We start from the raw sequence: 121896 nt of genomic DNA on the forward strand, positions 1-121896 counted from the left end.
AATAAATATCTAAATTTTTTTGAAATCGTGCAATATATTGGACAAAATTTCAATATCAGAAACACACGCTCAATATTATTTCACAATCTCCTGTGTTGTGCAATAATATTGTAGATGTATGGGCCGCTTTATATAGTCTGATTTTTTTATATTTGCGGCGACAAATGTACAGTGTCGACGGCTGGTGGCGATATTAGTGCTTGGGAGGTAAATTATTCTCTATCAGATCAGAAGGGCCAAGTGCAGTGTAAGGCGGCTCGCACACCGGAGCAACAAGCAACTAGCAAGCTGCAATACGCAATATGCAACAGGCAACACATTTTGTTGTTCTTCGCATACCAGAGCAATAATAACCCCTGACATTATGCAAACAATCTACTTAATGTACGAAACTTGTCAAATTATGAGCGATAAGCGACAAATTTCCGTTGCCGAATATTGAGGAAGTCATTGATTCACTTGCGGGCGCCAACTATTTTACACATTTGGACTTATCTCAAGGTTATTATCAGTGCGAGATAAGACCAGAAGATAGAGAAGTTAAGGCTTTCTCTACACAAACAGGACAATATCAAATGAACCGATTACCAATGGGGCTCAAAATAAGTCCTTCCTCATTCACTAGACTTATGACAGTAGCTATGTGTGGACTAAATATGGAAAGCTGTTTAATTTATCTAGATAACATGATAATTTTCGGGAAATCCATGAATGAGCATAATCAGAACTTGATAACTATTTTTGACAGGTTACGATCTGTAAATTTAAAATTGAACCCGAGTAAATGCAATTTTCTGAAAAAAGAATTACTTTATCTTGGGCATTTTATATCTGCCGAGGGCATATTACCAGATCCGGCGAAAACAGAAATTATCAAAAAGTGTAGTCGACCTTCTTCTGCGGATGAAACGAAAAGATTCATAGCATTCGCAAATTATTATCGGAAGCACATTGACAGTTTTGCAAAAATATGCATGCCACTAAATGCTTTGACAAGAAAACACTTTAAATTTGAATAGAGCAAGGAATACGAGCAAGCCTTTCAAACTTTAAAAAGCAAATTTTTGAATCCACCTATACTGGACTACCCTGACTTCAGTGAAAATAATAGCTTTTTATTACATTGCGATGCTTCAGGAAAAGCAGTAGGAGCAGTTCTTAGTAACAGCAATGAAAGACCTATAGCTTTTGCGAGTAAAGCACTTAATAAAGCAGAAATAAACTACCCTACAATAGAAAAAGAACTTTATGCCATGGTTTGGGCAATTAAACATTTTCGCCCATATTTATATGGTAAAAAATTCACGGTGTTTACGGACCATAGACCTCTCATGTATTTATTTTCAATGAGTGAACCATCGAGCAGGCTGACCAAATTTCGGTTAGCGCTCGAAGAATACGATTTCGACATAATCTATATGAAAGGCAAGGAAAACGTTGTAGCGGACGCGCTATCTCGAATTTCTTTGTCAAATCTAGCATCCCTTTCTGAAAAAAGGTACTTGTGACAACGCGCGCACAAAACAGAAAATATGCTATACAAGAGAAAGTGAATGATCTAGTAAAGCAAGGGTCTGGCCAACCCAAGGAACCTGATTTCATTAAATTAGAAATTAACCCGGGAATTCAAAAAATTTAATATGCGCAAACAAAAATAATTATTCCACAGAGCACTACATTGTCTCACCTACGGGGAGTAATGTTACAGCTTAAAGAATATTCTGAGAAACAAAATAATGTGATTTGTTTAATGATGAAAAATGATAAAAGATCTCGAGAATTATTAAAAAATATAAACCAGATGAAAATGGATGGTATACCTAATATAATATTAGTCGGAAACGACATTAAACACGTGGAAGATGAGAAAGAAAAGCTATTAATTTTAAACGATTTCCACATCCTTCCTACCGTAGGACACGCTGGGTGAAGAAAACTCTGAGTACTTTAAAAAGAAGATATGTTTGGAAAGGAATGGAAAATGATGTAAAAGAAATGATAAAAACATGTAGACAATGTCAAATAAAGAAGCACACAAACGAAGCAAAAACGCCGATGGAAATAACGACAACAGCAGATGCTGCGATGCAAAAAATTTATCTTGATTTGGTTGGTCCAATGATCAATTCCGAAGGGTATGAGTATATATTAACAACCCAATGCGAATTAACAAAATTTGTGACCGCTACTCCTATTCAAGACAAAAAAGTCACAGGGTGGTTGTGTCCGAGACACGACCGCATAGTTGACGTAGGATTCCATTAGGCTTTCTGTTGATTTGGGACATGTTTGAAGGATTACATCGTTAAACTCTTTGATAATGGTTTGGTGGCCCTGAGAATTTTGTTTGGTAGTTGGGAATTGTTTGTTGGAATATAAGATAATTATCAATACCGAACTCAATTATCAATTTTTTCATCAGTAAAAACATGTTACTTTAATATAGAGAAAACATATTTGGAATGGAAAAGGTAATTTTGTTTTATAATTTTTACTTTCTGAGCGTTTGTTCAACCCAATGCGAATTTTAATTAGACTAACAACACCTAATACTATATTTAGAGCATATCACTTTCTGCAATTTTTTCTCGCCGCATGAACATTCCTTGGGTGAAAAGGAACACAACAAAACAGACAGCTTTAACCGAACGACCCGTTCTCGAGCGGGAACACACCTTGGTTTTTATTTATGAAAATTGAAATAAATCGTTTCATATATAAAGTCATTTTTAACACAACTGCTACCATATACAATTTTACAATTACACTTATGCTGAATTTTTCACAATACACTATCGGTCATTGATTTGAAATTTCACGAACATTTAAATTTTATTTGCTAGAATTAATCGTATCACTCACCATACTTGCAATATAAAAATGCTCCCGACTTGCATATATTTGCAATGCCGATTTCCCCCATGCAGCTTGGTTTTAATGTCTGTTAGGGAACACATTTCAATAGGAACAAAAGTTCCCCCTACTTTCATGTATTTGCAATGTCGATTTCCTCCAGGCAGCTTGGTTTTGAGGTCTCTGTTAGGAAACCGCTGCATGTGTCGTCAATCTCGACCAATTAGAAGTGGATATTTCCGTTAGAATAGGGGTTGAGATTTTTCAATTGTTCGATAGTTAATTTCATGACATATATTATTCTACGCAATTTAAATAATTGTTATGGAGTGCCGTAGTCGTTTGACGTAAAAAATTCATCAATCCATCATGAAATGACTGAGCAATAAGCGTTTGAAATTGGACAATTTTCACGATGTGCTCGATTTTCGATTTTCAATTTGTACCCCAATATGTTCCCGAAAGACGTAATCCTACGTCAAAATCTGAAACGGTAGCAAAAGCCTTCGTTGAGAATTTTGTACTTCGTCATGGAGTACCCAAAGTTATAGGAACAGATCGAGGAAGCGAATTTATGTCTTTTCTATTCAAAGAAGTAGCAAAGCTTTGTATGTAAAGCTTATGTATTTCTATAAGATAAATTCTACAGCATATCACCATGAGTCCATTGGGGCTCTGGAAAACTCTCATAATATGCTTGGTAATTTTTTACGCAATCATTTAGTGTCTCACGGTTGTATTTTTATCGACTAAGCATAACTTATAATTATTAAAAAGCGACAGTGCAAGAAGCGCAAACTGTTCTCAGTGTATGCAGTATGGGAACTATTGCCCTCTCGTCGCATTCTGCTGACAGTGTATTTAACCGATCCGTGGGAACAGAATTAACATTGCACCATAGGGCCCACATTCAATAAAACCAATTTCAGAGAGGAAATAAAGTTCAGTTTAACTCCACTCTTCGAGAGACAATATTATTCTTTCACTAGAGAGAAAACCATTGCACAACCGACACGTCGTGTTGCTAGCGATATGTGTTGCTCTGTAAAGGCGATAGCGATATCGTATTGCGTCGGTGTGCGAGATCACCAAAAATCAAATGGAAAAATCCATTGGCGATAATATTGCTTATTGCATGTTGATAGTTGCTAGTTGTTTATTCCTCCGGTGTGCGAGCCGCCTAAGAGCCCCCGCAGACTGCAGACTGATTTGTAGGCCGATAGTTTGGTCGGCTTCTTAATCAGTACGGAGAGGTATGCATGTGCGCACATTACGCTGATTCAGTTAGGTCGGTTTTGCACCAGAAGGCCGACCCGACCAAACAGTTGGTTGACAGAAAGTCTATAGTATGCGGGGGCTCTAAAAATATAAAAGTTTGAACTGTGTCTAATGATGATTTTATATTATAATAGTAATTATTTGTGGAACAAACAGGAAATGCATCGACAATGATTAAGTGAGTGTCAGGACTACATGTGTAAGGTAATCAAATAATATGAAGTAGAAATTTTCATTCAAATTTTTATATTTTACACTGCACTTGGCCCTTCTGATCTGATAGAGAATAATTTACCTCTCAAGCACTAATATCGCCACCAGACATCGACACTGTACATTTGTCGTTGCAAATATAAACAAATCAGACTGTATATCGCACACCAACAAACCAACGCATTCGTGAAACATAAAATGTTTTTTTTATTACAGAGTCAGTGTGGCACTAACTCAGTTTTAACCCTCCTGTACTCGCGTGCAAAATCATAACACGTATACTCGCGCACGGTGTCACAGACCGAAAATTGAACTTCTCTGTAATGTGCCCATTGTGTATTTTTCAGGCTTTATTGGTATTTATTTGAAGAAGTAGGTATGATTGAATGAAAAAACCCAAAAAATATGTTTTCTTCGTCTTTATTATGTTTTAATAGTCATCTAATTCAGCCTCCTCAAAACCGAGTAATTTTCGATACTCCAACACAAATAACGAAATTCAAATTTTTCGCTGTTATTAATTAAAAGTAAGCAACTGAATATAATTAATGGAAGTATAAAGAGTTATAAAATAACATAAAAACGTATTAATCGATTGTGGTTTCATTGGAATAAGCATCAGAACATAGCATAACTGCATGCTCGAAACAAACATATTTTTTACATTTCATGCAGTTGTTGCGTATTTTCCGGATCTTTTATCGATGAGAAGAATGTATAACAACCTTCTAGATAATTACCAGATGATAAAGGTCCTGGAGTATGAAGTTTGCATATTCTTTGTCTCTGTATTCTTGGTAAACTAAGAATTAATGCCTTTTTTAAGATGATATAAAATGATTTCTAGGAACTTCCTTTTCTTGTTTTCGTGTTGATATTGTCCGTTATAAAAAAAATATCCCCAAAACTGTAACTGTGAAATTCATTCACAAGTATGTATATGTATGACCATTATATTTAGCGAATAACTATACGAAAGTCAAACATTTATATTTTGCTTTTGAACGTATGAATTTAACGACGAATATATCGACTAATAGTTAAAATATGGATCAGCTCAATCCAGTTGCAAAAAGGACTGAAATCAAATAAGAATAGTCCGGTAATGATCTTATTCATTATAATTAATAAATAGTCCACGCCACTAACATTAATTTATACATTTCATCCAACAATATTCTAGAATATGAAAAAAAAAGGCACTTGTCCAAAAAAGTTACTCTTATACTCGCGTCGGTGTGTCAGACCGAAAGTGTGAAAAAAGTGGCACACGTCCCCATTTTCACCAACACATGCGATACGCTAAACGATGACGAACGACGAATAACGAAGCTAGAGAGAATCGCAAAGTCGTAGTGTTGATATTTTCTGAGAAATGAACGAATTTTTGATTCCTCGGTCTGACAGACCAATGCGCGAGTATAGGAGTGTTAAAAACGAATTCGCTATTATTGTAGTAAGATTTACCATTTGCATTTGTTTTTGTTTGGTACGTTTGGTACTTTTGAACGCCACACGCACTTATCACAGCATTGTAGGAAAACATATGACATCATTACTATCAAGCTGAATTTATTGAGGCATAACAGACAAAAATCACTACGTTTCCGAGAAAAAAAATGTTTTTAGGCGTAGAACGAAGCATAAAAAGTTGAAAAAAACATTTACTATAATTCTGATACGATCCGAGCGAAGGAATACAGCAATTTTTTCTCTTGTTTCTTATAAGATGGATAGCAATGACGGCATTTATTCAAAAGTGTATCACCTCATGTTCTTGTATACCGTGGGCGCGTGTCAGCTGTCAAAATATGTAACAAATAAGATTATCAAGTGCGAGCAGAAAGGTAGTCCCTTGTATTATCGTGTGTTCTCCTTTCGTCCTATTGGAAAATAATCGTTTTTTGTGCGGATGCTTTCGCGTGATCTTCCTGTGCGCTAGCAGAGGCGACCGCTACGCAACACAGTAGTAGTGATAGGAGAAGAAGTAGTAGTGTAGTAGTCACAGCAGAACTAGCTGCCTAACGGAGGTTTTGGCTCATTCTGATCAGATTTATAGCCAACAATCTTGGGATAGATTGAAAACCGCGGAACCAGTGTTTCTCTCTGATTTCCGTTATCTTGTTGAATCGCATTTCCATCTATTTGTGGTTCGAAGTTTTGCGTAAGATCCGCTGTTGGTTTATCATTTTGTGCGGTGAAGTGTTTTTATTGCGTGCGCGAAAAGGCCACCGAAAGCGGAAGAAGTGGTACAACAAGAGCATACCGAAACGAACAAGGAAAAAACCCTCCAGAGAGTGAAGAAATCGCAAAAAGTGCATTTCGGTAGATTGTGGCGAAAAAAACAAGAAGACCACACACGATCGATTCTGCTCCAAAGTGCTGAATCAAGTGGCACTGGTTACAGCGCGAGGGGAAATGCAACAATCTGAGGAGGACTAACGGACAGAACGGGAAATAAAACGGCAGTCCAACTCGGATCTTGATAAGTGTTCGTTTCAGTGCTCTTCGTTCCGAACATTCAAGCTGGATAATTCAATAGTAAATCGATACCTCAGCATAGCCGACGACGAATTCGTCTGGTCGGTCGATCAGGATATCCGCGAGTTTGTCCAGAAGACGAACCAAAAAAGGTAAGAGCATGGAAAAAACTGAAATGTGTTTGGGTAAAGAGATTCTGCATAATCTTTTTGTTGTTTGTGGTAAAAAGTGTGGTCAGGCAACCAGAGGTGGCTCCACATTTTCTCTTCGTTTGTTGCTGTTGTTATTGCACAGTTGCTTTGCACTCAGGCTCTCGTGATTTGGTATGGAGAGCGATAGGGGAAACCGGAGTTCGCATCGGGCGACAGTAAAAATAACTTTAACTTTGATTTCGAATATCTAAATATTTTGGAGTGCAGGGAGACAATAGGAATTTTTAATTGACATTGACAAACTAGATTATTAATTGTTGGGGTTGAAGACAAACAAGAACATTTCAATAACTGATATGACCTCCTTTAGCCTTCATGACTTCCTGTAAGCGCTTCGGCATGCTCTCCACAAGGTTTTTCATGGTGTTGTGGGTCGAATACTTTCCACGTGCGCTCCAGGGCTTCATAATGATCGTTTATATTTGTGACACCGGTTTTGTCGACTCTAGCGTAGAGGAGTGCCCACAGGTTTTCAGGAAATGTGTCATGACGAGGGCACCTGGAACGCAGTGAACAGCGTAATCATACACAACATGTCCGAGGTCCGAGGGTCGACCATCGCGCTAACATCTGACGATGGAAGGTGTACAACTGCGATGGTTGTTGTAACGGATGGCAACCCACGAGAGTAACTGTGACGGAGTGCACGTCATGTTGAAGCGTACTACCCAATCGACGCTTCGTTGAGAAGAGAAATCCTGCAAGGGTGACCGTAACAGGCGCGCGTCACATTGGAGGGCGCTTCCTCATCGGTACACGTCACGCCAGATGAGAAATCCCGCGATGGTGACAGTTACTGATTGCGCGTCAAGTTGGAGGACAATTCCTAATCGGTAGAAATGTTGCAGAACTTGGTGGAAAGTATGTATAAACGACTTACGAAGAACAGACTAAATATTTAGATGCAGTAGTCATAAGCATAATTTTATTTACAATGGCTCATTTTATAAACTGTTTACTTTATTCTATCCTAAGTTGAATTAGTACTATTTGAAATAAAATGAACACTGTAACATGTGAACGGCCAAGAAGAAGAATAACGCTCATTACTTTCGGTGAGGGAATAAATAAATTATGACTCAACTATCTTCAGCTGCCAATCGATCCTTTTTAGGGCCGCCATAACTTTCTACAATAGATTTAAAAAAATCGATACATTCCAAAGCAATATTCGAAGTAATAAAAAGTGAATTGATTTTTTATTTTTTTGACGGGAGAGAGCTTGTGTGAATTTAGGAGTGTGTTCCGATTTATTGGTGACTTTTTTTTTCGATCGCCGCCAGGATCATGTTAAATTGATACAAATTTGAAGCATTCCAAATTTCCCATATTTTTGTCACCCATAATTTTTATGATATATTTTTTTATGATTAATTTTATTAATATTATAAATGGGGCTATAAATGAATAGAGTGGCTATGATGAATACACACTTGTAGGTAACGAGATTTGCTTCTAATTGGTTACACCGAGGCATCACTCAGTGTCGCATTAGAGGTGATTGTGATCTGTAATTGAACATTCGTGATGACAGTGGTACAGTGTCGACGTCTGGTGTCGAATTTCAATTTGGTGCCATAATTTGGGTCCCAAAATCTACAGCGTAACACTTTCAGATTAGAAAGCACGAAGTCTTTTTTTAAATGTTGAAATTTGAATGAAATTTTCTGCATCGTGTTATTTAACATTAGAAAGATCGATAATTAGTATATACCTATATTGCCCTAAAGCAGTCAAAATTACTGCTTCGTGGAAGAATATCTGATGTATAAAGAAATGTATTTAAAATTAATTTTCAATATTTTTTATATCATTTACAGCTACATAACAAGTTATTAGTGAATATTAACAATAAATAAATTATTTTACTTAAAAATACATTTTTGGACTATTTATGTATTTTTTTGAAAATGAAGGAGGAAATCTTTTCGTGTGTTTTTATTACTTTTATAAATTTTTACATATCCATGCATAGAATCTAGAACAGCTACTCTTTTATTTAGTCCGCTTTTATATACTGTAAGAACACAATTCTCTGATTTAAATAACAGAGTGGAAAAACGAGGCATTTTATCTTCCGTTTGATAAGCTGATTTAGATAGTTCCCTTTTGTTTTCTCTAATGGTTCCAGCAAGAATTGTTTTTTGACGTAAAACTACGACTTTCATTAAGGGTGCCAAATCAGAAAACAGGTCACGTTTTTATGAAATAAAGTTAACGTTAATAACTATTTTTGCCGCGAACGGATTGTAGCGATTTACATACTAAACGAATCGGAAATTCCCTAAGATTTGTTTAATATGCTATACATCAGAATCCCCTGGTTTGTATATGGTTAAATTCATGAAAACTTTGGGCGTTTCCATTTTTCCATACATTTGTTCTGTCCATTTGTGTGCTTTCCCGAACAGAGCTGTCAATAACGAGCAACTTATCGACGACCAACGAAGGGGAAATCGTAGGATTTGAAGACGCCGTGAACAAAGGAAAAGTAGAAGAATGAAGGGGAATATTTGCCTTGAGTATAAACAGTGGATCTCGCTGAGGCAAACTTTCATTCGGCATCGGACTGTTGAGCAATCCAGTTCACTTTGTTTCGCTTCGCTTCGATCTAAGATTGGACCCCACCAGTGGTAACCCAACTTGGATATCGTCGTTTGCTTTTTCTGTTCGTTTTTCGCGTTATTCGTATCGTGTGTTTTTCTTTCCGCGTCATAAATTGGACGCTTCACGTAGTGTGTGATGAGCAAGAAGAAGAGGAACACAGGCTCGAGCCCTGCAAAAAACGAAAGCATTGCCAGGGGCAATAAAATTTCGAGGCAAGCGTCATCTAATGATGCACGCGATGTTGGTGCAGTGAAAAGCGCTCGCACTGAACCTAGCCTTCGCGAGCGTGACACCGCAACGAACAACAGCAAAATAGGCGATTTCGGCGCGTCGGTCGAAAATGTAAACGGCTTCTTTCGTGCTTTTGAGAATGCATCAATGCATTAAACTGACGTTATGGCGAAGCAGGCGTTAAGGTTAGTCTCCAAAAAAATATTTGGGGAATACCAAGCATCTTGAATGTATTACTGGAATGTTATAAGTTATTTAGGATTAGGTCAACTAGGATTGCATTTGCGCTAATATTGATGATAATGAAGCATTGCTACTGTTGTTGATATTAACAAAAAGAGTTTATTTCGCTTGTTTAATCATCAAGAAAGTAAATGTCGTTCTGGAGTGTTGTATGTGATTAGGTTTCGCTTACCAGTAGTAAAAATTCCTCCACTAAGGGTGACAGTTGCGCTTCTCTCGAGCATGAGAAAGTAACGCAACTTTTTTTGAGGCCAGTAATATTAACAAAAGAAGAAGTATAAAGTAAAGAAGTATTTGTATTCCTTCTAGCTTCAAGCCACCAATGTATGGTTCTGTATGCATGCTATGGCGAACGCTTGTTTTTGCGCTTGGTTTACGTTGTACGAACGATGCCTAGAGGTTCGATTGCTTTGAGACAATATTAAATAACATGTAGCATGATATTTGATACTTGCAAGTGTTGTCATTGTTGTTGTTTCCAGTGTTGATATGTGGAATAATGGTGCTGGTGTAACATGTATATAATCGACTGTAGCCGAGTCTATGTCAATTGCGAAAAAGGCCACCGGAATAGCGTTCGAGGTAAATTTTCAATGCATTGACATGAAATAAATTGCGATATACGATCAGATAGTGTATTGTATTGTAAGGGCAAGCATGAATCATCAATCAATTATCGTCAACTGATTCTACAATGAAAAACCATTTCAAAGATTATTCTACTAAGCAGTTGTTTCGAAAATTTCACAGCATTATAGAATAATATCCGAAGGTATAAACAAGCGACCTCCATGAAATAACAGCGTAGTTCTACGTCAACAATGCGGTCGTATATTGGACACAACCTCCTATATTTTTTTTTGTCAACAATTTTGTCGCGAGTGACATGCTGGGGAAAATTGGCCGTGATATTTCTTAAACATCTTGTGAAAGGCTTGACAAGTTTCAGAACAACGTGTTCACTGAGAAGCATTGATGATATTTCCTCAAATAACAAAAACCATTCAAAACATTCACTCCAATTGTATGCCAAGTTTATTGAGTTTATTAGATTTTCACGGTATATCTGCATCTGGTTTTTATCGAAAATAATTGCTGGTCAACTGTAATATTTTGCCCTGGTTTATAGCAAGCTTGAGTATTCTCAATATTCTCAAAGCTCCACAAGCATATAAAATCCTAATAAATGCACATATTTTAGATAATTCTGTTGTTCAATCATTCCTCAAAATTCAGCAGTCTACATTTGTGCGTTTTTCATATGCTTGATAATATTGTTATCTATTATCAACGAGATAAGACCATCTGCCATAAGGCTCGTAGCGGTAACATCCATATCTCTCACGCAGAGATCACGAGTTCAATTCTCACTCCCGACATTCTTCCAAAAATGGAAGTAAAAGTGACAAACCAGCCGAAATGTGTTGAAAATCACTATAATAAAGAAAAAAAAACAGATCGACTCCTCATCGTTACCTTCAGTGTCAGATGTTTCACTTTGAATACAATCTGCCTCATCTCCACATGATAGTTCAGAATTTATTGCATCTGATTCTACAGTACATTGAAGCACTCTTCACTTATGTTCGTTTACTTTTTCAATAACTCATTTTTGTTCAACATTTATTTCCTGCATTTAGGCCTCAATAGAAATGAAATAAACAACTTGTTAGAACAAGTATTGCTGCAAAAAAATTCGCATAACAATTACTACTTTATATTTTTGAGAAACTGCAACTTATTAAGTATACGCACAAAGTAACAATTTATCATATAATTGTATGTTATCATGTGACGGTAATCGAAAAAACTGAAAACTGCCTTACAATACAATGCCGAAACTGGTCATATACGAAATTCACTGAATTCAGTAATAAAAGTCATTTTATTATTTAAAATTCCTCAAGCAGTCAAAATGACTGCTTTTGATATAACACATATATATCTCCGGAAATAAAGAAGGGGGGAGGTAACTAAAATTATGAATAAACACAGTGTAAAACACAGAAGCTGTGTAAAAAGTCACAACATTCCAAGAAACTGTGCTATTATATGCATAACAGCTTTCCTAATTAAAATTGAAAAGCAGTCGAAATGACTTGCTTGGGCAATCTAGTGTTAGTTACAGTGATTCGCCTCTATTACAGATTACAGATAACGATCGCCTCTAATGCGGCACTGAGTGGACATATCAAACAACACAATACAATGTGAAAGGCAAGTAAAAACAGAAAAATCATTGAAAATCTAACTAATAATCATTAGAAACGTGTGCAAAATACATAATCTAATAAAATGGTTGAAACATCTCTGAAAATGTATCGAGTTGTAGAAACATGCAATAAGAGATTCAAATGTCCAATTATTCGTGTCGCATTGCAGGTCTGTCCAATAAACTAGATGTACAATCAGAGGCGAATCCCTGTATATTGTTTATGTTCTACAATGTGAAGTATGTGCCCTAAAATTGAATAAAAATGATCTTAGAGAAAGAAAAGGCTTTTTAACCGTTTGAGTGCGGAGCAAATTTCGTGAACATATGCCAAAAATGCGGATGAGTTTGGGTATATTTAGAAAAAATACTGAAAAACGTTGATAACTGATTAAGTCACACAAGTTGTATTAATGGCTGCACAAAGTGCGTGAAGTCCTTTTTAACTAATATCCCCGAAAGACGAAATCCTGCGTTAAGAGGTGTCAATTAAAAAATATTAACATAAAACAAGATACCTCGCACTTCTGGTATATAACAAGAGGAGCGCTATCGCGGACCCCGGATTCAAAGGGTTGATATAATAGTTACCTATACAGAAGCCCTCTTGTACCCCGTTTTCCCTTAAGCCTTACGGTGTGGAGCGTCATGATGGAGCGAATCACCACAAACTGAGTGTAAACATAACGGTTTCTGCACTAGTGAAGAAGCAGAGGAACAACTCTCCAATGATCGTGCTGGATAACGTATTTCACGCCTAGGAATTTGAGCTCGTGTTTAATACATTCCATCTCCAGCGAAACATAATGAAGTCATCCAATAGAATTCTGATCGGGTTCGGGATCTGGGTCTGTGTTTCGATTCAACGTCTGGCGAGGGACTGTGTTTACCTGAAGTTGGCAAACACTGGTTTGTTTCTGCTACCAGATGTTGCCGGCGAGCGCATTTTGGGTTTGCTTACCTCTACTGCCCCGTGGGTGCTCGGTTTGTGAAGAAATATATAAGCAAAACTAATATGGGCAATACCGAGACGACGACGGTCAGCATTCAGCAAGCATCCGAGAGCGAGAGTGGCACGCGATTACGCAATCGGATGCACGCTTGCAGTTGATTTTTCCACCCTTTTGGCTGCAGCTAATCTAACCGCGGATTGGTTTATTTTGCAGTGTTGTGTAAAGCGGTTTCAGATTGCACGACCATCCCGGCATCGCCAACCGATTTAATTGGAGCTAGTGACACTATCTCCCGTTGCAATCAAATAACTTAATGATAATTAATTTCAATCCAAAGAGATGGGGCTCTATTCGCGAACGAAAATTCAACACCTGGATGAGGTTGGGTAACCGTAAATAGTGTAAGATCAGAGCATCAGCTCGTGTTTGTTCATGTAACTCCCAAGATACATCCTTGAACTACTTTCATTCGGTATCCGAACCAAAACCAACGATATACCAATATAAGGTCACCCTGCCTAAAATTTGTAGTTAGCAACATTTTTAATGGCAGCATATGCAGCGAACAGCACCGTAATGCAACCGGAGAAGACGGATGCTGGTAACCCTTTCACCTGCAAGATCGAGTCTCACTCGTGGTGCACTAGCATATCACAGGGCGCTAGAATGCTCAGCAGAGTAGTGTAATTTCACGATACGTGACCCACCGAACGTTTACATTTGGTCCGCTTTTTTGGAAATTAAATCATAAGCTAAGGGGCTAAGATCGATATTCGCGCAGTTCGATTGTACTTATTCATGCTACGCTTGTGTTTTCGTGGAAGAAAATTGATTTGTTTGTCTGTTTTCGACGTTTTCGCAGATACATGATTCGTTTCCACTGATGTTTGTTAATTAGATCAGATTTAACAAGTCGACATATAAAGCTGAATCCTTCGAAATCCATTCGTCGTCACATTAGAAAGTTTTATGTCGATACGGATACCCCTAGCCCCTAGCTCACGTTGCGATTCCGCAAATTTTAGGCATCCTGCCTAATTGCATCCGTAGCCGAGTGGTTAGCGTCTCACATTATCATGCCCCGGGTGTTCGGGTTCGATTCCCGTTCTGACCGGGGGATTTTTTCGTCAAAGAAATTTCCTTCGATTTGCACTGTGGTCACGCGTATTCTAGAACTTGCCCCTCGGAATACATTCAAGGCGTGTTGTTTGGCTTAAGAAATCTCAACTAAAGTATTAATAAATGACGCTAGTTAATGCATACGGTGAGACGGCAAAAGTTCCACAGGGAACGTTAACGCCATTCAAGAAGAAGAAGAAGAAGCCTAATCTTAAACATGCAGTGTTCATCGTCGAGATTAAATTGAAACCGTTGGTTATGGCACGTACGTACAACGATGACGGCCAACAGTTTTTCATCGAGTGGCAGCGTGGCGCTAGCCGAAGGCCATTGCCCAGTGCCATAATCAAACAATATGATGATTTCAGTTTAGTTTCAAATGCAGGGAGATAAAAAACGCGAATTATTTTGATAAAAAGCTCGCGAATAGTGCTGGGGAGTGCATACATGAAATTTGTATTTTTGGTGTTTATCTGACAGTAATATTAATCAGAGCGTGTATAAACTTTCATGGAGAAACTCATTCGGTATCATTGCTCGAGGAAATGCTGTTAAATAACAAAATAGACGCCGTACATATTTTATTTTTGATTTCTTTTATATAAGCTTATCACAGCGTTCAGTACATCCCAACTCTATCCTTGAAACGTTCCGTGCCTATTCTTCTCCATTTCAAATACACCCATACCTCGCTTTACGGCTTCGATTCGTTCCACGAAACTTGGCCGCAAAGTGAAAAGCCGTATAAGGAATCAATTAGAATGGCTGTATTTTTGGAAAAAAAGTCATTTTTGGAGAAGAGGAAAAAGTAGAATTTTCGGGCCACTCTAAGATAGGAATGGGCATCTTTAATGAAAAAATAAAAAATACGGGTCTAATATTTTGTGACAAGGAACCAAACTACCTGTAATGGCATTTAAAAAAGATTTTTTGCCGTTAGAGCGAATCATTTTAGGCTGTAATTCGAAAACGTGCCTTTATTGGAGAGGGCCGTTATAGCGAAAAGCCGTATAAAGAGCGGCCGTATAGCCGTATACATTCTGTCAAATATATTCCGGAAATTTGCAATTTTAAATCTTTCTTTGAATGGATAATTCTATTGGTCAAATGTACTGTGTTAAATTTTGTGCTCTGAACGAAGTTTCTTGTGCCGAAACGGTTGAACATGTTGCAGAATAAATTTTGGGACTCCTTTACCTTGAATGGCACTGACGTTCTCAGTGAAATATTTTCCGTCTCAACGTAGGTATCAACTAACGCCATTTGAGCGTCAGTTGAGATTTCGTAGGCCAAATAACACGCCTTGAATGTACTCTTCGTGGCAAGCTCTAGACTACGCGTGACCACAGTGCAGGTTGGAGGAAATTTCTTTGACGAAAAATCCCCCGACCCGAACGGGAGTCGAACCCGAACCCCCCGGCATCACAATGTTTGACGCTAACCACTCGGACACGGGAGCATTACATTTGGTGACTTAACTATATCGAAAACACGGGTGTATGAATGGTATAAGGCGTTCAAACACGAATTTCCGGTATACAATCATATATCAAAATAAAATAAACAAGTTTAAGGATATTTCCAACAATATGCTACCAGATATGGTTACATTCACACCTACACGAAACGTTTTGCGAATTTCAATTAGACGCAGAGGCAGATACGAACTCGCTTAGGAGGCTAAAAGTATATAAAGATATATAAAAACATCTTCCGGCAGAACATAGGGGCTGTCCACATACCACGTGGACAGGAATACTACGATTTCAGACACCCCCCTTCCCCACCGTGGACAAACATGGATATTGTCTATACCCCTCCCCCTGTTGTCCACGTGGACATTTCTCCATTTCTTGGAAAAAATAATCGTAAAAATAGCTGAATTGCGCCTAAATTTAAGTTTATGTTTCTTTCTATTCTCTATTATATGTTTGTACATTATAAACATGTGAACATAATCAACAGAGGCAATTTCTTCTCAATTCTTTGACAGCTTTGAGGGACAACAACTCGTGAAGCTATTCGTATTGCTGTTTGTTTCCTTCCAAATTTCATTTACCATGTGATCACGTTATAAAACATAATATTTACGTTATAGCAAAACATCACATGTAAATCTAATCTCGGACATTTTCCATCATAAACCGACGCAAACTGGCTGAACTGTGAGTTTTCAAGAGAATAAGACAATGAAATCAAGTGCTTCGTAGTTGGAATACAGTGATTGAAAATCATAACATGTATAAGGATATAAACATGTTGTGTTGTGCTATGTAGTTTTGGCGAGTTCAACCCCAAAATTGCCGATCATTCATCATCCTTCATGCAACTTGCAGAATTTATCATCGCAGAACTTCTTTGTTTTCTCGTTAAAAAATTGTGTCCAATGAGTCGAAATTCTTTTTTTTTTATCACATTTGTTTATTTATTTAGGTTCATTAGCATTTTATCGTGTACATGTCACATTTTTTCTGTCAAATCTATAAATAGCGCATGACACAGTTTCCATATTAGGTGTAAGAGTATTCTTCCATTGTCCAGCTGGACCAGCGGACAGCGGACACAGTTAATATGATCATTGTTGTGTTATTAATAGAACAACAGCCCGATGTTTCTTGCAGAGCAGTGCAGTTGTAAGGATGAATCGATCTTATTTCGGCCGTGGATCGATCTCCATCGCTGATAATTGTTGCGTGGACGTAGTTATTCTGTTACAACACAAAGATGGTCAATTGAGGACCCTGAGTTTTAAACTCGATCAATCGCTTACTAAGCGAACGCGCAACCAAAATTTTTGACCTTCAATATTTTTTATTGGGGGTCTAAACAAGTGATGAACAAAAATTGCAATATCTGATAATAGCGGGTAGACTATCACATCCTGGAGGGGCTTCCAAAGAAATATGAGGTTTGGCATTATTCTGGAAGAGGACGCCTTGGCCAATTCTGAACGTTTGTTCTAGATTGACGATTTTGCTTCGTTTAGTTACGAATAGTGCTTGTTGAAGTTTATCGATTGGATGTTTGGTAGAAGCTTATAATGCAGATTATTTTTCCTATCTTACTAGACACAAAGAATGACTTTCTGCAGGTGAAGATCGGTTTTGGAGATATCTAATGATGGTTCATTTCGCTCACCTCAAAGATTTTTTTTTCGCTCAACATTGTTGTAAAGGATAATATTTTTCTTCGCCTGACACTATTTGCTTCAAACTGCGAGTTTTCATTGCATTTATGAAGCGAATTGTTGATGGAGATACGATCCATTTCATGTTTTCGGTCAATAGGTGTAGAACTCATACATTGTAGCTTTTCTTAATCTAGTTTCACCAGGTGCTCATGAACATAGATACTTGTAAGGAACCTGATAATTGATATGTCGTATACCGAGGATTATTCTTCATCAGCGTCTTGATTCGATTATCATCAGTTGCGCACCCAAACTTGCTGGACTACCCAATAACTAGAAGCATATTCCACAAAATATTATAATTCACCGAAGAAGAGCATTGCTGCTAGGAAGACTTTTCTAAAGATAGGTCCCCGTGAATGAATTTGTTATTCGAGTTCTTGAATAACATAAACGAAGCGGTTTTTACATTGAGAGCGGAAACTGAATCGAAACATCGAAAACAATGTCGTGTTTTATTAATATTATAACATTCCAACATGCTTTAGTGGTATCTGAATCCTGCCGATAATAGCGTCCCAATTCTGATGGATAGTGATAACGTAAGATTCTTTAAAATCAATTAAAACAAATCGATAGCTCTCAGCTCATGTGCGATACTCTCTGAATACAAATTTCGGCAAAAATTTCAACGATATGTATAAATATAGAATTTCCACCGCGCAGTGCTATTAGTCAGCAGAAATACGTATAGGTTTGCTTGCAATGCAGAATATTTTTCTTATATTGTTGAACACAGATATATATTTGTTTTTCAAACTATTTATTAGTGTCCACGTGGATGTGATATAGACCCCATCCCCCCTCACCGTGGACAAACGTGTACATTTTTGTAACCCATACCCCCCCTAAAGTTGTCCACGTGGTATGTGGACAGCCCCATACGGGAAATCACTTTTTCGCATTTTGTTTCACTTTTTCGATTCCTTAGGTGGAAACGAGCCCACAAAAAAGACAGCTCAAATCGGACGAGAGGCTGCTCCCAATGTAGCTCGTATGGACATTATTTTGCTTCTCCTTCGGGTTCCTTTGATTTGTGATGTAGATTGCTTTACGGCACGCAGTAGGCTGAATGCCCCTCTCTGGTAGACCTCGCCTTTCATGCAGGTCTGACTGACTAATGAATCACAAGGGGTGGGACTTGCGATGCAGTTTTCGCTTCTCTGCAGAGACTAAACATCTAGCGATCTGCACCAATGTATGTAAAATTCTCCTATGTGAATAGGAGAATGCGTGAACGCACATCGGCAGAAAATCAAGCACAACGAATATTTCATTGCACCGTCTCGTATTCGCACATGAGCAGAAAATCATACATCAAACTCATGCAGGTCGGATTCGATTATATACAGACTCGATTATATATGATTCAATTATATACAATTTTGGACTCGATTATATAAAGTTTGAAAAAAAAATTGTTTTCATATTTCAAATATGACTTATTTCCAGAAAAAAAATGAAAAAAATTAAGAAGCTATTACATGTACAGTGGGGTAAAAATTGTGATTTTTGAAGTTTTTGCTTGAATTTTAACCAGGAATTGTTTATATCGATAATGCAGCTAAATTAAGAAGTATAGTAGTTGGGTTTCAAAGAACAAATTGCAGAGCGGTTAGAGAGCTTCAATTTAATTGATAGAAACAATCAAGTTTAATATCAATTTTTAGGATGAAATTATTAACTTTTAAGTTTTTCACTTCCGGAATGCTTTTTAAATCCACTAATTTAGATGTGCCACTATTATATTCTGTACTAAATCTTCTTATCTTTCAAATGAAAGCAACAGAATCGTCTTACGTAGTGTACTTTTTAATGTAGAGCCAGGTTTGAGACAACAGAGTCCGAAACAAAAAAAACTTCTATTCATTCTTGTTGAAATTCAACCATATGCGTAGAAGGATTCTTTTCATAAAATATGATCGTCTATCACCTCCTGAGAGATTCTAGATAAATAAGTTTTTTTCATTTGAGGGAGGTATTTTCTTACTTTAAGGAGATGAATTGAGAATTAAATTCTTCAAATGGAAAAATTCAAAAAATGAAAAATACATGCATAAAAAAGCAACGAAAAAAAATTTTTTTGACTCCATTATATACGGGATTCGATTAAATACAGTGAAAAAAAATCAGAGACTGTATATAATCGAGCCCGCCCTGTATTTCATTACAGTCCCGTGTTCTAGTTTCCACAGAGTGAAGATGTACTGGATGTGAGAGCAAAGCTTGCATTTGCGAATCGACCAATCAGAACGCCGGATTTTCGTTTGGATAATTTTCAATTGTTTGATAGTTTGTTTCATAAAATATGTTATTTTCTTCATTGTAAAGAATGGTTATTGAGCACCCGAATCGATTGATGCAAAAATCTCGTAAACCCTCCAGGCAACGGCTGTGCAATAATTGTGAGTGCTAGAGTTGCCGCTGCAAGCTTGTATTTTCGATTTCCTTACGTTGCCCGATTTTCATGTTCGTTTCGAGGGAACACCTAGCGGAATGCATAATTGTTTTTGATACATATGTTTTCCGTTTTTTTGAATTTAAAAGAAGAATTTAATTTTTGATTTTCCCCATAAAGTCATAAAATAGCTTTCTTACATAAAAAAACCCAAATTCTTCTAGGAGGTAATAGAGGGCCATATTTGTAGAAAAACAATCCTTCTACGCATATGTTCGAATTTCAACAATGACAGAGTTATTGAATTTTTTCTATGTTTATCGCTCTGTTTGCCCTAAACTGGTTCTAGTTTTTCTTTATTTCATTTCATTTCATTTCATATTTATTCTTATTTTGCAACGTAAGACCAAGTTTAACATTAGGCTATGTAGGACAATGTGGCATCCATTTGAAAGATGAGAAAATTTCATACAGGATACAGTTGTGAAACTTCCAAATTAGTGGATTTAAGTGACATTTTAGAAGTGAAAAACTTAAAAGTTAGTGGTTTTTAAGGTTTTATTCTTAATTTTGAGCTTGAGCTTGAGCTTGGGTAGACTGTACACTTTGACATTTTTTAGTTAATTAAATTGAAAAACTTAAAAGTTAGTGGTTTTTAAGGTGTTATTCTTAATTTTAAGCTTGAGCTTGAGCTTGGGTAGATTGTACACTTTGACATTTTTTAAGGTGTTATTCCTAATTTTATCCAAAAAGTACATAATAAACTAGAACGTTTCTAACAACCAGTTTCTAGCTCTCTAATCGCTCTACAATTCGTTCTTCGACACCCAACTCCTATCTTTTTAAACTTCGCTACAATATCATTTTAAACAATTCCTGGTGAATCTTCAAGTAGAATCTACCAAAATCACGATGTTTACCTCACTGTACTCATAACAGCCAATTAACTTTCAACGTTAAAATATTTCATTTTCGCTTGAAATAAGTCATATTTGAAGAATAAAAAAAAAATTTTTCGACTGTATATAACCGAGTACAACCTGTATAATTTTTTACAATGTAAGAGATTGTTATGGAGTGCCCAAATCGATTGACGCAATAATCTCATAAATCCATCATAAAATGACTGAGCATTAAGTGGTTGAAATTGAACAATTTTAACGATGTGATCGATTTTGGTTGTTTTAATTTTTACCCTCCATATTATCCGGAAGTCATAATCCTTAGAAAGATTTCTTGAAAACGGATAGAAATTTCTGCAGAATATGATTACTAAAGAGACGAAACCATTATAACTGAAAAATATAAGTTAAATTGTAAAGCAATTCAAAAGATAATTTCGAAGCATTATTCAACAACGCATTGTTAGCAAGCTAGACAAGGAAAAATTACTAATATTTATGAGAAATCACACAAGAAAGTCGCTGGGATTTCTGAAAACGTGTTATCTGGTCTGATGAATCAATGTTCGTGCAGTTTAACAAGAAACGCCATCCTAGTGTGTGGCGGTAGAGCGACAAGGGATCACAGGGCATAAATCCATAGCATGATAATGCACGAAAATGGGTAAATTGATACACACTGCGGATCAATTTGAAAAAGTAGTTGTTGAAAATTGCATTAAAAGATAACTATACGACCAAGCAACAACAGGCATATGACAATGAATGCACTTGCTATATTCTGTTTATGTCGTACAAACCCTAGAAATATCCACACTGTGTTTTCCATTGCAGCACTGTAAAAGATTTGGATATCTGGATGAACATCTGGATTTTCAAAAACCACCATCCCCTCCAAAACATGGTAGAATGCACGCCACCGCGTATACAATTGATCATTGATACTAAGAGACTCTAATTATCAGTATTATTATTGTTATATCTTCATCTTATACAACTTTCTTTAATCTGAATAAATCGTAAGAAAAACTTTTACCTCTGAAGAAGGAAGGCTTTCCAAACAATCGACTGTCCGAATAAACCGGGATCGATCATTTGAGCGTTTCAGTGCGTTCAAATTTTAGGAGAATCGAGCTTAGAAAAAATGATTTAACAACATTTTTTCCATTATTATTGCTTGCCGTTGTCAATAACACAAAAAGGATCTCATTTTTTAACATCGATAAATTCCGAAATTTTTGAAGACAATTTAGTTCTTTTGGCACTAGTCGTGCTGCGAATTTTCTCATGCCCAAAACACCCAAACCCAAATATGGCGAACGGTTTCGTGTGAGACATTCAATTCACGGACTAGCTTTCTCAAACTTAAGTGACGATTTTCGAGCAAAATTTTTTTTATTTTGTCGATGTTTTCAGCAGTTGAAATATTGTTTGCAACATAGAATTTTACACAATATCTTTGACCAATAGAATTATCCTTTTAATAATTCGCCGAGCAAAACTTAACTAGAGGGAATTTGTTCTTAATGACTCTGTAAAAAAAACTTAATGACAGATCGCGCTCAAAATTGACAGACCACTGATAGTAGAACTAACATAAAAAAAAATAAAAATGTTCAGCAGGAAGGTTTAAAATGACAAATGTCCTGTATATGTTTGACCAAATGTATATGATAAGAATTTTGTATCTGGTAAGATGGTTTAGATAATCATTATTCAATTCGTCATTTGGTTTGTTAAATAATATCGCTTGTTTCACCACAGCTGGTTGAACTATCGCGATCTGGCGCCACCAGAAACCATAACCTGCTATTACAATGAGTTAGTTGGAAACCATGACCACCATTTCGGTGGCTGATCGCCGTATACACCCGCAGAGGTGTTCCGCGTCAGATAACGTGCATGCGAACGCGTGAAGTTTTTTTTTCAAATTTAATTATCACATAAACAATTATTACATCGTTGGAAATGGTCCGCTAGATCTTCCTAGGTTATTTAAAAATTTAATCCGCCTTCTGCCGCTCATTTCCATGCAAGCGCAAAACGTCTTGCGTTTTGCTGCGATTGCCTACAGATCTGGGGGTTTCGAAATTGGCCAATTCGATTTGTTTTTGCAATTGCTCCGTTCATTGCTGTCGAGTAATTGGCGAAAGGGAAAGGCGGTCGGAGCTGAGGGTCGTGCTTGCTTGCTTGCATGCCGAGAACGACTAAACATATGTCTGAAACACCTAATTCAAGCAGAAAGGAATAATGTTTTCCCATCAGCAGCGTGTTATTACATAATGTCAATTGCGCTCTATTAATTATTTCTCAATGAAAAGCGTTTAGTGTCGATTACGATCAACAATGCGCACGTAATTAAGCAATGTGAAATGTATTTTGCGAAATGACTAAAACAACCCCGGGGGGGTTGCAAAATCGATTAGCTTTGTTTGCCGAGGCAACGTTAGTTTCGCGTTGAACGAAACTTTATAGTTATGACATTTCTGAAGGGCATAACTCTAATAATCTCGGTTTTCTGTTTCTTTTCAGCGTGCTCATCTTCCCTCCGGTCAACAACTATAGGCGATTCCTGATCCACAAAGTGTGCGCGAGCCTCGCCGGAGATCATGATCTGGTGACGTTCTCTATTGGCGTTGGCAGCGAGCGGCGCACGGTGGTCTGCTATCGCCATCAGCTGCTGCGAGACGTCAAGGCGATCTCAACGAAAAGGTGCGTTGCCCAGCCCGGTGGGTTATCCGGGGTCAGCTTTGCACAAACCAAATTTTGAGTTGTAATCTGTGTAAAATTGTTATAAAAAATATGGTTCTGAAAGTTTGGTAGACTCATTGTGATGTATCATTGCGTGTTTCAAAAATAAATCCTGTACGGTCGGCAGTCGTGTGTCCAACAGCAACGATCTCAGTTTTGTTGATCGCGTTTAAAATAACTTCACGCCACGCATATATAGCGGGCGTGATTATTCACGTTCCACATTTCAATGACCTGTCACCTTGATATTTTTGTTTGCCCACGGGATCGGTTCAACCGATCGTTAGCATTCAGATCAGGAATACCACGATGCACAACATGTGTCTGCGTGTGCTCAGTTCCACCATCAATTTCGTAACCGTTGTTTTTGGTTTGGTACATTATCGCCGGTTCCAATAAATAACAACAAAAAAACGCCGATCGGTGCGTGACTGCCATAATGTAGGTCACAATTTCTGCCAGCGTCCTTTTGGTTTTCGGTACGATCAGTTCTGCTCCATCGATCGGTCACTAGTTTGCTTATTCTGCACGCGTGTAAATGAAATGCCCACTTTCAAAGTGTGCTCCCGGCCATACCTACTGGATGCCGTTGCCAAAAGTGATGTAAAGTCTTGCCCACTGGCATCGGCAATGAGCACAATGTGGCACGCGTTTCAAATGCTTACTCATCACTCACAAAAAAAAAGTTGGAATCATACCAATACGTCCTTGGGAGGGCCTCTACGTGCGAAGGTCACTAATGTACCCATGTAACCCTTCTGACCGCAGCTTGATACCCTTTTTTACCCTTTCCAGCTTCGAAGAAACGACTGACAGTATCCCGCATCATCTCAGCTGGCGGAGTACGACCGTTGGACCAGCGACGGTGGTTACATCGAATGCTGCCAGTGCGACCAGTTTTGCTGCACGATGCAGTGATGCCAACTGTGGAGTACCCTCAAACATTTGTGCTGGTGATAGTGCTATAAGTGGTTCTAGTGGTGTCAGTGGGAGTTCCTCGAGCGGCAAGAAACGTGCAAAACGTGACTCGCTTGCTAGTGCCGTTTGTAGTAGTGGTAGTAGTGATAGCAAAATGGGTGCAGAAACAGTGGCCGTAAATCATCATCATCACCATCATCACCATGCTTACTTTGGCGCGAGCAATGAGTGTGGATCGCTTAAAGGTTAGTAGAGTGTAATTTTTGTTTGGATCTAGTTTCAGTAATCCGAACTTGATAGTAATTATACACATGTCTATAATGCATTACAAAGGAATGTTCGCTACTGAAATAAATACATAGCTTTGCAGTGTAGGGAAAGAACGTTATTATAAAACACTGCTATCCTTATTATTTTTCGCTCAAATATATGTTTCCGTCATTCGATTGAATTATGATAAAAACGTCATTCGAATGCATGGGTTTGTGAAGTTTTTCTCATCCATAAATAACTCGCAGATCAGAGTAGTAGATTCAAAAACTTGGGAGCGTAAAGTCTTTCACAGTTTCCAACTCATTTATTCCACATAAATATCTTCATAAAATTTTCCATGCTTTCCAGGTAATGTTGGCTCGCTGTCTATTGCGACACTGAAACACTTAACTTGAAGTTGTAGAAAGTAGTTTCTCAATATCTCTTAGCAAAGATATATCTCCAACACTCTCACTCATCATTTCCCAAAGAATTAATCCGAAAAAGATGCTATATCCAGCATCTTTCGTAGAACGGCATCATGAAATTTGAACAGAATTGATTGAGTGGGGGTGGCAGCGGTGATAACACAGCTCTCACTGCTGTAAAATACTTTCTTCACACCCGGTATGAAATTCGCTGCATTTTGATGCCACATTTAACCCAGAAACTAGTCCGATCTTTTCATCGAGCCTCCACCGGATTTGAGAAAACCAATAGTTATTAAGGTTAAAAGTTAAAAAAATTGAACTGCGGTGTGATTTCTTTCATTTACAACACACTATCGATCCTTTCGCGTCGGGCAAAACCTTTGTGTGTGGATGTTGGCTGCTCGCTGGCTGAGGAGGAATAGAATCTAATTTGAGACGAAAATACTTTCATACGCGCCTAGTTGATGTTTTTCTTCTGCTTTGGTTCTGTGCGTCATTGCTCTGCACTGCTCTACTTTGTGTATATTCTGAGGTAAAAAAATTTGCAAGTCCGTACAAAACGGTAGCACGATAAAATCTGAGGTTGGTCAAGACGAGCACAATATTTATAATGCTTTTGCTGCCAGCAATCGCTAACCAATCACGAATGAGATGGGATTGTAAGCAGGTACCCATATTTATAGATTTTCTCGATTTCTAGAGTTTGCTTTCGCAGCAGTTTTTGAGGTATTGAAACAAGTTTCTAATAAGTAACAAAGTGATGTTTGTGATCTACATCTCTTATTTTTCGTATGAAATCATTATCATACTACTTCGTTCAGCCGGCAAAGCTGTATTAACGCTCGTCAAACCCTAACACCTCAACCTCAACCTTACTTCCCAGTACAGAAATGAAGACGCAGTCCTACGTCAATATCTATATCCTAGTAGAAGTTTGTTTTGTTTTTAAGTTTAACATTTAGGGCTCCTAGATAATTATATTATATTTTTCTTATTATTTTTTTAACGAATTTCGTGTAAATCCAAATATTATATTTTTTGTGCGGGGGATAGGGACCGCATTAACAAAATCGTGCAAAACTTTTTTTAAGAAAACTTTTTTTTGCGGTAGATAGAGACCGCATAAAAAAGTTTCCCCCAAGAAAATAACTCAAATTCACATCGTTCGCCGTTCAATTTCTTTTTGTTTCCCTGCTTTGCGATGGGACAGTTTGCCTCTTCGGTTGCGCGTGGCTGTTTTGTGCTTTTAGTTGCATACCGAAACGTGATGCTGTTAGATATCATGTCATGCAAAAACTTGTAGCATTTGATGGGAGGAAGGGAATGATTTCAGAATTGGATAATTGAGACGTAAATATGCTTTTTTCGCACTGAAATGCATATAAACCATCGAATAAAACTAAATTGACGATAACTTCGTCAAATATGCTTCTTTTCATATACCGCACAAAAAAACCGCACAAAAAAAATTCGTACAAAAAAAACCTCATAAAAACAGGTTTTACTGTACAGTTTGAGGCTTTGAAAATAATTCTGGTGCAACATTACATTTAGATGCTGTTGTTGATTCGATTTTAACGCAGATATAGACATACCTCATATTCAGATTTGGCATTCGATTAGAGATCAGGGGCTCGATTTAAATTTAAAATACAGATAGATTTAGCAATGAACTTGTTCAATGCCCAATTAGTTTTAGTATCTCTTTACAAAAATACATCTACAACGCTCCCAAAAACTCAACCAACCAACGAAATAATCCACAAATTATACTATGCAGCATCTTTCGCAGAACGGTAACAGAGAATCCGAACCGATTCGGTTGCATGGTGGTGACCGTTGCGGAACACTTTTTCACCTACAGTTTTCCACCGAACAACACAGCTCTCACTATTGGAAAATACTCTCGACACATTCGGAATGAAATTCGTTGCATCCAAACGCCACTTTTAACTCGGAAACAATGCTTGAATTCACGAAAATTGAATGATCGTTCGCAAAGAAAGCATCAATAAGTTGTACAAAAACATCGAAAAGAATACATATGAAATATTTGAGTTCAGATTCAAATCCTAGCTCGAATTTGTATTTTAAAGTAGAATTAAAACCACAGCTTAATTTCAAATGAATTTCCTAGTATAGATTTGGTACTTAATCTAGGTTCAGATCGAATTGAATTTCAGATTCAAATGCAGATTCCAAATAAAATTAATTTTTAATTTTCCTGGCATTCAGATGACAACCGTCATCCATTGTTTTCGCGTGATTGATGCAGCACACAGTGATGGTACAGATGTAAAATTTGGGTACCCTAAAAGAACTTTGTTTGGGATTTGAACATCGTTCCCCATATGATAGTTCCCGTTCACCCCTTAAAATCTTCCCTTGTTTGAGTGTGTGTGTTTTTTTTGTTTTTTATTAGAAAAAATGATGCCCAAATGTCATGATATGGTCAACTCGTTCTCACGAGAACATTAATGAATCCATTGACGCTTTTCAGAACCACCGAACCCTTCACTAAAGAGTTATTACAATACAATTCAATGCAATTGTTCGATGCATTCTAAAGTGATATGAGAAATAATAATAAGTTAACTGTTTTTTTTTGGCTGGGGGAAAGCTTGTGTGAATTCAGGAGTGCTTTAGGGATTATTGGTGGTTGGGCGTTTTTCGATTGATCGTTCAATTTTCACGAATTCATGCATTGTTTTCGGATAAAAGTGGCGTTAAAGTACAACACATTGCAAGCCGGATGGGAAGATGAGATTTTCTAATAGTGAGAGCTTTGTTCATCGGTAACTACTGAAAAACTACTTGAATATTCGAAGTTATTCAAATTGATAGCCCTTGGTGTAGTCTTACTTCTCTTCGGTATTGTCCCCGACATTACCACCCCGTCAATTCAAAAAAGACACGTATATTTTTTATTTCGCCTTCAGGGTGCATAATTCAGAATTCAAAAAAATAGGCTGTTACACCAGTACGCGCATTTTTGCAAATTTGTAACTTTTGAACGTTTAACGACCTACGACGAATATCAAACATCGATAAATATCAAAAACTCGGGAATGTTACGTTTTTCGTTTTTGAGATATATAATTAATTTCCTTTTTTATATTGGTTTCGAAAAATAAACTCATTTTTTGAATCTTTTAACCCTCTATCGCCTAAGTTTTTTTTTCTAAAAAACCTCCACTTTTATCTCGAATTTCCGACTTTCAACATAAAATACTCCCAGCAGAAAGCTGCCAGCATAAAAACAATGTGTTCTAGTTCTAGTGGGGGTGAACATTTAAAATAATGTCTGAATAATTTGAAAAGAAAATCCGCGAAGCCCGTCTAATGGCGGGCTTGGGCTGTAGAAGGTTAAACCGCCTGACCAATTTTTCGCGTTTGAGTTGCCATACGAAATTTTTTTCTGAGAAGTCCACTAGATACATTTTATTTGCATTCAGCAAATCGCAAAACGGTTAAGCGGTTCAAAAAATACATATTTTCGAAAATTGACGTATTGGGAATACAGCTGACTTACCAGACTATCCCAATTATTAATTATTCACCGTCGTTGGGGATGAGAATGGGTAAAAAAAGGAAGTTTTCGAATTTTTTGTTGAATAACTATCGCAAATTAGAGTGGAACGCACGTTTGATTATGTGCATATGTTCTTTAATAATGAACTTGCGAGGGTTCAGAAAATTGTTGAAAAGTATTAATTTTTCACTATACTGCGATTAAATGAAAGTTGACTCAATCTCACATAATTCAGATCAAAGGATCAAAGTAACGTATATTGTTTTCTTTTAAGGATTGTGTTTAGAAATCAATTTCTCAATAAGTTCAAGATAATTTAACAACATGTGAGTGTCTTGAATGATTATTTGATTTACGAAAATAGTGTCAATCCACCTAGAAGTGCGATGGAAATGATTACATTTGAATTTTTTTCTTAATTCTTCCGTCGACGATGTCTTCTGCCGTGATGCCTGGAGGAATATCGAACTTCTCTCGTCGCTTTCGCCCTCATCAACTATCTCTCGTTTCGAATTGAGAAATTCCTCGATTCCTCTGTTTTTTTATTCTTTTAGGTAAACTTGGAATATGTGAGATTCCAAATTTTATGAATTCCGAAATCAAGTTGCTCTTTTGATTGTCGTTAAGGTTTCCAATTAGCGGCATCATCATTCCTGGAAAATATGAATTCTGCAAAGATGTCGCTAAGGACGCTTTTCTCCTTATACGTGTTCAGAAGCTATCTCCAATTCCTCTTCATAGGTCCGAAAAAAGCCACGTCTAGGGGCGATGTAATGAGCGTTTGAATGAGAATTTGAAGAATTACTACTAATTGTGAGTATATTGGTGTATTTTTGCATGTACATTGCATCTTAGTTGTATATGTTCAATTTTATGCTTGTCCCATTCTCACCCCCACTCAGCGTAAATCAGAGATTATTTCGAAAATGTTGAAATTTCCACGTAAAAACGTTTTTAATGTTCAAAAACAATATATTCAACCAACCAATATTCTAAATATTAGTCATGATATTATAAATAGTAACTTTCTCCGTTTTTGACCCAATATCACCCCCATGACCCATTCTCATCCCTATCGACGGTACCCTAAGGGAAAATAGAATTGCTGTACTATCACTCCAACGAGGCTCCAATCAGAATGTTCCTTCAACCGACAGAAATTACAACATTCAACCACACACATAACATAGAGTCGTAATCTCTGCCGCCCAACACCCCGGCTTCGCATCAGCAGCTCCACCACGGTGATTGGTTTACCCATCACGAATCGGCTGTTCATAATCCAATCAGAGCCCGCAAAGCAAAGCTTCAATATTCGCTGTTCAAATAATTTGAGTCGATTATACCCGTAGAAGCACGCTAAGCCAGTAAACTCTCATACACACTCTCTTTCTCCCTCTCGTTTTGGTTCTTACTCTCGTTCAGTGTAGGTAATCGATACTTGGTGAGATTGCTCAATAGTAATGACTAATCTCACTCTCTCTCTCTCTCTCGTCATTTTCCACAATAACAATAGGTACTTCGTTTGTCTGCTCTTCGAAAAAAATATATATTGCAAAAACGAAAGACAGAAACAAGTTGCAAAAATCAACCATCGCTAATGGGTGACATAATGGGGCGCCTGAGAAGAAACCGAATTCCGATCCTCCGTCTGCTGCAGGCTTTCGTAGAAGCAGAAAAACAACTGCAGCGGCAAATGGCGCGAATCGAGGCCAGTAGTGCTAAGGAGACTGGTCTTAAATGGGTAAGAGATGGCAAAAATAATACATGGAGTCTCTGCAGCACTGTGCTATCCGACTGAAGGGGTTCAACGAACAGCAGGCAGGCACCCTTGGCAGAAATTTTGATAGGCCTGGGGATTATTGCATCACTTTTTGCAACAATGCTTGTGTAGTGGTCTCTCCTCGGACATTCTCCCATCCCACGGATCCAGTTTGGCATATTGATTTCTGCTTCTAGCTCACCAGCCGGTCGCCGTCCAGACGAGTTGCATTCTAGTGTTCCATTTACACTGACGGACGTAAATATTGTTCATATGCACTTGTCCTTTTTGATGATGATGAACTTTATCATGTAAATTTTTCCTATACTATATTATTGCCACCGTCACTATATAACATAACAATCAAATCTTCATGAATTAAGGAATTCAGGAATACATAAATGAAACAAATGGGCTGATCGATACTGCGGCCTTTGAATTTTATTCAGATGTAAACGTATAATGACAACTTTTATGCAATGAATAAATTCCAAGTTCATCAAATAAAAAAAAATTATGTTGTTTCGGCAGACGTATTTGCTCCGTACTATGAGATGGCGCATTATTTTCATTGAAAATCCACTATTTTCAAGGACTCGGCTAACCTTCCTTTCACTTGATTATTCTATTCTATTCTAAGCAAATCGCACTCATTTAGCTCCGTTTCAAAAAAAAAACTAATTCCTATTTTCTAAATGAGAATTATTATTGTAGATGAGACCATTTAATTCTAACAAAATTCTATAAAATAACATGGTGTAGCTCTTTTATGTATCGTAAAATCACCCGATACAAAGAATTGAAGTAAACATATCAATGTCTGACAAATACTTGAGTCCTTCAGTGTACAACTTTATCGGTTTTCTCCTATTTCACTGTGACCCAGTGGCTTGGATCAGTAAGCTGTGCGGCGGCGGTGGACATTAACTAAGCGAACATTCAGAGAGGAGATGTTGCAATAAGCGGTGTACTTTTACTCTCGTGCCGAATGGAGAGACTTATGATGTAACGCGCGCAAATGGTAGATCAATTGGCGAAGCGAGATAAGTGTTGTTTGGGACTAAACTTAGGGAGAATCAGAATTTATCGCTCATAGTGTCCATGTATGAAAATTGTCTTAAGGCAGTATTCTAGTCTAGAAATTTGAAAAAAAAAAATCCAAAAATTTTTTCCTTCATATTTCTGTAGTTTATGCATTCAAGAATATAACCTAGAAAGGACATATCGAAAATCCTATTGTTTACCGAGTTAGAGCATTTTAGTGATGCGGTACGGCCATAACAATGTAATCGCGTTTTTCTCGAAACTAGTTTTTTCAAACTGGCGTACACGGTATCTCAAGTTCAACTGAACCGATTCATGTCGAATTTATATGGATACACTCTGCAGGCATCTCACTATCACATGAACCTCTAAAATATGGTATTTTTTATGTTTTAATATTTTTCAAAAATCGGGAAACGTAAGAAAAACCGTTTTAAACCGCATTTTGTTTTTCAAACGGCCGTCATTTTGTCAAAAATAATGTTTTGACTTATCCGAGGTTAATGCGATAGAGGCATTTTTACTGATTCAGAATCTGTTCGATTTTTTTGTTTCAGATAACCAGAAGGGCTGAAATCGTGTACGCCATGGCACAACTTTTTTTTTTACCCTTTCACTTCATCAGCTACTAACTATATTAGTTATGAATATTTTTTCTCAGTTAAATTTTTGTTATTTTGTTAAAAGATAGATGAACAAATAATGGTTTAATCGATAGTAAAATATTCTTTGTTCTATATTTACGGAGCTCAAATAATACGTCCGAAATGCGTTTCTCTACACTAGAATACCCCCTCAAGCGACTTCTCTAATCTTTATGCGAAATTTCGCTTTAATTGATTTTACCATTCGTATTTATAACGTTAATTATAACATCGATCAAATCATTAAGTAGTCAGTGCAGCAACTTAAGCTGCTCCCTTGCACAAAAACTGCATCGGGTGAAAGTATGAAGAGATGTCACTTGCGATTTCTATTCTAATATTGTTCCAGCAAGCGAGCAGTCAACAGCTCTTAAGGTCATAAGTCTAGTTCAAGATTTTCAATGGCTTTTTTAATACTGAGTTTGGGGAGCAGCGTTTGTGTATCATTGCATTACACGTTCACATTGTTGTTGTTTCTATGCGTTGTGAAATATTTTTTTCTTAAAAAATGTCTAACTCATAAACTTCTTCTTGGATGGCACTAACGTTCCAGTGGACCTTTTTGCCTTCTCAAAAAAGCATTACTTGCGTCATTTTCTTTAGGGGAAAAGGGGGGACCTAAGCAAATCGCCTAATATTTCCAAACCAATACGGTCTAAATCAAAAATGTCACATTGTATACTGAGCTACACTTGTTTTCTCTCAATCAATAATGTTTAATCATTATATCAAGCTTCAAACTAATAAATATATCATAAAATAAAAGAAATGATTTTTGGACATTAAAATTTGATGCGGGGTGATTTGGACCGTCTGTGGGGTGATTTGGTCCAGTGTGTGTTTCATCGAAAAAACATACTTATGTTTATATAAAGTATTCTGGAATAATGTTACAATCAGTAACAGTGTTTTGGGATTAATACCAGGTGTCTTGGCTAGATTCCAGACCAGAAAAATTGGATTGAGACCATCTCGAATTCTGCATGGATTTTTTCACTGTTGTTTGAGCATTTTCGAACACTTTCGATGCTTGATCAAAGAAAATCCGTTCTTGATAGCCTGCGTTGCTCTTTCAAGCTCCTCCTTCTTTCAACGTTGTCTCTCAATCCTCTTTTTGTAATTAAGCGGCATCTGGAATCAATTAGACCAAAGAAAAACCTCAAATCTGTAGGACCAATTCACCCCACAAAAACGTGTCCATGTCACCCCACACAACATGCAAAAATTAAAATGCAATTAATCTCATTTATTGTTATCAAACTTACAGTTTCGCTGCATCAAATTGTTCCTCTTCTGTAGGCGAACAAAACTTTTTTGCATAATACACGAAAAGTTTGTTTAATCAACGGGAAAAATCTTAAAACCACGATCGGAAAATTCACATTTTTTAACAATCAAAGTGCTTGCTGTGTTCATGCTACCATTCCCTTCCACCTGTCGAATTTTACCAAAGTTTTTTTTTCGTTAGTTACATACGGTTCATTGATGAAAGAAGATGACATTATAAAAAATCCAAGTTGAGCCGTACTTTTTGAGATAATGGGGTGGTCCAAATCACCCCGTATGTCCAATTCACCCCGTGTTACCCTACTTGGTTGAGATTTTTATGCCGAATAACACGCCTTGAATGTACTGTGGAGTGGCTAGCTCTAGAATACGAGAGACCACAGTGCAAGCCGGAAGAATTTTGTTTGACGAAAAATCCCTCCACCAGAACGAGAATCGAACCCGAACCCCCGGCATGATAGTGTGGGACGCTAATCATTTAGCGACGGGAACACAACTCAAAAGCTGTAAGACATAAAAAATTTTGGTCAGAGAATTAATTGTAGGGAAATGATTAACACGTTCCGTGCCATGTGGGGCGACAAAGAATTCTTAAAAGAATATTGTAGAGTCAACTACTATAGACTCTAGAATGCATCGTATACGCCCCACTCGGCCTGAATGAAAAATCTTCAAAAGATAGTGTGGCACGGAACGTGTTAAGTTGAAACAAAACAAAAATTAAAATCTGTTTTTCTCAAAAAGTTTTTTTTTTAATTCTAAAAGAAATGTATAGCTCACAAAATAAACCAACCAGGCATCCAGACATTGGAAGAAAAGGTTTATTTCCATGTACTGTCCAGAAAGTAACGACGTTTCGGATTAGTGCACCAGTGAGCAGGGCTAGAGCCACCATCTTGGTGTCAAAAGATTCCTACGCTCAGTACGCATCAACTTCACAAGTGGCGAAATTTTCTACTGCAGCACACTAGTCATAGTAGGAAAAGTAAGAGACATCCTTCTACGCAGCTTGACAGGATTTTTTTGACTACAAGACGGCAGCTATAGCCCCGCCCCCTGCCGCGTTAGTCAAAAACATTTGGTATTTTCTGGAAATACTCGTATATAAATGATCACGCTAGTCTTGTATATTTTTTTTAATCCAAAAAATCGTTTGTTTTGTTAGGTCTTTTTGAAGTAAAGAAAAGTTGAAATAATCATGAATTCATTCACGAATGAAGGGCATTATCCATTCATTTGGATCAGGCGGCTCATTTAACTGAATCTTGGAATTGATAAAATTTGATATTAAAATTCGTTTAATTAAATATGGGCGCTTGTATGTGACTCTTATACATTCTTAAAGACGGATAATACATTACAAAAATGACCCTTCGAACGTTTAATTCCACTAAAATTTTCTGACACGGTCAGCATGTTCAAAAAGTCCGCAACTGGAATGAGTAACCATGCATAACAAGATGGTTCTAAAATTTCAACACTTCGAACTCAATCAATCGAAAATAAGGGAACAGTATAACATTGTAAAATTCTAGAGCATTACAAGAAACATATTCTCCCGAATATATTTGCGTTGATGTCACAAAAATACAAATGCAATATTCACTCGAATAGCAAGAATGGAAAGTTTAAAGAAATAGATTACGATTCTTGTTAAATCTTATGTTAATCAATGAAATCAGGACAACCTAAAAGAGCAGTTTGTTTTGTCAAAGAAAGAATGATTTGCTCAAATTATTGAATTTCTATATTAATCAAATCTCCAACCTAAATATGTGCAGCGATACAAATATTGGCGGAAGAGCAGCTTACATTTATAGAAGTAAAATTTCACCACTTCACCAACACCACTTTTCTATATTCTTGCTCATTTTCTCGGGCTTTCCCAAGACGTGCCACATGTCTCATTCTCAACGATATTTTCCAGATTTTTTTTCGAATCATCAATAGAAACACACATGAGGTAAATGATATTGGTTTGTCCAGTCGAAAATATGATCATGGTTTGTTCACTTGCATTCAGCTCTAATTCAGCAAACCTTTGTCAAATCAGGTATTCGAATGTTTCAAAACATATGAATAAAATTGCCTTTTTCATGATTTACAGTAGTTTTATAGTATATTTTTACGGATTCGCATGTTTCAAAGGATTATAAACCTTCTATTGGTGTCAATGCGCCCCTCATTCGAGCTAACTTCTAATCAATCACCAGATGATTACTTGGCACGTATTCAGGCCTTTCCTGGATTATAACACTTACAAATATTGTAAACATCATTCTTATACACCATTCGTATCAGAATTACATAGTTAAACCGCTTAGCGCGCTGCAGTTTGTTTATTGTGTTCTTCGCGAATACCAGAAATGAAGTTTCTCTGGGTTGAGTGTGTTGAGGTGAACACTTTTAAAATGCCCAAGATAAGGCAATATTTTGAAAAAACCTAAATTATAGTGGAGGCGATCCGGCGTAGTGGTAACATCCATGCCTCTCACGCTAAAGGTCACGAGTTCAATTCTCACTCCCTATATTCTTCCAAAAATGGAAGTAAAACAATCGTTGAACAAATCATTAAAAACATAAAAATTTTAATATTTTCAATACCTTATGCATTATGCAACAAGAGACTTGGGGCTTTTCAACAAACCCAAACTTATATCAATTATATGTGATTTTCATGAAGAAAAATCGATTTGCATTTACTAGTTGCGTAAAAACACCCCAAATCGGACAAACCAAGATCATTTACCCTAATATAAAGCAGGCGCTCCGTAGCCGAGTAGTTAGCGTCACACCTAACATGTCGGGGGTTTGGGTTCGATTGCCGTTCTGGTCGGGGGAATTTTTCGTGAATGAAATTGCACTGTGGTCACGCGTATTCTAGAGCTTGCCACTCAGAATGCATTCAAGGCATGTTATGTGGCATAGAAATCTCAACTAAGTACTAAGAAAAATGACGCAAGTAATACTACTTTGAGACGGCGAAGTTCCTCTAGGAACGTTAGTGCCATTTAGGAAGACGAAGATATAAAGAAGGCATTGCATAGGTTTTGCCTAGAATAACTCATAGATGAAATGGTAAAGTATTCGCCTTAATTTTTCATTTCGTTGCGTATGTTTGTTGCTCTTTTGTATTATATCGATTTAATATTATTTATTATCAGAGTTTTAAAAAAAAAACTATTATCTGATTGGGTTTGTGTAACCTTCTTTTTGGCCATCATACTATGGATGCACACAGGGTTGCCAATAATATTTTTCAAAAAACTGGAAGATTGCTCGTAAAAAAACTGGAAGAAAACTGGATCCTGTAAAACCGTTTTATTTTTAAAAATATTGGCTCTGAAATGATTTTTTTTGCTTGTACTAATGATTGAGCAATAGGATTTCCTTCGAAGCTTCGTGTAGTATTTATAGGATTAAGGGATGAAATTGCCAACATCCAGCATTGGCTAACAAAGTTGCATTCGCTACTCGGATCGATTCTGCAGAATGCCTCCTCCTTATGCAATCCTTAGCTGTGAGTGTGCATGCAGATCTTGCTCTTTTGTTGGCACACATATAAAAAAACTGGATAAAACTGGATGATATTTGAAAAAACTGGAAGATTTTAGGATTTAACTGTTTGACTGGATCGGAAGAAAAAAACTGGAAGAATCCAGTTTAAACTGGAACATTGGCAACGCTGGATGCACATGCCGAGATGTTCAGTTATTTTTATACACGCTAAAGTCTTTGATTGCTCATTTTTTGCATCGACGAAAACTTAATTGAACAAGACAGCAAACTGCTATATCGCAAGACTGTCTCTTCACACCCCCATCTTAACTTGCTGTAGATACTTTACCAAAAAAAAACAGACCATGTGCGGCCTAAAGAGAGCATTGCTCACTCGCTCGAATATACCACATAATACATATCTTTCCAGTAATCGATTTCATAATGTGTATTGGTAGGAGCAGACTAAATGCAATCAAACTCGTATATCACGTTCATTTGACAGGACAGGAGGTTCAACTGTTCTAAAAAATAAAATGTACCCGGTTTTTCCCACCCAATTGCAATTATTGCATCAGAGCGATTAACTCACCGAACGGGTGTTGCAAATCCGCCGACTAGCATACAAGTATACACGAGAGACGATCACTCTTTGGTGTAACACAACGTTCCAGCTTCTCAATTATCTGAGGCCGATCTGTGCAGCAAAGCAACGGCTCGAAATTTACTAAGCCAATGCGCCAATTTCACACCACTTTTGAACCGGTGGTGTGGCCACAGAAGCCAATAATAATGCTGCGATCGTTCGAAGTGGAGCACCTGTGCGTATGAAACGCTTTTGCCGAACACTTGGCGGATGATTGTTCCCATAATTAAGTTGTTACAGAAAGAGAGATAGAGAGAACATTTTGGTACATTGCGTTAAACGGATACGCAATTTCGATGGCTGCGCTGAATCATTGCACTAAACGGCGGAGATGTCCCACTATGTTCGTTTGTTCGGAATAGAGAGTTATTCAACTGTAGCTTCTAGGCGATACCTAGGCGAAGGTTGCGTAGCTTTGTTTTTCAATCTTGGTTTGGTTGGTTGGATTAGATGGATGTCTATATTTACTGGAAGATTTATTCCCAGTGTTTACTAAGAAGAGTATCATTCTGATTTTTCCTTCCACTTTTTTCGAACTCTGTCCATATCAAGGTAACGCTTCAACGCTTCAGAATACAGGATCAGTAATATCGCATTACAGCGGGATATAGTGTTCCTGCCATTAGTCTTAAGGTGGGACCACAATGCCGTGCTATGCGTCGCATTGCGACAATTGTGCTTTGACACTTCATTTTAAATATGTGTGTTTCCATTTAGTCAAACACAATAATGCGTTGCGTCATTAGCATCGTTGTACTAAACGCTAGCATTTGTTCTAAACTGCTTGCGCCGAATTATCGATGGCAGTGGCATGGTGTCGACATCTGGTGGCAACTTCAAATTAGGGCCATAATTTGGATCCCAAACTCGTTAGTGTAATCTCTATCAGATTAGAAGACACGAAGCCGGTTTTTAAATTCTAAAATTTGAATGAAAATTTTCACATCATGTTATTTGATTATTTGAAACACGTGTTTCTGACTTTCATTCAACCATATGGCTAAACAATTCCAACATTGTTGCTGAATTTTTTCATCATAATATAGAGTTGTCTTCATAATCAATTTTCGTATGAGACTTTTTCACCACCTGCAAACAAAAATGTTTTTCATTTAAATGGAATACTAGTTTGATATAGAAAAGCTAATTTACATTCATAATTTTAATTTTGAAAACGGTGTTCATTCCGACTGAAAATCAGCTATTCTTTCACGCTCCCCTAAATTATTAGGTATATTGAAGTTTTAGGGTGCAATAAATGTTTCTATGATGGTTAGAATCTCCACCCCCCTCTCTTAGGGGGGGGGGGGAGGCTGCCATACAAATGAAACACAAATTTCTGCATTACTCGAAAATTATGCGAGCAAATGAAACCAAATTAGGCATATTGAGGTTTTAGGGTGCAATAAATGCTTTTACGGTGGTTAGACACTCCTCCCGCTCTCTAAGGGTGGGCTGTCATACAAATGAAACACAAATTTCTGCATAACTGGAGAATTAATCAAGCATAATTTGGGATGTGAGGATTTTTGGGTATGAGAAATGTGTCTATAATGGTATGACACTCCTCCTCCCTCTGGAATGAACGGGGGTCCCATAAAAATATTACACATATTTCAACCATAAATATTCCAACCAAACATGACAGTTGAAAATTTCCGGAAAACTCTGAAGGAAAAAGAGGAAAAATCGGAAAATTAAGTTCCCATATGTTCTACCATTACATAGTGACAAATGCTGTTAGTCCATTTGATGTTTGCGCTAGCGAAATTGATCTTTGTTTGAAAATGGAAATGGATTTTAATGTGATGAAACGCACTCCTATATCTTCTTCTATCTATACCAAAAAACTGATTGATAAGAGCAGAACTCGAGGAAGGTATTGTCCGATTTAGGGCTGTCTTTATTCTATCATATTTTCTGTATAAAACATTCATTCCATGTAACGAAGAAACATGTTTTTTACAAGTGGTTGAAAAATCTTAAACGAGAATTGTGTCTGAAAATTATCTGATTTTATAATGATGAGTTTTGTTAGAAATACTAGGAATTTTATAGTAAAAAGTAAATTCAACGGGGTCGAATAGATCAATCAATCAATGAATGAACAGTTCTGTGATTGGGCCCATGAACTTGCTCATAGTAACAAAACGTGAATGTTTGGAGGTATTGATAACAAAAAACAAATTTTGGGCGGGACGAAGTTTGCCGGTTCAGCTAGTTTATATATAAAATGTATTAGATGAGAAAATGCAGCTTTTACATATTCCCAGAAATCCGAAACATTTGCGATGTCCGTTAGCCACCACGATTTTCAAAAGAGTTCGACAAAACGAGATGAAATTCCCCGTCAAATACAGCCAGTTGCATCGAAATAAGTCTATTTTACGAAGAGTTATTACTATTCGAACATTGACCAATATGCTATTCCAACTATTTTGTCTACCACCCGTCCATGAGACTAGCGATGTCGGGTTTTTTTTCGATTAGTCGATTCAACGAATACTTATCACAGAAATCTATTATTGTTCGAACGATTTCTAAGAAACTAATTGTTGAAGCGAACGAATAATTTCAAATTTAGACATTTCTTTCGGTTTTTTTTTTTTCATTAGATAAAATTTACCATTTCGTAAACTTAACTTCGTAACTATGAACATTCGTGGAACTGAACCATATTCAAAGATGAATTCAATGAAATGCATTGTTCTTGAAGACTCACTTTGCATTGTTTTCGTTTGACAATAAGAAAAAAAACATTTTATTTTATGTTTGAACCAAAATTACGAAATTACTGAAGTAGCTTATGTTCAATATTCAATTTGTTTCTGTACGATCATGGTGTGTATACTGAAATTTGAAAACTGTATTTGTAAACTGAAAACTGAAATGAAAATATATTATTAAGACTCATCTTGGTGCTGACGATTGCAAGGAGTAATGATACTCACTTGTTGTTTTGGTGCAAACTGTAGTGTGAAGTGTTCCTATAATTTACTTCAAACTTTGAGCGATCGGCTAGTAAAAGCGCCTGAACGTATCAATATGGAATGTTCACAGGAGTTTAGGGGAAACACTAGGCTCAAATTTTACCTGCTGCCATTAGAGTTTACTGTAATATTTGCAAAGTTACAGAATATTTTCTAAAACACCATAAAAAACGTGTTTTTGGCGCTTTTTTGAAATCGATGCAAAAAAATCAATTTTTCTTTGTCAACGCAACAAGTTAGCTTTGTACAGAATGCGATCATTATTTATTAAATTATTCATCATCAAATACAAAGCTCATATTTCTTCTGAAAACCTACAGTATATTCAATTGTAGCCAATTGTAGAGAAGACAATTTTAAGAATTTCTCTGAATTCATCGTCTATGTTTTGAGATGAATCTTAATTCGCCATATAAGGAAGGTTTAGAAGAAATGGAAGAATATAGAAATGTGTTCTAATTTTGTTTTTTTGTCGATTATAGTTATGTTTACAATAAATTAGAAGAAAAAATTGTCAGAACATTTTTTCCTTACACTGGCATACGTGAAATGTCATATCTGAAAACTGGTGAGAAAAGCGCGTATTAACCATTTTCATTGTTCCCATAAGGCAATACGGAGGTATAATAAGGATATAATTGTGATACGTTCATTTTCGGCGAGAAAATGTAGCCGATATTGGGCTTCCGAATCATGGTTCTACTCGACATATGTGTTTATTAGTACGGTCGAAAATGACTATAGATTGGTAGTATTTACCAAAAAATTCGTTATATTTACTAATTATTTCTCTCAGTGTACGTTCCTACGTTTCTACGAGGTTCCTCTAGGAACGATAGTGCTATCGGAGATGAACACCATGACAATGGGCCTGATTACGAACGTCACTTCACGGTGAAAACGGAATAAAATGCATACAAATTGCATACAATTCATTTCGTTTTCACCGTGAAGTGACGTTCGTGATCAGGCCCAATGTCCAACCAGCAAAGCTTTGGTAGGAAACCCAGTATTGTAATATCAACTCATCTAATCATCTCAATTGTTTGATTTTCATTAAAAGTATAGTAAAGTAAAAACCAGGAAAAATCAGGTATAAACGAGTGTTCGTCAGGATATCAGAGAACGTGTCAAAAAGTCTGGGATATCCTGAAAAATCAGGAAGGTTGGCATCCCTGATGCGGGCTGAATGAATAGTGCAACCAGAACCGGGTTCAACGTGTTAATTAGCAGCTGTAAAGCCTCCGATTAGTTGATGAGCAATTAATTTGAAAACTTAGACATCACTACATGAGACTCAAAACTGTTGAATATGCAGGAATACCCGACATAAAAAATCAAATGCATCGCATCGCACTCACCCTTCTACTGTCTGACTCGGTTCTATACTCTCAGTCCTTCGGTTTCAAGTTTTTTTGGGATATGACCGCTTCGCACCAAAGCGACGCCTCACTCTCCACGCGTATGGTGCCTTTTTGTGCTTATTTTGCTAGACTCTGCACAAACACCACTAACAACATCGAGTTTGCGTCTCGCGTACGAACTTTGTTTGGTTTGTTTTTCTTTTCCCACTCTCTTGTGTATGTGTTGTGTACGTATGTCCCGAGTATTTTGTGTCTCCTAGTCGCAAAATTGCTTGGCTTGTTGTTCGTAAGAATATATTTACGATTGACGAGCGCCGCGCGTGACGCGCTGCTTGAACGAGGGACCGCTGACGCTGTCTACGGACCGGGGGAAGGTTGGTTTCGATTTGAGTGTGGTGTCTCTTTTTTTGCTGTTGCATTCGTCGTTAGTAGGCAAGTGTTTGTCGGTCAGCTCGGTTTTCGAAGCGAAGGGTTCTTTATGTCGGGAGCTTCGAGTGGTTTTGCTTGGTAGTAAATAGTTATATTTATTATTCGGGGGTGTAGTGGTAGCTCGTAGTCTACTAGGCAGTAACAAAAGACCAGTCTCTTTCGCATTTAGATTGGTTCTGTGCGTCGAGGAGTTCTGTACGCTTTTCATCAGTGTCCAATTTGTTCGTATTCGTATAATTTTAGGTTTTATCAAGCATTTCGACAATCGTCAATGGTTCTGTGGGAATAAGTTAATTTTTATCCTTAGTTGTGGCAACAACGAATTTAGGAGAAAATAGTGTTCGGTTGTAAGCACAACGGCGTGAACTATTTTGCAGTTCTTTAAAGTGAGTGTAATATTGTGTGCGGGTCTAGAACATAATGTCAGAAATCGTTTTCCAAGGAGAACGTGTGAAAGCTGAATAAAGGAAGAAAAAATCCAACAATTTGGTGTAGTATTAGTGAACAGAATGTTCGCTTTTGCGCGTTACTTTGTGTACAACGAGTCGCCAGTTTTTTTTAGTTATATTTCATATGTTTTAGAATCCCGTTCTCCTTAGATTTCATTGTAAAGTAACCATTTTTTGTTCTTTCATTTTACTCAATTATACACAACATAGTTTCCCCCGTAGATAACAAGCGTGCCGGAAAAACGAAAGCAATTTAAATAAACATACAAGTGTTCCAGAAGTGCGAGGGAAGAGCATTTATAATAACGTTAACTGTTTGCGGAAAACGGCAAACCAGTGAGTGTGCAAAATTAAAATTTTCCTTTCCAAGAAGGGGTATGAGTAAAACGATAAACAAAAACAAAGCAACCGGCAAATAGGTAGCATATTCAGTGTGTGCCGTGCAACAAAAGGCTTCTCCGCCCACGTGTTGTGTTATATTCCGTGTTGGCGAGAATTTGATGAACGCTACCTCTATCGGCGGAACTATTACAACAATAGCACCGCAGCAGACCCGGAATACATAGGTTTAGCTGTGCACACCTTAGTAGTTATCGGCGGAATACCTTTCAATAGGTGTTTAGTTGCGGTAGCTTCTGTGGTAATTTACGCCACGATTCCGCAATAAACGGTGCGCCCCATGCAAAGGGAAGGTTCCTCAATATTTACAATAGCGAAGGTAAACAATTGATGGTGTTTGGAAATGATATTGCACGAGAATTTGGTTATTATGTTAAAGCTTTTACCCGTTGTTCGAAGTTCTCTTATTCCGGAGTTTATCCGTTCTGAGCGTAATGAGTGCAAACGGAATACCTCTTTTGAAAGACAGAAACCTTGGGTTGATGCAGAGCTTAGAGCTAAAGAGTTGCTTGTCACTGAAGACCCTGGAGGTGGAGTGGCCAAAGTATCGACTGTAACTTATTCTAATCACCCGCTTGTCAGATTAAGCACTAATTAAGCACTAAAAAATCGTAATCACTGCTAAATTTATAGAAGCGCCCAATTGTAGTCGATTTTAGCAATGTTTCGACGTCAGTTTGTTTTGGAACTGTTTCCTTTCAGTGCAACAAACCTTTCCGAGACATCGTTTTTGAGTTATGATTTTTCAATGTTAACCAATGGCCCGAAAAATCATCTTTTTTTTTCCAAAAATGACTTTTTTCAGAAAATCCGCAAATTCGTACTACTGGACCGATTCAGATGATTGACATATCAAATTGAAGCCAATTAGCTAGTCTTCTTTGAAAAAAAACATTAAACTCGCTAAAAACAGAATTTTGTTTTCGTAATTATTGATTGTATTATTTTTTTTAAAGTCAGAGTAAAGTTTTTAGGTCTTTTTACATAACATATCCAAAATCAGAGATGTTATTTTTATCGTTTTTGAGTTTAAGTTTTGAGTAGACGTGTTATAAGTAGAGAATCGAATCAGTAATTACGAAAACAAAATCCATTTTTTTGCAATTGTATTTAATTTTAATGTAATATTTTTTTATATATAGGGTTGGGGAAAAAATAATGTCGTATTTCTGATTGAAATTTTACGCTTTATTTAACATACTTAAAATTATCAAATTTAAGTCAAATATGCGCCGTTTTGTTCGCAAATTTGTTGCCATTCAAAAGGCAACTTCATTACGATCATATTTGATGAAAAAAATCCTTCTACGCATATGTTCGAACCTGAACAATGACGGAGTTATAGAACTTTTTTTTGTTGCGGACTCTGTTGACTCGAACTGGCTCTACATTCAAAAGTATGCTACGGAAGACGATTTTGTTGCTTCCATTTGAAAGATGAGAAAACTTAGTACAGGATAAAATAGTGGAACATCTAAATTAGTGGATTTAAGTAACATTTTGGAAGTGAAAACTTAGGAATTTACAATGTGTTATTATTAATTTTATCTTAAAAATCATGTTAATCCTTTGAGGTCGTTCGTCTACTCTCAGCCACCACAGCAAAAAATCATACTACAGTTATACCTCGACATAAGGCAACTTTATTTTTTTCTCGTTACGTTATATCGAAGCAAAAAAAAATATATATTTTTTTTATTGATGCAAAACTATTCATGGTTACTCAAAAATGCGCAAAAACTAATTTTCTATCTCCCAGCAGTATTTATAAACCTTTCTTGTGCCCATTTAAGATAATTTTCGTAGACAAACATGATTAGTTTTAAGTAGAGGAAAAGGTCTGAAAAAATTGGAGTGAAATTGGCGATGAAACGTGATGGTAGTGGGCCAGATACCGGATAGCTTCAAAGCCGGATAGCCGGATATCCGGCGATCGGATATTCGGCTTTCTATTCTTAAATACGAAACTAGAAGACACTGCATGTGTGCATGAAGCGAATAAAAAATTACATTTTAGAAGAAATAACACATTTTTACATAAAAATAATGAACTATGAATAAATTTTCCGTTTCCATGGATATCCTTCATTAGAGATTCAATTTTTCTGCAAGTAATATTCAACAGGGTTTTTTTCTGATAAGGATTCAACTACTTAGCAGAAGATCAGAATTACTTAATTACAACCTTTTTAGCTCCGAGGATCAAGTCAGACTATTTAGGAGTTCTAGAAACGTAAACAGTCTTGCTGGCAATGTTATTGGAGTACATAAAATATCTTGCTACGAATCTTCTGAGAGTAAAAACTCATCGTGGTCTTCAAGCCCTGTAAAAGTAACAAAAGAGACGAAACTGAATCAAACCTTTTGGGACTGTTTCAATGAAGTGGCAAATGAAAAAAATAATATTTAGCGTTCACGAAAAAATCTCGTTGGTAACGAAATGGACGAAATGTGAATCACGATTGCGGTCGATTCTAGGTTTGGTGGTCATTAAAATCTAACCAGTCAATCGAGGGCAAGGATTGCAAGAGTTTACCTTTTAGCTTCTTGCAGTAGTTTTGCATCGAAGACTGTTCTCTGAAGTTGGCCTGGTGTACGAAGCAAAACGTAATCGGTTGTCGTCTTCAACATCTGGAAATGCTCAGTACTGTTCATAAATTAATGTTGTGAGTAAATATTAATTTAATTTCAAAAAAATTGCATTTTAGTAATCAAACCTTAATTTCAATTTTGGATAAATTGTTTTGCTATGCTATGCTAGGTAGCTAATGAGCTATTTTGTTATGATTTGTGTTGTGTTAATGAGAAATTGTGGATTTTTTCCAATATCCGGTATTTGCATATGCAGGGCATCCGTTTCATCTCTAGTATCAATGTTTATTTTATAGTTTCTATGTTTGACTTACTTTATCTCCGAATGGGAATTCCTCTGGATTTTGTGTTCAAACTTATGTTAAAAGTTCAAAATATGCCATAATACACTCAACTTCTATTAGACTACCCTGATTCTATTTCGTTGCAACACAAACAGTTAGAATTTCAACAAGATACATTTATACATTGTCGAATGCTTAGAATAAAGTATATTTAACGTCAATTTCGTTCAAATGAGTTGTTTGCTTATGTATTGTGCTTAAATATGATAATCTCAGCTGTCCATTTTCTATAAGACCATTTAAAAATTCATAAAGATTATCAATGAAAAATTCAAAACGATCGGCAGATTTACATGTCAGTAATTGGTAACCTTGCCATTTCGGCCAATAACCTGGAAAATTCATGGAATACTATCGAGGTTGCCTTATATCGAGGTATGACTGCAATAGAGTTCAAAATTGTATGTAATCGAATCACATATAATCGAGTCCGACCTATTAATACAGTAGGGTGCCAATGAAAATGGTTATCGTGAATTCCAAAAAGTTATCTCATAAAAATGTTCACCACCTCGAAAAAACATCCTATGCAAAATATCAGCTCACTCGGACATGTAGGAGAGAGGCGCAAAGTGGTCAAAGTTTGAGTTTCTTGAAAATCGAAAAATCACCCAAAGGTGATTTCGGGTTTTCAAAAAACTTTTTTAACGTTTTAACGTCTGCGACACTAGTAAATAAAGTCCGATTGAGCTTATATTTTGCATTGGGTATTTTATCGTGTAAATCAACATTTCGCACGAAGTTTCATATGAACGATCAAGACGATCATTTTCATTTTCATTTTCATCTCTACGTTTCATCCAATTTTAAGACATTTGGTATAATTTTTTTTTTTGAAAACACCGATTCCTTTTTTTCTTTTACTTTTCCTAAGTTCTCGGAATAACCACCGTGTGAGTCACCCTTTGTTTTTCTTTTTTTTTTGTAGATTGGCACATCTGTCATTGACATTCTATATAATTTGTAGTGTGATAGTTTTACATTTCTAAAAGTTACTCTGTATTGAGTACATCTGCTATTGTGCCTGCCTCGATTTTGTACAATTTGGTATTTGCAAATGCACACAATGTCATCGTTATTCGTGAACATTTGGCTAAAACCGATACGAATACCATTCGGCAACCACCGAATTCGCCTGATTTGGCGTAAATTTTCGCGATTGGCATGTTCTGCAAACTTTGTTCTATTAACACATTAAAGACCGCACGTTTTGGGTCAAACTTGTACGCTTCATTTATTCGGATTCCACGAATGAGATCGTTTCCTTCAGCGTGGATGAAACGAAGGCGAGCCGTCGGTAGACCTTGTTAGATTTTTGACAGACCAAGGATTTAAAGATCAAGTGTAGAAAACACGGTTTATTTCGTGATCCATCCGTAATAGACGGAACGCGAAACACGAGAAAACTCGTGAGCGATCCACAATGTGTTAAGATCTCTTGTTTATGCCGATAAACCAGCATCGATCCAAGCACTATTCACAATATCACACGTGTTATCAATGGAATACCAGCCGATATACTCGAAAAGTAATAACACTGAAAAAGTTGTCAGATTTGACACATTTAGATCATCCATTTCTTTCGAAACACCGCCCCCCCAATAAAAATCATTCATCATCGCCTGCACACGCAGATGCCCAAAAAAACTTCCTCAAGGTGATTTCGTTTCGCTTTGTTTACACGTGATTTGTTGAGTCGGTTTCGCAAACCCACCGCGCGCAAACCCTATTCACCCTTGGCTGGAGGTGTGATGGTGGTGTAATAAGTCACGGAATGATCGGACGACCAACGGTTGTTGTACGTTGACCTTCAGACAACTCAACGGCGATGTGAATGTTTTTGATTTCGGAACGGAGATGGAGCCCAAGTAATAATCGACCGCGGCGTTCATTGGCTAATTTGCTGCATGAATGGCAGCGCAGTCAAGGTGATTAAAATATTAAAGAGCGAGTGCATGTATTACTCCGCACAGAAGGCAATTGTGGTTGCTGCATTTCCAAGAAAAGAACCATAATTTTCCAAAGAGATCGAATGAAAAAACTGTGAAGTTTTATACCGAAGCTCTCCGCTTCTTCTCCAAAGGTCAATGTAACAAAAATAGCTTATTATTGCATTTTTCCACTGTTGAACCTTGAGTCGAGTCCAAAAACAGCAAATTTCATGGCCATCAATGGCATGAATATGCAAATGTGAATCGTCTTCCCAATCGCACGGTGTCGTTGACATTGAGTTTGAATTAATTTGTCGTCGCGTTGGGTTGATTCTTTTTTGGCAATGCTAGCGATTGGAGTAAAAGCAGAATTCAAATCAGCTGAACAGATTCAGAAAACTCACAACAACGAACAAAATTCAAACTCTAACGTTTGACATTTTCAGAGTTATTTCTTCAATTATTCGCTCTGGTATCAAGTTGAGATTCACTCTATTCTTTAAAGGAATATTATGATTCGCCAAATATTTTCAAACTTCAGTGGATAAAAAATTGTCTGAATCGGTACAAGTTGAAACTAGCTCGAATTTCGTTGGAGAGTTTTTGTGGCTGTCAGATTAGAATGGCGCCCGTACAGCTCTAGTTTGAATTCTCGCCAGTGATTCTCTAATATATGTTGTGACCTCTATGTTGTATAGGATGTTAGATAGCTGTCCCAGAATCTTTCAGTTGGTGTGAGTAAATCATATTTTATGAAAAAAAAATAAGCTCTACACATCTGGTATCATCTCAACTAAGTCAGGATTATTTAAGTTTTCTTGTTTTGGCTTCTATTTGTGTTAATTTAGAAAATGCGTTGCTTAGAGCGATTCTGAGAAGGTTTGAAAGATGAGAGAAGTTGATCCTGAATACGTTTGTACAGATTGGACTCGGAAAAAATGCGACAATTTCTTTTGGTTGTATCTTTTTATCGTGTGGGTAAAAATTAATTATATTTTGGGTAACACTAGTTTAGAGTGTTATGTTTATGTGTGCAAATTTTTATCGCGGTCTGTCAAGTAGTTTCCGAGATGCATTCGAAACAAGAAGAGCTACGCCAGCAAATCTTGGGCGCGGTGATCGACAATCCTGGTCAGTCGCACAAATGGATCGGCAAAAGACGTGGCCAAAAGGTCAATTCGTCGAAGAGGTTCGTCCAGCAGACAATTAAGCGAGCTACGTGTTTTGAGGGTCAAGAAAGCGCCAACCGGACTGACAATCAAAACACGGTGGCCGAATGGCGTGCACGGAAGCTGTACCGTGAGTGGCTGGTCAAGCCAGGCTGTCCCGTCATCATTCAGCTTGGGGGAGAAAATTCAATAAATAAAATTATGCCAAAACATAGCTAATAAGGACCGTATCGTTAATTATGGGTACGCTCAAAACACAGCTTTATTTCAAATATTGCATTTATTTTTCAGTTCTGATATCAAAATATTGTATCTTATGAATGAAAGAAAGGAGTAACAGTAAAAAATAATCAAGATTCTGATTTTCGCGCCAATAATCGCACCTGCTTCTTGATGTCCCTCATTAGGTTCTGGACAACCGTCTCATCGACTTGTTTGCTCACATTTATCCAATCCTTTTTGAACTGCTCAAGGTCATCGGCTGCCTTGTCCTTCTTCCGCAGTCGTCCCTTCATCAAAGCCCAAAATTTTTCAATAGGTCTTATTTGCGGACAATTTGGAGGATTCATCTCCTTTTCCACAAAATCGACATTATTCTCGCGATACCAATCCAAGGTCAAACGTGCATAGTGGCATGATGCCAAATCAGGCCAAAATAGTGTCGGACCAGTGTGCTTTCGGATGAGCGGTAACACACGCTTTTGGAGACATTCTTTCCGGTAAATTTCACCATTCATATTCCCGAGAGTGAAGAAAGGAGATGATTTCATGCCACATTGACAAACAGCTTGCCAAACCAGCACTTTCTTACCGAATTTTTCGCAAAAAATTGACTTCTCCGCGTTCGGGACATCTGTTCCTTGCTTTACAGTGTAAAACTGTGCCCCAGGAAGAGTTTTGTAGTCCAGTTTGACGTAGGTTTCATCATCCATGACGATGCACAGTTCGCGTTTGCTTAAAATCCCATCGTAAAGCTTACGGGCACGGGTTTTCACGGAACTTGCCTGAATTTGGCTGCGTTTGGGACTTTTTGCTTTCTATATGCCTTCAGTGAGTTACGTTCTTTGGCACGTTGAACCATACCGATTTATGTTCCACACTTTTTTGCGCAATCCCGTATCGATAATTCCTTTTTTCTTTCAAATTGCCTGCAAATCTTTTTATCCAAGTTTGCCTTGGATGGCCCAGGTTTTCTGCCGCGACCGGGTAGATCCTTCAATGTATTATACATACCAAATCGCTTGATAGCGTTTTGGACCGCATGGACGCTTACTCCTTCCGCCTTCGCCAATTTTCTCATTGATATTCCTGTTTCGGAGCAGTATCTGGTCACAATGGATTTTCGTTTTTCTTCTGTTAGCCCTCTCATGATTGCACTTTTAGGAAAAAACGATCTTTTAACAATGCTAACTGAACGCTAACTGTGTCAACAACAGGAGAAAAATAAACAGCTGTCAAAACAAGCTATAGTCTTTTTCAGACGGAGACTCTAAGGCGTACCCATAAATAACGATACGGTCCTTATATAGTTATTTTATTCCTTGAAAATTTGAGAAGTATCCGATTGAAACTGAATTTTTGGTGATAATTTTTGTGTCTAATTTTTTTTTCTAGTCCAATCTTTATAATATTTAAATTAGTGAAATCATGTTTCATTTTAGAAGTAAAAACTCCAAATTTTGTATTTTCTGAGGAATTTTTAAAAAAAATGCTCACAAAAATGCATGATAAACTCAATTGTTGCTATCACCCAAATAAAAAATATCTAATCGCATTCTGAGTAACGAACTTTTTGAATAGAAGCCAGTTAAAGCGAAACAGAGCCCAAAACTGGAAAAGTTAACAATAACAATAGTTGAGATTCGACCATATGTGTGACAGGATTTTTCTCATCAAAAATGATCCTCCCACCTGAAAGATTCAGGGACAGCTACCTAACATATTGTATATTCAACTTTTCCTATTCTTCTATTTCATGTTATATTGGATTCCTTAAAAAAAAATTATTTTTCATTAGAAACCAAACATCGTTGACCTTCGTAAATTTGTGCAGCTTGAGAAAAGTGTCAGTTAGACTGCTACTCAACCACACTTGCGCTGTGGTGTGACATATTCCATTCACAACACACTATCGACCCTCTGAAGCGATTTCGCTCTCAGACTTCGCGTTGAGCATAACCTCTGCTGTTGGCCGCCCGTTGGTTTAAACGAAACTAAATTAAAAATAATTATGTGTTAAATTATAGAGACTCCAAACTCGAAAACTTCTTCTGTGAAATGAAAGTCATTAGCAAACTTGTTCTATACTCGCGGAGCTTAGTTAATATTCTTTATGCCTTGCTTCAGCGCACCAGTGGGAGCTCTACACCGAGCTGGCTTTGTGCATACTCTGAGCATGCAATCTGAAGCAAACAATTTAACACAATCGTTCAGAGTGAAAACAAAACAAACGGTTGACCATAGCGTAGGCTGTATTAATTTCTTTGCTTCTTTTTCTTGGACAGAATAATGTACGATGATTAGTTACGGTTGGTTTGGCAATGATAATTGTTAGTGTACAGATTTTTATTCTTCTAGCTTCTGTGCCAAAAGAGAATAAACATGTTTAGATTCATCACTTCGTTTTTGGAGAACCTATTCATATATTTTTTAGAGTTGGACCTTTCCAACGTGGGTTGATGATTTCAACGAGAAAGAAAAAAGCTACACTATGAATTCTTGACACTTCGAAGAGCTGGAATGAGGATATGTTTGAGCTGTCGAAAACTAAAGTCGGCATTTGGTCCTGGCTCAGATGAATTTCCTGCATGTGTTATAAAAAATGCTATGCATAGTTTAAGAAGTCACTGCTGTGCACTGGGCTCGGCAAAGTCATAGTCAACTGAGAATAGTCAGCTGACTATCTGACTGACTATATCCGTATTCAGTTGGAAATGACTCTTGGCTTCTTCACGCACGTTAAATCATCTCGGATCTGTTTCCTAGTGCCGTAACCGATCGCATAGAGGTCATTCAGCGTAAATTCGTGAAATTTGCACATTGCGACTTGCCGTGGCACTTTGATAGTATTTGGTATTGTTCATTATGGCCATATAACGGCAGATGGAAGAAAACAAATGAAAATAAAAAACAGTTTTTGGATGTTCATAGTTTGAAAAATATTCTTCTTCGATGGCACTGATGTTTGTGTTCATTCCTACTTATTAATTCATAGTTTTACAACAGAAACAGAACCGTTATTGGTCCTGACATCTCATGGAAACGTCAAATTTCCGTCACAAGTCTTACTCTAACAGATTCTAGAATTATAGTTATCTTGAAGTGCAATTTCCGTTCGGTGTATGTATAAAATCCAAGGGAAAGCTAATTCGGAAGTGCAGGAATGTCATATGGGGGCAAATTGATCACCGTTTTTAAAAATATGTAAATATTTCTGACATTGACAACTATTTTTAAAATTAGTACTGATGCTGTGGTCACAAAACGTTATGAAATGTTTTATTGAAAAATTTCCTAAACGTTGGTTTTGATTTTTTTAGCGGATATTTTCAAAACATAACTTTATGTTGAATTTAATCAATTTTTTTCATTGCATTATTAGTGTTAGTTATTATTAGTGTAGAAATTCACTGATTTTTTTTACCTACGGTCATTCAAATAATGATTCAAGGGTTGGAGGACATGAAATCTGATTTCATCCAGCTAAAGCTGTAGTTGTGATATTCTTATGTCTCGATCTTAAGTTTAATCTGCAGGTCATCCGTAGACCATCCAGGTTATCGTAATGTGGTCAAAAACCCTTGAAATGGTCACCAATGATCTAGTTTTGAAAAACCATGAAGTTCGATATATCGCATGATGGGATTTAGTTTTAATCATAAAGTGGCCACTTCCCTCGGAAACCTGATCCGGAATATATCTGGGTTACGTCAATGAGGTCATCTAGGCTTGAAACCGCTAAACTAGTTTTGCAATATCATGATGCTTAATACTCAAAACGGCGGGTTTTGTGTAGATCTGGATACTGGAATCTATGGCCTCTGAACTTGTACCGACCATATCTCAAGAATCCGTGGACCGATTTCGATTACGAAACTTTAAAGCATTCTCAGAACAAATGACGGATCGGCAAAATTCGAGTGAGTTCGATTTGAATCAAACGTTGTTCACGCATTTACCTTAACACCTTCCCGCCGGCGCTGTAATTCATGTTCCTCGCCATCTGGTGGGCGTCATATGAAAAAAAAATTAATTAAATATTACCTCCAAATATTCTAGTTTATTTTCATTAGTACGTTCGACCAATTTCACCACGGTGATCAAATTGCCTCCGGATGATGGTACTGCTTTGTGTAATTCATGATTTTTTATTGGTTGGGTTTTAGACAAATCTACATGAGTCATATTGTTCTTAGAGTTCTAATCAGCACCGGAAAATGTACTTTTGAAGCAATTGTATGTCATAGCAAAACAGCAAAGCAATCGAAGGATGAGTTTTAGGAGCGAATGAACTGAAAAGGTTTAAAATCTCTTTAAAATAAAGAAGAAGAAGAATAAGAAAAGGATGAGTTCAGATTGTTGCACTCGAAGCGATTTTGCATGCTTCAATTGAGACGCTCGGTCACAAGTGAATGGCGACGACACACATCCATTCGGTGGTCCAAAGATAGAGAAACGAAATGGAAAGTGTTATAAGGTCACTACTATTCAAATAGCTCACTCGAACCGTTCGGTTCACCGAACGCACTCAAACAAGAGAGAGAGGGAGCTAGTTTGCACATCTGTCGCCAAGCATTGGTATTGGTTTGGGGCATTCATAGCCACCGGCGGTCGTGTAGGCACGCAGGCTACCGGCTGTTGTTTTCCATGTGTATACGGTGGGGCATCGTAACATCAAGTTCAATCGTGCGATAGATTTGCATCTCGATTAGGTTGGGCGGTGTACATAATGTATGACCGCAATGCCCACGTCATTGACGGTGGAATAGTGGGGACGGCGAAAAGCAACCTGCCGGGGCACTTTGCAGGTGTGAATGAATTAATCTGGATCAAGTTCAAATTTAATAGCCATTTTGGGTGCGGCGGTATTTCAACGTCGTACGGCGCAAGATGCGCTATGAATATTGATTGAGTTTTTAAAAGCTGTTTTCAAATTGAATCGTGCGAATCGTCAGGTGGAATAGAAATGACAAGTTATTTTCAATTTAATTCAGCCTTTCAATAAGATGGGATGGGGGCTCTTCGCAAATCGCCATGTTGTAGTGTAATATATTACTAAGTATAATGTAAATCTTTAATCGATTAATAATTAATCAACTTCAACTTAACTGACATTCGATGTCAGTATCAATGCCAAGGTGCTATTCAACATTATGCATAAATTTCAATATCCTCCAGCACATCACATAATGATGATGTTGGTTATTATGTTATCAGATTCCGAATGCTTATAACTCGAACATTTCTTACTGGATCAGAAAGATGGTTGCATCAATTGATAGGAAATATTTCTACGCATCCATCGCAATTAATAAAATGTTATTTTTCATTAGATAAACAATTGAATAACTGAAAAATGTTAAGCGTTGCGTAAACACCCTAGCTGCTTCGTTTTGATTGGCCCGATTTACGGTTTTCTCAACACAGCCATCATAACCAAGCAGCCTTGGGGAAATCGGCATTGCACATACATGAAAGTATGAGCACTTTTGTTCTCACCGAAATGTGTTCCCTAACACAGACTTCAAAACCAAGCAATGTTGGAGAAATCGGCATTGCAAATACATGAAAGTCTGAGGTATTTTTGTTCCGATTGAAATGTGTTTCCCTAACACAAACTTCAAATCCATGGAGTGTGGGGAAATTGACATTGCAAATTCATGCAGGTCAGGGATATTTTTGTTCCGACTAAAATGTGTTTCCCTAACACAGACTTCAAATCCATGGATATTTTTGTTCCGACTGGAATGTGTTTATCTAACAGACTACAAATTCATGGAGTGTGGGGAAATTGACATTGCAAATACAGGCAAGTCGGGGGCAATTTTGTTCTGGTTGAAATGTGTTCCCCCAACACAGACTTTAGAACCAAGGTGTCTGAGGAAATTGGCATTGGAAATTCATGCAGGTCGGGTGTAGTTTTGTTCCGACTGAAATGTGTTTGCCTAACACAGACTTTTGAAGTCTAAGTCCAAGGTATCTGGGGAAATCAGCTTTGCAAATAAATGCAAACTGTCATAATGTATAACGATGCATGAATTAATTTTACATGGCATTTATTCAATCTCTTTACTCACAAATATATTAAATTTAAATGAATTCGGAAATTGTTTCATTCACTCAAAAATGTAATCAACTCAAACAAATGATTGCTAAGCTCAGGTAGTCAATTACACGCTTATACCGTAGATATAACCCACCCATTTTTTTCCACTGAGCTGTGTTTTCCTAACACGGACTTCAAAATTAATGTACCTGGGGGAATCCGCTTTGCAAATACAGTGGAACTTCGGTTATCCGCGAAAGCGAGTTCCATAGTAATGTTATGGACTTTCCCGGAAATCATCAGTGAGGTGTAGGATTTTGCATTTTTGTTTTGGTCTAACTTTCACATTATTTGACTTCTGGTGGACACAACCTTATAGATGGATAGTTTAATGATTCCTTTACTGCTAAAACATAGTTATTATGCTGAAATATTGTGTTTGCATGTCTTTTTTAGTCATTTATTGCATTATCCGCGAATTTCGTGATCCTCGGTGACCTAGCCAGACTATTCCCCGGATAATCGGGGTTCTACTGTACATGCAAGTCGGGGGTATTTTTTGGTGTTGAATACTTTTGTACTCGCTTGTCGTTGTGCAGACCGGAACGATTCCCTAAAACGTACTTTTAAACTGAGAAGCCTGGGAAATCGTCATTTCAGATACTAGAAGTGAATGAACTTTCGCGGTTCGAGAACTACAGGCAAACCTTTTTTTGTGCGGGGGATAGGGACCGCACAAAAAGTCGCATAAAAAAATCCTGCGAAACTTCACCAGCAGCTTTAAAAAGTCGTGTTCGGTGCACATTCTGAAAATTCTTTTTTTTTGTGCGGTAGATAGGGACCGCATGAAAAAAGTTTCCCCCCAAGAAAATAACCGTTCAATTTCCTTTTGTGTCCCTGCTTTGCGATGGGACCTTTGCCTTTTCGGTTGCTCGTGGATGTTTTGTGCTTTTAGTTGCATGTTGAAACCTGTTGCTGTTAGAAATCATGTCATGCAAAAACTTAGAAAAACTTAGAGCATTTGATGAGAGGAGAGGAATGATTTCAGAAGTGGATAATTGAGACGCAAATATGCTTTTTTTCGCACTGAAATGCATATAAACCATCGAAAAAAACTAAATGGACGATAACTTCGTCAAATATGCTTCTTTTCATACACCGCACAAAAAAATCGCACAAAAAAAACCGCACAAGAACAGAAAATCGCACAAAAAAAACAGCACAAAAACAGATTTTACTGTATGTAAACATGAGATGTGCAATTATTTCAGAGGGAAATGTAAAATACAATGATCGTTTGACAAATCTTCCGTTCACATATTTTGGTAGTCCTAGGCATCATATCAAACGTAAAAGGACGTTCATCAAATTTACTTGTAATGAAGAACATAATCTATTACAAAAATTTCGATGCATTCTAAAACAATATTCGCAATGGTAAACAAGTGGATTGCATAATATAATTGCGTAGTTCTACGTCGAAAATATGCGGTCGTGTCATAGATACAACCTCTTACAATTTTTTTTCCATTGAAGTCATATGTATTCTGATCTGATCTGATATCATTGAATGTGATTATTTGGCAGCTGATAGATTGTATTTGACTTTTTTTAAGCGCTGCGAACGATGAATAGATTTTTTGATTCATCTACGTAGATTCGTAGAAGAAAGAACTTTTCTCTTACTTCAAATTCTAAGAATTGTCAGATATGCAGTTGTGAACGCCGAATGGGTTGATATGAAACTGGAGTTTATTCTCAACTGTCAGTGTAATTCAGTGTATGATTTTATTTTGATTTTATTATTACAATGTTATGTTTTCTGAAGCATATCAATCTAAAGTATATCAATACCTTATCACATGTTGCTCTTCAAGGTGTTCCTTTTGTTGCTTTGACTCTGGGAAAAAATGCCACCCCAACCAAAACCCAGCCTATTCACTCACGAGACGCGACACGGAACTAGGACACAACACTTATAATCCTTACAAACATTAAAAGGGTTAAAATTACTTTTTTTCGTCGACCGGTTTCGGGCTCGATGTTGCCCATCTACTGGACGGTGTCCGACTGGTTACGATGGAGCACTAACACATATTCATACGGTTATCAGTACTTGTCGAAGATATATTTTGCTGAATTATCAGCTTCGTCAGATGGAAGAGTTGAGATGATGTTGGTGCATCTTCTTCATTCATAAGTGGGGTAATTCGTAAGATTGTTATGTATAAATTATCGCAAAACATGTCAAGAACATGTCAAACGTCAGAATTTACACACAAAAATGTTACGAGTAAAACATCATTTTTTTTCAGGAGTCTTCATTCAAAAATGACCTGTAATTTATATTTTAACAAAGTCTAAAACTTTGTCGAATACGCTATATCGCTATCTTGACTTTAAACAAAATTAGGATAAGTTGTTTTTTTTTTCAAATATATATATATATATATATATATATATATATATATATATATTTTTTGAATTTTTAAAAAATACGTTTTTGAAAAAAATGAATTTTAATTTTTATAACTTTTTTGTCAACGAAATATTTGGTATTTTTTGTGACAATTTGAACAATTTCCTACATTTAGGTATCATAGTTTTTAAATCATAATTTTTTGTAAAAAATAAAGAAAACAAATTTGGCTTTTTCCAAAAAGTCCAACTTTTTTTTTGAATATTTCAAGTATGTAAAGTTGCTTAACACTTTCGACGCCCCGTCACCCAGATATGGGTGACACTTTCCTCGCTCGAATTGAGTAGGATTTTTAGACGGAATTTTATAGAATAGGTGCCTTTGTAACTATAGGATATGAAGAAAAATAATAAAATCATAACCGTAATATTATACTGTTTATACTATACTTTTTATTAATTTATAGTACGGATGGTTTGTACTGCAGTTTTTTGCAAAACCCCTATAATATCACTTTGGCATGTATTATTGTCATCAATTCGTCTTCAATTAGAAATAAACATTGCTAGATCATGTGAAAGTTATCTACAAACTAAGTTTGATCTTCTTTAATAATTTAATCGCAAGTTGGGCTCTGCAAGAAACTCAAAAACGTCGCGTTGGGCGTCGAACGTGTTAAATCACCCATGTCTTTACACCCACAACGTTTCACTACTATCTGAGATGGTGCTGCCAACGGCCAGTCGAGTTGGCATGGAATTCGTCTATGATTAGATGTGGATTTGTGCGTATGCGTTGAAACATTTCCAATCGATTGATGCAAACACATTCATAATTTCGTTACTCGTTAATTTTTTTTTTTTTTTTTATTATAGTGACTTTCAACACATTTCGGATGGTTCGTCACTTTACTTAAATTTTTGGAATAAAGTCGGGAGTGAGAATTGAACTTGTGATCTCTGTGTGACAGGTATGGATGTTACCAGTGCGCCAGATCGCCTCCAGGACTCGTTCAATGTTTAGATTTACACCTTCCTGTTACCAAGTAGTACTGCGTTAAAAAATTACACCTTTTATTCAGAATCCGCGCAGAGCAGTGACTCATTGAGATTGTATCGGCATTTCCGCATTCTTATGCTAATTGGACCATGTAGACATAAAGGGTGTGTCACATCAAATTGCATCACGGAAAAAACGCTGTAGAAATTCGCCCAGTAGACCTGTACAATGTCAGGTTGTAGTTTTTTTGAACAGAAATCCATTTTCTCTTGAAGTCCGCCTCCGATTTGACAACTTTTGGGTTCTTCCGGAGGGCCTGCTTCATAATCGCCCAATATCTCTCTATTGGGCGAAGCTCCGGCGCGTTGGGCGGGTTCATTTCCTTTGGCACGAAGGTGACCCCGTTGGCTTCGTACCACTCCAACACGTCCTTTGAATAGCGAAGCGAGATCCGGCCGGAAGATGGTCGGGCCCTCGTGCTGCTTCAATAGTGGTAGTAAGCGCTTCTGTAGGCACTCCTTAAGGTAAACCTGCCCGTTTACCGTGCCGGTCATCACGAAGGGGGCGCTCCGCTTCCCGCAAGAGCAGATCGCTTGCCACACCATATACTTTTTGGCAAACTTGGATAGTTTCTGCTTGCGAATCTCCTCCGGAACGCTGAATTTGCCCTCTGCGGAGAAGAACAACAGGCCCGGCAGCTGACGAAAGTCCGCTTTGACGTAGGTTTCGTCGTCCATTACCAGGCAATGCGGCTTCGTCAGCATTTCGGTGTACAGCTTCCGGGCTCGCGTCTTCCCCACCATGTTTTGCCTTTCGTCGCGGTTAGGAGCCTTCTGAACCTTGTATGTACGCAGGCCATCCCGCTGCTTGGTCCGCTGGACGAATGAACTTGACAAATTCAGCTTATTGGCGACATCCCAGACCGAACTTCTCGGATCACGTCTAAACTGCTTAACTACGCGCTTGTGATCTTTTTCACTGACGGAGCATCCATTTTTCCCGTTCTTCACCTTCCGGTCGATGGTTAGGTTCTCGAAGTATCGTTTTAGTACTCTGCTGACCGTGGATTAGACGATTCCCAGCATCTTACCGATGTCCCGATGTGACAACTCCGGATTCTCGAAATGAGTGCACAGGATTAATTCACGACGCTCTTTTTCGTTCGACGACATTTTTCCAAATTTACGAAAAATTGACAGTGAAGCATGGCCAACGTGATCTATACACTCTTATCTGATTATAAGCGAAAGCTGGAGATATAATTCTTAAAAATTAAATGTCTACAGCGTTTTTTCCGTGATGCAATTTGATGTGACACACCCTTTAGAAACCCAAATTCTTCGCCAAAATTCGATGCAGTGTAGAACAAACAAACCGTTTAACTCGTGAGTTCAGAATCACGCAGGCTGCATAAAGCACAATTCATTCCTGTGCGCTTCGTCGCGAAAGGATTAACCAAAGTTTTGTCATCACAAAAATGTGGGTAACGAACAATTTTTCTCGTAACCCACATTTTGGAACGCGTATCAACCTTGGCTTTTTCTATTGCAGTGTATGATGGATCTCAAAAATATGAAAAAACTGCGTCCAACATTACGCGCCTGGGTGAATCGAACAAATTTACGTCACTTCGACAAGGTATTTTTCCGTTCCATTTACTCACGGGGATGTATTTTTAATTCCTTCTTATATTTGGTGTATATTAATAGTATTTTTTCTTCTTTTTTGAGGCCTCGTCGCAGTTGTGTGCGATACGCGGTAACCAAACATTCAATGTGAAGCCTCAAAACCACAGACACACAAATGCGCGCACGTTCATGATTGGTGAAATGAGTGCGTTACACTTGCCGAAGCGTGTCAAACAACAACGATGATAATTCGATAACACTGTTGTTTTCGTTACGATTCGAGATAATATAGCGCCATGCGTGTGAGGTGCTCAAAGGTATGATACCGCCGGGAAAAGTGTTTATACTTGCCTTATATGCAACGCAATCACTGATATGTGAATTTTGTTCATTTTGTTCATGTTCATTTTTGAAATGTTCATAGCGTGATGAGTTACATATTTCCAGAAGTCATATTGCCAATTCGAAATGTTTTGGTTTTGGGTTATTAGAACTGTGAATAGGTTTAATAACAACGGTTACATTAAAATAGGTTTTGAAAAATATAATCCATTATTTTTGGGTGAAATTCAAAACTATTTTTAATATGCTTCGGATTGTCCGATTTGGGTCAAATATACACCGTGTTTTGTAAAATTTGGTGCCTTTCTGAAGATATCTTCATAATGTCTGTATCACAGAAGTCTTGGCCCTTATTGGCAAAAAAACTCTTGCAATAGATTTTTACTGTCTTTTCTTGATTCACATTTTTTTAATCGCTTTGGAAATTATGCAATGCGAGAAAAAGGTGGTAATCGCTTGGTGCCAGATCCGGACCATATAGAGAATGCATGAAAACATCCCAATCAAGCTCTCGGAATTGTGTGGCCTTGTGTTTTCCTGATGGAACACAACGCCTCGTCTTATGGCCAATAATGGACGTTTCTGGTCAATCGCTAGCTTCAAACGTTTCATTTGTCGACAGTAGAAATCTGAATTTAGTGGTATTGCACTAAAAAAAATATTTTTTTAAAAATAAATTAAATTGCACGTATTTTACTGTTACAGTATCGGCACCATAAACACCAATCACAATTTCAGTAGCCTGGTTTGTATTTTCGCCTTTAGAAAAGGAAAAGTGTAAAATGTATCGAATTTTCTTTTTGTTGACCACCATTGTTAACGCCCTGTAACTCACAACTGAATGGAACAAACAAAAAACAGTAAAAGACTTTTTTTAGTGTGAAATGTCACCTTTACAACGAGGTTAAACTTAAAATTGTATGATCGACATTACGCGAGATATTGACCACTAAAGTAAGCTACCGAGAAAATAATGGATAACTTTTCCCCAACCTAATACCTTACCATCACTTCCGTAATGAAGAGTTGATTAGAGGTCTAGCTGTTAAACATATTTTTTTTAAGAAAATAATTGGTGTAATTTTCATTATTGGCGCTGTAGCAGCATCCGTAGTGCTCACGTGGCCGAGTGATATACATATATGATGCTGAGGTTTTCAAATTCGTTCACGTTCATGCTGGAGAATTTTTCGTCAAAGTAATTTCTTACGACTTGCACAGTGGCCAAGCTTATTCAACAACTCGCCGCTCAGAATACATTCAAGGCGTTTTATTTGGCATAGAAATCTCAACCAAGTACTAATGAAAATAACGCAAGGAAAGCTGCGTTGACACGGCAAAGTTAGCGCCATTGAAGATGAAGACCTTCTCGAAGGACTACAACCCGGCGCGTTTCTTGGTTCGCTGCACTGTTTTGTGCGAAACTCCTAACTTCTACCCGACGTCCCGGATTTGAGAGGTTGGGTATCGCTTAAAAGTGCAGGGGTCTTTGTTCGTTTTCGCTGTTGCTTCGAATTTCCCCCTAATCGAGACATCCTATTGCTTGAACGCCATTTTGAAAACTGAAGAACAAACGTTAAATCAAAATAAAGGAAGAATTCTACACACACACAGAAAACGCACATAGTATCATGGCCTAAATGTTTTAAATGCATACTGGGAAGAAATACGTCAATCTTAAGGTAGTTATTAGTTTTTAAATTTAAAATTCAATTTTGATCGTTCCGTCCTTTACACGATAGTTCACGGGCTCCACGCCAGTATCTTGACACGGGTGTGCAAGAACAATTATTTTCACAATTTTTTCGAAACGTTTTTTTTGCTGGAAGGACTCATTCGCGCTATTGACGTAGGATTACGTATTTCATTTCTGTAACGAGGTGTACATTTAGAATTAAGAAAACCAGAGCGTCACGTTTGGGATGCAAGGTTTTGACGGTTAATAACTCTTTGCCAACTGAACGAAGTAGTATGATAATCATGTCATCCGAAATATTTAAAGTGTACGTGTGATGTTTGTTGCTTATTGACACAAAAACATGTTTCAATAGCTCAAAAATTGTTTTGATAGCTAACTCTCGAAGTAAAAAAAATATAAATATTTATAAGTATCCAACTCATTCATGATTCATCAGCGGTTGTCGTCGGCTCGCAGTAAAAGCACTATAAATATTGTACTCGCCCTGGTCAACCTATTTCGCTACCGCACACAAGATTTGGTATTTGGTAGAAAATGGTGGAAAAAATATAGAATCGTCTGTGGCTGTAGCTAGAAAAAGAGATGCATACTGAGTGCGCTACGTGCATTGGCCATAAGAAAACAATTCTCGTACATTGTTCTCGCGAAACAAGAATAAATCATGAATCAACCACCTTCAGCTGCTTCTAAAAAATCACGCAAACCGATCAGTCCTTTTCAGGGCCATCAAAACTTTCCACTAAAGAGTTATTCCAACCCTTTGCACACGAGGCATTTTTCACTTGCGAGAACCAACAACATTTATATATGAACAAACGTATACAAATAATAAAATTGCATCTGTTTATTTATATGTATGTCGATATTAACCGAAAGAGAGCTTGTGTGAATTTAGGGAATGTGTTCGAACCTTTTGATAAAGATGATGATGATGATGATGTTTTGAATCATAGAGGCTTTGAACTTCCTCGGTTCTTTCGCTCAATTTGACTGATGAGCCGTGAATGACCTTTTTTCGATCGCTCATTCAATTTTCGTGAATTTGAGCATTATTTCCAAATTTAAAAGAGCGTTCAAAGTGCAACGCATTTCAAGCTGAATTAAAGACAGTATTTACCAACGGTGAGAACTGTATTTTTCTGGTGGAAAACTGAAGGTAAATATTTGTTCCGTTACCGTTCTGCTGAGGTGCTGTAGTGCATAATTTGTAGATTTTTTTTTTTTTGGGAAACGGTGGTTTTGAGAGCATTAGAGATGTAATTTTGCTAATAATTGCTTTTAAACTACTTGGATAATCAATAAGTTCAGTGTTTCAATACATGTGCAATCAACAATACATGTTAATACTGTTGGCATATGATTTGATAATCTGGACAAATGGGCTTTTTATTGCTCTGAGAATCATTCCAGCCCCTCAATAAGTGGGGACCCCTGTCTGGAAACGGCTATGTACCACTTTAGATAATTCATTTTTACATGCTGGAAAAAAAATTCAGCCAAATCGGTCGAATAGATCCTGAGATATCGATACCACCAACTGAAAAAAAACATAGTTTCGAGAAATACGCGTTTAAAAATTCGTACAGCAATACTATATCCCTTGAGGTGACCTCATATAAAATTCGTTTTTTTCGGCCTTCCAGCCCGGGGTCCCCCCTTAAGTGCAAACACTCATTAACCTGTTCTTGTCAGTGCTACCAATTTTTAAAATTTCTATAAAGTTTGTTCTCGTCGGCAACAGCAATCGTGTGTTTGACACCATACTTTTAGTTTTTTGTGTCATATTTCGTCGCAATATCATTCTAAACTCATCATTTTTGGTTTTCAATTGTCAACGTGTACACAGTATTCGTGATTTTTGAAGATCCTTAGAACAAAATTCCAGCCAAAGTAAGGACAGTCTGGTGTAAAGCGATTATAGAGAGCTTGGTTGATAGAAACAATAAAGTTTCACATGTATTTTTGGCAGAGAATTAAAAAAAAACACTAACTAAACCCTTCTTTGCAAAGATTGCGAATCAACTACCTTCACTAACCTAAACTACCTAAAACTACGTGTAACACGGGTTTGGTGGGATACCAGCAGAAATGCTCGAAGGAGTGGTTTGAACCTTTGAACCTTTCTTCAATGAAATTGTGTTAAAAAAGTAAATAACAGGTAACAATTTATCGGTTCAAATGAAAGTGTCATACACTGATTGCAATTTTTGTGTAAAGTGAAGAAACGAACCACTTTTAAATCACAATTTATTCTTCTTCTTTTTGTTTTCAAAAACTAGAATTGATAGCGAGCTCAATGCTGGCCAGAAAGCCATTTATCATTTCTCTTTGATTTTGCTTCGATATCGAATTATGAAAATCAGTAAATTATGAATGAGCATGACAAACACGAGAAAAAACTTGGCTCATTGTGAGAGAGAAATAACTGAGATCAATCGAATGTTTCAAAACAATGAATTGCATATCGTTTGAAATCGTTGAAATAATTGAACTCAACCTATGATAATATAAGCACTGATAACTATCTTATGTGCATCTTATGAGCTCAGTTCAAATGATATACTATTACGCACCACGTGATGTTGCACAGATCAAGTGATTGATTAACAAATCTATTAGATAACCCTCCTCAATTACGAGAATCGCTCGAGGCATTATCCAATAATCATATCTATGTTAAGGCATGTGCCAACTAGCGTCAGCTGGGTTGTGTATCGGCATAATAACAACTGTGTCTATTTCATCTCTCTATATTTTTGCAGCTCCGCCGTTAGCATCTTCGCCTCCGTCGACGGTTGGAAAGTTCTCCCCGGTCGAGATCTATCGGCCACCCGCCGCTCGAAAAGCGCTAAAGCTCTCGGAAAGTGTTATCCAGCTTGCACCCCCAGCAGCAAGTGAACATCCCAACGAATATAATCACCACCCCGACAGGAGGTTGGAACCTGTTGAATCATCGCCAAAGCCTTCTCGTGGTGACACTTGTGCCGGCAGCATCCACAATAACATAAACAACAACGCGGGCAACGACAAGAGCAACAGCTGCAGGACTGGCGGCCAAGATAGTGACAGTGCTAGAAACGATAGTAGTAACACATCATCGAAAGTGGTGGTAGCTGGGAGCAAACTCGATGCAACAGCACAATTATTATCACTAACAGCAGACAACAACAATAACAGTGATCCGCCACAGCAGACACTTGCTTCTGCTGCTGCAGGAAATCAAAACGACGCTAGGTAAGTGAGATGTGAGATCATTTTAATGAAGATTAGGAGAGGTAGACGAGGAGCAGCGAAAACAAGAAATGCTGCAATTGCTGCGCTATTACGCCATGGTGGAATCAGGTTAATGGTACGTTTAAAAAGTGTGTAAATGGAAAAAGCGCGCAAAAAGTGATGAGCGACGAGTATAGCTAAAGTAAGGTCTTGTTTTAGCAAATGGGCAATTCGAGTAGATTTCATTTGCCGTAAAGGTTAACGACAGCAAATTTGCCTGTCGCCGGCGGGGGTGGGAGGAAGCTAGGTGTGAGCGTTTCAATCAATCAATCTGGTTTGGTTTGGCATTTTCCGCATCGAGTTTAGTAGTAGATCTGATTGGTTTTTAGAGTGTTCAATTTACCATTATTGAAGAGTTGTTAAAATTGTGGATGCGTTTTTAGGGACATTTTAATATGTAGTATTCACGGGTCGTGCGGTGCAAATTGGTGGTTTGGCGGCTTTTCTAATATAAAAAGCACTTTCACGGTAACTGCAATATCAAAGACAATATTCAGAACCCTCGATAATTCGGTAAGATAATCCTCGATAGTTACCATTGTTTTCGTTGATTTTTCTCTACGTAAACATATTTATCTTATATATAAAAAAATGTTTGTCTGTCTGCCTATATATGTATATGCTTTATAGCGGGGATTTTCAAAGTGGTCGATATCGACCCCTTGGGGTTGACATAAATGAAAACTGATTTTGGGGGTCGACGATGTCAAAAATCGACCCCTAATAATCAACACAAGTTCTTGTTTGAAACATTCTAGATATTGTAGAAATAGTGTTACGTGAATCAACTTGTTATAAGAATGATTAATATTGTATCGGTAAGTTTCTTCGGTTTTACAACAGATGGCGTAACCTGATTATTATTCCATTGAATCAAACTTCCAGACATTCGTTGGAGAGCTACTGTCATTGCGCGTCTTTTTCAATATATGTCAAAAAGTTGAAGCGTAAACAACATAGTTTTTTGCCACTTCGAATATGTCGAATTTCGTACCAACGAGGGTGTTTTTGCGGGGAGTGTTACTTCATTACTTCAATATGAAGAAAAAAAAACTGCGGAAAGTCATCGCATTTTGGTGGAAGTTTACAGTGACCATGCTCCAACTGAGCGAACGTGTCAGACGTGGTTTGCACGTTTTAAAAGTGGTAATTTTGACTTGGAAGACGAAGAACGTTCCGGACCGCCCAAAAAGTTTGAAGATGAAGAATTGGAGGCTTTACTCGAACAAGATCCGTCACAAACGCAACAAGAACTTGCAGATATACTTGGAGTAGCCATATACGATCGTTGAAAAGCAATGGGAATAATCCGACAGATAGGAAATTGGGTGCCGTATGAATTAAAGCCACGAGACGTCGAACGCCGTTTCTTCAACTGCTCCAACGGCATAAAAGAAAGGGTTTTTTGCATCGAATCGTTTCTGGCGATGACAAGTGGGTCCATTACAACAATCCTAAACGTCGGGACACGTATGGATACCCCGGCCATGCATCAACATCGACAGCCGCGCGGAATATTCACGGTCAGAAGGTTATGCTGTCTATTTGGTGAGACCTGCTGGGTGTGGTGTACTATGAGCTGCTAAAATGAAACCATTACGGTGGACCTCTACCGACGACAATTGATGCGTTTGAGCCGTGCACAGAAGGAAAAACAAAGGGCAAAGACACGATAATTTTATTTCGCAGCACAACAATGCTCGGTTGCATGTCGCGAAACCGGTCAAAACATACTTGCAAACGCTTAAATGGAAGGTCCTACCCCACCCGCCGTAATCTCCAGACATTGCTCCGTCCGATTACTACCTTTTTCGATCGATACAACATGGGCTGGTTGACCAGCACTTCTCCAATTTTGATGAAGTCAAAAATTGGATCGATTCGTGGCTAGCCGACAAGCCGGCCGATTATTTCCGCAAAGGGTTCCGTGAATTGCCAGAAATATGGGAAAAAGTTGTGACTAGCGATGGGCAATACTTCGAATATTGAATTTGTAACCATTTTTACAGAATAAAGCATTTATTCTTGAAAAAAAAACGAAGAAACTTGCCGAACTAATACATTTCATTTAACTTTCACCTTACCGTTGAAATATTATATTTTTTCTTGGAATAAGTCATATTTGAAATATAAAAAAAAAATCATTCTGTATGATCTATCCAGTAGTTGTCGAGTTATGAACGTTCGAAATGGTGTATATAAGGATGCCAATGAATTTATGGGAAAAAATCGACCCTAAAATTTCAAACACCCTATGCAAAATTTCAGCTCAATCGGACTTAAGGAAGAGTGGCGCAAACCGGTCAAAGTTTGAGTTTTTTTTGAAAATCGAAAAACCATCCAAGGGGGAGTAAAGCAAATCGGAGTCTTCGAAAAAAAAAATTGATGCCAAATGTCTTAAAATGAGAGATCTAGTGTCATCTCGAAATTTTCTTTTTGTCAAAAATCGGCACTCTGGAGCTTGATTTTTTTTTCAGGATACAAAACGAAAAGTATGGTTTAGGGTGTCAATAAAATTAGTTATCTCGATTTTTCATTCGGAAAATCGACAATCAACATTGTTGCGAAATGTTGATTTTCACGATAATATACCCCATGCAAAATATTAGCTCATTCGAACTTCATTTACTGGTGTCGCTGACGTTAAAATTTGAGTTTTTTGAAAACCGAAAAATCACCGAAAATCGGAGTTAAAAAAATGTTGCTGCCAAATGTCTTGAAATTGCATGGTGCGTCATTGGGCCGTGCTTCTTCCGTGATGATCAAGACTGGCACGTTACTGTGAATGGGAATCGCTACCGCTCAATGATAACCGAATATTTTTGGCCCGAAATTGATGATATGGACTTGGACAATATGTGGTTTCAACAGGACGGCGCTACGAGCCACACGAAATGGCCCAGTCAATTGGCCGCCTCGGTCGTGCGATTTCCTGTGGTGCAAGTGCAAGTCTATGGCCTATGCCAACAAGTCAGCGACGATTGATGAACTTCGTACGAATATCGAACGTCAAATTGCAGCAGTATCAGCCGATTTATGCTTGAAAACCGTCGAAAATTGGGTACAGCGTCTGGACTTCTGCAAGCGGCTCCTACGGCTTTTCTAGATATGTGTGATTTTTTTCAGATTTTTTTCAGTGTTGCAACAATTTTTTTTATAATTCCGAAATGTCTGGCTGGGTAAGGGAGTAAAAAGTCCCCCAAAACCAAATCACCAGCTGTATGGAAAATATTGTATAGGATACGAAATAAAGTATTTTGGCAGATATTTGAATCCTTATATGGTACACCATACGCTCTTAGTGAAAAATGCACCTTTTCGTTTTTTACACCATTCTCAATAGCTTTGAGACAAAAATATGAAAAAAAAAATACTGAAATGAAATGGGAAATATTTACTTACTAAGGTGTATCGGTCACAATTTTTTTCATGAAAAAATCAAGTACTAAAAAAATTTTTAAATTAATTTTTATTTATTTTTGATTTTGAGATTCAGTACTACTCTAGTTTGTATTCAAATTTCTTCCTACGTTTATTTTAGGTATATGTGATTTTTTTTCAGAATTTTCAGAGTGTTTTTCGCGATACAAAAAAAATTATATATATTTTCAGGCATTTCGAAATTTGGACAAAAAATATTACTATGAGACCCAATTTTACTCTAATTTTTATTTAAATGCGTTCGTATGTGTTATTCTTTCCACGTGTAACTTAATTTTTTCTTAAATTTTTGAGAGAACTGCACAAACAAATTTTTTTTTTGCTTTTGGGCATTTTTAATTTATTTTGAATTTAGAGACCCATTACTGCTCTATTATTTTTTAAATTTTGTTTTTCATATGTCTAAATTTTGTCGGTATATTTAGAGCACTGCGCTGTACAATGATTTTTTTATCGTATCTTTTTTTTTTATCCCATTTATTTATTTATCAGGCTCATTAGCATTTTATCTGTAACAGAGCCGTGTTTTTTTTCGTATACATGTACATATGTTTATGTTTCTATAAATTGTAAATTACACAGTAGTAGTAGTAGCCATTTAGGCGTTAGGTTTTCTGTTCCATTACATTATGGTAAATTACACTGTAGTAGCCATTTAGGCGTAAGGGTATTCTTTCTGTTCTTCCATTGTTCAGCAGATCGGACAGCGGAGACAGTTGATATTGATCATTGTTGGGTTATTTATAGAACAACAGCCCGATGTTTCTTGCAGAGTAGAGCAGTTTTATGGATGAATCGATCTTTGTTCCACCGTGGATCGATCTCCATAGATGATGATGGTTGCGTGGACGTAGTTATTCTATAACAAAACGAAGATGGCCAATTGAGGACCCTGAGTTTGAATCGATTGATCGCTTAGAAAGCGAACGCGTAACCAAGTGGCTACGAAGACCCCCTATTTTATCGTATCTTAAAATATATGAGATTATCTTTACATTGGATTTAAATGGTTTACCAGATTCATAGGAGTCAGCAGTACGATGGAGCTCTGTGAGAAAAAAAAGTCCTTGTAGAAAGATCATTCGGATTATTGAGAAGAACACTTAAAAAATACGAATTATTTTAATTTTTTTATTTTAATCTTACAATTGAGGGACTTAGAATGAAAGGGGTGTAAGTGATTTGATCGATTTCTCTACATCGACTCTCTCTTTTGGTCATAGCTTAGCCTCAAATACATTCCCAGCTGTATTTGACAATGTGGAAGAAAGGTCAGAACCTCACCTATCAGATTCTATAGCAAACTTAAATTGGAACGTTTTTGCAATTGAGTTATAAACTAAAGAAAAAGTTGATGAAGAGACATCGATCAAGTCACTTACACCCCTTGCATTCTAAGCCCCTCAATTGAAAACCACAAATACAATAAAATAATCGATTTCAAGAAAATAAAAATAGTAATGCAGACGATGAATAAAATTACGAAAAATTCAGGAAAAATTATGCCAAATTTGGAAAAAAAAACACATACAAACGCTATAAATTATATTTTTAAATATTTTTTTTCAAAGTTTCGAAAAAAAGAAAATTTTGTACTGCGTATTTAAAGTTTTTTTATTATTAGGTTTTTGGATGAAAAAATATAGGAGGTTGTGTCCAAGATACGACCGCATTGTTGACGTAGAACTACGCTGTTATTTTATATGAGTCGCTTGTTTATACCTTCGGATATTATTCTATAATGCTGTGAAATTTTAGAAACAACTGCTTAGTAGAATAATCTCTGAAATGATTTTTTCATTGTAGAATCAGTTTACGATAATTGATTGATGATTCATTCTTGCCCTCGCAAAACAATCGTATGTCGCAATTTATTTCATGTCAATGCATTGAAAATTTACCTCGAAGGCTATTCCGGTGGCCTTTTTCGAAATTGACATAGACTCGGCTACAGTCGATTATATACATGTTGCACCAGCACCATTATTCCATATCTCATAACTACATCAATATATCTTTGGCACCGCATGTAAACAACAACAATGACAACACTTGCAAGTATCAAATATCACGCTACATGTTATTTAGTATTGCCTCAAAGGAATCGCACCTCTAGATATCATTCGTACAAACTAAGCGTAAACCAAGCGCCAAACAAGCGTTCACCATAGCATGCATACAGAGCCATACATTGGTGGCTTGAAACTACTAGCAATATAAACATTTCTCATCATTTTGCGCTATTCTCAAAAGAAACGCTTCTGTTGATATTACTGGCCTCGAAAAGAGTTGCATTACTTTCTCATGCTCGAGATAAGCGCAGCTATCTCCCTTAGTGGAGGAAGTTTTGCTACTGGCAAGCAAAACCTAATCACATACAAAATTCCAGAACATTTACTTTCTTGAAACAAGAGAAATAAACTCTTTTTGTTAATAACAACCTCGAAAACAGTAGCAATGCTTCATTATGATCAATATTAACGCAAATGCAATCCTAGTTGAAGGCAGTTTTGCGACTGGCACGCGAACCCAAATAACTTATAACATTCCAGTAAGATATTCATGATGCTTAGTATTCTCAAATAATTTTTTGGTGCACAACCTTAACGTCTGCTTAATGCATTGATGCATTCTCAAAGGCACAAACGAAGTCCTTATGAAGACGGAAAATAAACAATGTTAACTGCTTGGAAAAAGACCGAATTATGCCACACAGCTTGTACTCTGCTGTAACACCCATCGATGCGAATTCGCTGATGAGTTTGTCAAGAGCGACCGCCTTCAACACCAGCGGGGGGAGCTTGATTTTGGTTGCTGCCTAGGCGTTTACATTTTCGACCGACGCGCCGAAATCGCCTACTTCGCTGTTGTTCGGTGCGGTGTCACATTCGCGAAGGCTCGGTTCAGTGCGAGCGCTATTCACTGCACCAACACCGCGTGCATCATTAGATGACGCTTACCTCGAAATTTTATTGCCCCTGGCAATGCATTCGTTTTTTGCAGGGCTCGAGTCTGCCTTCCTCTTCTTCTTGCTCATCGCACACTACGCGAAGCGTCCAATTTATGACGCGGAAAGAAGAACACACGATACGAATAACGCGAAAATCGAACAGAAAAATCAAACGACGATTTCCAAGTTGGATTACCACTGGTGGGGTCCAATCTTAGATCGAAGCGCAGCGAAAGCAAAGTGAACTGGATCACTCAACAGTCCGATGCCGAATGAAAGTTTGCCTCAGCGAGATCCACTGTTTATACTCTAGGCAAGTATTCCCCTTCATTCTTCTTCTTTTCCTTTGTTCGCGGAGACTTTAAATCCTACGATTTCCCCTCCGTTGGTCGTCGATAAGTTGCTCGTTATTGATAGCTCTGTTCGGTAAAGCACTCAAATGGACAGAACATATGTATGGGAAAATAGAAACACTTAAAGTTTTCATGAATTTTAACCATTTACTAACAAGGGGATTCTAATGTATGGCATATTAAACAAATCTTACGGAATTTCCGATTCGTTTAGTATGTAAATCGCCAAAATCCGTTCGCGGCAAAAATAGTTATTAACGTTAACTTTATTTCATAAAAACGTGACCTGTTTTCTGATTTGACACCCTTAATGAAAGACGTAGTTCTACGTCAAAAATAGTTTGAAGATATTTATCGATACACCTTAGTAAGATGTACTTTGAGTATTTTTTCATATTTTTGTCTCAAAACTATTGAGAATGGCGTGAAAAAAACCGAAAGGTGCATTTTTCACCATAGATCCTATGGTGTACCATATAAGGACTCAAATATATGGTACTACTGCCAACATGTTTTATTCAGTACCCTTCAAAATATTTTCCATACAGCTGGTGATTTGGTTTGGGGGACTTTTTACTCCCTTACCCAGCCTGACCCTTTGGAAATATAAAAAAAAATTATACCGTGCAACACTGAAAAAAATCACACATATCTAGAAAAGTCATAGGAACACATTTCAAAATGAATTAGGGTAGTACTGAATCTTTAAATCAAAAAATAAAAAATAAAAATTCAGAGTTTCAATATTTTTTTTAGTACTTCAATTTTTGATAAATTTTTATGTTTCTTAATACACCGTAGTAAGTATTTTTAGTTAGATCAGTATTTTTTTCAAATTTTTATCTCGAAGCTTTTGAGGATGGCGTGAAATAAACGAAAAAGTGCGTTTTTCACTATAGATCCTACGTTAAACCACATAGCCACATGTTTATTGCATTTCTTAGTGATTCCATAGTGCTTAAATAACAAGTGATTGATTATGCAACATACTATAAGTATTGTATTAATCCTCACATACTGATACAAATAGACGCCAACAGCAAAGGAAATGCAATTGAAATTTTATTTGATGTAAGATTTAGTATTACGTTTACGTTAACTAGCATTTTCCCTAACGACAATCAACCATTTTTTGTCGAGACATTTGTTCTCGTTTCGAACCAAAATACGCTCGAACATAATGTTACGCAATGCCAAACTTTGCTCGAAACTCTATTACTGCCTTATTCGTTTCACTCGTTTCGAGCTCGCTTCGAGGTCCATAATGGAAAAAGTGGTCGAAACGAATAAAACTCACTCGTCTCGAAATGCGGAATGCCACTCCTGGTATATCTTCCAGTTACACGCAGTCCTACGTTGGAATAAAAACTCGATCTTCTATTTCAGATCCACTCGTCCACCCCGGGAACGGCGACCGGACCGTGCAGTTTACATTCCACGGGCTCGCCGAAGTCTAACAATTCCACCGGTGACAGCACCGGAACAACAAGCTGCGACGACAACCTTCCCGACAGCTGCATTTTCGCCGACGTCAACACATCCCATCATCATCCCTGGCTCGATCAGTTCACCACCAAAACCGGCCAAGAAAGAACGTATCCCCGTCATCAGTTGTTGCCAAATCACTAGTGGCGAGAAAGATCGTAAACCACCTAAGGCGAAGGAAAAACCACTCCCGACTGCTACTACTACTACTACTAATACTGCCGGTGCAACCGGTAACTCTGTGATAGATTGTCAACACTCGAAGCCTAACAGCGCCGACAACGGATGCTCGCATCCTTCGTTAACCGGGTTCAAAAACCGTAGTCATAGTGTGGAGGAAAGCATATCCTCGACGGAAAAAAATCAGGAGATTGTGAAGCTAAAAAAGCAGAAATCTGAAGAGGTACCACGAGAGACCGCAATCCAAGACTGTGATCTCCTGGGTAAGACCCACGACAGAAAGGAACGCTCCGGTTGCAGTATTTTAACGGATCTGAACGGAAGTACAAATCTAAAAGTGGTGGATAACATGAATAGATCCAACAAACAGCGCAGTCCCAAGCAGCCGACGACCATCGCTGCTCCCCTAATCATCAATGATAATGCCTCGGAGAAGATTGATAAAGATGAGAAAGAGTTGAGGCGAGCATCGCAAGAGATCAATCGTAGCAATCGGAGGATCATCAAGCAAACGTTCGCTTCCAACGTTTTGGAGATTGGGGAACACGACTCGGTTGATAGGGAATCTAACGTGGACAAGACTAATGATCATCATGGTAGACAACAGGATGCGTTGAGACACGTCAATCCGGAAGAGGACGATTGGGAAACCATGTATGATGATAATGGGGATTGTCTGAACCCGAAGCTAATGGAAGAACTGACATCGGCGGTGGGGAAGGTTTCGATTGAGGTTCCACGCTCGGATTATAAGGTATGGTCTCACAAAAGTTGTTATATGACCCTTATGATGGTAATAATGTTATCAAACGGCATGTTTAGCTGTACCAATCGAAGCAAGCGGCACTGAACGAGGAAGAATTCCCCCATGTGCTGGAGGTATCCAACTTCCCGGTGGAGTTCAAAACACAGGATCTCATGATGCTTTTTTCCCAGTACAAAGAGTCTGGTTTCGATATTAAGTGGGTAGATGATACCCACGCCCTAGCTGTGTTTAGTAGTTCCAAAATCGGTAAAAAATATTGAAATTATGAAATATGGTTTTGAAAAAGTTACCTAGCACATGTCCGTTTGCTTTGCATTTCAGCTGCCGAAGTTCTTGCCAATGGCCACACATTCGTTAAGCTGAAACCACTGGCCGAAGCCACGGTGGAATCGCGTACCAAAGCCCGCAAATGTTCCAGCTCGCTGCAACCGTATCGTCCGCGGCCAGAAACCTGCGCTGCACTGGCTCGACGGCTCGTGACGACAGCGCTGGGTGTTCGACTGAAAACCGCCCCCGAGGAGCGCGAAAATGAACGACGCGTTCTCCGGGAAGCCAAAGGTAATCTCGAAGAACGCACCACACAATGGCAATAAATCTCTAATATTCTATTCCTATTTTAGAACGCAAACTTCTCGCAGCGAAGCAACGGGATGAAATCTGGGAGAGCTAAAAATATAATTAGTTTTTATATTTACATCTGTTTTGAGTCGCTGCCATAGTATTGTGAATGTTGTTAACCAATAATCTCTCCAGGTCTATCCGGTTGCGGATTATATTCTCTCATCGGTGCCTTCCTGCGCATGCGTGTGTTTGGATTGCTTCCTATCGCTTTGGAAAGGACAGCTTCAGTGATCAATGATATTTTTCTACGCATTGCTAAGCTAGTTATTGAATGGGGGAGCGCCCATATAGGTGAAATGCGACTGAGGTTCGGTTTAAGGTTAAGTTTTTAACCTGTTCATCTTACTCCCCGTTTACCACACACAGATGTACCTTAAGAATGTAAACCATAGCAACCAGGTACACTGGAGAGAAACGAGAAAAAAACAATAAGAATTATATATTTAAAAACTATTATTGTAGACAGTAATTGTAAGTGCGAACGATGAGAATGTTTATTTACAGGTTTTTATCATATGCAATTTGTATTGTGAGAATATAACATGTAATTTTTATCATGAAAATAAACAGAAATGATTAGGAAATTATAAGAGACATGCGTCTCTTACGGTTGAAATGTTTGTTTTGTCTACTTATGTTTACAGGTTTATCTGTAGGTTGAATATGAAGGTAGAACCGAAGGCTTCTATCGTGATTCATTTAAAGTTTCGGTCTCTTTATCGGTGTGTTTGCATAGCATAAATACGTTTTCAATTTTTATGGCACCCACAATTAACCCCTTCACGTATACCGTCGAACCACACTCGTCGCGATTAGACTGTGCCAGAACGAACAACATCGAACCACTCTCATCGTCTATCGATGTGAAATGGATACACGCTTCAGGCGTGTGATGATGCGGGACTGCTACGATCGTAAGTAATAGCGAATTCGTTTTTGTTCAGTTTCAACCCCAGTGCCGCACTAACTGCTGTCAAAACGTTTTTTTATTCACTCAGTTGCGCACTCAGTGTCGCACTAGTTCGCCCCGAAAGCTGCTATTTTCGCACTGAGATGCTTCACGGGTTGGCACTCGGGTTCACCAATACAACTATACTGAACTGTCAAGTTCCGAGTATTGTTTTGGAAAATCTAGAAATGAAGACTATGAAAATGGAAAAGCTACTGCTCTTGCTTTTGTATTATTGGAATCGTAATCCAATTCGGATTCTGATTTTGAAGAGTATAGTCGTGTAGACGGCATTAAGCTCCGTGTGCTTTCATTGGGAGGCGAAAATTATTATGGATATTCAGGAGGAATAAACATGCTCTCAAAATCAAAATTATGAATGAAAATTTACTTTAACGTATCGAATATTTATTTTATGGGATGAAATAAGAGGGTTTTTTTTCCGATATCGCAGAAACATTGAACGAAAACTGTGTCTAACGATGATTTTATATTATAATAGTAATTATTTGTGGAACAAACAGGAAATGCATCGACAAATGGTTAAGTGAGTGTCAGGACTACATGTGTTAGGTAATCAAACAATATGAAGTAAAAAATGTCATTCAAACTTTTATATTTTTACACTGCACTTGGCCCTTCTTATCTGATAGAGAATAATTTACCTCCCAAGCACTAATGTCGCCACCAGACGTCGACACTGTACATTTGTCGTCGCAAATATAAACAAATCAGACTATATAACGCACACCAACAAACCACCGCATTCGTGAAACTGAAAACGTTTTTTTATTACAGAGTTAGTGTGGCACTGACTCAGTTTTAAAAACGAATTCGCTATAAGATACACAGGGGTCTATTCCGAGAGTCGGTTCACGACGTGACAGTCAATTTGCGCACGTGTTTGTATTCTGAGTATCGGTGTGATTAAAAAATTGCCAGGTGCAATGAACTCTGTTTCGCTTATTTAGTCATCAAGGAAGTGAATGTCGTTCTGGAATTTTGTATGTGATTTGGTTTCGCTTGCCAGTAGCAAAACCTTCTCCACTAAGAATGACAGTTGCGCTTATCTCGAGCAAGCATTGTTCTGCGAGAACAAGAATCAAACAGAAAAATTCAAACAAGAGAACAAGAGAACAAGAAAGAACATAAAACAATTATCGTCAAATGATTCTACAACAAAAAAAAACATTTGAGGACGACCAAGCGGTAGAATGATTATTTCAAAATTTTCGTAGCATTAAAAAATAAAGTCGCAGTTATAAACAAGCGACTTGAATTAAACTACAGCGTAGTTCTACGTCAACAATGCGGTCGTATCTTGAACACAACTTTCTATATTTTTTTACTACGCTTGTCGAAGGAGAAAAACGCTAAATATAAAAAAAGTCCCGCTGAAAGGACCTATCCAGCGCATTACTTCATATCCTCGGTTCTCGTCATTACACTACTTTACCCTTTTTGACGTGGGACTACGTCTAACCGGAGTATATGGGGGGTAAAATGAAAACCTAAACACAGAACATCCAGGAAAAAATGAAAGATTCCGAATGCTTATAACTCGAACATTTCTTACTGGATCGGTAAGATGTTTGCATCAATTGATAGGGAATATTTCTACGCTTCTATCGCAATTAATAAAATGTTATTTTTCATTAGATAAACAATTGAATAACTGTAAAATGTTAAGCGTTATCTAAACGGCATAACTGCCTCATTTTGATTGGCCCGATCTACGATTTCCCTAACACATTGACCAAGCAGCCTTGGGTAAATCAGCATTGCAAATACATGAAAGTCGGGGGTATTTTTGTTCCGACTGAAATGTGTTTCCCTAACACAGACTTTAAATCCAAGGAGCGTGGGGAAATTGGCATTCCAAATACATGTAAGTCGGGGGCATTTTTGGTCCGACTGAAATGTGTTTCCCTAACACAGAGTTCAAATCCATGTAGCGTGGGGAAATCAACATTGCAAATACATGAAAGTCGGTGGAATTTTTGTTCCGACTGAAATGTGTTTCCCCAACACAGACTTCAGAACCAAGGTGTCTGAGGAAATTGGCATTGTAAATTCATGCAAGTCAGTGGCATTTTTGTTCCGACTGAAATGTGTTTGCTTAACACAGACTTCAAAACCAAAATGTCTGGGAAAATCGGCTCTGCAAATAAATGCAAGCTTCGAGTACTTTTGTACTCGCTTGCCTTTGTGCAAACTAGAATATGTTTCTTTAACACGGTCTCCTAAACTTAGGAACCTGGGAAAATCGTGCAGACACTAGAGACGAATGAACTTTCAAGTTTAAATCCTTTATAAAATAAAAAGTAGAAGTTTAAGTTTTTGATTCATGCAAGTCGGGGGTATCTCTGCACCCGCATTTTTTTTTGCACTCCGCAAAGTGTTTTCCTGGCACGGATTACAAAAGCGGGTACGAACACAATGCTTTGGCTCGGTTATTCATTATTGTAATGAAGAATATAGCTTCATATCTTCCGCTCATTGAATTTCTACGCATACCATTTGATGATTAGGCAAAATGTTGTTAACAATTTGCTGCGATAACGCCTATTCATTAAACAATATGCGTTCGACATACATGTCAAAATCGGAACTGAGTGCCTGAGGTTCATATAATCAAGCGAATTCGCGGTTCGATAAGTACGTACACTTGAGAGAAGCAAACTTCAGAAGCAAATGTAAAATAAAATAATCGTTTGAAAATACTCCCGTTCACAAACCGTAAAAGGACTGTCATTAAATTTACTATCACAATGCATGAATTGACCTTACATGACATTTCACAATCTTTTTACTTTTTACAAATCAAATATATTGAATTCAATTGAATTCGGGAATTGTTTCATTCCATCAAAAATTTAATCAATACCAACAAATGATTGATAAGCTAAGGTAGTCCCACGTCAACCTTGCGGTTATATCATAGATATAACCCACCCATTTTTTCTCTCTTCCGGTTCTCCTTTTCTTTTGACGTAGGACTACGTCTAACCGGAAGATATAGGGGGTGAAATGGAAATCTAGGCACTGAACAAGTAGGAAAAAATGCAAGATTTTTGGAACGCTTATAACTCGAGCATTTCTCAATAGATCGCAAAGGTTTTTGCATCAATTGATAGGAAATATATCCACGCATCTATCATAACGAATAACATTTCATTTTTCTTGAGATAAATAATTGAATAATTGTGAAATATCAAGCATTGTCAAAATGCACTATGTGCCCATTTTTGATTGGTCCATTTTGTGCTTCTCAAATCGTACCGACCAAAACGGGCAACCAGAGCAGCAGCGAAATACAATGAAGCACGATTGGAAAGGAAAAAGAAAAAAATGAACGAAACATTGGTCGCAGTCTCACACATGCGTAATTCTCGAGCCAGCCAGTCAGCTTAAAAATCCCCGCTCCGCTGCCGTAACGATCGTTCTCATTCAAACCGTACACCACATCGGTTCGCATCACAACAAATCAACAAACCAACCCAAGCAGCCATGTCTGGACATGGTAAAGGAGGAAAAGTGAAGGGAAAGGCAAAATCCCGCTCGAACCGTGTTGATCTGGAGTTCCCCGCAAGGGTAGCTAGGCCGAGCGCGTTAGTACCAGTGCACCAGTCCACCTAGCCGGCGTTATATAGTTTCGGCCGCCGAAGTGATCGAGTTAGCTGGCAAAGCTGCTCGCGACGATAAGAAAACCCGCATTCGGAACAGAACACATTCGGTTCGGTGGACATCAAGACAACAGGCAGTTGCAGCGAGTGGCAAGTGGCAATCGCAAAACGGCATCAGGTAGCAGAAGAAAAAAGTTTGTTCTTTATACAAACTGCTTGGGTGGCAAATCCAGAACAAGGCGGCATCGAGGGCGTTCGAAATGGTTTTTTTCAAAACCACGAGTACTAAGTTTTCTAAATTGGAACCATTCCATAAAACAAGGCGCTTTTCAGGGCCATTAAACCCTCCAAAAAAGAGTTTAGGAAATACAGTTCAATGCTTTCTAAAATAATATCCAAAATAATAACAAAACACAAATTGATTTTTTCATAATTTGTTTGCCAGGATATGATGAGTATGTGAATTTGGCAGTTGTTCTGAGCTTATTGATTTTCACCAATTCTTAAATTGCTTCTAGATTGAAAGTACAGTAATTTACACTTATCTCGACATTTAGCTAATTGGACGGACCAGTAATGCGACATATTTAGTTGGACATTTTTGTAAACATAGAGTTCGGGGTCCAAATTATGACCCCACATTGAAGGTCGACACTGTACCACTGTCATCGCAAATGTTCAATTACAGGTTAAAATTACCTCCAATCCGATACTGAGTGGTGGTAATGCGACGTGCCATTGAATGTAATTTACTGTAAAATATATCACAAGCTGGATGGGAAGAAATTTTCCAACTGTGAAAGCTGTGGCGAGTGGCAAATGCAATCGCTAAACAGCAAGGTTTAGCCGAACAAGATGGGGATATCGAGTGATAACAAAACAATAAACTCTTTAGATTGAAGATAATTTTGTGATCCTGAAAAGGACCCTTTTTAGCCTGCATGTGAATCCAACGAGCGAACAAATCGTAATGAATGTATTTTTCTTTCGTTCTTTCTTTCTTTGTTTTTAAGAGGCTTTAAACTTTTGCAGTTCATTCGCCTCTAGCCCAGTGAAGAGCCACAATAAAACCAGCCCAGAGGGGACTGGCGAAAGGGAAACCAACAAAATCACTCATCAGATCTGTCCGCTCGACTCTCGGTTAAAGAAGAAGGTAGGAAGGGATCCTATGCTTCATAAGATATTTAATATATGCTGTAAAGAAAAGTAAATATTTACTGATCCGAGGACCAAAGCAGTAACGAAGCACAAGTGACCCAGCGAAAGGCGTGCTCCAAAGCCAAAAAAACAAAAAGGCCCTTCTCAGGAGGATAGGAAGGAAAGGAGTGGAAAGGATTTGGGAGGGATTAGTGGAGTGGGAGGGGGTGGGAGTGGTATGGGAAGGAAAGAGGGGAGGAGTGGGTGTGGGGTGGGGTGAAATGAAATGAAATACAGTTTGAATAGATAATAAAATATAGTGGTTTTGAATTTAATGGTATATAGTAGAGCTGAAAAATGGAGAGGTTTATTTAATGAATTTATCCTCCTTGGTGAGTGTGGCTGTAAAGTTAGGAAATCAGTTAAGTAATGTAATAAATGGAATATATATGTGAGAATATGTATTAATAGATGCGTGTATATATATGTATGTAGTTACATACATGTATATACACACATGAACACGCATACATGACCGTGAAGTGGCGAACTGTAATAAATAAACAATTTCAAAAGTACTTAGTATTTCGATTTAGATTTTACCAAAGAAGTCGGTTTCTTTCAGAAACGCAATAAGATTGGTTTCTTGGGTCTCGTCTCTACTGAGGATATCTCGGAGACTCTGACCTATATTGTGTCGGGCTCGAGCATCTTTGGTATGTTGGCATTCTAATAGAAGATGGCTAACGGGTGCTACGTTGCAAGCACATTGGGGTTTTTCGGCTCTGTAGAACAAGTGTGAGTGGCTGAAGTTAGTGTGCCCAATTCGAAGACGGGTAAGGACTTGCCTTTCCCTACTATTGAGACGGTCCTCCCAAGGGAGAGTGGAATTTTTGATTTGATGAAGATGAGTGGGACGGCTGTTTATCCAGTCTATGTCCCAACTTTCACGGACTTGCTGTTTTACCCAGCGGACAATGTCAGATGGAGGACAGGGCATGTCTGGGGGTTCCATTTTGCTGCCCTTGCCGGCCAATATGTCGGCGGCTGTGTTTCCGCGGATTCCTGAGTGACCAGGAACCCAGCAGAAGGAGATGTTTTTGTCTGAAGCAGCCTCTTCTGTTTGTATTATCCATGGGTGTTTGCTGTTTCCACTTAGAAGATCATGGAGACAGCTAGCTGAGTCGGAAAATATTGTGGTAGGAAGGAAATCATGGGTGCATTCTTGGGTAGCTATTAGAAGAGCGAAAGCTTCCGCACTGAAGATGGAGCATTGCGGTGGAAGAGAAAAGCTACCTATGTATCTACTCTCAAAAATTCCACATCCAACTCCATCGGCATTGACTGAACCATCTGTATATACCTGGTGATTAATTTGAAAATTGGATGCAATGAGGTTATTGAAGCAAGCTTTGATTTTGATTCACAAATATTGGGGAGGTCTTTGTTTGTGAGGTTGTTGAATGATGTTTTGGCCCTGCGTATTAGTGGGACATTGTGGTCATTGTCGGGAAGTGACAGGTGACGGATGGCTTTATTTGTAATGGCTTTTGTCGCCAGGTGTTTGAAGGGAAGTTGACCACTTTCAGCCATTACGGCAAGAGTGGGGCTAGTGGGAAAAGCTCCGATTGCAATCCTGACTGCTTTATTGTAAACTGGTTGAATGGTGTTTAACACACCGTCCCCTCCGCGGCTGAAGGTGCCTATTCCGTATAGGATTTTTGGGACCAACCAAACGTTTACAATATTCAGCAGTGTTTTTCTGTGACCAGAGGCTAGGTTGCCTGCAATAGCCTTGATGATGTTCAGCTTCATTCTGGTGGCTATTTTGGTCTTTTGGGAATGTGGTAAGAAGTTGAGTTTCTTATCAAAAGTAACTCCTAGTATTTTCAATGTCCTCGTTGTGGGGATCGGGATTTTGTTAAGTTGAAGATAGGTTCTCCTACTGAGATGTTTTCCAATGTACATGTGCTTGGATTTCTCCGGGGAAATTTTAAAACCCTTTTTTAGAGCCCAGTTTTGGATGGAGTCTAAGGTTTTTTGAAGCCTCTTTCTCTGATTTAAGCCGAAGCAGCTCGTAGAGATGAGAGTTATGTCATCTGCATAGACTATGATCTTTATGTGATCGGGAATTAGTTCGAAGATGGATTGCATAGCAATGTTGAAAAGGGTAGGTGAAAGTGCTGAGCCTTGGGGGAGACCGTTTTCAGGGATTTTTAAAGAAGACCTATGGTTGTTGATGATGGTTTTGAAAGACCGGTTTTCAAGGAAACTTTTTATGAAGAGGCCTAACCTCCCACGAATCCCCCAGTTGAAAAGGCTTTTCAGCACTGGGTATCTCCATGCCCGATCGAAGGCCTTGGATAGGTCAAGTGAAACGATATCTATGTTCTGTAATTTTTCAGTTGCGTCGTCTAGGATTTTTTCGATTGCTACGAGGCAATCTTCTGAACCTTTCCCCGGGCGGAATGCGAATTGTCTGGAATCAATCAGCTTATTTGACTCGAGAAAGGTCGTTAAGCGTCGATTTATTATTTTTTCCATGACTTTCCCAACACAACTTAGAAGAGTGATGGGGCGGAAATTGTCGAGAAGATGATTGTTCATGTCTGGTTTCGGGATACAGATCATTAAACCCTCTTTCCAGCAACTGGGGAGGGTTCCACTGTCCCAGACTTTGTTGAGGAGCTTCAGAAGTGCTTTTTTCCCGAGATGAGGTAGTTTCTTTAGCATCGGGTAGCTGATGTCATCGGGTCCGGTGGATCCTTGTTTGACTTTGTTCAGTACCCAATCGAGCTCTTTGAGGGAGAGGTTTTTGTTGAAGTCAAATTCCACATCGGTATGAAAATCGATGGGAATTTTTTCGCATTCCGTTTTGTGGGTTTGAAAGGTTTGGTCGTAATTTTGATTGGAGGAGGCAGATGCAAAGAAATCTCCGAACGCCTCGGCGATGATTTTCCGGTCATTGGTGTATTGACCGTTAATAAGAAGATTATACTCTTTGCTTCTTTTCTTGCCATGAAGCCTACCAATCTTACTCCATAACTCCTTTGTCGACGTGTTAGGGTTAATTTCGCTGACGAATTTAGCCCAACTATTATGTTTGGCTGAATTAATGGCAGTTCGAGCTTCGTTGCGAGCCCTTTGGAACTCTGTGAGCAGAGTGGGCTTATGGGGGTTATCCGGATGGGCCTTTCTTAGTTTGCGCAAGGCCTTACGTCGACCTTTGATCGCTGCCTTCACCTCAGGCGACCACCATGGGACGCATTTCCTGTCAGGGATGCCACTGGTTCTAGGGATGTGCAACATTGCAACCTCAAGGACAACTTTGGAGAATTCCTCGGCTGTCCAGTCTTGTTTGGCGGAAAGGCGGTTTTCAATATCAAATTGATAGCCAGCCCAGTCAGCATATTCAAATTTCCATCTTGGCCTTGTTGGAAACTCTGGAGAAGATTGGCCGAAGGAGATGAGAATTGGAAAATGATCGCTGCCGCAGGTATCATCGTGAATGTTCCAAGAAAGTTTTGAAGAGAGTTTGTGTGATACCATAGTAAGATCGATGGCCGAAGTAGTACCAGTATGATGAATTCTGGTGTGTTGGCCGTTGTTTAGAAGGAGTAGGGAATGGTCGGAGATAAAATCTTCGATTACAGATCCTTTTTGATCGAGGTATGCGCCTCCCCAGGCGTATGAGTGGACATTGAAATCACCCATAATTATGATTGGGGCGGGAAGTTGGGAGAACAGATGCTCCAGTTGGCCTTGTAGAGTGGCCGGATTAGAATTATTAGTGATGTAGATGCTGACGACAGTGATTGGAAAGGGGTGTTTAATGCGTACTACCACTGCCTGAAGGTCGGTGGTAATTGCCAGAAGATCATGTGGAGTGCCATCCTTGATTGCGATTGCAACTCCGTGTTTAGATGGGTTGGGACCCTCTTTGAAGTATGTGATGTACTTTGGGATGAAGTGTTTGTTGAAATTGTTTGGTGTCATAGTTTCTTGAAGGGCTATGACTGTGGGATTAGAGCTCGAAATAAGAATTTTTAGTTCTAAAATATTTTGTCGGATACTTCTGATGTTCCATTGTATCCCGAATTTCTGTATTGGAGTGAATGTGTTGGTGTTTTTAACTCTAATTCCTAAGTCTTGATTGTGTGTATGTTTGAACTATTCAAAGAGAATTAGTTCGATGTTCCTTTACCCTTGGAAAGAGAAGCTTTCTTGGTATTGGTGTTGTTTTTGTTTGGTGTAGAAGTCTTTGGGGTGTTTGTTGTGTTTGTGTTGTTTTTTGTTGAATGTGCGTTGCTGTTGTAGTTATTGTTGTTTTTTGTTTGATGAGTGTTGTTGTTGTTGTTGTTGTTGTTGTTGTTGTTTTCTGTTGGGGTTGTGTTGTTATTTGTTGTTGGTGTCTGTTTTTGTTCATTTCTTGTTCTTTTCTTGTTTTTATTAGTTAGGGTTTCATCTTCGGATTTTTGATCTGAATCTGAAGATGAGCCTTTCGCAATCTTTCTTTTATTTTTATTTTTGTTTGGAACATCGGAAGTATCCATAGAGATGACTGATTCGCTCTCAGATTCAGCTGTTGAACTATCAGTTGTCGAATTTGTCATGGTAGTGTCGAGTGTAGTATCAATTGAAGGGGTGCTTTCGCGGCTGGAAGAGGCCGAAACGGCCGAGGCAGTTGCATTTACAGTTGCAGCTGGTTACTGATTTTGCAAGTTGGAGAGTTTGTCTTGCAAGACACTTGCATATGTTGGTCCATTAATTTGTCCATTGTATTTGTCCTTTGCCTCTTTATAGAAGATACCATAGTCGACTCGGATTTTGGTAATATTATTTTCGCATTGCCATACAGGGCATTTCCTGTTCGAAGAGGAATGGTCCCCTTGGCAATTCACGCAAAATGCTGAAGCGTTGCAGGTTTGAGTTCCATCCTTTTGTTCTGGATGTTCTTGACCGCAATTTCTGCAAAGCGGGTTATCGCGTTTGCATCGTTTGCTTGTATGCCCAAATTTGTAGCATTTAAAGCATTGCATTGGGTTGGGATAGAAATTTCTAGTCCCAGCCCGAATAAACCCGAAATTAATAAAGTCTGGAACTACAGTTCCACGAATAGTCAAAATGAGAGTGGCAGTTGGCACAACAATATTATTCTCCTTCCTGGTGATGCGCTTGACATGATTAAGGGTTGGGTGGTAAATCACTTCAATAGGGGTTCCGTCAATCAGTTGATTAATTAAAAGGAGCTTACCAATGATATCCTCATCCTTGGCCGTAAGGATATATTGAGTCCTCTTCTTGTCGTCTCGTTGCGGTCGCGCTGTGTAATATTTTTTTCCTACAGCGTTAGCGATCGTCTTGCTTACTATGAACGGATTAGTCGGGATTATGTTCTCTCCTGTTGCACGAAGTAGCAGGATTTGAAGATTTCCGTTTAGTGGGTCGGCCCACCTTGGAGCGGTACGTTGGGTAGGTTTACCCTCGTACATGTTTGTAGCTCGGCCTCCCGGAGGCCCGGAGCTACTTGAAGCCATGCTGTTGTCTGGCTACACCCTAGGTATAGCCGATGACTGGGGTTTTCTTCGGGTTAAAACACTATATAATATTTATGGGGGCTTTACACTTAGGGAAATGTGCCCAGAAATTCACACTTTTTTAACCAGAGCACTTGTAAAACCACCAATATCGCGTATAAGCTTTTGAAATTGTTTTCACCAGTCACTTCACTGTCCGTAAGCGCACGTCTTCTTTTTAAATTATATTTTATATTTAAAATCACTAATCGTTACAAATAAACTGCCAACACTGCCCAAAAGAAAAAAGGGGGCGTGGCGTTGGTGACGCCGAAAAGCGCGCGCTTTTCCGGCACGCCGGTAAGCACCGCTCACTGCGGTCGAAGTAAACGGATGTCGTCTGCTGCAGCAAATCTGTAAACTAAAACTATATTGAGGACTAACTTAGCCTTCAGAAAGGCTGCTAGAAGCAAAAGTTAGTTTTTTAGGTGTGAAAAAACAGGTAAAATCTGCAAACTCCTTCCAAGGCGCCAGAGGGTGACGTTCCAGTCCGAGATCCAAAAGCGCCGTGATGTATTTTTTTGCCATCGCTCCCTTTTAACGCTCATTCGTTTGTCTCGTTGGACTCGCCCCTCTGGCTGAGTCTGCCGATTTGTCTCTATCCTGTGAGTGTGTACCGCTAGAGTATAAAACACGCGGACCCCAAAAAAATATCTTATTTTCTTTCAAACCGTACACCCGTGTGGTTGTACGGCATCGGCATCGTGGACGTAACAAAGAAGGACAAGTTAAGGGAAAGGCAAAGTCTCACTCGAACCGTGCAAGTCTCCAGTTCCCTGTTGGTCGCATTCACTGATTGCTCCGCAAGGGTAACTAGGCCGAACGGATTGGTGCCGGAGCAGCAGTATACCTAACAGCGATTATAGAGTTTCGGCCGTCGGAGTGCTCGAGTTGGCTTGCAAAGCTGCTCACGACAATCAGAAAACCCGCATCAAGAACAGAGCAGGTTCGGTTCGGCGCTCATCAAGGCAACAATTAGTTTCAGTGAGTGGCAAAGTGTTTCTCCGGCACGTCGCATCAAATGTAATTTACTGAACAACATGTCACAAGCTGGATGGGAAGAAATTTTCCAACTGTGAAAGCTGTGGCGAGTGGCAAACGCAATAGCTAAACAGGAAGGTTTAACCGAACAAGATGGGAATATCGAGTGATAAAAAAAACACAACACCAAAGGTTCTTTTCAGAACCATCAACATATTCATGAAGAGTAAACAGTAAACTAATCCATTTTTAAGGTAGATAGGTAGGTATTCACGTAGGAGAAGAAAATAAAACAATATATTTAAAATATATATTTAACAAAAGCTGTCCCCTTTGTATAGTCCTACGTCACTCCGGTTATGTCCCCGACATTACCAACCCGTCTTTTTAGCTCTCCCATCTTTTCGCATATAATTTCTATAAATTAAATATTAAATTACTAATAATTCTTTCCTTTTCAATTTCCCACTAACATTTTATTTCTTATAATAATCTTTCTCTATCTTCTCTATTTGCTTTCAACGCACTCTGGCACTATTAAAATTTATTTGTTCCGGCGCGCACTTCCTGTTTCCTTGAGGGTGGAAAGTTGTTAGTCGGCACTATTCTTTACCGAGCTTTTCTTTTCTTTTTTCCTTTTGTGTGAGTTCATTTATGTTTTGCCTAGTTAGCAGCTCTGTTGAATGACAGATGGTCCCATGAAGCGTATTTCGCGGCGGGCATTTTTACTCAGGGCTCACACCGTTCACTATTGGGCCAACTGGCAACAGGCGGTGGATATTTATGGCGATTTTTATTAAAACATTATGTTGGAATATATTGTTGTTTGGGTAGAGCCAAAATTAATGCTTGGAACCAATGGTTACAGATTTGTCCGTTACATGGAATAAATGTTACAGAAAATGTTATAGAATAAAGACAGCCTTAAATCGGACAATTCCTGTCTCGAGGTTTTGCTCGTATCAACACATTCGGCGAACCATTTTTATTTATATAAATAGAAGAAGATATAGGAATGCGTTTTATCACATTAAAATCCATTTCCACTTTTGAGCGAAGATCAATTTCGTTAGCACAAACAACAACGCTTGTCATTATGTAATTGTACAACATATGCGAATTGGATTTTTCGAACTTTCCCATTTTGCTTCAGAGTTTTTCGAAAATTTTCAATTGTCATGTTTGGTTGGAATATGGTTGGTTGAAATATGTATTATTTTTACGGGACCCCCTCTCCATTCCAAAGGAGAGAGAGGTGTCATACCATCATAGAAACATTTCTTGTACCCAAAAACTCTCACATCACAAATTTGGCTTCATTTGCTTGATTAGTTCTCGAGTTATGTAAAAGTTTGTGTTTCTTTTGTATGGCCGCCCCCTTGCCTCAGAGAGAGGGGTGGAGTGTCTATTCACCATAGAAACGTTTCGTGTCCCCATTTGCTTGCCAAATTTGGCTCCATTTGCTTGCTTAGTTTTCGAATTATGCAGAAATTTGTCTTTCAAATTAGAGAGGGGGTAGACCCTCCACCCCCTTAGAGAGGGGGTGGAGGGTCTAACTACCGTAAGAACATTTATTGCGTCCTAAAATCTCCACATGCCAAATTTGGTTTTATTTGCTTGATTTGCTCGAGTAATGCAGAAATTTGTGTTTCATTTGTATGGCAGTTTTTTTTTCTATAAGTTTTCCCGGGCCTCTCTTGAAAAGCTCCACTGCGAGGACATACTTACCAGCTGCTTTGTGCTTCTTTAGCTGGTCAATGGACTCTCTAACTTCACCCATTGTAAGAGGTGGTACATCATTGTTGTTCACTACACCGGTGAAGTCCTCATCAACGCCGTCTTGGTCTCCTGTCTGGGCGCTGTTCAGGTGTTCATTGTAGAGCTGCCACCACATTTCGATTACCTCAAGTTCGTTTGTCAAGATCCTCATTTATTGTTCCTGCACATTTCGGCAGGCGCCACAAAGCCTTTGTACGTAACGTTCAGTTTATTGAAGAACTTTCGTAATTATCGAGAAGATAAACCAGCTCTATCTCCCAACACTTTTGTCTAGTCGCTCGTTGCAGTATGGCTACGCGTGTTGCATCCTTCTCGTTCAGAAGCGCTCGGCCCTGCAATCGTCGTAGGTGGTACCGTGGTGAGCGCTGATGTCTTATGTTACAACTGACAGTTTATAACGCAATTTGACCATCACCAGGTAGTGGTCTGAATCGATGTTAGCGCCACGATAGGTTCTGACGTCGATGATATCTGAGAAGTGCCGACCTTCGATCAAAACGTGGTCAATTTGTATTTCCGTTTGCTGACGTGATCTTCAGCTTTTTTCAGACAGTCTCAGCTCAATAGAGGCAAATATTGAGTGTTTTGGTCGAAAAATTATTCAAGATTACCTTAGCATGGGTTCCCTCTCATTGCTCGATTCCGGGGAATGAGATAGCGGACTCGCTAGCTAAGATGGGCGCTTTAGAAGGCACTCTTTTTGAAAGGCAAATTGCTTATAATGAATTTTTCCACATTCCTCGTCAGTATACGCTCGTAAGTTGGCAGCGCATGTGGAGTGAAGATGAGTTCGGTCGTTGGTTACACACGATTATCCCTAAGGTCTCGACGAGTGCATGGTTCAAGGGATTGAATGTAGGTCGTGATTTCATTCGCGTGATATCTCGACTTATGTCCAATCACTACAACCTAAACGCGCATCTCTATCGCATTGGGCTCGCAGCAAACAATCTTTGTGATTGTGGCTATGGCTACCACGACATCGAGCATATTGTCTGGTCGTGTATCCGGTTCCATGCTGCTCGCTCTCAGCACTGAGCACTGAGCACTGAGAGCACAAGGTAGACAATCTGATATCCCCGTCCGGGATATCTTAGGTAGCCGGGATCCTGATCTTCTGCTTCATCTATACCTGTTCCTCAGAAACGCCGATGTCAACGTTTAATGATGTTTCCTTCGTTGTGTCCCCGTTTCATATCCTTCCTATCCAAACGATAAACTTTTACTTAGTCGCGGCAATACATACACACACTCTTTACAGATACACGGGCCAAAGGTTGTGCAGTCCACTGATCATTCAACAAGAGCCAAAGGTTGTACCGCTTATGACAACTCTACACGAGCTGATGATTGCGCCGGCTAGTGACCATTCTATCCTGGATTCCTCGAGGCGAGAAAGACGCACCACGCTAGATATGGGGTACAGACTAGGGGGGCGTTGCTGATTAATGGTCAGCTGCATCCCAATAGGAGGTATCCCATGTCGGGCACACGTACAGAGCATCGAAGACTGCAACATACCAATTATGAGAACACTTGTAATACTAACCTCGAGCCAACCGCGAGTAATCGGTTACATATTACTAACATAGTTGTAAGCAAACATTGTCGAAATATTGAACTCCCGGCCCCGTTAGGCTGACGCCATATGAGCCTTAATAAAAATATATATTTTGGATAAAAAAAAAAAACATTAACACTAAAACTATCTTTATCACCATTGTTATAATTCGCTATCTATACACATTTTTCCAAAACATTTTCTGTGTATATCAAAGTCAATAATTATCCAATCCTAATGGCTAGTCGATCCTATGCCAATCCCTCCACGAATTTGTGTTTGCCGGGGACTATTATGAAATGTGCTCTTCATCGTGGAAAATTATCTGCGTGTAGTGTCAATAGTCAGAGTCTTTGTGCTTTGTAAGTCAGATAAACTGAGACAAATACTTCACCTTGCTTCAGTCGATATCGTCTGTGTTAATGAGACCTGGCTCAATGAACGCATTGATGATTTTGGGCCTGATTCTCCAGCGCGAATGGAATGTGACAACAATGAACACCTCAAAGTCACATGACCCAAGTCACCGTATCACCGAAGGCGATTGTCCTGACGCGAGAGGTTCATTTTGGAGTAAAATACTCAATGAATTACAAATGGTGCAGTGTTCATTGAAATATATGTCAAAGCTTGTGTTTTTTGCAAAGGCTAAAAATAAAAGAAATATATATTCATGTAACACATTGAATACATAGAATGTGTTACATGAATATATATTTCTTTTATTTTAAAAATTTTCATTCCTTGTTACAAATATGTACAGGAAATAATTTCGTTCATCTTTATAAATGTTTTCCTCTTATTATAATTGATGAAAAATAATATCACTGGGATAAGAAAACAAATGAAAATATATTTTCAAATCTCTTTTTGCATAGTCCCTTTGCATTAATATGAGTGTATGTTGTTTCAAGTGTTTTGATTTCGTATCCGTGTTTTGATTCCGCATTCGTTTTTTGACTTAGTGTCCGGTGCTGATTTTAGCGTAATTATTGCTTAACAGTTTATCGGAAGGTTGACTATTCTTTATAACTTTACAGTGAACATTAATTTTATAGTCGCCTCACATAAAAGTCATCAAGGTAAGATATATTTATTATCGCAATTAAATAAATTTAAAAGCTAAATTTTGTTCACAGACAATGAGCCGATAAGAATGATAGAGCTGTCAAGGATCTTGTAATTCCACTGTCCGAAACTGCGCTGTTATCGTTTGGATTCTCACTGGATGAGCCCGGTGAGCACGCATCTCGCATCTACCTTATGGTCAAGCTGGGTCTTGAAATGGATAAGCACGAAGCTATGAGCACAGATGATACTCCAGCCGCAACTACTGATGAAGATGCTCCTCCACTAGTGGATGACACCGAGGATGCCTCACACATGGAAGAAGTTGATTAAACATATACGGTTTTTAACTACTTAAGTAGCTTTTCGTAATTTTTGAAAGTCTGATTTGGAGAAAGGAAACGGTATGCTGAATTGAGTTTCTCGTATCAGTTAGGGTCAACTATTGTAAACATTCAATTTAATGTTGTACCGCGTTATAACGGCTGCAGAACATGTATATTCTTGTCATTAGTAATAGCATGCCAAATACTTGAACTGACTACATGTTAATAATAAATATAAATTATTTCAAAATTCACAGTTTAACTGGATTGCATTCGAAATTGGAACGGCGAATTATTAGAGATCGTTCAATTCCTTTGGAAATGCCTAATTTTTGGTTACCATTGCTGGTACTAGTCGACAACAAATGAGGATACGACTTCAAAAGTCACAAAATAGCATGTTTTTCCACTGCAATCGTCCACGAGAATTGAGTGAATGTTCATGAGAGTTCATTCAAGGTAAAAATCTCTCCACAGTCGCCTTCAGGAATTGAGTGAGGCAATTTTTCCGAGCTGTCACTTCTCATTCGCGCATCAGAATCAGTCCCTTTGTTTTAGGAATCGAAGGTTATAATATAATCATGCAAGACGGGAAAGGACGTCTAGGTGGCGGAATCATGATGTATATGAAAGTTGGAATGAGGTATAAAGTTATAGATGTTTCTATTTATCAACCTGGTATTCTGTGCTCTGAGTATATAGCAGTTGAAACGAGAAAATTTTTCTGTCTGCATTCTATAATCCACCAGAAGTAGATTGTGCTGACACAATTGATAAGTTGTTGTCTAACTACGGAACATAATTCGAAAACGTACTCTTAGGACCTGATCACGAACATCACCTTACGGTGAAAACGAAATCGTTTTCACTGTGAAGTGACGTTCGTGATCAGGCCCTTAGTAGGTGATTTCAACACGAATCTTCTCGATCACAATTCTACCAAGACATCTAGATTCAAATCTATACTGTCTATCCAGCAGATGTTGAGTTTAGGTTGCGAACCACAATTTTTCCATAAAAATGGCGCCTCCCAATTGGATTTTATGCTGGCTAACTGTTATTCCCGTTTGCTTCGCTTCAATCAAATCGACGTGCCTGTTTTCTCAAATCATGACTTAATTTTCGCATCACTTGATTTTGAAATGTTGCCAACTCGAAGACAAGTTGAATATCGAGACTTTTGTTCAATGGATGTAGATGGTATTTTTCAAGCCTTGATTGGTTTTTATCGATCAAATGATCCTAATGTATTCCTAAATTTTTGCAACTCAAATATAAAATACTTGCACGATAACTTTGTACCTATTCGAACATTCATACCGGATTAAGCTAAAAACCCCTGGTCTAATGGTCGCCTCTGTAGATCCATCATTGATCGTGATCTGGCTTACAAAAAGTGTTCAAAACACTTCGGAACAAAGTGACTCTCTTTATTCGTCAGACGAAGGAAACGTTATATGGTAGCCGGATTGACACCAATAAGGAACATATATATTTGATAAGGAACAATCAAACAACTATGGAAGAGATGGAAGAAGATTGAAGATTGAGATTGAAAATCTAAGGGCTAGGTGATTCTAAAAAATCATCTCCAGTGTCATTCGATTCAAATGAAATAAATGAAGTTAGCAATTTTTCTGAAAGATCGAGTTCTGTTCAAAATGACAACAATCAGGCCTCTATTGCACGAAATTAATTTTATTTCAATTTAATAAGTGAAATTGATGTCGTAATTGAATTATTCCACATGAAATCTAATGCAACAGGTCTTGATTTTCTTCCAATCAAATTCCTGAAGGCAATCAATCCAGTTGTGATTAAACCCATAACCCAGTTATTCAACTGCATCATAACAACAAGCATTTTTCCCGAGGGTTGGAAGAAGTCGAAAATAATTCCATAAAGCTAATTTGGACAATATTCAGAATCTACGTCCAATAAGTATACATTGTGCCTTATCTAAGGCAAGGCGCTTGAATAAATGTATAACAGGTGAAGCAACATCATCACTTCAATAAGAAGGGGATTACTGTTTGTGGAGTGGGGTTGTTCGTTTTGTTATTGCTAGGATACGCCATTTTTGCATTTTCACATGCGAGAGTAGTGGATGAACGGGATGAGAATGAAATTCAAAATTGGCTTTGCAAAAAATTGGCTGAAAAAATTTTCTAACCATTCAACCACACTTGTTCAATCATATTTAACAGAACGAATCCAGACAGTTTTATGTAATGGGGAATTTTCTAGACTCCTTCCTATATGCTCTGGAGTACCTCAGGGCTCAATTCTAGGACCAATTTTGTTTCTCTTTATATATAATTAATCTTCCTCAAGTGTTGAAGTTGAAAGCCTTGGCATTACTATTCAATCCAACTTCAGTTTTGATAAATATATATTTAAACAGTGTGGGAAAGTGTATGCTGATCTTCGTACATTGTATGCTACTACATCTTTCCTCAGTGCGGATATGAAACTCAAACTTTTCAAAAGTCTTGTATTACCTCATTTCATCGCTTGTGATTTCCTGCTCTCCGAATCATCAATGTACGCTCAATCGAGATTACAAATATCATTGAATTCATGTGTACGATATGTATTCTACTTGAATCGATTTTCCAGGGTTTCCCATTTACAATATCGTCTGATTAATTGCCCATTTATAAAGTTTGCGCCTATGAGATGTTGTTTATTTTTATTTGATTTTGCGAGAAAAAGTTATCCTGGCTATTTACACGAAAAATTTAATATCTTGAGAATCGCGCGCTCAGGGAAATATGTTATCCATCGACACTCTACTTCCAAATACGGCAATTCATTCTTCGGTTGTTCACATTGTAACTCATTACCCAACAATCTTACTCCAATTAAATAAATGAAATAAAATAAACAAATAAATAATTTAAAACTTTCACTAAATCAGATTTACAAATACAAATATTTACAATTACATTGTTTTTCGCGTTTCAACTGAACCTGAAGTAAAATCAAAAGCAAATTTATCAAATATCTCTATATTATTCACCGGTGATATTGATGATAATGTGGGATTGATGTTGGATTCTTTCGATGTATGTTGTTTAGTTTTCCCATGAAGTGGTTGATGATGGATCAATAGTACCTGAATTCCGTTGGTATCAAATGATTTGTTTTAATATGATGAAGATACACATGATCAGTCACAATCCATCATCATACCATTAAACATTATGATGATTCGACAGATGTTCGAAGCTTATTGGCATTTATAAAATTGCGCAGTTTGTACACACTTGCGTAATTACATCTATTACTCGCGCCACCGATGAATCTTCGTACTGCACAAAATACCGATGACAGAGATCAGTCAGCTCATGTCCTAAGAAAACCAACTTTGGTACGATAGGAAACACTCGTTCGTTGTATCTTGTCCGATTGGTGCGTTTCCTAGATGTTTGGTTGAGACCAAGATGGTGGAGTTAACAGGTGGCTCGTAATTTACACTATTTAGAAAAGACGTATGAGGAATGGCAAGACGAAAAGTTTGGATTTGTTTATGTTATTACTTACGTTGGTATGGTTACATTTGATTTCGTCGAAGGTATTTGAAGCAGTATAATAAATAAACAGTTGTCGTTGAAAATAGTAACCTAGTAACCTTTATGTATATGCTTCCGCCAGCTGACTCGGCTAATGTGATTCAGGGAGTGCTTTGATCGTGGTACCGCCACTGGCGCATAATTTGCAGCTTTGTTTTTTGTGCTGGTTCATAACGACAATCAACCGTGCCGGTGAAACTGTAGTCAATGTTTAGTGTTGTTTGGATATCATCTATGTAAATAAGTTCAAACTTACGGGATACGTCCGAACGGCAATTCTGACATTACGTTTTACCTTCCACTTCACTTTCCTTGGTTGAGACTGATAGCGAATTCGTTTTTAAAACTGAGTCAGTGCCAAACTGACTCTGTAATAAAAAAACGTTTTCAGTTTCACGAATGCGGTGGTTTTTTGGTGTGCGTTATATAGTCTGATTTGTTTATATTTACGACGGCAAATGTACAGTGTCGACGTCTGGTGGTGATATTAGTGCTTGGGAGGTAAATTGTTCTCCATCAGATCAGAAGGGCCAAGTGCAGTGTAAACATATAAAAGTTTGAATGAAAATTTTTACTTAATATTGTTTGATTACCTAACACATGTAGTTCTGACCAAGGATGGAAAACAAGGGAGCATGATGTGATTTACGATTAATCGCAAACTGCACAGATCGCAATCTGTGCAAACTGCGACTAACTATTAATCCTCACCCATCATAGCCAAATGATTTTCCCTTGGTAACTCTGAGTTGACCAAAGCATTGCTAGACTGAAACTAGTTCGAATAATTGAGTTACTCTCCTTCCTCGTTTTGTTTTCAACTCCTAACAAGACTTTGCTCCATGGGAATGAGTGTCTCTATGACGTACGATTCTCGCTCTCTCGTCCGGGCGTTCAATTTTTCTTTCCGAGCGCGTTTACTTCGATGAAACTGGGTAAAATAAAAAATGCGCTACAGCAGATAGGACGACTTTAATGTTTCATGTTTCACAGAGGATTTCTCAGATGGTGTTTAAATTAATCAAGAGACTACAAACAATAATCCCCCTCAAATCACTAATTTTATGAGTTAATGTAAATGCGTTATTGGCCAAGGCTATTACGACATCGAACACGTGGTCTTGCGAGATATATTTTTCCGCCTGCCCAAATACAGACCACTTTTTTCGGAGCCGAGTAAACTGGTGTCTAGAAATGACCTTGATTACCTTGAATTAATCAAAAAACAGGAAGTGGGTTATATCTATGGTATAACCGCAAGGGTGACGTAGGACTATCGTTGATTTAGAGATCATTTGTATGAAGTTGAATCTGAATTCATTCTGAATGAATGAATATTTGGAGAACTTCGAAAACGAGAGCGTTACGTTGGAGGCACAAGGTTTTATGCATCCAATATTGGATACGGAAATATCCTACTGATGGGGAAGAATAATCTTCAGAAGCTATCCTGTTGATTGCGATTGATTGAAAAATCACAAAACCTAATGTATTTGGTCACAGTGTTACATGGATAGAAAACATTAAAATAAACTCTTTCATATGAATCTAATTTTAAATTCCCAGAGGAACTGGCAGATTATTTTCAGTAACGATTAGATATTTCCACATTTTCCTCGATACTGGAAGCCCACCAGTGGTTAATGCTAACTCGATAACCATCTGTTAATAGCACTTGATTGAAACATATTTGGTCACAGTGTTACATGGATAGAAAACATTCAAATAAACTCTTTCACATGAATGTATTTTTAAATTCCTAGAGCAGGGGTTTTCAGATTTTTTTTATGGCAGAGCACTTTTTATAGCAAAAATATATGATGGAGCACCGGCATGTTTTCATCAATAAAACAAATTCTATCTGTATTGACATTACTCAACTTAGGACAACTCTATTTTGGTTACGCGTATCAGTCACACGACTTCTAACCCAGAGAAAACAAAATAAATCACTATATTCCTAGTGAAATTGAATTGAAGATTTTTTTTTTCAAGGTGGGTTTTCAAGTGGGAGCATTTGCTATAACTTCTCGGAGCACAAATTTCCCGCGGAGCACCGTTTGAAAACCCCTGTCCTAGAGGAACTGGCAGATTATTTTCCGGATCTTTCTCGATCCAAACGGAAAGAATTCCGTGCGTGTATGTGTGTGTGTGTAGCGGCTGCTTCGAGATCTTCCCGGGGAACCGTTTGTAGCATCACTCTCCTCCTGATGGATTCCCTTCTGGCCTAAGGTGCACAAACAGGCTCTTGGTGACACCGTTCATCCGCGCTTTCATGATAAATGAAGAGCTTCACCACAACAGCGACAACATGCTCCAATCGCTGTTCAATTAGAACTGAGTGGATTTCCGAGCGGCGCTCGCTTATATACCGATTGGTGATTTCAATAGCCTATTTTGAAAGCAAATTTAAGACTATTGAAACAAGTTTTTGGATCAGAAAGTAACAAATATAGAACGCGTAGATATTTTATCTTTCGAATGAAGTGTTTATCATACCATTTCGTTCAGTTGTTTAGGAGCTATTAACACTCAAAATCTCGGTCTCCGGCGTAACGCTTTCGTTTTCGAAACTTTGATTTTACACCCCGGTATAGAAATGAAAGACGTAGTCCTACGTCAAAACATAAATTAGCGCAAATATGTCAACATGTGTTTTTTTGTTTAAGCACGTAAATATTTGCTCATAATTTTTTTGGATTGTGGCACTCTACATAATTTGTATGCAGATAGACTATCCACAGTTTGTGGGGGGATGGAATACTCATACAACTCAAATGGATAATGATTATCTGCTATCACAAAGCTGAGAAATTTTTTGACGTTTTGTTTTACTATTGATTCATTCAAAAAAAAAGCTTTATTTTTAAATGTTTTCTTATCCTGAGACTGGCTCACCATATTGCACTGCTACTAAAACCGTAGGCTAACTTCAATGATATTTTTTATTCATTTTCGGCGAATAATCAATAGAGTGCCGTGTTATGAAACATCAGAATAATAGCAAAAACAATATTACGATCATAAGGTGTAGGACAGGTTATTCCAGACGACATTGGAATATATTCCATCTGACCATCTTTAGAAAGGTTAATGACCTTCAAAGGATATATTTATCTTGGGCACATTGAATTGATGTTCATGACTTCCAGTCGGACGTTTATTCGCTCTGATAGTAATTGTGTGGTCCTCACAAAGCATATATTCCAATGCCGTCAGTTCACTGAAATTATTCGCATACCGTTTGATGATAAGGTAGGATGTTGATAATCATTTGCTGCGATACCTATTGTTCCAACAGTATTCATTCGACAATATGAAGACTGAATACCTAAAATTAACCAGATTCAACCATGCAAATCTGCGGTCAAAGCAGTATGTGCACTTGAGAGATGCAACAAGTTTGAAGGGATATAAAAAAACATTAGTCGTTCAATAAATCTACTGTCACATATGTCGGAAGTCCACGATACATGAATATCATACGTCCATACTATTTCATTACATTTATTCGCAACGAAGAACGTAACCACACAGAATTGAATTAACCAAATATGTGATCCGTTTTATCCACAAAATAAAAAAGGGTCTGAAATTCAATCGAATTCGAAAGGTGTTTCGTGAAGTCACTAATTGAATTACTATTGGTAAAATTATTTGGAGAGAAATGTGAATGTTCAGAATTATTGGAATCTAAAAACGATTTTGGGCGGGATGAGATTCGCCCAAATCTGCTGGTAATAAAATTAATCAATTGCATCCATTACCCGTCTGCAGTTTATCGGGCGGGAGACGACAGCAAAATAAAATCGACACGAGACTGAGTCAGCCACTCACTGCGGTCTGTGCAATAGAGAATTAAAAATCCCTCGATGAGTGTCGTAAGATTTCAGTTGATCGTCTCTTGTTACACTTTCCGATCAAGAACTCATCATCCGCTCTATGGAATGGGATTAATCGTTTGTGGCTTGCACTCACGATAAAACTTGAGTAGTAGAAGTAATGCTTCGAGAGTGCAAGCAGTGGGGATTCCGCTCTCATATTGCTTTTTTGAGATCTTGGTAGCTCACCGTTCCAAGTATTCTCTCTGTGTACATATGAAGAATAAAAGAGCCTCGCCTGCTGGGGGTGATTTAAAAACATCCGACTAGAGGGATATACTTATTCATTGATCGTTGAATGTGATTTTTTACCATCCCTGGTTCTGACACTCACTTAACCATTTGTCGATGCATTTCCTGTTTGTTCCACAAATAATTACTATTATAATATAAAACCATCATTAGTCACAGTTTTCGTTCAATATTCTGCGATATCGGAAAAAAACTTTTATTTAAACACATAAAATAAATATTCGATACGTTAAAGTAAATTTTCATTCATAATTTTGATTTTGAAATTTATTCCACCTGAATATCCATCATTATTTTCACCTCCCAATGAAAGCACACGTAGCTTAATGCCGTCTACTCTACTCTTCAAAATCAGAATCCGAATTGGATTACGATTCCAATAATACAAAAGCAAAAGCAGCAGGTTTTCCATTTTCAAAGTCTTTATTTTTAGATTTTCCAAAACAATATTCGGAACTTGACAGTTCAGTATAGTTGTATTGGTGAACCCGAGTGCCAACGCGTGAAACATCTCAGTGCGAAACTAACAGCTTTCGGGGCGAACTAGTGCGACACTGAGTGCGAAACTGAGTGAATAAAAAAACGTTTTGACAGCAGTTAGTGCGGCACTGGGGTTGAAACTGAACAAAAACGAATTCGCTATAATCGTTCACTTCCGGCATTATGGGATATCAAGTGTCAGGTTCCAACCAAGGCGCCTCTATATATACCAGGTGAAACAATCATATGAAATGCATTTTCAGCCATATTGGAATTGCTGTCGGTATTGTTTACAAACAGCATCCGAACGCTGCCGGTGGCTCTCTACAAACTGCTACGACGCTTATTCGAACGATGCCTACTATGTTCGACTTTCGAGAATTTATGTGAAAAAGAAGAGATGATTTTGTAGAATTTCATTCTCATCCAATTCATCCATTACTCTCGCATGTGAAAATGCAAAAATGCCGTATATCCTAAGGTGAGGCCGTTTCGTTACTAAGTTGTTTAGGGGAGCGGTATATGAAAACAGTACGGAAGAAAGCAGAAGGAGAATTATTACCTTGAAGCGGGATAGAGACAGACTGATGACTAGCGAGCTTTTGCACAAGCGTATTGTGCTTTATTTACAAACAAAACACAGTAGATTTCCAAGATGGCTGCAGAGTGGTTTTTACCAGCTGTATGACACCCGCCATGTTTTTGGTGCCAACATCTAAAACGTCAGAAGTATTTGTTTTCTTCAAAACAGCGATCCGCGTTGACGGCAGTGAGCTTCGTTTGCTAGTTTAGGGGAGCGTCAAAGAATAGCTGATTTCCAGTCGGAGTGAACGTTTTCAAAATTAAAATTATGAATGTAAATTAGCTTTTCCATATCAAATTAGTATTCTGTTTAAATTGAAAACATTTTTGTTTGCAGGTGGGCAAAAAGTCTCATACGAAAATTGTTTATGAAGAAAACTTTATATTATAAAGAAAAAAATCAGCAACAATGTTGGAATTGTATGACCATATGGTTGAATGAAAGTCAGAAATACGTGTTTCTAATAATCAAATAACATAATGTGAAAATTTTCATTCAAATTTTAAAATTTGAAAACCGGCTCCGTGTCTTCTAATCTGGTAGAGATTACGCTAACGATTTTGGGCCGACCCAAATTATGGCTCTAGCTTGAAGTCGCCACCAGACGTCGACGTCATCGCGAATTACCAATCTACCACCATCTGACATATCGTGATGTCGATGATGAACTTTTACAGCAGAGGGATAGTGAGATAGGCGGTGACGGTAGGTAGAGTGAGATAGCGATAATCGTGTCATACACCTGGTTTTTACACATTGGCCTACCGCAGGATTTACTTCTAGGTGCCTTGGTTTTAGCAAGCTGGCCCACCTTAGGATATACTTCTAGGCGCCTTGGTTCCCAGGTGGTAAATTTATCCCACTTCACGAACACCAGGGTGCAATAGTATCGAAGGTATATTCGGATTGGTTAATGAAAGAATGTAGGAAAAGAATGAAGTGCTCTGAATATTTGCAATTTAGTACTATTTCGAGTTTAATACTAACGACTGTTCCAAAGTATGCTCTTTGAGTGAGTTAATCTTTTTTTCTTACTCAGATTTTTGCAACGAGGTCTTTTATCTCGTTGTTCGCACTCACACTAGTTCCACCATCTTCATCACCTTAATAACGACTCACTGGAACACCATGGTGATAATTCCGTTACAAACAAAACCGGCAGAAGGTGAGTGAAAGGTGAAGGCCGAATCATAAACAAGCGCAATAAAAAGGAAAACTAACGCAATGTTATTATGAAACTGTCACTATCCAGGTGGCTGTGATATTTAAGTTTAAATTCATCCCGCGAATTCCCTGTGTGTGTGTTGCTAAATATGCTGATGGCCTAGCGAATGTGGTGCGGTGGTAGATAATGTCCATAAATATAACAGTGCACTCGAATGGGCACCCAACGACGAGCAGTAAAAATCCTTTCGCCAGTCTCGAGAGCGTTCGCAAGGCTGACAATGAGGAACGAAGAAGGGCACGTTTGGAACAGGTGAGTGAAAACGAGTACTGTTGGAATCTTCATCCTTTGACATTTCGCTGATCATAGGTCCGTCAGCAGTCGAAGGAACTTGCTGCGAAAGTTCGCAGGAACTTCCAGAAGGCGAAACAACAGGAGCTGTGCAACGTTGAAAAAGTAAAGCAAGCAGAACTGAAACGCTGGAAGCAGAAGCATATTACCAAACTCCAGTCGAACTATCAAGCTTGTCTGGAGGATGTGGGCGAAGCTCACCGAGCGGCTGAGGCCGCTGAGCAATGTGAGATATGGTTTCAAGAGAAGAAGGCTACTCAGCAGGCTAATGCGCTCTTGCGTGGACGGCAGGCGGAGGCCAAACGGGCAGAAGAAAACCAAGAACGCGAAAAGAGGAAGGAATATAAACCCATGAAATCGGTTGGTGTGCAGGCGATTGTTCCAATTGAAAAGCCGCTAGAAAGCAAGAAACAGGGGACCGATGTCCATGCAGACGAAAGTGTTTCTTCCGCGAACACATTTAGTGCGTTTGAGCAGTTCAAAAAAGGGTCGATAATGAAATCAAGTCTACCAGCGGGAAACGATCGGCCCTTGATTTGGCCAGAATTTATTTTTTCGGACGAAGATGCTGCAGTCTCAGGTAAAAATAAAGAAAATATTCCATCTAACAACTCTCCTATCAAAACGATGGAAACACTTTACTACAATCCGACAACGTACACCTCACCGGAAACATTGGGCAACCATGTCCCTTCGACGACAAATTCTACACGGCCCGCCGCCCTTAAACCCTTTACACAAGTATCAGACTACATCCAGAGACGAAGGGAGGAGCGTTCGCAAAAGATCCCTCCAGTTTCAGCGCATATCGCGAGGGAACAAGCGAGCTATTCCTCCCAGAAAATCGTTCAATTTGACGAACATAGTGAGAACACACTTTCCTTCCCCACAAGTGCAGCCCTGGATCGTTCGATTTTGGAATCACCTCGCAAACCGGTACGCAAGCTGCTCGAACAACCAAAGCCCTTGCCACTGACTTCTGCTAATGTGCGTCCACCCATCGTACCACCGAAAGGGAAGGATTCGATTGCAAGTTCAGTGAAACATTCGACGCATGGGTCTGCCACATCGGTCGGGGAAGCCACCTCCAGGGTGCAATATTATGATTACAACACAAAGTACCGAAAAGAGTACGATCAGCCGTCCTCCTTGGTACAGCGCAACGAGAAGGTTGAGGGAGAGCTGAATGCGATGCAGGAAGCGAGTAGACTCGAGCGGCTGCAGGATGAAATGCTTAAGGCTAGAAGGTATACTATTTTTTCCGATTCACGGTCCTGTGAAGATACTATTTTTTAATACTTTTTTGTGTTTGTTCCCAGAAAACCTTCCGAAGGTACAGATCGGGCGAAAGTCGCGTTGGAAAAGCTTCAAACGCGCAAAGATTACGAAAATCTAAAGGCGGAACTGGACAAACTTGTGCGTGCTGAAAGCATGGTTAAAGCTCTTGACACGGTGGGTTTTTATTGTTTTTCAATTGGCGAATTTCATGCCGACTCGTCTTATGCGGGCGCTACACGATTCGTCCAACGTTTCACTCAAATGTTGGACTCAAACATTTGGCTCGATGAATCGACAAATGTTGTGATGAATGTGCTGCTACACGGTGAAGTGAATGTTCGATTCAATGCACTCGGTCCAAACATTCGGCGAGTATTTGGATCGAATGTTTATTGTTTTTATTTACCATCAAAAACGTTAGGAAACTGGATGACGATGCGAGTATTGAAATTGCTGCCGTAGCAATTGTACTGATATCGGGCTGTAAATTAAAAATGCTTGAAATCAACATTATTAAACTGCAATATTTTGAATTTTATGAATCAATTTCATAGTTCCTTCATCTAAAACTTGTAAACAAACCAATCTGTCAAAGATAGATTCGGACGAATCGTGTAGCGGTGTATCGAATGTCATCGTGTGCCGAATCAACGAATGACAAAAATCCTTTGACTAGTGCCACTCGCGTTGGAAGGTAATCCACAACGAACGGATTACCTTCCAACGCGAATATTCGACACTCGACATTGGAGGTTCGTAGCTCGTCAGTCGACTACACGATGCGTCGAATCATCGAGCGTCCAGCATTCGAGGGTGTTCGTAGCATCGTGTAGCGCTGGCTTTAGGAGTTGGCAGCACCATCCCAGATATCAGTGCAATGTTGTGGGTGTAAAGACGTTGGTCATTTAAGTGACTTTGCACAGTTGAAATATTCAAAAAAGAATTATACTATTTTTTGAAATAAAACCAAAAAGTGTTTTTCTCAAAAAAAAATATTTCAAAAATTGAAATCCATTTTTCTCAAAAACGTGATTTTTTAAATTTCAAAAAAATATAAAAAAAATATATGAATTTCCAACAAGTAACTCATATATTGGAAGATGGGCACTTTTACAGGGAAAAGTTTATCTAACAACAACTTTCTCATGTTTTCTTTGAAAAAATTACAACTAATTCTAATTTTGTTCAAAGTCCAGAGAGTGATATAGTGTATTCGACAAAGTTCTAGATCCTAATAAAATATGAACTTTTGTCGAAGACGTCAACTTTTTATCTTTTATAGTTCCTGGAATAGATGGCATTTTTGTATGGAGGCTCCTGAAAAACTCCACGTAACATTTTTTTTATGTAAATACTCTTGAACTTGTTCATGACGTTTTGCTAAATAGAAAAATGTTTGCAGAATATGTCAATCGCGATAGGGTAGGTGTACCAAATATGGTGGAGATTTTTTACCAACTTACAGAAATTCACGAATAAAAACTCTATTTTAGTTCAAAATTATACTGTTTCTAGCAGTTTGAACTCTGTTTTTGAAGATTCTCACTAATATTTCGATGTTTAATCGACTGAATTGTATAAAAAAAAATTGTTTGAAATTGTCACTTCGATGTACAAATTATGCTTATAGCGTTCCTGGAGTGTCGTTATAAGTGTACCCATTATGGTGATAGTCGGTTTCACATGAAAAGGTTTTGAAAAGGATTCAAATAATACTTCAACAATAATTTTTAAATAGAACTATGACTCTAAATCTCATTCTTAATATGCAATATTCCGTTGTTAATTCTACACTCGACAAAAATTAAAGTAAAAGAGCGCGGAAATTTTTAAGTGGTTTTAAAAATGCTGTAACTTCGTGAAAAACCAACACACGAAGATGGAATATACCTAATTTTAAAGCACCGAATTTAAAGTTTTGGGAAGAAATATTTGAATGTTCTATGTTGTTGTGTGTTGGTGTAGTGTAAAAATATCGAGAAATGAAAAAAAGATTTTTTCTGTTTTTTTTTTTGAAGATTTTGTAGATTAACACAGTATAGATTATCCAATTAACCTTATTAATACGGATTTATTTGATTCCAATAACGATCCTGTAGTAAAATACAGAGAAAAATAAACTTTTTTTTATGAAGAATTTTTCAATAATGCGAATGTTCCCAAATGGGAAGGCAGTTTTGAAGATTCCAATGAATTCTGTACAAAGTCCATTTTTGCTTTAACGAACGAAATTCATGGAAAATTTCTACATTGATTTTGAAAACGTTATCTTGGCACGTATTTTGTAGGTATTAAAAAATGTTTGTTTTGAAAATACTGCAGTAAGAACTTATGTTGCCAGATAAGTTTTTAGACTAGTGTATCCCCAAACTCCCTACGAACCTTTCATAATGATACGATAAGCCATTTTTTTAGCCAACGATCAAAGTTTTAAGTAAATTAGAGGAACTCTTAATCGCATATTTTACCAGAAGTACAAAGTGCTATGTGTACTCTTGGAATGAACAATTCGTAACTTTCGTTTTCATGCATTTGTGAAGAAGTATTCTCCTTAATTAATGTAGAAAATTTCAATAAATCATAATTTTCAGAAACACTTCTTTTGTTTTGAGCGAAAAACTGCCGTTCTACGCATAGTTGACTTTTTTTTTGTGAATTTTCACTTAATTTTATGAAACGATGTTTTTCTGCATAATCTTATGGAAAACACAAAAATTTCATTGTTTGTTCCCAGAATCAAAACACAAAAATTTTATTGTTTGTTCCCAGTAACAAAAAGATTATTGTGCTTTTCCATAAGATTATGCAGAAAAACATCGTATAAAAATCACTTTTAAAGGAACAACATCAAGCTCAATTGTACCATGTGAATATTCTAGGCATAACTGTCCCGCCATGTTTTTTTGTAGATCCATAATAAATGAATCGGTTCAAGTACAGGAATTTCATGTCATGCCTTTGTGGTTTGGAAGAACGAACTAATTCTCAAACAAATAGAAAAAGGTTAACAGAACACGTGCAATGCTTGTTGGCGAATGCCTAATAACAATAAGATTTATATTCTGCAAAGGTGTTGCAGATCACTCACTGCTTTCACACCACTGTACGATACACAAGTGATATCACTACCATATACTACATTTCGATGCTGCCTGCAATGACACCAATTGTGTTTACTTCTTTATGCTTTATGCAGTTTTACGTATAGTTTTCATATGTTACTTTTTGGCAAGTTTAACTTTTCTTCATAAACAGTTGTTTTTATGCATAATCTTTCGGAAAAACACAAAACAAAAATTATTATTTGTTTATAGTATTTCGAAAAACAACATCAAGTTCAATTGTTCCATGTGGACATTCCAGGCATTACTGTCCCACCATACATTTTTGAACCCGTAAAATATGTCTCCTATTAAACGGCTCACAGCTTACAAAAATATTCACAATATTTTTCAACATATTACTAATAGTAACTTTCTCCGTTTTTGACCCAACCAGCGAGCATTCTCTTCAGGTCTGCGAACAGAAAATAGTCGCTGGGGGCCAGATCTGGAGAATACGGGGGATGTGGAAGCAATTCGAAGTCCAATTCATGCAATTTTGACATCGTTTCAATTGATTTGTGATTTGTCCATTTTTTTCACAATAACAAAAGTTGCTTCACTCTCAATGCTGTAACTCATAAACCAGTCGACCGATTGATGTCTAATTTTGACACGTATCCATTGAAAGATGGTGCCTTGTGATAGTCAAGTAGATTTTTTGCAAGAGGCGTCATCTAGACATCAACCTTATGAACTTTTCAGCCGAACTGTTAGAGTCCCCGCACACTGCAGACTTTTTTTTCAGCCGATAGTCTGGTCGAGTTGGGTTGTTAGTGCGCACACCGAGCCAACCAAACAGTCGAGTTGGTAAAGATGATGATGATGTTGGATTAAAGAGGCTTTAAACTTTTCAGTTCATTCGCCTCTACTAGTTGGTAAAGAGTGCGCACACTAGCCAACTGTCGGCCGAATATTCTCGAAAGACTGAATTAAATTATGTTTGACACTGGAGAAGAGAACGGTGAAGGAAAATCAAAAAGAGATTCAGAGAGCATTGGGTGCATCCAGGGTTGCCAATATTTTTCAAAAAACTGGAAGATTACTTTAAAAAAAACTGGAAGAAAACAGGATCTGTTAAAGCGTTTTATTTTAGGAAGATCGGCTATGATTTATCTAAATGATTTTTTTACCCATTCCAATGCTTGAGAAATAGAATTTTCTTTGAAGCTTCGTGTAGTATTTATATCTTCTTCTTAAATGGCACTAACGTTGCTAGAGGAACTTCGCCGTCTCAACGTAGTATTACTTGCGTCATTTTTGTATTTCTCTATGCCAATAACACGCCTTGAATGTATTCTGAGTGGCAAGATCTAAAATACGTGTGTGACCACAATGCAAGTTGGAGGGAATTTCTATGAAGAAAAATTCCCCCGACCAGAACGGGAATCGACTCGGCCACGGGGGCACGTATTTATATGTAGTTCATAAAACTGTAACTGTATTTACTGTGAAATAATATTTAAGAGACGGTTTTATTTTGGGCAAAACATGAAGAGTCTCGTATTTATCGCTTCATGTCCATAAAATCGTTGATAGAAGATCGTCACAAACCCGCGAATAGTTCTATATATCAAAAAGGTACGGTTTAGCATGAGATACGAGGTAAAACCCCAAAGAAAAATACCATAAACAACTTCCCACAATATTGTTTCAATACTCGAATAAGCACATTCAATGCCAAAACAACAATGCTCAAGTATTACTTTGGTATTGAAATTATCAAATTTTGGTATTGAGCTATTGAGCGTTTTAGCTATTTCTCTCAATCTTTTTTGGTATCATGATCAAAATGAGGTATCTTTAAATATTTCCTCTTAGTCGAGGAAGTATTTTTGAAAAAATATGCATAGTACTATTTATGTATGAAATTCATGATATTTAGAACTAAAATTCCTCTGAGTGACCACGAGAAACTAATATTCATTTGATGTAAACGGAAGCAAGGTTACTTAGGTTTTATATCCATATCGATTGAAGTCAATGGAGACCATTTACTCTATGACCTTCTGAACTTTAGTAGGATTTGGAGGACCTAGAACATCTGATATTTATATTAATCAAAACACAGTATAGCTCATTGCTTCTTGGGGAAAGCTGTTGAATAAGATAAGACGAATTCAAGAAAATGGGAAGAACCAAATTACAACCTCACCTGTCGCAGAAGTTCATGAGGTAGATGGAACACGACTGAAAAACAGTAATTTTCACCACACGCATTGCATGCTGCCCGTATTGAATTCGGAATTGATTGAATTTGATTGAAATTGAGAGCGAATTGAACTATCAGCCGACGAACAATCATTGTGTGTGCGTAGATTGATGCTAGCCAGTACTGATTAAACGGAGGTCGATAGTTGACCGACCGAATAGTTTGAATGCAATCGGAAAGTCTATCAAACATTTTAATCGACCGGCACGGAATCGGTGTAGTGTGCGCATATACATATCGCTCCATACTGATAAGGTCGTCCAACCAATCTATCGGCCGATAAAATTCTGTAGTCTGCGGTGCTCTTAAACTTCATTATTTTGATCACACAATCCTTAGTAAATTTTTTTTTTCGCATGGAATCAAGTACTGATGTCGACAAAGGAGAGGTATCTGATTCTTCAAAATTATATTAGGGCCATTAAAAATATGATATGTTTTCTAAACTAAACGAAAAAACTTACTTATTTTTCTATTTCTGTCCTAATTTACATACTAAAATGTTATGAGTTAAACATTAATAGTATTTTTTTTTAAAGAAAACATGATAAAGTTGTTGTTAGTTGCTTCTTCCGATGTATGGGTGACTTGTTGGTAATTTTATGGGCTGTATATATAATTTTTGTTCAGAATTTTAAAAAAACATGTTGAAAAAAACATTCAAAATTTTGAAAAATTTCATACTCAAAAGCTATGAGGACTACAAAATGTTGGTTAAAAGAATGAAATGTTGGAAATTATTTTTGTTTTCATAGAAAAATACGAACCATTTTTTTTTGAAAACATTTAATTGAAGAATAAATTTCTTCAGTACAATTCAAAAAAAGGTATTTTTAATGAAAATTCCAACAATCTCCATTTAATGTTTGATCAAAACTTTGGAGGTATATACTCAAACACTATGAGTATTGAGTATTTCAAAAAAAAAAAAAAAGAAAAAAAACTTCAGACCTTTTCAAAAAGTAGTCTAATACTTTTTTGAATATTTCAACTGTGCAAACTTGCCTAAATGACCAATGTTTTTACACCCACAACGTTCCAGTGTAATCTGAGAATGGCCAGTCGAGTTGGAATAAAACTCGTCAATTCCTTCTCTTTTTTCCAAAAATGTTTATTTAACAGTCTCAATTAATGATTAACTAACCTTTACGAAGTCAAATGGGTTGGAAGATTCTCAAATGTATCCCATCTAATCCACAGACAACGAAAAAAGTTCAATCGGAAACCCAACAGCGGCAACGCTCAGAAATCCGCCAGAAACGTTTAAACGAAGCTGTTGAGGATTTGCTGAAAGAGAAGGTGTTGATTACATGTCCGCTAGTGAGGGAACCACCGGCGAATGTTCAACTACCCAGTAGACAACAGCAGGTGAACGTGGCGGCCGTAGGTGGCAACGCCAAAGCGGATAAGCCTTTTGGAGATGACTCAAACATCCGGCGGGAGCAGAACAGCTCCGATAGTTGTAGCACAATCGTCCTAGGACACGAACCCAACAACACGACACGAGCTGGTATATCATTGCCACCAGGAACCCAAGGAAGTGATAAGGTGTCAAAGTTAAAAGACCTTCTGGAGCAAATTAACACTCAGAGACAATTACTCACTGAGGAACTGAAGAAAGAACAGCAAATCGAGAAAGAAGTGAAATCGGCATTGGACGTAAAATCGACTCATTGTCAAACGGACGATGGGATTAAGCAAATTCAACAGCGACAGCAACAACTCGAGGAGCAACAGAAGCAGCTGAAGCAGAAGGAACGTGAGATTCTTGATCTCGAGAAACAGTTGAAGGAAAAAATGAATCGAATGAAGAGAGAAAAGTCCCAGCCGAGGGTACCGATCCAAGTTGAGACGAAAGGGTCAGCCACTGCGCAGGTGCAAGCCGTCCAAGAAGTACTATCAACAAGTTCAAGTGAGAGCATCGATTCTGGTTCACAGATACCCGTTAAAATTGTTATTACGGTCAATGATAAAACTCAGAAGAAGATCAAAAAGACCCCAAAGAAGATGGTTTCCGAAGGGCGTAAGCGGAAAAAAGCAGTGGAAGTCAGAGATGAGCCACCAGAGCCGCTAGCTGAACCGCATCCGAAAACTCCTGTCAAGGCCAAGAAAGTTCCAGTCAAAACTGTGGCTCCACCTCAACCAAAACCAATCCCAGATGCGGAACCATCCCCAATCAGCTCAACCACGTCCACTATTTATCGCCAACTGCCGGCGAAAATTGACAATCGGGTAGGCCAGTTATTGAACCAGATAAGTGAAAAGCAAATCGCAGAACAACCGCATCTTGAGGCCCCTAAGGTACAATCAAAACCAGCAAAAATTGTTCCAAAACATATGTTGAAGAAAACAGCCCCACCCCCGGTGACTTCCCGCGAACGGAATCTCAATCCCAACCTGATGCAATATATTGTCCGCTTGCTGGGAATGTCCCGACAATCCATCGACCAGCTCGGAGTCAGCTCGTCAACCTCTATTTCGACCCCGCACGAATCGGTTGTTAACGTGAGCGATAACCGCTCAGGCGCCGAAGAAACACCTCTTCCGATGGATGCATTTCGGATAGACAGATTGCGGCGCTTCATCGATGAGAATTACAATTTTTTGAACGAAATCGACGAAACGCTGAAGGATCAGCAGCTGGACGGCACGATGGATGAAAATATCAGCCGAGTGGAAGATATTTGGATGAAAACACTTAGTCGCAAGGAGCAGGAAATTCGTGGAGAGAAACCAGTGCAACCTCCGAAAGCACCGGAAGCCCCTAAACACCCCACTGAGGAACCATCACCGTCAGGCAGAACGGAAGGCTCCCTGAAATCGATTCTCAAATCCCCGAAGAAGGCGTCCCCAAAGGTGGCCAAAATTATCACACCGCAGGGACACGTAGAAGTAATAAACCTAAGCGATCGCGATGAGCAGGAAGTTCTCGCAAAGTACTCCCAGCTGACGGAGAACTGCAGCAAGAGAATTTCCGAACTCTCGGATATGATTCGGAAGGTACGGGAGGAGAAGAAAAAGCTGATCGAAAACAGTCTGTCTTCTAGTGAGCAGCAGGAGTCCACCAAGTATATGGATCTGCCTGTGCGCCACTCCGGAGAGACACCGGCGGCATTGCATCGCAGTAAGAGTGCGTCCAGAGGAAGCGTAGAAACGAGCCCCCCATCGGCGAAAGAAGATCCGATCAGTGAGGAGATCAATAACATTTTTACCTCGGCGAGACAAATTGGTCTAAGCAAGGACAGCGGAATCGCCATGTCACGGCCGGTGACGTCGTCCGATTTCCGCGATAGCCCTGATGCGCGTCCGCCGAATGCAGGTGTGCCTCAGTTCGAGTCATCGGAGGACTTGAGCTCCAGAGAGAAGCAACCGGTTGCTTTCGAACCACTGTTGAAGGATATCCCCAAGGTAGGAGACATATATTTTCATGTTCACAGTATTTTGTATATAGTTTCAAGAATATTTTCCCTGTTAAACCTCATTTTTTTATGAACGTTAATTTGTCGTTTGTTCTTTGGTAAAAAATATTTACCTAATTGATTCAACCTTCACTTTGAATCTAAATTTTGGCTCATCTATATCTATCCTACCAAATATCAGTGCTATTAAACGGTAATTTACAGGTGTATGGCACGATTATCGCTATCTCACTCTACCTACCGTCATCGCATATCTCACTATCCCTCTGCTGTAAAAGTTCATCATCGACATCACGATATGTCAGATGGTGGTAAATTGGTAATTCGCGATGACGTCGACACCTGGTGGCGACTTCAAGTTAGAGCCATAATTTGGGTCCCAAAATCGTTAGTGTAATCTCTACCAGATTAAAAGACACGGAGCCGGTTTTCAAATTTTAAAATTTGAATGAAAATTTTCACATTATGTTATTTAATTATTAGAAACACGTATTTCTGACTTTCATTCATCCATATGGTCATACAACTCCAACATTGTTGCTGATTTTTTTCTCAATAATATAAAGTTGTCTTCATAAACAATTTTCGTGTGAGACTTTTTTCCCCACCTGCAAACAAAAATGCTTTTAATTTAAACAGAATACTAATTTGATATGGAAAAGCTAATTTTCATTCATAATTTTAATTTTGAAATCGTTCACTCCGACTGAAAATCAGCAGTTCTTTGACTCTCCCCTAAACTAGTAAACGATGCTCACTGCCATCAACGCGGATCGCTGTTTTGAAGAAAACAAATACTTCTGACGTGTGAGATGTTGGCACCAAAAACATGGCGGGTGCCATACGGCTGGTAATTTTACAAGTAATAGTCAATTTTGATTGACATAAAAACTAAGTTCACCAACAAATGCAGGTGAAACCGGCACCCTTTGGTGTGGAACTGTCATCTCAATCAATATACTTGGCAACAGCTAAACCAATTTGAATGTGGCAACCTCCAAAGAGAAGGTATTCTAACTCTAGATGTCGCTGTCGAATATGATTCGAATCGCTCAATCGATTCCAGAGATATGGTCGGAAAAAGCTTCGATGAACATGGAGTATGGAAAAGAAATCATCAAACCACACCACAATTCAATTACTATTTTGATGGAATCTAAGACCACATTGAACACTTTCGGGAATGTTCCGGATTCCTCCAGGTGGTCAGTTTTTTTTACTTAAATCAATATCCGTCATACGATGCCTTTAATCACACTAGGATTCGACCTTACACATAGCAAGGTTGAGTTTATAATAGATTAATTTATTCATTAATTCATTATATTTTCGTAATTATGATGACAATAAAACTAATCAAATTCTTTTTGGTTGTAATTAGTTTATAACTTGTTTTTCGTTCAATGATGAAGGTATCAGTCCAATTCTTATCTTATCGAACAACTTAAATCCAACATTAAATCCATATCAGCTAAATAGTTCAATTTACTAATAAAAACAACTTGAGGAAAATAAATGCATATATGTTCAGTTAGTCTCAACGAACAACTTAAGGGTGGGTTTAGACTAGGGATATATTCATGTGAAGAAATATGATGAGATTTATAGAAATCGCATCAACCGTTTACACTAGCGTGAACTTCTATAATGAATATATTCATATCTTCGGTGAATTTATTCACCTGAAGTAGAACTGCATCCAACTTTAGTGATTTCTCACCAGTGAGAAATTCACAAGCGTTTACATATTCTGAATTTATTCAAGTTATATATACCTCCAATAAGTGTATCATATTTATTCTCACCCGTTTACACCTATTTTCACGTGAATAAATCCATCTATAGCTATATATCTCCCTAATGTAAACCCGCCATAAGAACAATAAATAGCATGTCTCGTGAACCACTTTCCTGCATTCAATACACGTATTTTATCCTTCGATACGGCTTTCCGGCTCTTCCTTGTTTGCTTTAGCGTTGATTTGACCGTAACTGTCCGAAGTAATCTCCGCAGCCTTTTCTGCCACGCGTTTTGCACAGTCAGTCACACACCGTCGAGTCATCTTAGGAAGAGGACAAACTTTCTCTGGAGAAATTGTAAACGAGCTGTTTGTTGCTTGACTATCATGCTTTGAGTCATCAACTGCTTCAGACGGTCCCGCTGTGTTAACTTATTTGGGAACTGTGTCCTGGTTGCGGGAAGTGCGGACAATGGTTGATCGGTGATCAGCGACGCTGCGAACGAACTTCTATCAAATATCAATATCAATCCATTGACCGCATTGTTTCTGCTTCTCTAAATATAGTAGCCATAAGTGGCATTATATTGTACTGGCTTATGTCATGCTCAGCATTGTTTCGCAGAAAATCCTCGGCGGCCTTGGAATAATATGTCTTGAATGAGATCATGAACGACAATAAAATTGGCTTTCTATGTCAAGTAGGTGCTCCATGAGCTCCCCTTCCTTCTCCGCCGTAAATATGGTCTCTCTTGGTCCTAGTTTCTAGATTACCACCTTCCGCAAAACGTGATCTTGTAATGTAGATCTGGGGATTCCAAAACTCGAAGCACATCTGCTAGAAACTCTACCAGCGATAGCATCTTTTGCAAGCAGCGAGGCATCTGAAATAGGTAAAAAATGTGTCTCAATAACCTTCAACTAACCGCAGACCATGGCGGACTTCCCCCACTCAAAGAATGACGATATCACCCCAACAACACATACTTTGTTAAGAAGACTATTTCTAATAATTTATTGCTTTAACTTACCTCAATTCCAATCCCATTGATAGTTAACAATCCAGGGGACAAACTGCAGATCAACGAAAAAGGATTTGAAATTTCGTGCAAGAATAAAAGCTTAAACTTCACTACCGAAAATTGCATCCGGTTGCGCACCATTGGTATTCGCGTTTATTTGGATTAATATTTTGACATTTGGCGGAACACGGTGGCTTCGATGTGATTTAAAACGTCTAAAATGATAAATACTAACATGAACAGTGTTCAAAAGCATAGTTAATCTGAGTTTTCTAGTAAAACTCAAGAGGTGCCGGTGTTACTCTCAGTGCCGAGCTTACCCCTAATGCTATCAACCCTCCCTCCAGCGACGAAGGGTGTCCAAAAAAATGTGCTGTAAGCTGTAAGGCTCTAATCGCTGCAAAAGTGGATGAAGATAGAGCACGAAAAGATGCATTGAGAGAGGGTTTGCTTGTCGGACAGAACGTTGATTTCGGAATGGTGCGAAAAGGTGGTAAATTTGACCTGATAGCGTCATTGATAACCAGGTCTGTATCGCTGCAGAATCACCTATGATTTCGTCTCTCTCGTTTCGCAGCCGCTTTATGGTTCGGCTCAGACCGGAAAGGATATAGTTTCACGTTTATGCTCTCCTTTTTTCTCTTAGAAAACACTCTCCAAGTTCATTTTATAATGTGGTGTAATATTATCACGCATTTATGCAACAGCATCAGTGGTTATATGGATAGCGTAGTTATGTAAAGACTGTAAAACAGTCTTGCATAGAGGCGAATGAACTGCAAAGTTTAAAGCCTCTTAAAAACAATGAAAGAAAGAAAAGTCTTGCATTCCACCACCACCTACCACCAAGAAAGTGTATCGCTATCTCCACGATGGGTGGCCTACAGTAAATCCTACAGAGCCGGAACTCAAACGGTTCTTCTACCGGAAAAATTTCCTAATCACGGACGACGGTGTATCATTTTCGGTGAGCGCCTAGTTATTCTTTCGATGTACCGTAAGCGCTGCCTCGATCAGCTGCACCGTGGCCACCCAGGCATTCAACGTATGAAAGCGATTGCACGGTCATATGTTTACTGGCCATCCTTGGATGACGACATTATTGGCTACGTCAAGTCCTGTCGTCATTGTAGTGCATCAGCGAAAACACCACCTAGATCAGCACCGCTATCGTGGCCTAAATCCAGCAAGCCTTGGGAACGTGTCCACATGGACTACGCAGGACCAATTGATGGGGACTATTTCCTCGTCGTCGTCGATTCATATTCTAAATGGCCAGAAATAATCCAGACCCTTTTCACAACCACAGAAGCTACAATTGGCATTCGCAATGATGTATTCGCTCGTATGGGGATGCCCAAAACACTGGTTAGCGACAATGGGCCTGAGTTCACCAGTGCCAAGTTCCAGGCCTATTGTGCGGAAAACGGAATCGAACATTTCACCACCGCACCATTCCATCCTCAATTAAACGGTCAGGCAGAATGTTTTGTAGACACGTTCAAGCGGTCCGTTAGAAAAATCCAGGAGGGGAGAGGCACCATAAAGGAAGCACTCAGCACCTTTCTGCTTGTTTATCGAAGCACTGCCAATCCGTCCGCACCAGACTGCAAATCGCCTGCTGAAATAATGTTCGGTCGTCCGATCCAAACCTGTTTGGAATTGCTTCGGCCTCCAGCGCCCCACGTCAATGTGAACGATCAGAAGCTAAAGCGAAGTTACCAGCGTGATGATCCCGTTTTCGCCAAAGTCTATGTTAACAACAAATGGCATTGGGTACCAGGAGTTGTGCGCGAAAAATTCGGCAACGCAATGTACAACGTTTTTCTCGACAATGGAAGACTTGTACGATCACACATTAATAAGATGAAAGACCGTACTGTAGCTAACAAAGAACCCGTAGTCACACCCATTCAACGCAAACGGCTTCCTCTGGACATCCTTCTAGATGAGTGGAATTTGGCTCCATCAAGCGCTTCAATTCATACATCCAAGCTCTCTATTCATACTAAGCAGTTTTCGCCAGTACCATCAGGTAATGTGATTTCCTTGCTGTCATCGATACTGAACACCATGATACCACTTTCGGTTTCTCCACCGGAACTAACGTCGCCATTGTCATCGTCATCGTCTTTAATAGGGAATGTACTATTGTTTTTTTATAAGTCATTCCATGTCAAACCGATATAGTGATTCTCGGATTTTCGTCAAAAGTGGTAATTTTGTTCTTTTTGGCAAAACATTAGACCCATGTTTTTTTAAATTTTTTTTATTAGGGGGCCCTTTTCCATTTTAGGGTGGTCCGAAAAATATTTTTTTCCCTTTTTTCAACACATCAAATTAAAAAAATCGTGATATTTAGAATTATTCATGATATTTAATTTGTTATTTTCAGGTTACCAGCCGCGTGTTTTCAGCCGATTCAAATTCCCATCCAGCGACAGCAGTGAGTCAGGCTCCCGAGGCCAGGGAACTCGGCCTGGCGAAGCGCACCAAACCACCAATGGCCATAACTCGATACAGTCCCCAGCTTGAAGAAGCGGTAGCAGCTCACGAGTTGTCCACAATACCCGAGGTGGAAACGCCCGGGGCGTCCAAAGTGAACATTTCGATCCCCGCTAGCGAAAGACTGGATTCCTCTGAGCAACTGCTGGTTGACGCGCGCGACAAACTACTAGACTATGCCCGATCGATCGGCTACGAAGGATTCCCGGTGTATGATGAGTACGTGCGTAGAGAAAATTTGGAATCCACTCGGTACGACCCGGAGAAGACGAGTCAATCGAAGCTCAATGAATTGCTGGAGGTTACCGGTAAGAGCGATTTGTTGCGCTACCAAAAGTTCCCCGTTCCTGCTCCTGAGATGAATATAACCGGAGAAACTCTGAAGGGAAGTACCCTTGGTGGAGAAAACTCCCTTCCTGGAGCGGCGAGTAATTCCAGCTCGAGCGCATCCCTTCCGGATGTCGTAGCTGAACTCAAGCGTCGAAACATAATTGACAAATCATTCGAATCGTTGGATGATTCGAACAGATCAACTCCAAATTCTCTGGAAATAACAGCCGTTCCACCCGTACGGAAGTCACCTATGAAAAAGAAACACACTAAAAAAGCGAATGACATGACTACCAACCGAACAAGCTCCGAAGTGACCGAATCGCTGGAACGAGATCTTAACACGTTGGGGTTAAGATGGGCTTCGTCTATGTTGAAGAAAAATCAAGAATTGCAGCTACTGCAGGATCATTCCAGTAGCTCTTCACTGTCATTGGCAGATGACATTCGGCGAGCTGCTGCTGCTGGGAGGAAACAGAAATCAAACACCACCGGGGACCTCGACGAGTCCCAACCGCATGCGGGTAAACCTTTGAATCTCAAGGAATTCATCGCCCGCGAGCTCATGATTCGCACTCAGTCGGACCTGAATTCTCTCACGAATTCGTCCAGTCCGTGCAGCGTGCTGCTGAAATCCCTGTTGGACATTAGCCATATCAACACCTCCACACCGGAGTTACTGACACAAACAACGGACAAAAATATACAGCGTACCTCGACGCCAGTGGCGACCAAGTCGTCTTCCAGCGCGTCCAGAGAGAATGGTGGTGGAGCGGCGCGTGACGCCAGCATAACGCTTAGTAATGGTTTGTTTTCGGGCGAATCGAGGCTTTCTTCGGTGCGGATGAGTTCATCCTCGGGCGAGGAGCACAAACTAACGATTCCGAACGCCCGGCTCGATGTGGATAAGTATAGGAAGAAGGGAGGATCCGAGTAGGAGCATTAGCTGAAACACAGTCGAAATTCTCACTCAGAGTGTCTGTTTTTAATAGTATATTATTAAATGTTTTATTTTATATTTCAGCCCTAAGCATAACCGCATGTTATATCAGATAAGCAGTGCCTTGTGGCGATATTGCCGGAATAAAATACTGACGATTAAGGATTTTTTTAAACAGATAACAGTTGCATTTATGGATTGAATCGTTGCTCAGATATTTAATTGGAAAATTTTTACATTTGAATTTGCAGGCAATTTTATATAGTGATAGTAAAATGCGTAGGTAAGCTTAAATTAGTATTATGTTATACATCTGATTGTCCATCGTTGGATTCAGACGCGGAAATGCTAGAGCATGTGCTGATGAGCTCAGTATGGAACTAGTGAAATTATTCAAAATAGTAATATTTAAGAAACCTTCGTCTTATAAACGTATAATTAGTTGAGAGTAGTACAAAAGAGCTCTTTAATTTCCAAAGAAAACCCCTTATGAAACAGCGGAACCCTGTAATGTTCGCTGGGAAGAAAAGTTAACCAAGGGAATTAGTACGGTTAAAATTAATATTCAATCGAAAGAAATCGACGAAAATGACAAAGAATATCATTCGTCATCAAAGAGAGTATTGCTAGATCGTTTGAAGTATTGATGTTGGTTTATTCAGGTGACTCATAAGTTTCTCGGAACACCGTTTCGTGGAGTGGTCTACAGTTCGCGTTACATAATCACATCACTTATCTCAGTGAATGTTGATTTTAATCCTCCCCACTAACAACTATCCCTTCTATGATAATCGCTAGGGAATTACGCTATAGAGTCGACCTTATGGGTGGGAATATTATACTAACATTCCTTCCTTTTCTCTGACGAATGTAAGGATGTGGCCGGCGTCTATTCAAAGCTCAAATGACCTTGTTATTTCTCTCAGTGTACAGTCCACCCAAGCTCAAGCTGAAGCATGATTTCGATGATTTCGGTTTATTCACTGTCATACAGGCAAGGCATACACAGAGCAGGCTATGGGAGAGCATTTTTAATGCCCTTTTAGGGTGCTCATACACTGTTTGACCAAAGCCAAATATTTGACATATTTTAATAGATAATTTTTTTTAAATAAATTGTTTCGTGCTGATCAAATATATTCGACACAAAATACGACAAGCAAATATTCAGTTGTTGGATACCTAAAATATTGCTACCTGTTCGTCAAACATGTCGGTACATTGTTAGGTTACCTTAAATATATCAGTCGAATTTTATTCATGTTCAATGTTTGTCATTGTTTGTCACTGTAGATAATTGAAGAGTGGCAAACAAAATAGTGTTTGTACAAATTTCAAACCAAACTTTATCTGTCAAAAAGTGTCAAATATTAGACCTCCGGACCAGAGATGCCAGGTTTGAAGACATGTTTTCATTTTGAAAACATTTCACTTACTGCGAAGGCATTTGATTTAGCGACAACATTTTGAAGACATCTTAAAATATGTGAAGACATTTCAGTATGATAGTGTATGTGGATTTTTGAGAAATATTATTTCATATCACAATTAACAAAATGTTATTTTTCATGAGATGAACAATTGAATAACTGCGTTATTTCAAGCGTTATCTAAACGTCCTAACTGGCAAGGGTTGATTGGCCCGATTTACGGTTTCCCCAACACAGACTTCAAAATCGATGTACCTATAGAAATCCGCTTTGCAAATACACATGTAAGTCGGGGGTATTTTTGTTCCTACCGAGCTGTGTTTCCCTAACACGGAAATCAATGTGCCTGGGGGAATCCGCTTTGCAAATACATGCAAGTCGGGGGTATTTTTTGGTGTTGAGTACTTTTGTACTCGCTTGTCTTTATGCAGACCGGAATATGTTTCCTTAAAAAGTACTTTTAAACTGAGAAGCCTGGGAAAATCGTCATTTCAGATACTAGAGGTGAATGAACTTTCGCGGTATGAGAACTACGTAAACATGAGATGTGCAATAATTTCAGAGGGAAATGTAAAATACAAAGTTCGTTTGACAATTTTTCCGTTTACATATTTTGGTAGTCCTAGGCATCATATCAAACGTAAAAGGGCGTTCATCAAGTTTATTTGTAACGAAGAACATAATCTATTACAAAAATTTCGATGCATTCTAAAATAATATTCGAAGTGATAAACAAGTGGATTGCATAATATAATTGCGTAGTTCTACGTCTAAAATATGCGGTCGTGTCCTAGATATAACCCCTTACATTTTTTTTACTTTGGTTCTTGAGAATTGACGGCGACTTTTGTCTTGGGGTCATTCACTTTCTTTTTCCAATCTTTT

The 121896-nt window shown here is 38.3% G+C and overlaps 2 protein-coding genes and 1 long non-coding RNA gene across 5 annotated transcripts; all 3 read left to right on the top strand.

The window, feature by feature from the left end:
• Positions 1-6073: 6073 nt before the first annotated feature.
• Positions 6074-76361, top strand: LOC129774267 (uncharacterized). Its single transcript, XM_055777984.1, has 9 exons — positions 6074-6191; positions 6794-6977; positions 23425-23604; positions 24439-24806; positions 65439-65910; positions 74080-75112; positions 75181-75370; positions 75446-75682; positions 75745-76361. Exons 1-9 carry the CDS (start codon positions 6074-6076, stop codon positions 75792-75794), a joined length of 2832 nt encoding a protein of 943 aa, XP_055633959.1. The 3' UTR covers positions 75795-76361.
• Positions 76362-92176: 15815 nt separating this feature from the next.
• LOC129773460 (uncharacterized) lies at positions 92177-92998 on the top strand. Its single transcript, XR_008742684.1, has 2 exons — positions 92177-92436; positions 92494-92998. It is a non-coding gene; the product is annotated as an uncharacterized LOC129773460 (long non-coding RNA).
• A 9506-nt stretch (positions 92999-102504) lies between these two features.
• Positions 102505-120040, top strand: LOC129778024 (uncharacterized). Of its 3 annotated transcripts, none has more exons than XM_055784658.1 (6): positions 102505-102695; positions 102772-102996; positions 103054-104282; positions 104355-104487; positions 110827-113034; positions 118202-120040. In XM_055784658.1, exons 2-6 carry the CDS (start codon positions 102871-102873, stop codon positions 119576-119578), a joined length of 5073 nt encoding a protein of 1690 aa, XP_055640633.1. In that variant the 5' UTR covers positions 102505-102695; positions 102772-102870; the 3' UTR covers positions 119579-120040. The 3 variants fall into 3 exon arrangements, with proteins under 3 accessions (XP_055640633.1, XP_055640634.1, XP_055640632.1); XM_055784659.1 differs by having other exon boundaries at positions 102505-102684; XM_055784657.1 differs by having other exon boundaries at positions 102505-102996.
• The last annotated feature ends 1856 nt before the right edge of the window (positions 120041-121896 follow it).

The sequence above is a fragment of the Toxorhynchites rutilus genome, chromosome 3 (assembly GCF_029784135.1).
Source record: "Toxorhynchites rutilus septentrionalis strain SRP chromosome 3, ASM2978413v1, whole genome shotgun sequence".
Lineage (NCBI taxonomy): Eukaryota > Metazoa > Arthropoda > Insecta > Diptera > Culicidae > Toxorhynchites > Toxorhynchites rutilus.

Coding starts and splice junctions, on each gene's coding strand:
- LOC129774267 (XM_055777984.1), top strand. CDS start 6,074: ATGGATAGCAATGACGGCATTTATTCAAAAGTGTATCACCTCATGTTC. Junction 24,807..65,438: donor TGAGTGTGGATCGCTTAAAG/GTTAGTAGAGTG, acceptor ATATTTTTGCAG/CTCCGCCGTTAGCATCTTCG. Junction 75,371..75,445: donor GTTTAGTAGTTCCAAAATCG/GTAAAAAATATT, acceptor TTTGCATTTCAG/CTGCCGAAGTTCTTGCCAAT.
- LOC129778024 (XM_055784657.1), top strand. CDS start 102,871: ATGTCCATAAATATAACAGTGCACTCGAATGGGCACCCAACGACGAGC. Junction 102,997..103,053: donor GAAGGGCACGTTTGGAACAG/GTGAGTGAAAAC, acceptor CGCTGATCATAG/GTCCGTCAGCAGTCGAAGGA. Junction 113,035..118,201: donor TGTTGAAGGATATCCCCAAG/GTAGGAGACATA, acceptor TGTTATTTTCAG/GTTACCAGCCGCGTGTTTTC.